Source organism: Anabrus simplex, chromosome 3, assembly GCF_040414725.1.
Source record: "Anabrus simplex isolate iqAnaSimp1 chromosome 3, ASM4041472v1, whole genome shotgun sequence".
NCBI classification, from domain to species: domain Eukaryota; kingdom Metazoa; phylum Arthropoda; class Insecta; order Orthoptera; family Tettigoniidae; genus Anabrus; species Anabrus simplex.
The window spans coordinates 11,410,497-11,532,392 of NC_090267.1; the positions used below are offsets into that span (position 1 = coordinate 11,410,497).

The 121,896-nt window shown below is 38.9% G+C and overlaps 1 protein-coding gene across 1 annotated transcript; it reads right to left on the reverse strand.

Annotated features, from left to right (window-relative positions):
- Positions 1-54,563: 54,563 nt before the first annotated feature.
- LOC136866934 (zinc finger protein 83) lies at positions 54,564-113,245 on the reverse strand. The gene is made up of 6 exons (XM_067144024.2): positions 113,225-113,245; positions 93,443-93,533; positions 80,271-80,387; positions 76,219-76,320; positions 66,305-66,363; positions 54,564-55,691 (listed from the first exon to the last, which is right to left on the reverse strand). The coding sequence occupies exons 2-6, from the start codon at positions 93,506-93,508 to the stop codon at positions 55,451-55,453; spliced, it is 585 nt and encodes a 194-aa protein (XP_067000125.2). The 5' UTR covers positions 93,509-93,533; positions 113,225-113,245; the 3' UTR covers positions 54,564-55,450.
- Between the last annotated feature and the right edge of the window lie 8,651 nt (positions 113,246-121,896).

The following is a 121,896-nucleotide window of genomic DNA, read 5'->3' on the forward strand; positions in this document are numbered from 1 at the left end:
TATTTAATCTAAATATACTTTTATCTCATCTAATCTGCTTCTAAATGTTTTCTTTATCTCGTATTTCCTACTTTCATTAATCACGTATTAGTGTTGACACACTAAGAAACTTCACAGTGACTTATTAATATTACCACAACAATAAGTCTAGAAAGTATCAGTTCAGAGATTTGTAAAATATTTATTTCATTAAATTAAGCTATTCCTGGTTTCACAACCCACTAAAGATTTTATGATTTTCAAACTGGCAAAATGCCAATCTTTTATGCCAGAAGAGTTTTCTTGTCTGCCAGTAAGTCTACTGATACGAGGCTGGTGCACTTAAGGGGGGACCTACACCTTTTTCCGGCAGCAATGGAAATTAATATTAAAAAGGAAACTTAGTATGACGAACACACTATTCTTTTAATAATATGCCTACATATTTAGAAATCATGTAAACCTATGCCATTATACATACAATTAATTATTCAAAATGGTGGTGTATCATGGACACTATTTTGCCATTTCCCCGATAAATTCCAAACACATGAATATCATTCTATGATTAGTTTTTATTATGATTAGTAATGTCATAGCTACAACATGTGCTAGAATCTGTGATGTCAATCAAGTATAAATATATTTCATGAAAATATTTTCAAGTAATCATTTTTTTCATTAATTCTCAATTTAAATTTTTTCAAACTTAAACAATGAAGCTCACTCAATAATTCTAGAATACCCTCTTCTTTCCTATGAAATATACATGCACGCAAAATTTCATCTTAATATCTTTAAACTTCCAGAGTTATCACGGAAATGTTTCTGAAAACAAAAATTATGGAGATATTAACAAAAATTTTGGACTGTTCTAAGGAAAATTTTTAATTTTTTTATGAAAAGGAATAAATTGAAATATCATATTCTTTGTCAGTCAAATTTGTTGGTCCCCCATTAAGCACCATCATAAAACCCAGCTTGATGAGGCAGCAAACATCTTAAAATGAAATCACAAGGCAAACCCTCCACTGTCCAAGTTACTGCAGTAGACATTCTTCCTCTCAAGACAAAGAGGCACTCAAGGTAAAGCTGCACACAAGCTGCAAGAAGGCCGGTAATAAACCCACTTCTTCAAAACCTTTCCACTGAAAATCAATTCTCAGCCTTGCTATATACAATAAGAGGTACGTGACTGATTACTCTGCATTTCCAGCAGTTAAGTAATATTATAAATATTTATTTTTCAGTTCTAGACTACTATCAAAATTTTAAAAGTTTGGCCCATACACTAACACTCTTCCAGAAAAAGAGATATGACCAGAGTTATGTAACCACTCAAACTTATTTCATTGATAACAAATTTTAATCAATATAAAGTTACTTGGAATTGTACTTACAAGTGAAGTATTCTCTTTCTCTTCATGCCAGACTGGTTCCTCTTTGATGCCTCCTTCGAGATCCATTTTACACACCACATCAAGTATTTAGGTGATGCTGGTGTTGTAAATTTCTTCCACTGATCTTCCACTGAAATGCCAAACCCCCCAAAAGAGAAAAATAAGTTATTATTGTTGATCTAGGCAACACTCCATGGGCTAAGCAACAAACTTGAAGTTTCACATTACAATAGGCAAAAGACTTCAAATTTTAATGACTGTTCATGTCATGATCACAGTCATAGGACCTCCGGTTTAACATCACTGCTGATATTAAGATTATAGCAATACGACCTCCTGTTCTATATGACTGTTGATATAAATATCATATCCATGAGACCTCCTGTTTGCATGACTGATGATGCAAATATTATAGTCATAGAACTCGTGTTTTGTATGACAGTTGATATAAACATCACAACCATGGAATCTCCGGTTTAGATGATTGTTAATATAGAGATGATAATCACAGACCTCCCATTTTATATATTTGTTGATATAAAGATTATAGCCATATCTCCTGTTTACATGACTGTTGGTATAAAGATTAGTCAAAGACCTCCCATTTTATACGACTGTTGATGTGAAGATTATAATTATAGACCTCCCGTTTTATATATTTGTTGATATAAAGTTCATAGCCATATGATCTCCTGTTTAAATGACCGTTACCGGGTGGTCAGGGGCATGTAGCTATAAGCTTGCATCCGGGAGATAGTGGGTTCGAATCTCACTGTTGGCAGCTCTGAAGAAGGTTTTCTGTGGTTTCTCATGTTCATACCAGGCAAATGCTGGAGCTGTACCTTAATTAAGGCTATGGCCACTTCCTTCCAACTCCTAGGCCTTTCTTATCCCATCATTGCCATAAGACCTATCTGTGTCAGTGTGACGTAAAGCAACTACCAAAAATTATATGTCTGTTCATATAGAGATTATAGCCATACGATCTCCTGTTTAAATGACTACTGATATAGAGATTGCACTCACAGATCTCCTGTATTATATGACTGTTTATGTAATGATGAAAGCTGCAGGACCTCCTGTTTTACAGGACTGTCATAGCTGCATGATCTACAGTTTTACTGTTCATATCATGATCAGAACCATATTGATTCCAAACCACAGAGACATTACATTTCACTTCAAAAGTCACACATGCATTGGCTGCGATTGAATGTAGATAACTTCATGAACAGTGAGTAGGCTACTTGTTTATCACTCTAAGGCCCAGGTCTGTATACAAGTTTGATGCATCACCCAAGACACCTTATCATGTGCCATCATCTTCATTTCTACATAACTATAAAATCCTATATATACTATAATCTGCATGTTATATTACTATGCATATCACTTTAAAACCAATTGAACAAGTTCTGCCTGTCTCAATTTTTTTTCTCAGGGTCAAATTTTCTGAAATTTCCCTTTTCTATGCAACTTTATTTACTACATCTTTGTTTTTGACCTGATCTCTCTGTCTTACCTTAAATAACTTAGGAAAACACCACATTTCAACAATTTCAATTCTGCCTCTTTCTGCACCATCACTATCCATGTTTACCTCCATACAGAGCCATACTCAACATTTTATGTAAGAAAAACCATTGAGATTTTCAATCTGCTGTACTCAAGATAAAAATATTAAAAACTGCTACCAGCTCATTGCATCTTCATTCACGGGGATGATACTGCTCATGTTCACATGACTAACCTACACATTATTCTGCACTTACTCCCTGGATGGTGCTAAGTGAGCAAAAACATATCAGTGGCGAAATCACCAACTATCATTGACCTCCTACCCACATGCAAAGTTACCCAGACCTAGCTTGTAAGTCTATCAAATTAATTAGGTAAGAATGTATCAATTACGGTATTATACATTCTCTCTCAAAAATGTTTGAATATGTAATGTTAGTAGTTAGTTATAATTACTTTGTGCCTAAGAAACAAACTTCTGTCAGAATCTCAGTATTACTTCATATGAGGAAGATCATTAGGTGATGGTATTATTTATACAATGCATAATTTAGGGAAAGGAAATTATGTCCAGTTTACCATTTCTGACATCAGTAGGGTCTCTGATTGCCACCAAATATACTTGAAAAGTTAGCATAATATAGCATTCCTGGAAATGGACATACAATTTCCTAGGTGCCTTTCTCTTTCTAATCACAAAAAATTACTTAGATTAGAACGTACAAACAAGTACTCTCCTATATGCTGAGGACTCTCCTTTTTGAGCATATGAGTTATTGTTGTTGTCTGAACACACACATTAGAAGAAGCTAAATCATGGTTTAAAATACACTGTTTTCTCCTCAATGAAGAGAAACCTCGGTAAGTAACTTTATACTTAAAAAAATCAGAGAATGAAATAAAGTACGTTAAATATCATGGATCCAAATCTGACATGGGAATACACATTAACCATATTTGTACATTATCCGCGGAATATACCTACTTAGTTTTCTGAAGCATGTAATAACTAAAGTACATATGCATTCAGCCTATTTTGAAAACAGTTTGCCCATATGTGATATTTTTGAAGTTGTAAAAGGAAGCTATTTGCACTATTGTCACTGTTCCCCTTTACTCAATGTAAACCACTATTCACTGAGCTGTCAATCTAACAGAAATCAATTTATATGTATTCTAGCAAGATACCCATGCTTCACTAGGGTTTTAAACTGAAAGTTATTATGCAGAGTTTTATATTTTGGAGGGTCCACTGTCGGTGAGCCTGTAAAATACACCCGCGGTTCATAAGCCAAACAGTTATGGCGGAAAGATAATATGTTTTCTGATATAACACTCATTTGAACCCCATGCAGAAGGACTGGAATAATTTAAATCAAACCTTATTTAACATCTAAGACATACAAGCGACTGACCAATGAAATTTTGATTTTATACATCGAACAGTAATGGGGAAAGGCACAATTTTTTAGGGGTTAATGTTTTTAAATATTTACGAACATCTGGGACATAGAAGACCATACTTCATGGAAAATTCTAAGTTCACACCTGAAATGGTTTCAGAAGAATGGACATTCCATTTTCAAAAGTCAATCACCAGCTAAACCCCTTAGGAGAGAATTATTTTCGAAGTGCACAATATTTTACACCCAGAAGCGAATTTGTTCCTAAAATTCTTCTTGATAATGACATGACGTTTTCACGACTCAAGAAGCACATGCAGCAAATGAGCAATTGGAATTAAGGGCATGGGTACATGGCTATACTACAATTGGGGCAACCTGCCACCAGATCTAAAGGACTGTACTTGTACACACACACGTCACACTGAGCTCATATTGATGACTCGCTTTTGCTTGTTAGGGGCTCTGCCAGAAATGCCCAGCCACCCTTCACAAGAAGTGAGTATTAACTAATGTCATTCCACTGTCGAATTTCTACATTTTGCACATGTTCCTAACTAATTTTGCAAACTTGGCAGAGCTAATGAAGTTAGTCCTATGATATTTTTTTCCAGATCTCATTTTATTATACCATATATAGACGTAGATCTTTAGACGATTGTTTACTTTTTTGCATGTTCTTAATATTTAACCCCACTAACAGACTCGACAACTTGACAACCATATTTATGATGAAACAACCTACAATTTTGCTCTCTAGATATTTAGACTCAGTGTAATTTTATTAATTTAATCACATAATCTTTTAGATTTACCATATTTACATCCAAGCTAGACTAATCAAATCTGGCATGTGAATGGACGGTGCACCTGGCAAGATGCCTCCCAACTTCCATGTCTGAAGGGCAACAAACAATAATAAAATATTTGGGAAAACTAAAAAAAAAAAAAATATAAAACCAAAAAATGTTGCTCAATCTAATGTATCATCAAATGAGAAACGACAAATGTGCTGTCTGACTTGTGACATGACTTACCATTTAACACATTGGAGACCGTGTCCTAAGGAGGCATATGGGCAGGCAGACCACCATATTTTGAAGATTTTTAAAAAATTGTAAAAAATAGTAGGTAGGTTGCAACTGTAACACATATATATCATCAAAAAATTAGAAGAGTCTATTCTACAGATTAAAAAGTTGCATTAAGTTCTACAGAATACTTTTCACATTACACATTTTCCAATGGTATACCTTTTGCATCAACAAAAAAAGTCTGACAACAAAGTCTTACAAATAATGAGCTTTAGTGTGGAATAGTTTGAAGCATTCAGGGACACAAAGTGCTACAGAACACAGTGGATACCACCAGCTTGTCTCTTTCCTCATTACTCTCCTATTTTATGCTTTTCCTTTATTTGCACGGGCTTTGCAAGTGCATCCAAATCACCAAAAGTACCCGGCAAATGTGAATCAGTCCCTGCCTTTGATTTATCATCGCTTGCATCACTTTGTTCTAAATGAATCTCCAGTCATATGAAGATCATGAAACATTAGCTAAATAAACTACAAATTGCAAAATCACACCTGGACGGAATATGATAGGATAGGTTATAAATACCTTCATCACTAACACAGAGTTCGAAATCAGGGTTTAGATCCAAATCATCTACCTCTTCTTCTGAACCACTGTCAAAAATATCTTCTAAAATCTCTACAATTCCACTTTCATTCAGTGATCCAATCAAGATAGCAGAAACAAAACACAGTCTAAACACTTCGCACGATGTAAACAAAACTCTGAAAGCACATGCCCTGAGCAGAAGGCTGGAAGTATGGAGTGTAGAATCTAACTCGAGCAAAAATAAGCTCCTATAAGTTCAAGAAAACTAAGACAGAGGACATGCATGCACGGCATAGCTGTTATAAAAGCTCTTTAATGTGGTATGTATAGATTCCGCTCGATTCTCGTCCTGGCTCTGTTGACAATATAAGAAATACGCGGGCCGGAGTTAGCCTCGGGCTAGGTCAGTCTGCGCTGTTACCCCACCCTGATATACACTCGGGCTCGGTCTCCAATAAGTGCAGACTTTCATTTGGAAGTTAACTGCATCGAAATGGTGCGCCATGTTAACAAGTGGATTGTGCCGCCAGTGGCCACAGGTTTGGTCTCAAGACATTATTTCATATCTGAGCTATTCATACCACAGATAGAGGTGAACATTTTGATCTAGGAAAAATTTTGTATGTTTTTCTGAGTTTGAGAAATTATTTTTGCAATCTAACAGGCAGCTACAGCCTTGAAACTTGGCAGGCATATCAGTGTTGAAACAGTCTAAAATTGTAGTTCTTTGACGTTTTGTCGCATCTCCCTCGGGTACACCTTAGATTGGTTTAGAAACCTAAGATTAGGCTAAATTTTGAGTATAGTTTCCACATATTCCTTCCATTTTCCCATATGTCCAAAACTGAATCATGCACTTTGGCTTGCTTTGGCCAATGATCTGGACAATGCGTCAGCTGAATTTTATGATTCTGTCTGTCTTATAAGTGTGTCAGACAATAAATTGAGCTAAAAATGCAGCTCTATCTATAAAGAATATATGGAGATATGACTAACAGTCAAGCTCCTCGTGCTTGGTGCTGAATGTGCTGTCTGTTTTCAGATACGACTTACTGCTTAGCTCAAAACGAAGGTCTGCATCATCACGAAAACTGCCTCTACATTTTGATATATTTGAGGTAAAAATTTAAACACTGGAACATTTTTTAATTTCTCTATCGGTTACAGGCAAAGAACTATAGTTTTGTCAACTTGTAATTTTCTAGCACCCCAGGAAGACTGTGTGCCCTGTTTAGTTTTTATTGGTGGGCTGGGGTTAAAATTTTAAATTTGATTTCTTTTGGAATTATGCCTTAGGTTACAGGCTAATAACTATCAGTCTGACAAATTTCAAGTTCCTAGCTCATCTGGAAGTGGGTAAACATTAATGCCAGTGAGTCAGTCAGTAAGTTAGCCTTCTGGTCTTATATGGAAAATGACTGGTAATAATCAAGTAGCATTAGCCAACATTTACGTACTAAAATGTTAAATATGTACAAATCACCAGCAGTACCTTTGCCAAATGAGTACTGTTCAACTTCAGCCTTCAAATTTTAATAGCCACCATCAACACTTGTAATGTGATAGCATAGATGAAAGAAGCACTGAATTAAATTCTTGGGAAGAAGCTAATGGCTTAAATTTTTGTTTTCAATGCCAAAGTACAAAGAGACTTTCAAATCGGCTTGCTGGGAAACAACAGCATTAAGAACCATCCCAACCATGAGGAAAGTACTGAATGCCTTTCCCCATTGTCAACATAGACCTGTGAAATACCTTTGGTAAGTAACACCCCCCAACCTTGTTGGAATTTCAGTAAAACCAAGAAGGAGAGCTTCACCACAGACTTTGAAAAACATGTCAAACTCATTCCACCAATTCCATCCAGCAAAAAAATGTTTCACTGGTTTGGTTATCTGTCACATGTACCCAGAAGCCTACAGGAGGAGTATATCCCTGGCTTGACAGAAACAAGTGGAGGATACTTACGCAACCTGGATGATTCTCGCTGGCAGAAAATACACAGTCCCAAAAACTCAAAGGAACAGTAGCTTGTTGAAGTAAAAGAAAGGGTTGTACCATCTCCAATGAAGATGTGAATCAGGTGGCCAATACATCCCTAGCACCTTATGATAAAAAGCATACAGTCCAAGTAATGCAGCTGCTCAAAGAGAAGAGCACTGAACATATTCAAAACCTGGAAATGGTCACTGTTAACAAAGACCAGATAAAGCTGCCAGTTTTGATGGCATAATTCCTGCCCAACAGCTGTCAAAAGGGTTCTGCCATGTACTAAGGTATAACAATATTAGCAAGCCAAGGAAACTGAAAAAAGGCCTCCTGTATGGGGGTGCTGACACCTAGTTTCACCCTCTTTCTAGCTCATTATTATCATCATCATCGTTCTACAACAACATATGCAGGTAGCCTATGAGCGTCTAATAGAAAAAACATGTACCAGGCAACCCAAACATGTCCTCGGACACTCCCGGCATGAAAAGCCACTCAGTATCCACTACTGTATTTACTGACCTGAATATACTTTGTTACTTCCACACTACTGACTCCTAAAGAGACATGCTGCAACATGTCTACTCAGCAGCTGAGTTCTGCTCTCTGGTATGATGAAACAGCTGCCACATCAGCTAGACACCAACATAAGTGTTATCTCAGGCACCATCAAGCCTACTCCAACTTACTACCATCTGTTTTGTTGCACATTGCCCCACCAAAGTTTGCACTGCTCAAATACCTTATTGATGAGTTGGTAAGATTGTGTCAAACTCAGCACATCACCTCCACAGAGATGTCAGATTGGTGGAGACATAGGTTGAAATCCCACCATCCACCTGTCATACAACCACAGATGCAGACTTGAAAGAAAGTTCTATTTCCATAATTTCCTTGCAGGCACGACATAGCAATGTCACAGAGTTATGGGATATATTATACCTTCTTCATAAATCCACAATTTCTAAGCAGGATTTTCAGAAATCCTCATTTTAGATAGAAGAGCCACTAGATATACAACAAAATGAATGAAAAATGCAACAAAACTTACAGATTATGAACCTCCCTAGCATACACAACATTCTCTCTACAGAGATGATTTTCTGTGCTACAGCACTCGTAAGCAAAAACGTAAACATTTTCAAAGGGAAACCTTCTTAAATCTTTCTAAGCTTTACCAGGAAAATTACAGCTTGCAGATAATATTTGGAAATCAGAAACACTTTAGCCAAATTCCTGATTGATAAAGCTTATTATTCCGTTGAGGAATATTTGAAAAAATGGAACACCTGTACAGGGATTAATATAGCCCGTGGGCCAACATATTTCTAATCTTATAAGTAAGTGGAAATTAATGCAATCTTACTTGGAGAGCATCTCAGAGGAGAGATGGGTTCAATGTGATGTCCAGGTACCCACCATCCTGCCCCAAGAAGCACATTTACTTTTAGAAGCTAAGATTATTACATGCCATTTTAATTTCTGAAGTAGCTCCTTGTATTCCTATCAGCCAACATAAAGGGGCACGTGATCTCCTTGCCGTGAAGAATGTTGATCATAATCCGTTACCAACCGCAGCACAATAAAAGCGCCAGATCCTATCCTAACTGTCCAGACCAATTGTGCTTCCTCACAAAACTAGAGGCCTAGGGCCGCTTCGCGGCTTCTAACCGTCCAGACCAATGGTCTTGTCCAGGCAAAAATCCTAACCATCCAGACCAATTGTCTTGTCCAGATGCTATCCTAACCGTCCGCAGGGCAAGAACGGAGAACAATCGAAGCATAGTTCCTAAGTACGAAGGATGGCAGCACTGAGCACTGCTGCAGAACATCCTTTCCGAGAAGGCCGCGAGCGAGTAAACAAAGGACAGTCGTTACGCGTGTGTGAAAGTGTTGGCCCACGGGCTATACTAATGATCCTGTACAAAACTGAGCAATGTATGCATTCCCTGCTTAATATAATACATATACACCGAGCAGTCACTTCAGTGCGGCCAGTATCCAGTATTCGGGAGATGGTGGGTTCGATCCCACTGAAGATGGTTTTCCGTGGTTTCCCATTTTCAGACCAGTGGGGTTGTACATTAATTAAGGTCACGGCCGCCTCCTTCCCATTCCCAGCACTTTCCCGTCCCATCGTCGCCATAAGAACTATCTGTGTCGGAGCGACGTAAAGCAACTTGCGAAAAAAAATAACAATGGAATACATAGGCCTATATATATATTGTACCAGGAACTGTTCCAGCCCGGTACATTATTTTATAAATGCCGGAATATATGGAAAGGAACGGCAGTAATATGTGTTCGTATGCCCGACATCTTGTGCGAGCGCGATACGAAGCTCGTCGTGGCAAGCAGGACACGTCACGAGCAATGAACCTGCGGGTCACGTCACTGCCACATGTACGCCTTTCTCTCGAAGGTACTGGAAGGAAAATTTCTAACTTTTTAGCCGACAAAGGTACCGAAATGAGACATACATCATCGTGTAGCTGACCCAACCAGTGAGACTGGTCGACTACGACTACGAGGGAGCCGTTGAGAAGCTACTAGACGCGCTCGACACGATGGATGTCCCCAGCTATGAACGCCCGGGGCTGGTGGTGATCAACCGGACCACCAGGGGACGCTCCACGTATTCGACAACCTGAATGCGACTGCGGAGTACATCGGAGAGCCACTCATCGGCATTGTGGTTGCTACCTGGGCGATCATCATTCGCCCTAACGACACAGCCAGCTTCAGGGTCTACGAGGAGCGTGCGTCCGAGCAGTTCCAGGTTGCCCGGCTACCAGGACTCAGGGAGCACCTGGACGTCTCGGGCTACCAGGAGGCAGCCGCGCAGACGGAGCCAAGGACCGAGAACGACAGGAACGCCGCGACGGCGCGACCCCAGTTGGAAAGCGGTACTTTACGAAGTACACGCAGACCAACAAGGCCGCCAACCGGGATCGTCGACCAACTACCAAGGCGAAGTGGTCGCAGACGCAAGCCTACCAGGAGGGGCCTGTAACCCGGGCGCAAACCAGGAGGGCGCCCGTGATGGTGGATGGCAGCACGGCAGTGGACAAGGACGCCCCTTGGCGTGCTGAGGCCGCCGTCCAGGCCCTGCCAGCCAACATGTCGTTCGAGATGCAGACCTCGATGTGCGCCCCACAGGACAGGGAACGCAGTCGAGTGTTAGCACTGTCCGACGCCGCCGCCGGCAGCCAGGAGAAAGAAGCAGATGGCAACGCAGCGGATCCACCAGTCACCCCGGGGTCACCAGGTCGGGAGGAGGGTCACCAGGACGAGGCCTCCTCCCCAGGCGAGAAGCAGCCCCAGGGAAGAAGAAGAAGACGACGCCGCCGCCGCACCAGGAAGCAGAAGGCGACGCTGGCTCATCAGGAGAGGACCGCCCAGCCGCAACCCAAGACTGCTCCCAGGACAGCAGCCGACCGAGGAACCAACCAGGAGAGGACCTCAGCGGGTAGCGGCAGTCAGGTGAGAGTAAAACGTCCCCCTCAGCAGCTCTTGCAGTGTTTCCGCTGTCTGAGGTGGGGCCACCGTCAGGTCTGCTGTGGGCTCGAGGTGAGGTGCAACCGCTGTGGTGGTGATCACCACTACAAGGCCTGCGCAACACTTAGGGAGGCGCCGGTGTGCACCAACTGCTCGGGGGCCCACCCGGCCTCCCATCGCAGTTGCCCTATCTAACGGGCCATGGCGCGGGCAGAGAGGAAGGAGGCCTGGCGCCATGACCCACCCCCTTCCAGGAGGCCCCCGCCTCGGCGGGATTGGCCACATTCTCCGAGATCGGAGACTGGGTACGAGGTACCCCAAGGAGGTGGAGCCGTGTGACAGGCCCTAGTGGTACTCGGCTAGCCACAGCAGTGCCCAGACGGACTGATCCCCAGACGATGGAATGGTGAGGAATTGCTTTATGTTTTGTGCATGTTACCTGTTCCTAACTAACACAACCTCTGGTCTTTTTCCAGCCCACATCCTTGCATGTGCTATCAAAAGATGTCAGGTTTTACATGTAGTCTCTTTCTTCTTTCTGCCTATGTGGTTTTTCCCTGACCCTTCAATACCATACAACAACACCACCTTACCTAAGACAAACTCTTGCCGTGGTAGCGAGTCTGACTCGGAAACCGGCAGATGCTCCTTGTATCACTTCCCACTCCTCCCTGCTATCTCTTTCTTCTTCTCAGAAATAATAGCATGTCGGAAGCCATGTAGATTGAGTCGATGGTCACGCGGGGGGAGCGGGCTTCGCCCCCCCACCCCCGAAAAAAAGAAAAACGTAGCAAATCAGTTCGCATTCTTCACAGCTGGCTCGCATGTCATGTTGATCGCGACGAGTGGAGTCGATCTCAGTGCTCATTCTGCCGGAACATCATAATACTTATATAATTTCGACGGCAAGTTGACATTTAGTTTCTGTGAATGCCAGTGAGTAACTTATAAATTGTTAGACTTGCAATTCGTCAGACATTCAAACTTTGGAAATTAACGTGTGTATAACATGGAAGTCATAAGACTTGTAAGATTTCGCCAATATTTGAACTTGACAAATATCTCGATTTTCGCGTGAATAACTTTAACAAACTTGAAGTTAGCACGGATACTTTAAATTGTAATGATCTCGAGCTGTTTCTTTTTTTTTTTTTTTTTTTTTTGCTAGTTGCTTTACGTCGCACCGACACAGATAGGTCTTATGGCGACGATGGGACAGGGAAGGGCTAGGAAAGGGAAGGAGCGGCCTTGGCCTTAATTAAGGTACAGGCCCAGCATTTGCCTGGTGTGAAAATGGAAAACCACAGAAAACCATTTTCAGGGGCTGTCGACAGGGGGGTTCGAACCTACTATCTCCCGAATACTGGATACTGGCCGCACTTAAGCGACTGCAGCTTTCGAGCTCGGTTTGAACTGTTTCAACTTAGAATATCGTGAGTGTAGGTTGCAACACATTGACTATTTGGAGTATTATCAGAGCCTAGAACCCTTTAATTTGTGCCGAAATACTGTTCTTGTATCGTCATAACAGACTGTACCATTTGAAACAACCCGTGTACAATGAACTTCGCAATGCGATGATATTGTGAAGTATAGGATTCATGCACGAATACTTGTAGAACTGCGATAGTGAGAAGGAACATTACGATATATTACGAGAGAGAGCTATTTATTTATTTATTTGCTGTGAAAGTGAGCCATGATAAATTGTGCTTCAAATGAAAGTTATTTTGACAATACGAACAGTATGCAGTAAGTGTCAAGATGAAATATTATCGCAACTTACGATAAGAGACAGTGCTTCGGCATATTTCTCATCCAGTGAATAGTGATTATTTATGAGACAGTCATAATCAGTTCTAACAGTGCAAATCAAATGGTGCACATTTCAACACAGGGTACTCTTATCAGTGACCTAGTCAGTTGGACTTTCTCGTGTCAAAGCCACTCTTTTATTAACATGAGAAATCCCGACTCGAGAAGACTGTGCGTAATCTGCATTTTTGATACTCAGTATACATAACTAATTTTCAAGTTCAATATGAACATTTGTCATGGAGAATATATTAGCAGCAATTGAAGCTCTTCGTACTAGTATTATGATCAAAATACAAAATGGATCAATCAAATGCTAGGGCTAATCAGGCTAACAAACAACTAAGTCTACAAATAAAAACCACTCATAATAAAATTCAAGAGTTAGCTAATAACCTTAACTCAAGGTTCGATGAAGCACAAGCTTATTTAGAGATAAAATTTGCAGAGACAGATAAATCCTTTAATAACCGATTTGCTGAATCAACTCCTAATCTCGAAAAAAGATTTCGTGACGCAAATGCTAATTTAGAAAAGAGGCTCAAGGATTCCAGTGACAAAGTCGAATCCAAGTTAACACATTGCTGACCGAATGCTTGAGCTTGTCACATACCCTGTGGTCCGGACATCTTTCTACTAAGCATACTAGGGCGCACTTGATTATAAAAATTATGTAAAAATTAAACCAGTCAAGATTTTATCTTTAAAGTTGGTATGAGCACTCAACCAATACCCCTGGTAGTACTTCAACATATCTAAGATAAGCAAGCGAATGCGTGTTAATTCAACAACACATCATTAATATTTACATCGTTGTCGTCGTCTGAGTCACTTGAATAAATAAGCAGACTAGGTAAATTACGGCGTGTAGAGGCTTGAATATCACTTACACTATCACTCTCGCATTCAGTTTCCACTAACTCATTATCACTATATCCATTTGAACGATCATCGTCATATAGTTCTTATCGTCGTCAGTTAACACCGTATTCCGCGGGCGCTCCATCTTGTCATTGACTGAACCGGCAGAAAGAAAGTCGACGTTTCGAAACAAAATCAAAGAATAAAAGAGGCCGTGAATAAAAGAAAAATGGCAGATATACATCTACGATTTATTCTACTCAATGTGCAAGTTCGAAATAGTTCAATATATGGTCAAGAGATGTCACAGGAAGACGGAAAACAATGTCGTGAATAAAACAGAGATTTCTAGGGGCCCGTCACCTACCACTGGCGAGCGTACTACGAGATTTCTCGGGGCCCCCATGTGTTAAGAGAAATAAAAACTCAATTCGTAGAGAATCTTGAGACATTGAAGGAAGAAATGAAAGGCCAAGTTATTCAATCATTTGGTCAAGATCTCAAAAATGTTCAATCCGTTTCTGAGGAGTTAATAGAACTTCTAGCCGAACTCCAAGAGTCTCCTGGACATATTTCGCAGGCTCAAATAAAATTGGCACAAATCCAGGAGAGCCTTAGGGACTCGGTCAAATCGGACGTAAGCAAATTCAATACTGAAGTGGGACTTATGAAATCCACACAAGCCGAAATGGACAAGCGTTTCACGAATCAAATGGATATCACACACACACAACTCGCCGCCTTTTGTAAGGATATTCAAGCTTTGAAAACGGATTTACGATCTGAAATTAAAAATCTTGATAACACATTTCAGATAAAAGTATTGGAATTAATAATTTTCTTCTGTACTGAGTGTCATTAAAATTTGACATGATGAGAAAAATAGTTCGTAGTGTATAGTATTTTTCATATCTGGTAGTGTTCTTTATTATTCAATTGTTTTTTCCAGAGATTGTGTCGCCAACCTTATCACACCGAAACTGCGCTAAATTTATATTTACTCTGTGACTAAAACTGTCATTCTTTTGTTTTTTCTTGTGCTGAGTAATGGCGCAATGTGTTGTTGAGTGTAGAGTTGAGTTGAGACAGAATGTATTAATAAATTTTTCTAATCAATTATATTATTGAGAGTTGTGCCCGAATTTATTTCTGATAGGTTATGGGCCCAGTGCGTCAGTAAGTCGTGAGTAAAAATGGCATCAGTTGCGGATACGCCGAAGATTGAGAGACTTGTGGTGTGGTGCAAGCGATCCCGGTTACGATAATGATGAAGAGTTAACTACAGACGATGAGGACGTAAACGCCACTGCACTCAGTTACTTGACGGAGTTAGTTGAATGATGTCACCAGACAGGAACGAGCAAAGCATGCCTGGAACAGACTTAAAGCAATCCCTTTCAACATTTCTCCTTTTCAATTTGTGAGTACCATGGACGAATTGGCAAGCTGCATCAAGAAACATGATGAACCTGTTTTGGAATATCTGAATCGAGTTGAGCAATTAGTGGAAAAACTAAGAAATCATGGATCCAACATCAATGATCAAGACCTGGCGGCCTACATGCTGAGAGGTTTGAAGCAGCAAAATTACAAACACATTGCCCATGTGATGGAGTTAAATGAAGAAAAACTATCGTCAGAAAATGTGAAGAGTAAATTGCTGCTGGAAGAAGATAGACTAGAGAGACAGAAGGATGAACATGAGAAGAAAAATCAAGAACTGAGAAGCTATGTTATGAAGAACAAAGGAAAATTCCATGGTTTTGAGAATAAAAACACAATTTTTCTGGTAAAAAATGCAGCTCTTCTGATAGATTCTGTCACTGTTGTGGTCAACTTGGGCATTTTGCAATAGTGTGTCCAAAAGTAAGAGAAGCCAAGTCAAGAGGAAATGTGATTTGTTACTCTTGTGGCAAGGAGGGACATCCTTCGTTTAAGTGTAGAAACTCTGAAGCTAGTACAAGTGACAATAGGGGCTCAGACGGGAATGCCCATGACAACAATAAGCCACAGAGGGAATTCAAGACTAAAGTTGCCACTTATGAAGAGAAGAAAGAACCGGAGACAGAAGAAAAGAAGATTGGAAATAGCACTGTGAAAGTGAAATATGCTGTGCATTTGATGAGAGGACCTGAGGACAAAGAATATAAACAGGACGAAAAGTCAAGTGATGCAAACACTTGGATTGTGGACAATGATTGTAATCATCACATTACAACTCACCGTGAATTGTTGAACAACTTTACAAGAAATGTGTCAGGTTCAGTGCAGGTGGGAAAGAAAATTGTCGTATGTGATGTGAAAGGCAGTGGGTCCATAGTACTGAAAATAAGTGATCAGTGTGGTGGATGGACTTTGAAACTAACCAAAGTGCTGTGGGTTCCAGATGCATCTGATAAAATTTTGTCGGTGAGGCAACTTGAGAAAACTAATGTGCGTTTTGAGATAGACAATGGAAAGCTGACTGCTTATGACAAAGGGAATGGAGATGAATTGTTCAGTGCCTATGCAAGAGAAGAAGATGACATGTATATCATCAGATGTGATCGGTATGAACTAGAGAAATATGACTGTCAAAATAGTGATGGTGAACAGGAATCTGTGTGTGCAGTTGCTTGCAAGATGGTAACAAGAGAAATATGGCATGGCCGTTTTGGGCATGCTGAAAATTTGCCTGACAGTGATTTGATTAGCAAGCAAAAAGGTAGTGAGAAGTGTGAAGTGTGCATGAAAGGCAAAGCTAAAAGGGCTCCTTTCCCAGGTAGACTCGTGAAATCACCAGCTCCCTTAGAACTTGTTTACTCTGATGTTTGTTATGTAAAGCCTGAAACCTTGGGAGGGGGAAAATATTTCCTAACTTTGACAAATGACTATTACAGATACAGTGAAGTGAGTGTGTTAAAGCATAAAAGTGAGGCTTGTGAAAAAATAATTACATTCAAGAAAAGAGCTGAGAACATTTAAGATAAAAAACTGAAAAGTGTTCAAACAGATGGGGGAGGAGAATATTGTAATAATGACTTGAAACAGTTCTTTGTTGACAATGGTATTGTTCACAGGCTGTCTTTACCAGGGGAACACCAGCAAATAGGAGTGGCAGAGAGTCTGAATCAACAGCTTCTGACTTTAGTTCGGTGCATGTTATTGAATGCAGGTATGCCTTTGAATTTTTGGGGTGAGGCGATCTATACTGCCTGTTACATTAAGAACAGGTGTAAAGCATCTGCTATTGAGAACAGTGTACCCTATGAGTTATGGTTTAACAAAAAATTGTCTGATGAGGAAATTTGTAGAATGAGAGTATTTGGATGTCGTGCCTGGGCATATGAGGAACATAACAAAGCTGAGAAATTAGAGTCTAGAGCAAAGGAATGTGTCTTTTGGGGCTATCCTGACAATAGAAGAGGTTATAGGCTGTGGGACGTGGAAAACAAGTGTGTTGTTTTGTCCAGAAATGTAGTATTTGAGGAGAGAGTGTTTACATGTTACAAATTTCATATTTGGTCCGTATTGAAATGTATATCAATTTAATATATTACCAAAATTTATTAGGATCAACCTATTCAATACAATAGAATTTACAAAGTTAGGACTTACATCCTATTAAACTAAATAGTATTACCAGAGCCTAGAACACTTTAATTTGTGCCGAAATACTGTTCTTGTATCGTCATAACAGACTGTACCATTTGAAACAACCCGTGTGTATAGACTGTATAATGAACTTCGTAATGCGACGATATTGTGAAGTATAGGATTCATGCACGAATACTTGTAGAACTGCGATAGTGAGAAGGAACATTACGATATATTACGAGAGAGAGCTATTTATTTATTTCTTTGCTGTGAAAGAATGTTTAATAGGGTGTTTAATAGGATGTAAATCCTAACTTTGTAAATTCTATTGTATTGAATAGGTTGAACCTAACAAATTTTGATAATATATTAAATTGAGAGAGTGTTTCCTATGAAAACTAAGGAAGGACCTGCTACTGTGTTACCTGTTAAGTCATGTGAGAAACCATTGGTCGTAGATTTAAGTTTGTTTGACTCTGATAATGAATCTGACTTGGTGCGTAGAACTGATGAACAAGTAATAGATGAGCCAGAGATAAGTCCTGAAATCAGTGTGAATAACACCAACGCTGAAGTGCAGGAAGAACCCACAATTCCTGAACTAGGTAGGTCACAGAAATCAGAAACAGACGAGAGTGTGTGGGTTGTATTGGAAGTAATTTGCATGTTGTGTCTGCTGTAACTGACGGTTTACCAAAGAGTGCCAAGGAAGCTTTGACTGGTCCTGAATGTGAAAAATGGAAATCAGCAATGGAGAAGGAGCTAAGTAATTTTGAGAAAAATGAGTGTTGGGAATTGGTAGAGAGACCAAAGGGAAAGAATATTATTGGGACAAAATCGTTGTTCAGAATTAAAGAAGGACTTGATTGTAATGAGAACATTTACAGGGCTAGAATTGTAGCTTTAGGTTATAAGCAGGTAGAAGGTGTTGATTATAATGATACTTACAGTCCTGTTTTAGGCGTCAGACTGTCAGAATCCTGATTGCTCTTGGGGTTGTCAAAGGTTGGAATATTGAACATTATGATGTAGATGCAGCATTTCTAAAGAGTAACACTAAGGAGGAAGTGTTTGTGGAGCAACCAAGTGGTTTTGAAAGAAAACCCAACTGTGTCTACAAGTTAAAGAAAAGCATGTATGGTTTACATCAAAGTTCAAAAGACTGGAGCATTTGTTTTGATGGTGTCGTGACGTCAGTCGGTCTTAAAAGATCTGTTTGTGAACCATGTGTGTACTTCGGTAAAAACATGCTAGTTGGAGTGTATGTTGATGATATGAAAGCTACTGGTATTGTTGAAGTTTTGGAGTGGTTTAAGTCAGAGTTGTGTCGCTATCTAGACTTCAAGGATCTTGGGCAAATTAAGAGTTTTTTATCGATGTCTATGACTGTAACCAAAGATGCGGTGTATGTTGATCAGTGCAAATACACTGATAATCTGATACATGAGTATAACTTAGAAAATGCCAAAGGGTGTGTTGCTCCGTTGGATGTAGGAGACAAGAGGATTTCATGGGAGGCTGATAGATGTAAACAGACTTTGTATCAAAAGGCTGTAGGCAATCTACTTTATATAGCCAACAATACAAGACCAGACATAGCCTTTGCGGTCTGCAAGTTGAGCCAGTACTCTCAAAACCCTAGCGTAAAAGATTGGTAAAGAATAAGGAAGTGTTTAGATATCTGAAGAAAACAAGAGGTGTGAAATTATGCTACAAAGCTAGTGATGATTCAGTGAGTGTTTATTGCGCTGCTGTTTATGCTAACTCTGAGAACAGGAAATCTATTTCTGGGTATGTGTGCAAATTTTCTGGTTGTCCAGTCATATGGTCTAGTAAGAAGCAATAGATTGTTGCTACTTCAACTCTGGAGGCTTTGTATCAATGGTGGTGTGCACAAAGGAAATGTGGTTGCATAATTTTTTCAATGAATTTGATGATTTGTAATTACGTTAAAGTGCCAATTCTAATTATTTGTGATAAACAAGGTGCTATACATGTGAGCTCAACTCATGTTGTCTGAAAAAAACTAAACATATAGATGTTCGCTATTTGTTTGTAAAGGACATTGTGGCCAAGGAATTGGTAAAGTTTGTGTATGTACCATCAGATGAAAACGTGGCAAACGTTTTCACAAAGGCATTGTCAGAGGAGTGAACTTCTAAATTTAGGAACTTGTTAGGACTTGTTGATTAGTGTCCACATGTTTATCTGCGTATGTTGCTTATTTTTTCTTATTTATGTTTGTGGTCAAATTTTTATGACAAGGGGAGGTATTGGAATTAATAATTTTCTTCTGTATTGAGTGTCATTTAAAATGTGACAAGATGAGAAAAATAGTTCGTAGTGTGTGTAGTATTTTTCATATCTGGTAGTGTTCTTTATTATTCAATTATTTTTTCTAGAGATTGTGTCGCCAACCTTATCACACCGAAACTGCGCTAAATTTATATTTACTCTGTGACTAAAACTGTCATTCTTTTGCTTTTTCTTGTGCTGAGTAATGGCGCAATGTGTTGTTGAGTGTACAATAGAGTTGAGTTGAGTTGAGATAAAATGTTTCAATAAATTTTTCTAATCAATCATATCACTGAGAGTTGTGCCAGAATTTATTTCTGATAAAAAGTAGGTACCCTTGCAGAAGAAGTGTCTTCGATTAAGTTAAGAGAAAACTCATCATTTATCTCCAGTCCTAGTACATCTAGAGAGTCAATTAACACCACGACACTCATTAGGATTCAAGACGAAAAACCAACTAAATTTTCGGATAGAGATGAGTATACTGCTAGGGAATTTCTTCAAAATGTTGAGGATTTCTTTCAAGAAAATCGCACAGGACAAGATAGGCAATTACTCATAGTATCTATGTTGCTGGAAGGCAGGGCATAATCTTGGTTCATAGCCTTTAAGAACAATTTCAAGACCTATGATGATTTTAAAAGGCATTATTAAATCGTTTTTAGGACTCAAGAGACACAGCATCTCGTGAAAATGCAGTTGTATTCGCGGAAATACAATACATCCGTGAATACATCTAGATACTCAGATTATTGTTTGATGCAATTGAAGAAGATGCAATATCTGGATCCTCCACTAGAGGTCCCAGAACTCATCCAAATAATGACACTTCAATTTCCGTCCCATGTACAGGAAATATTAGTGGCAGCAAACATTCAAACACTTGAACATTTGGATGCTATATTAAGACGACTAGACACGCAGTCAACTCCAAAGATTACAAAACTTAAAGGGGTATCCAGTAATTCAGCCGAGGTGAAGACTACGGATCAAGAAACAACACCGAGGGAAAATGTTGTAAACAATTCACCGAAGGGAAGATCTTGAAAACAGATGGGAAGAAACCAGAAAATACATTCGAGACAGAAACAGAACTAATGAGGACTTAGGAGCCACATCATTAGAACACCAAAAGCATGCGAGAATTCAAGAAGAGACTAACCAAGACCTCAGATCGACTGGCGCTATTAAAAACTCACCAACTAAATTGGAGATTGCCTGAAAACGAAGAAGGGTACGATCATCAAGTTATTTGTTTTACAGAAGTACAGTACTGGCACATTAATGATTCTGAATTATTATTTGAGGATGAACATCAGGTTAGGGCCGTAATTAAGGGATCATTGCCTGCAATATATATACGAGTCGGAAAACTTAATGTGATGACTTTGGTTGACTCTGGTGCGCAAGCTTCGCTTATTTCGGACAAACTCATAGATTGTTTGGGGAAAGACACTGGCTTACTAATGCCTGTAGCTCAATTGAAGGTTCGAGGTGTGGTAACTGATCGCAACATTAAATGTAAACTACAAGCATTTATAGGATTTTATATAAGTGGAAGACTTTTCGAACATATTTTTCTTGTTATTTCACGTCTCAATTTCAATGTTATATTGGGATCGGACTTCATGATCAAGTATAAGGGAACTATAAATTACGAATCGAATCTTGTCAGTTTAAGGAACGCCGAGACTGTAGAATTGCAGTTGGTGGATCGTTATGATGCGGAAATTCGTGAAGAGGGAACCCCTGCTGAAGAACCCGGTAGCGACAGGGATAGCCCGCTGAATGCGAGGATGTGCTAGCCGCGGTAAAGCTATTGAAAATGGGAAACCTGGAATGGACGAGGGAATGTCCGTATTTGATGAATATTCCGTTGCCGGCGCTTCTTTATTAGGTTCCGTGACCAGTGCAATTGAAGAGCCAGAACCCGAAGCAAAGCTTGATTCGGCTAGACAATAAGTTTTTAAATTATACCCCAATGTCTTTGATGAGAAACCAGGGGAAATTCAAGCTTTCGAATATCACCTCAACGTTAATGATAATTTTCCTTATAAACGGAAATCATATCCAGTTCCTGAAAAATATCGAGACGAGGCAAGAGCATTGATTAGTCAGATGAAGAATAATGGCATAATTTCGCGATGTGTCAACCCGTATGTCAACCTTAAGAAATATGTTCCACAGGAGGATAGGCAATTAAAGATAAGAAAATCCTTCGAATTTTCTTAATTCGAGGAGGGAGGAATATGTACCAGGAACTGTTCCAGCCCGGTACATTATTTTATAATTGCCAGAATACATGGAAAAGGACGGCAGTAATATGTGTTCGTATGCCCGACATCTTGTGAGAGCGCGATAAGAAGCTCCTCGTGACAAGCAGGACACGTCACGAGCAATGAGCCTGCGGGTGACGTCACTGCCACATGCACGCGTTTCTCTCGAAGGTACTGGATGGAAAATTTCTAACTTTTTAGCCGAAAAAGATACCGAAATGAGACATACGTCATCGTGTAGCTCATGTCCTGAACGTAAACATATGTCAATTTCAATCAAATCTATCGAGGCATTCAAGAAATATAAGCGAGAAAGGATTCACGTTTCCCCTAGTAACGTGCCAAGCAACCTTGGGCGTTCCGGAATATAAGCAGCGGACCAGACCGTAGCAAATCAGTTGGCATTCTTCACAGCTGGCTCGCATATCATGCTGATCGCGACGAGTGGAGTCGAACTCAGTGCATTTTCTGCCGGAACATCGTAATACTTATATAATTTCGACGACAAGTTGACACTTAGTTTCTGTGAATGGCAGTGAGTAACTTATAAATTGTTGGACTTGCAATTCGTCAGACATTCAAACTTTGGAAATTAACGTGTGTATAACATCGAAGTCATAAGACTTGTAAGATTTCGCCAATATTTGAACTTGAAAAATATCTCGATTTTCGCGTGAATAACGTTAACAAACTTGAAGTTAGCACGGATACTTTAAATTGTAATGATCTCGAGCGGTTTTTTTGCTAGTTGCTTTACGTCGCACTGACACAGATAGGTCTTATGGCGACGATGGGACAGGGAAGGGCTAGGAAAGGGAAGGAAGCGGCCGTGGCTTTAATTAAGGTACAGGCCCAGCATTTGCCTGGTGTGAAAATGGAAAACAATTTTCAGGGCTGTCGACAAGGGGGGTTCGAACCTACTATCTCCCGAATACTGGATACTGGCCGCACTTAAGCGACTGCAGCTTTCGAGCTCGGTTTGAACTGTTTCAACTTAGAATATCGTGAGTGTAGGTTGCAACACATTGACTATTTGGAGTATTATCAGAGCCTAGAACACTTCAATTTGTGCCGAAATACTGTTCTTGTATCGTCATAACAGACTGTACCATTTGAAACAACCCGTGTACAATGAACTTCGCAATGCGATGATATTGTGAAGTATAGGATTCATGCACGAATACTTGTAGAACTGCGATAGTGAGAAGGAACATTACGATATATTACGAGAGAGAGCTATTTATTTATTTATTTGCTGTGAAAGTGAGCCATGATAAATTGTGCTTCAAATGAAAGTTATTTTTGACAATACGAACAGTATGCAGTGTCAAGATAAAATATTATCGCAACTTACGATAAGAGACAGTGCTTCGACATATTTCTCATCCAGTGAATGGTGATTATTTATGAGACAGTCATAATCAGTTCTAACAGTGCAAATCAAATGGTGCACATTTCAACACAGGGTACTCTTATCAGTGACCTAGTCAGTTGGACTTTTTCGTGTTAAAGCCACTCTTTTATTAACATGAGAAATCCCGACTCGAGACGACGGAGATCAACGGAGAACGACGTAGATCGACGGAGATTTGATGCAGATCAACGTGGACTTGGTACTACGAGGGACAGTTCCAGGGACGTGGTACTATGGAACATCGTGGTGTTTGCTGTTAGCTGAGTTCCAGATTGCTGCTTGCAGAGCAGTATTCAACTGTTCGGGCTCAACAAGAAGACGAAAGTCAGGTGATATCAGTGTTTTTTATTCAAAAACATAATTCTAACTTTGAACAGAACTTTAATAAACAGTGTCATTACTGACAAAGAACATTAAAAGGTCACTTACTTAATATTTTATAAGCTTGGAAAATTAACGCTATACGACTCTTAAAAGTAAAAAGAGACTTTCAAATAACATTGTACTGTCGTAATATCGTATGTTCTCACTTATTGGAACTTTAAAATATTAACTGAGTGCTTCATTCATAGTAAAAGTGCATCATAAACTCATAGTTTGCAATATTTATGTAAAGTGTATAATGAGTTACACAAAAATAAGACAATACTTAGAACTTTTTACCAGAAGATCAGATTTAGTTTCAAGTGTTTCCTATTTGAGTTTGATGTGTTCACAAGAAGGAATTACAAATGTTACTTTACTTAATTTATGTGGAAAGCATAATCTGCAATCATAAGTGCTAATAGAAAAGACTTTAGAATATCTTACTTACTTAGTTACAACATGCTTTATTATTAATTTATACCAAGAAAGTTATGATGGACATAACTAATTGAAAATAGACATTATTCAGTTGCATTTTACTTGATCGACTTAATTTTTCAATATTCTGTTGTTGAAACTGAGAGTTATTTTCTAGTAAATATCTATGATTCGGCAAGATAATAGGGTTACCTTCCAGAGATTAAATAAAGGAAAGAAAGATATAATATATATTATTTTGCCTTGCGATCCCCCCTCTCTGTACCTTCTCCTAAGGACTTTTTTTTTTTGCTAGGGGCTTTACGTCGCACCGACACAGATAGGTCTTATGGTGACGATGGGATAGGAAAGACCTAGGAGTTGGAAGGAAGCGGCCGTGGCCTTAATTAAGGTACAGCCCCAGCATTTACCTGGTGTGAAAATGGGAAACCACGGAAAACCATTTTCAGGGCTGCCGATAGTGGGATTCGAACCTACTATCTCCCGGATGCAAGCTCACAGCCGCGCGCCTCTACGCGCACGGCCAACTCGCCCGGTCTCCTAAGGACTAGGCACCCCTCAGAAAGACCTCATGCTCTTGAAAATCAACTTTTCCTGGTACAATATATATATAGGGGCCTTATTTTTTGGTGAAATAAAACTGTTGATTTCGGTGTTGAAACTGACACTATTTCGGTTGGTATTTCGTTAAATAAATTGTTATACTGATCGATGTTTCCTGCGAAATCTTCCTTGTAGTAGCATATGGGGTAAATGTAACTAACTTTGTGATAAGGGGTTTTAAAGTAATCTCTTGTAATATATCATTGTTATTACATCTTAGAAAAACCAAATATGCAAATTGTTATAGAAATATATATATAAATCACTGATACTTCGAAATGAAGTTAGTTGATCTGCCCTGTGATATACATTTATACATAGCCTACATTTTTAGACGTTGAATTACTTGTCTCCAAAGTACAATCTAAGCATGGTTTCAACATTATCAGATGCAGAGTTGTGCAACAGTTAGAAAGTGTCTGTGTGTAAGCAGAGAGGCTCCTCTCGCTGACCACATCAGACGTTGGAAACCACAATGCTTGCGAACACTTGGATGTAAATTCACTGCGGTCTTTTATAAAACCTCCTAAAACTTTGCTAACGCTGTCTTCTTTCACTTCCTCAACCAGATGTGCTTTCATTGCATTTTACAAAGTCATATAGCTCTGGAAGATGTTCATGGATATACTCTTTTTTCCCGGTCGGGGATGAGAGGCTCGAATGGTTAAAGCGCGGGCTTTCTGACCCCATTTGGCAGGTTCGATCCTGGCTCAGTCCGGTGGTATTTGAAGGAGTCCAAATACGTCAGCCTCGTGTCACTAGTTTACTGGCACGTAAAAGAACTCCTGCGGGACACATTCCGGTATCTCGGCGTCTCCGGAAAACGTAAACGTGGTTAGTGGGACATGAAAACAATATCATTAATACTACTCAAACAGGAGATTTATTTACAATAGGCCTACCAATACCGTCATATTTTACAGTAAAGACAGTATTATTTATCTTTCCTTTTATACTTATTATCTTCCTTATACCAGGATCATCCTATTTTTCTAGAGGCATGTTGGCTTGCATGAATGCTTTTTTTGTGTCTATTACAAATTGCTCTCTATAATTTTTCAACACCTGTACGATCTGTAAAGTATTGCCTCTCATTTGCTTCATTCTGATTCTCCGCAGTGTATATCGCACGTTTCAACTTTACCAATATTACCGGTACACTATTGATACATTAGAATCTTTCTTGCAGCATCAAATACATAGAACCCGTCACTGTTGTATTCTTTGGCACTCGAAAAACCTGTTGTGACTTCAGTTTTCGGCATTTTTCTACTTAAATGTTGGACATTTACCGATAAATGTTCGTAAGTAACGAACTCTCATTGCGCACTGCTGTATCTACGACCGGTCTTCTACGCTATTTGCTGTAATCGATTACAGATATTGATTTTTATCGACTGCCTTAGAGATCGCGGAACTGAATACACATACTTTTGATACACAGTGCTTACCGCTTTGTGTGCATTTGTGTGGAGAATATACAGCGCTATCAAGCACATGAGAAGGAAACTACGATAGTCAAGTTCTCAGTAGCATTTAAACGTTTATTGGAGAGCTCTTCCGGTGCCATTTCACATTTTTCGCACCAAGTAGTGTATATTTTGCAATTATTTGCGCAATTCGCGCAATAAATTAAATTTCGCGAGTTCATTTTGCTAAAATACGGTATTTTTAGTACATGGGAAAAACTATATAGACAAGAAAGAAGATATCAAAAAAACTCGTGCATATCGTTATTACCAAAAGGTACGGCCCCTAAATATATATACATGGGTCAATATTAAAACTAATCCGGTGGTCTTTAATGTAGACATCCTACGCCATACAGCAAATACCTGAACAAGTTTAAACAATTTAAGTAGTGTAATGAGAAATACAACTTACCGTTCTACCCAACAGGGTACAATACGAGATCTAGAAGACCGGTCAGAGCAAGTGATTAAGGCTTGGAATTTACGGACGATCTGTTAGATTTCGTGGACACAGTGGAAAATACAATAAATCGCAATTCCTTAAAGACGAGAACTTTACAGAAATCACACAGATAACGGAGTAAAACTGCACAACGCATCACGCTATACCAGATACTACGCACGAGAGAATATCAACATTAAACAACAACATACCCGACACTTCGAAACAAAACCGGATAGAGTGAATATGGTTTCCCTTATTACGGCGTTCTTCGTTAATGTGGCACGGAAGTCACAAACGCGCAACACTTATTCGACACACAGAATTCCTTACACTAGTCAATTAAATCCACAATGGAACCAGAAGCGAACAATAAGTTCATTGTTTTAGACATTACAATAAGTAGATATAACGAACGACCTGTCATAAAATACATACGGGAAACGCATTCAGACTTCACACACAATAATTAGAGATGAGCTAAAAATTATATTTTAGAATATCCGTGACACAAATATAGCTGAGACTTTTATTTGCGATTCAGCCACAGGAGGCACGAGCATATGATTTACACGTTGCTTACGCTATACGGATTTATATGACGGTCACTCAGTGGTCGGCGGCGGCCAGTGTGTAAAGACAATGTCGGGAAGTATTTTTCGGAAGATCCGGGACATTAGAAGTGTAAAAAAAATTGACAATTATAATTTGAAGTTTTAATAATACATAGGGAAAAGATTGTTAACATGATGTGCAATAAATTAACAAACCTTTGTAAAGTAAAACAAACGGAATGTGATTACCCGTGTCACGTCTTCGGGATATAAATTGCTTACAGTACTTAATGTAGTACATATATTTATAAAATAAGAGTTTTGTCTGTACATTGCTCAGAATTTGAAAAGAATGGTATTTCTGTATCGATCATGTCCACGGTAACAAGAAAATGAAGTTTTTACTTTTACGTAATTTCTGTCTGTCTGTCTATCTATCTGTCTGTCTGTCTGTCTGTCTGTCTGTATGTATGTAGCCTACACGGATCACGAGAAAACCGCTGAAGAGAATTTAATAAAAATCGGTATGTAAAGTCGGAGAGTGAGCCGCTACAATCTAAGCTGTAAATCATTTTATTAACGCTGAGTGAAACGGTAGTTTAGGGGAAGGCCTAAAATTCAATTCTCAAATATTTATATTATTAGCGGTCATATCGATAAATACTACATAACTAAAGTTATACAGAATTAAATTTCTGATCATTTAGGTCTTATGCATTTTTACCCTACCGGCTATGACAATACAGATATTCATGAATTTGGATTTTTGGTGATAAGTCCATATCAACGCCGAGCCCCGACAAAATGGGTAAACAGGAGTAAATAAAAATCGGTATATAGAGTCGGGGAATAAGAAACTACAGTTTAAGCTATAAACAATGTTATTCACCCTGGGTGAAATGGTAGTTTAGGGGAAGGAACCTAAAATTTAATTTTTAAATACCTATGTTTATGTTTTTCGTACTATGGCAAAGTACTACATAACAAAAGTTATAGACAATACAATTCCCGCTCATTTATGTTTTATTCAGTTTTACCGTACCGACTATGATAGGAGTGGTATTTCAGAACCGGAAGACAATAAGGTGAAGGCCTACAATATCGAAAGCGCATAACATTGATCAACAATAACATTACACTAACCGTTGTTTGTTGTAATGTTCTTTGTCTCTTATGCTGACATTCAACTCCGATAGATGGGATTACTGCGGCGTACCGAGTATAACAGTCTAACTGAATAATGACGGGAAATAGCTGAGGAGTTAGATAACTTTCTTCTTTAGCATGCCACATGCCATTCCCCTGGTTCATACATTTTCTGATACTGCTAGTACATAACACTGTGCCAGCTATTTCACACCTACTCTCACGCGCTGTTTTGAATGAGCAATGTGCGCGCTTAAGTCAGAGGCTCGACAGCTGCGGTCAGTATCCAGTATTCGGGAGATAGTGGGTTCGAATCCCACTGTCGGCAGCACTGAAGATGGTTTTCCGTAGTTTCCCATTTTCACACCAGGCAAATGCTGGGGCTGTACATTAATTAAGGCCACGGCCGCTTCCTTCCAACTCCTAACCCTTTCCTATCCCATCGTCGTCAGAAGATCTATCTGTGTCGGTGCGACGTAAAGCAAATAGCAGAAAAAGTAGTAGTAGGAGTAGTAGTATGAACTGATCTAGAATTACAATTTTGGGCTATTCCGAATTATAGTACCACAATTCAATAAATAACTCAAAATTCAACCCTGAAAAGAGCCATTTCTTAAGAAAAGGATCTTCCTCTTCACTTTTATTAAATCTACATTAATTTTATTCCAAATTAGCAGCGAAGATGTTGTTTCTTCTCTGGCTTGGAGAAAAAATTGCCCCCGCCAGTGTAGTGAATTGAGATTTTCCGACTCATCGGGTACTCCCAGGAAACAGATATGTAAACGGGCATAGTTCTTTCCTGAAACTATCCACTATTCGAACCCCCCCGCCGAAGAAAGACGAAGATTGTTCACGGATCACGGATGTCTGCGTCTTGGTCATTCCAGCCCTGTAGCTTTGGACTGTTAGTTCGGCAGCATAGTACTGGTCGTTAAAAGTGAGAAAATGTGTGGTTCTTCATTTGATCGAGTATTTGGTATGAAATCATTGTTTTTTATCGCGCCATTCCTACTGACGTCATTGTAATGACCCGTGTTCATTTCAGTTGGGAAAATCAGTAAGAGAGTCTTTCTGAGAATCTATAAAAGCAGGCGGAGAGTGAGTGTCTGCCATTATAATGAAAACTCCCCAACCTGATTGTGACTGGCGTTAGGCAAGCTGGCCTACCATTACAATAAAAATTCCTTAACCCAGTCTTCATATGAGAAAAGACGTTGGTGACTTCCCCGTCGTGTTTCTAGGGCAAAGTTAAGAACTATGTTGCTCACAAGGTGTACACTACCTAACCTTGAATTCTGTATAATATTTAGAATTCCGTAGCGAAGCACGGGTACGTCAGCTAGTTATAAAAAAAATTATGAACTTAACACAAAGATTCTTCCCGTATACAGTGTTACTCAGCAAAGTAGTCCACCTCAAATAATTCGTGAACTGTTAAATATATTTTGACATTATGTTTTCACTTTCAGTCCCATAAGGCAGCAGTCTTGCCTCTTTCCTGTAATTCTTTTCTAAGGACGAACTGCCGTCCAAACTCAACGAAACAGCAAATACCCCACGTTAGGCTGACGACTGCAATATATTTATGGAGATCAGGAATCCAGCAGATGTAGCTCTTCTACAGTCCTCACTTAATGCCCTCTCGAACTGGTGCCGTACTTGGAAACTTATCCCCAATCCAAAAAAAAAAAAAAAAAATGCAGCCACATGACCATAACACTACGTAAATGTCCTCTACTGACACCTGAATTCAGAACATACATACATACATACATACATACATACATACATACATACATACATACATACATACATACATTATCATTATAGACTGTTAGGCCCTTCAGCGTTCAGTCTGCAAGCCTCTGAGAATTTACTAAACGTCGCCACAATCCTCGATTTGCAACTAGTGTTGTGGCCTCATTTAGTTCTATACCTCTTATCTTTAAATCGTTAGAAACAGAGTCTAACCATTGTCGTCTTGGTCTCCCTCTACTTCTCTTACCCTCCATTACAGAGTCCATTATTCTCCTAGGTAACCTATCCTCCTCCATTCGCCTCACATGACCCCACCACCGAAGCCGGTTTATGCGTACAGCTTCATCCATCGAGTTCATTCCTAAATTAGCCTTTCTCTCCTCATTCCGAGTTCCCTCCTGCCATTGTTCCCACCTGTTTGTACCAGCAATCATTCTTGCTACTTTCATGTCTGTTACTTCTAACTTATGAATAAGATATCCTGAGTCCACCCAGCTTTCGCTCCCATAAAGCAAAGTTGGTCTGAAAACAGACCGATGTAAAGATAGTTTCGTCTGGGAGCTAACTTCCTCCTTACAGAATACTGCTGATCGCAACTGCGAGCTCACTGCATTAGCTTTACTACACCTTGATTCAATCTCACTTACTATATTACCATCCTGGGAAAACACACAACCTAAATACTTGAAATTATCGACCTGTTCTAGCTTTGTATTACCAATCTGGCATTCAATTCTGTTGGATTTCTTACCTACTGACATCAATTTAGTCTTCGAGAGGCTAATTTTCATACCATACTCATTGCACCTATTTTCAAGTTCCAAGATGTTAGACTGCAGGCTTTCGGCACAGTCTGCCATTAAGACCAAGTCGTCAGCTTACTACATTTCCACCTAACTGAATCCCTCCCTGCCATTTTATACCTTTCAGCATATGATCCATGTAAACTACAAACAGCAAAGGTGAAAGATTACAGCCTTGTCTAACTCCTGTAAGTACCCTGAACCAAGAACTCATTCTACCAATTGTCAACATAAATGCCTTTGATTGATTTTAATAATCTACCTTTAATTCCATAGTCCCCCAGTATAGCGAACATCTTTTCCCTCGGTACCCTGTCATATGCTTTCTCTAGATCTACGAAACATAAACACAACTGCCTATTCCTCTCGTAGCATTTCTCAATTACCTGGCGCATACTGAAAATCTGAACCTGACAGCCTCTCTGTGGTCTGAAACCACACTGGGTTTCATCCAACTTCCTCTCAACGACTGGTCGCACCCTCCCTTCCAAGATGCCTGTGAATACTTTGCCTGGTATACTAATCAATGAGATACCTCGATAGTTGTTGCAATCCTTCCTGTTCCCTTGCTTATAGATAGGTGCAATTACTGCTTTTGTCCAATCTGAAGGTACCTTACCAACACTCCACGCTAATTTGACTACTCTATGAAGCCATTTCATCCCTGCCTTCCCACTATACTTCACCATTTCAGGTCTAATTTCATCTATTCCTGCTGCCTTATGCCAATGGAGTTTATTTACTATCCTTTCCACTTCCTCAAGCATAATTTCACCAACATAATTTTCCTCCTCCCCATGAGCTTGACTGTTTGCAACACCACCATGATGATTTCCTTTTACACTGAGAAGATGTTCAAAATATTCCCTCCACCTCTCCAGTGATTCCCTGGGATCTGTTATGAGTTCACCTGAATTACTCAAAACACTGTTCATTTCCTTTTTGCCTCCCTTCCTAAGATTCTTTATTACTGTCCAGAAAGGTTTCCCTGCTGCTTGACCTAGCCTTTCCAGGTTATTACCAAAATCTTCCCATGACTTCTTTTTGGATTCAACAACTATTTGTTTCGCTCTGTTTCTTTCATCTACGTACAAATCCCTGTCTACCTCGGCCCTTGTTTGGAGCCATTTCTGATAAGCCTTCTTTTTACGTTTACAGGCTGCTCTCACTTCATCATTCCACCAAGATGTTCGCCTTTTCCCATCTTTACACACAGTTGTTCCTAGGCATTCCCTTGCTGTTTCTACTACAGCATCCCTGTATGCCACGCATTCACTCTCTATATCCTGAACCTGCTTACTGTCTACTGTTCGAAACTTCTCACTAATCATATCCATGTACTTCTGTCTAATTTCCTCGTCCTGGAGATTTTCTACCCTTATTCGTTTGCAGACAGATTTCACTTTCTCTAGCCTAGGCCTAGAGATACTTAGTTCCCTACAAATCAGATAATGGTCTGTATCATCGAAAAATCCCCGAGAAACTCGTACATTCCTAAAAGATTTCCTGAATTCAAAGTCTGTTAAGATATAGTCTATTATGGATCTGGTACCCCTAGCCTCCCATGTGTAGCGGTGAATAGCCTTATGCTTGAAGAATGTATTCGTAACAGCTAAACCCATACTAGCACAGAAGTCCAGCAAACGCTTCCCATTCCCATTAGCTTCCATATCTTGCCCACATTTACCAATCACCCTTTCGTATCCTTCAGTTCTATTCCCAACTCTTGCATTGAAATTGCCCATTAGCACTATTCTATCCTTGCTGTTGACCCTGACCACGATGTCACTCAATGCTTCATAAAACTTGTCAACTTCATCCTCATCTGCACCCTCACATGGTGAATACACGGACACAATTCTTGTCCTAATTCCTCCCACTGACAAATCTACCCACATCATTCGCTCACTTACGTGCCTAACAGAAACTATGTTGTGTGCAATGGTATTCCTGATAAAGAGCCCTACCCCAGACTCTGCCCTTCCCTTTCTAACACCCGTCAAGTACACTTTATAATCTCCTATCTCTTCCTCCTTATCTCCCCTTACCCGAATATCACTTACTCCTAGCGCATCCAGATGCATCCTCTTTGCTGACTCAGCAAGTTCTACCTTCTTTCTTCCATAAGCCCCATTAATATTGATAGCTCCCCATCGAATTCCATTTCGTTCGCCAAGTTGTTTCCAAGGAGTCCCTCGCCTGTCAAATGGGAGTGGGACTTCATTACTCCCATAGGTCCGAGGCTTGCTTAAAGTGTTCTGAGCTCGGTAAATTCATGAAGCAGGATGCTGCCCTACTTGCACATAGTCCAAGTGAGGATATCTCCTCTAACGGGTTGTGGACCACCGGTGAATTCTGTAGTCCTAGCCGCCTGAGCACAAGGAGGGCCACGACTCAGAATATGTCCGAGATGCCCACTCCCATTCCATAGCAACTGGTATCCCGACTCTCAGGACCACTTACTAGGCCACTCAGCCGTTGCCCATGGTTCACGAACTAGGACGTGACTACAGTAACCCACAAACATGAACCATCCACAAACATGAACATGTGTGAGAAATCGAAACGGGTCACTGCAGGTAGAACAACAGAGGGAAGATGAAAAGGGAACTGCTGCTGTGAAGTATGGACGCAGAAGAAAAGGAAAAGGTAATAAAGGGAAATGTAGAGGATATGATAGCGAAAGACAGGTGGAACAGGGTCATGGGAGGGACAAAAGGGAGGAGGATATACCTCCTGAAGCCGTCAGGAAAGATAGGGCTGACCAGAAGGGGAGGGAATCAAATGAGGTCGTTAGGGTTGAGGCTTTGATCATGGGGGAGTCCATTGTTAGACATGTGAGGAAAGTCTGTGGGGTCAAGGGAAGCAGGATAGAGTGTTATCCACGAATTTGATTAAGGCAGATATTGTGGAAAGTTGAAGGGAAGGAGTTAGGAAAGGAGAAGGTGGTAGTGTTTCACATTGGTACCAACAACGCAAGGCAATCAGGTATAAGCAGCAACATAGTTGGGGATGTGTGGGAACTGGTAACTGCAGCATGGGTGAAGTTTATGTAAGCGTAGTTTGTTATCAGTGGAATACTGTGTAGGAAAGATGCTGACTGGAAGGAAATTGGGGATTTAAATGAGACTATAGAGTGGGATGTAGGAACTGAGAGTGAGATTTCTAGACCCTAATGGCCTTCACTCAGGAAGCTGTTTTTGTCGTAGTTAACAATAAATGTGTAGGAAGGAAGGTCATGAAAGTAGGACTATTAGGCAATAGCATACGGCGGATTAAGAAGACATGGAGGATTTTTCAAAAGTAACTATAAGCAGTGGAAAATGCTAAATAAAAATGTACACATACTTTGGGATGAGTTTAAAGCAGTTGTTGAGGAATGTGGAAAAAGGTTAATACCTTTCAAGGTGGCAATGAATGATAAATATCTACTATATTATAACAGAGAATAAAGAGACTAAGAAGGAGGTGCAGGCTGGAAAGAAATAACATCAGGAATGGCTATGGAAGTAGGAAGAAATTGAAGGTACTTACAAGGAAATTGAATCTAGCAAGGAAGTTAGTGAAGGATAACATGATGGCAAGCATAATTGGCAGTCACACAAATTTTAGTGAAAAATGGGAGGGTACCGTATATATATATATGGGTTCTTTAAGGCAGAAATAGGCTCCAAGAAGGACATTCGAGGAATCATCAATGAACAAAGAGAGTTTGTGTGTGAAGATCTTCAAAGGGCAGAAGTATTCAGTCAGCAATGTGTAAGGATTGTTGGTTACGAAGCTTACGTCCAGATAGGTGAAGTTACTAATACTAAAGAAGTACAATAGTGAAATTTACCTATGATAACAATGACATTTACAATAAGATACAAAAGTTGTAAACTAGAAAAGCAGTTAGAATTTAAATATTTCGAAGGATATGCTTAAGACATTGTGTTAGGATATAGTACCATATCTGAAGTACTTATGTGATAATCATTTGCATGAAGGAGCTATATCAGATGAATGGAGAGTTGCTATATTAGCCCCTGTGTATAATGGAAATGGTGATAGACTTAAAGCTGATAATTACAGGCCAGCTAGTTTAACATGCGTTGCATGTAAGCTTTGGGAAATGATTCTTAATGTTTAATAACTGGTTTCAATGAAGGCAGTTTGGGTTTAAAAAAGGTTATTCCACTGAATTTCAGCTTGTAGGATTCCAGCAAAATGTAGCAGATATCTGGGATTCAGGAGGTCAAATGGACTTGGACTGTATCGGGTCTGACCTATCTAAGCCATTTGATTGGAAGGGTAATGGCAACAATGAGTGCAGTCGGACTAGACAACAAAGCGACAGAATGGGTGGATTTGTAGAAAACAGACTTCAGAGAATTAGAGCAGGCAAAGGTTTATCTGACCCTATAATAATTAAGAGGGGAATTCCTCAAGGCACTTTTATTGGACCTTTATATTTTCTTACACATATAAATGATATGAGTAAGGAAGTGGAATCAGAGATAAGGCTTTTTGAGGATGATGCTTTGCTGTATAGAGTAATAAATAAGTTATAAGATTGTGAGAAACTCCAAATTAACCTTGAAAATATTGTGAGATGGACAGTAGGCAATGATATGATGATAAACAGGATTAAAAGACAGGTATTAAATTTCTCAAATAGAAAAAATCCTCTCATTTTTAAGATCTTCATTGGGGTAATCACATAAGTGGGATTGTAGATAAAAGGTACAGATCTCTGCATATGACTTTGAGGTTATTTATGGGGTAGGGATGCAAAAGAGAGGTGTCCTGGGTAAGACTCCAACTAGAGTATGCTTCCAGTGTATGGGACACTCAACTGGTATACTTGATTGAAGAATAGGAAAAATTCCAAAAAAATGCAGCTCAATTTGTTCTTGGTGATTTCCGATAAAAGAGTAGCATAACAGAAATGTTGGAACCGGGCGAGTTGGCCGTGCGCGTAGAGGCGCGCGGCTGTGAGCTTGCATCCGGGAGATAGTAGGTTTGAATCCCACTATCGGCAGCCCTGAAGATGGTTTTCCGTGGTTTCCCATTTTCACACCAGGCAAATGCTGGGGCTGTACCTTAATTAAGGCCATGACCGCTTCCTTCCAACTCCTAGGCCTTTCCTATCCCATCGTCGCGATAAGACCTATCTGAGTCGGTGTGACGTAAAGCCCCTAGCAAAAAAAAAGAAATTTTGAAATATTCGGGCTGGGAAGAATAGCGAGAAAAGAGACGAGTTGCTCAGTTAAGTGGTATGTTCCAAGCTGTCAGTGAAGAAATGGCAGTACACAAATAATTTTTGTGTTGTCTTTAAAAGTAGGATGACAGTATCAATCAATCAATCAATCAATACTGATCTGCATTTAGGGCAGTCACCCAGGTGGCAGATTCCGTCTCTCATAGTGGCAGTGGCCTCCACACTATGCACTAACCATATATCCTGGTAGTTTACACTTGTTAATTAGTCTGTTGCCAGAACAAGTGAAATTTACTCTCTGGAGCTGTATCTTGTGCTTTGTGAATAAATAAATAAGTAATGATAACAAAGGGTTATTAAACAGACTGTGTTATGAGGTTAGTTCTTCCTGACATCTTGGTACCGTACCACACCACTTTACACAAATACCGTATTACAAATTTAGCATCATGATTATTTTGAAAATCGGACAAGTACTTCTCGAAAAGATCCTATGTATTCAAACATGCCTCATTTGCCAGCTGAGGACTGATCTGTTCGATTTGCACTAAGTATGAAACATGAGCTAGCTACTGATAAACAGAGTTGCTGTTATTCTCTCTACTGTGCTCATAAATATTATATGATAAAATGCATGATTTTACACCTCTAACATTGCCATAGGTAGCTGGTAAATGAAAAATAGGTATAGACCTTGAGCTACAGCAGATAACATAGCCCTGTGAACGTGATTCAAGTAGGTACAAAACACAAACGATATTTTGTCGCAGATACTTCCGTGACAATGTATCTGATATATCGGTGACAGAACATTGTCCGTAACAGTATCAGGCTGTGATTTATGGACCATATCTACACAAAGTAGGCAATGAATCCAACCACCTATAGACACAAAGGAGCAGGACTAAATACACAGAGCAACGTCCATATGAACGAGTACAAGCTATTACAAGAATGAAGTAGGCCAACAGACAATAAAGTAAATCACAAAGAATACAACCACCCATCTGACACAGTAGGACGATTATTAAGGAAACAAAGAAATCCACACCAGCTTTAAAAGTAACCCGCAAAAAGAACAACACGCTACAAAGACAAATTAGCAAATGCAGCCTAAGCAAACAAGACCTTTCGCACAAGTCAGGAGTTTGTGTACTGTAGTCTTCAAGAACAAAACTGTAATGCCGCCCCCCTACAGCCCAGGCTGTACACAATTTCCATACCAGGTAGGAAGCACACAGAAATGCTGTTGGATAAAATCGCCATTCCAGCATTGGACAACACGTACCTAGGTATATACATCAACTCCCACCATTTAACAGATATCACCACAGGCCTAAAATTTTGCAGTTCGAAAATAAAAGCAAATCATTACACTAAACAAAATGGAAGCTTTTGAGAATACCCATTACAGTACAAAATATCCAACCAAATCATATCAAACAAAACAGTCAACACTGATCTGAACTTAGGGATGTCGCACAGTTGGTAGATTTCAAAGAACTTGGAAATTTATGAAATATATCCCTTGATGAATTATTCCAATCCCTAACTCCTATATACGAAGATTCGCCCCAGTTTGTCTTCTTAAATTCCAATTTTATCTTCATCTCTTTCTTGACATTGGAAGCTCCATGCAAGCATATTAGTTCTACGTCATCTCTCCAATCACAGCTCGCAAATCGTGTTGCTCACCTGTGGATCTTTTGGAGTTCATGCATCAAATAATCATTAGTAATCTGAGTTTCAAACTGTCTCCCTTATGCCAGATTCCCTCTCAATTATATTTTCTTCAATGTATTCAACGAAATTGGAAATTCATTGAATAAATCCCTTGATAAATAATTTCAACTCCTTATTCCCTATCTTATAAGTGAATTTTGTTATCTTGAATAACTGAGCAAGTGGCATTGTGGTCTAGTCCATGTGCAAAGGGCACTAGGAAAGTTTTGCAATGTCAGTGAACGCTTTAGACTTTTTCAAAATAATGTTCACCACACTCAATACACTTCTCCATACGTCGAAATCAGTCACTGAACCAACTCTGCCACGTTTCTCCGGTTACATTTTCACACTCTTGATCCCATACTGTCAGAAGCTCCTCATCGGATGCAAAATGCCACACTTTCAGATTCATTTTCACTTCTGAGAAGAGTGTGAAGTCACAAGAGGCAAGATCAGGACTGTATGGAGAGTGATCAAGCAGTCAATCCTAATCTGGCAAGAAGATCCATTGTTACATTAGCACGATGCGCTGGAGCATTGTCGTGATGCAAGAGCCAAGTGTTGAGCCGTAACTTTGAACGGAGCTGCTTGAGAGCCTGGATGACCTGAGGCAGACAAGTCTCACTGTACCACTTCGCAGTAAGTCCTTTGTTTTTCTAGCACAACCCGGGTCAGCATGCCCCGTTTAGGGAAGAATACCGCAATCACCCTTTTCTTCATTGACCTTGACTTTCTCACAGTCACAGGAGTACCTCCTCTTCAAACAGCCACACCTTGTTCTGGGATATTGTTGGGACATCGTAATAATAAAGCCAAGTTTCGTCACCTGTAACGATGCTATTGACGTTACGCGAAGCCCCATTTTCAAACTGTTTTAGCATTTTTCGGCACCATTTCACTCGTTGTGCCCTTTGTTCCTCTGAAAGTGCATGGGGCACCCAAAGGGAACAAACCTTTCCAACATGGAGATGGTCGTGTAGAACTGAATGAATAGCTGGTGCTGGGATGTGGAGGGTCTCTTCTACCTGCCGATATGTGAACCGCCTCTCTTGCTGCAATATTTCCCTCACAGCTTTAATGCTTTCCTCAGTCAAAGATTCAGACGGTCGTGCAGAACGAGGATCGTCTTCAACCCCAAAATTTCCCCTCTGGAACTCTTTATACCCGCGGAAAATTGTTGTTCGATGCGAACAGCTAATCCGCGAGCAAAATTGTAGCGGGTAATTGCGCGATATTCACCTTTAGACCACAGTGACATCTTAACTTGCTTTCAATCCCACTGCTTGGTAACAACTGGTTTGAAGGTCGCACCTTGCAGTCTTCTAGACCGGTTTTCACCCCTCTTTTCATCCCTCATCATAACAGGGGTGTACAGCCAACCGTTTTTGCGTATTGCAAAACTTTCTTAGTGCGCTTTGTAGTTCTCAGCATGCATTCGGGAGATAGTGGGTTCAAACGCCACTGTCGGCAGTCCTGAAGATGGATTTGCTTAGTTTCCCATTTTCACACCAAGCAAACTTAAATTAAGGTCACACTCGCTTCCTTCCCATTCCTACCTCTTTCGTTTTCCATCGTCATCATAAGACCTGTTCTTGGTGGTGAGACATAGAGCAAATTATAAACGAACTCTCTTGAGTCCAGCCTTATCTTCATATTCTGATCTATCAAATGTTTAACACTACCACAGTGGCTTCTTCTTCCACTAAAGTCATACCATCCTATTTCTCCACTGACAGCTCGGAACATTACGCATAAGTCAAACGTGTTACAATATTTATTAATAAACACCTTTTCAATACAAAACACAGTTCCTGCAGTTAAGATTTATATCTTGTCAAAAAGTTTTATAGGGACAAGTTTTGCCCTTGTATATGCATCATCAGCCTTATCTCTTACCTTTTTTCTCTACAATCAGGAACCTAATATACCTTATCAAAGTAATATGTAAATACTACATGTTACGAAGTTAAAAATTCTTGTGAATATTCTTGTTTGACAGTTTAAAACATTAACACTTTGAAAATATCTAAAAGTGTGATTGAGACGGATGATCGTTGTTAATAAAATCTTATATATGAAAACTTTTCTGTCCATGTCTCCAACTTTGATTTTGAATCCAAGGCTAAAACTGTATTCCCGAACAGTGTTAAAAGATCTACTGACTCGTTCGTGTTCGTATGACATTATACAATCTGGATACATACTTTCCATATTGAATGGAATTATGAGATAATTGGTTTCCAGAACCTCGAGCGATCTTATTCACTAGCTGGTGATGTCATATTGTCATTTTTTATTATTAGTGGAGATTTTATTTTGAGTTAAAATATTCTTTAACTATTAGGATTGCTGACTTTTGTAATTTATGGAACCATTGTTTTCATCCTCTTTAGCGAACTTTATGTTTTGATCGAGGTTATTTAAAATGTCTAGGATCTCATTACTATTACTGAGTTCTTTGTCGATTATTACGAATGTGTCGTCCACATATCTGAGCCACAGGTCAAGTACTTTTACTTGTGTCATCAGTTTTGTGTTGTAACGAATCCATTTACATATCGCCTAGGATGTCTGACAAATGATCGCCCATTGCTAGGCCATTCTGACGGCAGATCTTACCATTACAAGAAAAATAGTTATTATTTAACACGAAGTTTAAAATCGTAATGAATTCTTCAGCACAGTTCAAAAAATTAGGGGAACATGTCTTTGAACGTATGCCATGCTCCATACAACAATACCTCACACCCAGATGTATTACCAACTAAACCTTAATTCCTTACCATTGAAGTATACAAAAGTACAACGATGGATTCGTGTTCGTTTTCAGAACACGAAGGGAAATGTCCAAGTAGGAGCGAAAACAAAGTGATAACAGTCCTCCAGTGTGGATTCTTATCGCAGTTTGAGAGCTTCAGTATGGTGTATGTCCTCCACGAGCATTTATCACAACTTGACACCTCGTGGCATGCTCCGCATAAGTCGACGGTAGTCACGTTGAGGTATCAGTTCCCATTCTTGAAGGAGAGCTTGTTCGAGGTCTTGGAGAGTCTGTGGTAGAACAGGACGCAAACTAAAACTTATGTCAAGCCTATCCCACACATGCTTGATGGGATTAAGGCCGGGACTCGCTGTTGGCCACTCCATCCCTTGAATGTTCAGTTCTCGCAAGACAGTTCTGTTGATGCGCGCTAGATGAGCCCCGGCATTGTCGTGCGTGAGTACGAATTCAGGGCCAACACCGTATGCAGCAACTAACACACGCTACAGCAGTAGCTGCTCGATGTACCTCTGAGTGGTAAGATTACCACGGACGGTGACAAGATCCGTACGGCCATCAATACTGATGCCACCCCAAACCATCACAGAACCTTGTCTGAATCGGTCGTCTTCCTGGACAAAATTTGGCATGTAATCCTCACCACAGCGCCTACATACACGTTAACGTCCATTACGCTGCGCCAGTGGAAATATGGACTCCTTTGTGAAAAACACAGTTTTCCAAAGGCGAAGTTGCCAGTTGATGTGGGTACGGGCGAACAGAAGGCGAGCTGCGCTACGTCGTTGCACTCGAACAGGACGTCTGGGTCGTAGGAACACTTCTCTTAACCTGTTCCTTACAGTCTGGTCAGACACGGTGACTCCAGTGGCCCTCCTGAGGTCTTGCTGCAGTTCACTGGCAGTTGATGAATGACACCGCAATACACAGATAGTCAGATATCGGTCATCATGTGGGGTTGTCATGCGTCCACGACCTTGTCTAAACCTCCTTGTGAACTGGCCTGTTTCATTGTAGCGATTCCACAAGTGGTGAGTAATTGACTGCGGGGCATTGAAATCCACAGCAACACGACGAAAAGTCCATTCTTCCTGTGACTAGAAACTCGTTCAGATGTTTCATGTGCTGTGCTGGCTGACGTACAACGTGCTCAAATGACCGCAGTAGTCTGTGTACCTCACAACGACACATGGTCGCACCGCTGTTCACTTTGTTTTGAGGGGTCACCTGACATTTTAATGCATGGCTACGCCTACAGATGGAGTAAAACTTCGATATGACATACTTGAGTAGCTAAGGCCTCGTGGTATGCTGTACGACAATTGGAACCCCATCTACAAAATTAACGTCCACATACCAGACGTTAAAATTCATGTTCCCCTAACTTTTTTTAGCTGTGTATTTCAAAATTGCTGAGACCACTGTGTCTGGTGAGATTATCCTTGATGATATTGGCAATTCCTTTAATTGGTACATCGGAATAAATGTTCGTAATATCGAAGGAACTCATGACGTGACTGTAACGTAAGGTGAATTTTCTTAAAATATTGCAGAAGTCAATCGAATTCTTTAGTGGCTTTTATTGTTGAAATTGTAATGATTTTTAAGAAAATCATGAATGTACCTTGAGGTTTTATAAGTGGGGCTATTTCTACACTTAATGATTGGACGTTTGGGTACAATGACACCTTACGAGTCGCCAGGGAGCCCCCTACGTCATCTAAAAATTATCGACCACCACCTCGCCGAACCTTCCTCACACGCCAGTGTTATGCGTACGGATCGACCGAACACCTTAGAAAGAAATGCCCCTTGGTAAAATAAAGTGGAACTAGGAACGAAGCAGGTCCGTCCCAAGTGCGGGTCGTTCTCCCATCTGTTCAATGTCTGGTGCTGCCTCCACTAACCCAGACAATATGAAGTGGCATTCTGTCATCGGCTGTCACAATGTTCACCTTCCCGAGGATCGACACCAGTCAAATTAGGCAACGAATCCTTCACGGATGAACTCTGCTTTAATTTATTGTTTGAATGTCCTAGGGAGTGCCTCAAAATCGCTTCCGAGATTCCAGGATTTGTGTCATACCTTAAAATTGAAGTTAATAACGAACCTGTAACAGCGTTATGAGATTCAGGGAGCGTTAGCTCCATTATTTCTGAAGAATGGTATCATTAACTGAAACCTTGTTGCACATTTCAGGACTATTGTTCGTCTTCCATTAAATGTGTTTCGGCAAATTCATCACCACTGGAGGTTTTAGGCTTCATTTTTGTTAAAGTTAGAATTTCAAAATTTACTTGGAGAATTAAGTTAATTGTAGTTAAACAGTTATCTTGTCCTGTAATACTGGGGGCCGATTTTATGTCTTATTCCAGTCTTGTGCTTGATATTTTGAGCAGGTGCACATTCAAGTTTGCAAGTAACGTTAATATTCTTCTTTCGCAATGTAATTCTGTATCATTGTCATCTATTTCGCCTAACCAGAGGGAGATGTCGTTAGATTTTAGGCATCTACCTGAGGACGAGGCTGAAAGTATTAGAAGGTTGTGTCGGTCTTTTTCTGACGTATTTTCAGAAACCCTTGGCATCACTAACATTATTGAATATAAGATTGAGCTAATTGATTCTATTCCATTTAGGTTTCCTCCTTATAGGCTATCTCCGCTTAAAATGAAGGCTCTTAAGGAAATCATTGATCAGATATTACGAGATGGTATTATTCGACCTTCCAAGTCGGCGTATTCATCGCCCATTTTTCTTGTGCCGAAACCTCAAGGTGGATTCAGGCCTCTGATTGATTACAGGGCTTTGAACTGTAAGGTCATGATACCGTCTGTGCCCCTTCCTGATCTTCACTCTTGTTCCTCATGGTTTCGTAAGGCTAAGTTCATCACCATCTTAGACCTTAACGAGGCATATAAACAAATACCTCTGGCAGTAGAATCGAAATATCTTACGGCTTTCGCCACGGATTGAAATTTATACGAATAAAACGCATGCCCTTCGGGCTCCCCACAGGCGTGGCTGTACTTACTAGACTGCTGGATAGGGTCTCCTCAGACATCAAATGCCGTGTTTTCGGAGACCTTCGAAGAGCACTTAGATCATCTGACGGAAGTCCTAAATCGACTTCGTAAGGCTGGGTTGACTTTTAAATTACGTAAGGTAGCTTTTGCTAAGACTTCTGTGTCATTCTTAAGGCATATTGAGTCACCCGATGGTGTTTCGATCGACAATTCCAGATAGGCTATTCGTGACTTCAAGTCTCTAATGACATCAAAGGAATTGCTAGGTTCATTGGCATGGCGAATTTCTTCAGGAAATTGTATTCCTAACTTCGCTAACAGGGCGACGCCCCTTAATCTACTTCGTAGGATAGGTGTCAAATTCGAATGGCGGCCGTCGCAGCAAGTCGCTTTTGAAGACCTTAAATTAGTTCTTTGTAACGCCCCGGTATTAGCCATGCCCAATTTCTCTAAGAAATTCATAGTCCCTATCCGCCCAAGAAGCCAAGTATTTCATCAATGAATTAGAACGTTTGGCAGTCCTGATTGCCTTGGAGAAGTTCCACCTCTATCTGGAGCATGTCAAATTTGAATTAGAAACAGACAATCAAGCTTTAATTTGGATATTAACTAGCCCTCGTCGTACAGGACGTATCGTCCGTTGAGCTATCAGGATTTCAGTCTTTCAATTTGATGTGTGACAGATTAGAGGGTTAGAAAATGTAGTTGCAGACGGGCTAAGCAGCATGTTTTCTAATGATGTTGAGACCAGTGAACAGGAGGATAGTTCTTCTCCTCTCATACCTATACCTTCTAGTATTAGTGCTATTTTGACTGATGCCCCTATGTTATTTCGTGATATCGCGAAATATCAACGAGAATATCCAGTGCTGGCTCCTATTATGGAAAGCCTTTCTTCTGGGAAAATGTTGCCCCTTATGTGTTGGGGAACGGGGTTCTGTGTTGCCCTTCCAGGTACGATCAAAAGAAGAAATTAGTTGTTCCAGCTGTGCTTGTGGCTACGATTTTCAATTACTATAATGAGTCCCCATTAGCGGGGAATTTAGGCATCTTTAAAACAAGGTAAGCGTCAGAGGGATGTTTATTTGGAAGAATATGGACGGCGAAATCAGAGAAATGGTTAAAGCATGTAAATCTTGCTAGCTTAGTAAGTCTACCTTATCTACTAAGCTAGGGATATTGTGATCTAATCAAGCATCTCGCCCATTGGAGAGTTTGTACATAGACTACGTCGGACCTTTCTCTCAATCAAAGGGGAACAGAAATAAATTTATTGTTGTATGTGTATACGGCTTTACTAGATTTTCATGGTTATTCCCGATTAAGCTTGCCACCGTTCAGTCTATCATTTCTTCTCTTAATACTACCTTTGCTTCTGCTGGTCCCTGTCAATATATAGTTTCTGAGAATGCAAAGGATTTCACTTCTAATTTATTCCGAAAATTCTGTTTTGATCCCATGTAACTACTTCCGCTTATTATCCTCAGCCATCTCTGGCTGAGCGGGGCAATCGTAATCTTCGATCTACTTTGATAGCTTTTCATCATGAAGACCATTCCAAGTGGAATACTTCTCTGCATTAGTTATCTTTTGCCCTAAATTCAGCCTTTTATGAGTCCCACAAGTTCACTCCTGGCTCTCTCATATTCAGGTTTGTTCCCAACACGCTGCTGTCTGATCATTGACCACTCAATAATACATTGCCAGAGACAATAGAACCCGATAATATTAGGGACCTGTGGAGGAAAGTTAAAAGTAATCTGAAGGCTTCTCATGGAAAGTTTAGAGAGATATCGGTATATGATCATGGACTGAGGCCCACCTATTTAAAAGATGGAGATCAGGTTATGGTTAAGAATTTAGTACCTGCAGGCAAGCTTGCCCCCAGATTTCATGGGCCATGTATTATTTTAGATTTCTTCATATCTTTCACAATTTTGGTGGGCAGCCCAGGCACTGAGAGAATATTTAGTGCGCATATCTATCAGATTAAACCAGTATACGTTTCTTCTTTTTGCAACACAGGCCACCGAATAATGGCACTATGAAAAGAATATATTTCTTTAATGAACAGCCTAGGAATTTAAACATTAATTAGATAAATGGTAAATTAAAACATGGAGGCCTTCTGCCACACAAATATTGCTACCGGTAGTGTATTACCTTGTATTGTTCCACTTGTGTACAAATATTCCCCTCTAATAAGGTTTACTTGTCCATTTCCCAGCTGCCATTAACTTATTCCCGCCTCCGAGACCAAGTCTGAAATTCACACACTCATCCTCAATGCAGCCCGCTTCATCTGAACGTACAGCTCAGAAAAAACTCTCGCTCTCCATCAAACACTCTGTGTCACCAAGTAAATTAGTCTTTCAGTGCCCTCTCTGACATCTGCGGCCGAGTTACATCTGGCGAGTGATGCTGGCGTGGAGTAAGGGCCCACTCTGCTCTGGCTCAGTCTCCTTCATAACGGCGTACTGGAGCACCGTCCCTTCCGGCGAGGGCTGAGGCGCAATAAGTTAACCGCCTACCCAGCTTGGAGCATTGTCTCTATATATGGTCTGTGGTGACCATCACCATGGCTACACCTCTCAAGGTAGCAGGGAGGTGTATCTGAGAGTACTTGGTGGGTCCGGGGGGAACCACCCTGTGTGTCGACTGGGGCGGTCGCTCTTGCCGTCAAAACCTGAACTGTGCATCCTGCATTTGTAAGGCTGCAAGAACACTTCAAGACATAATTTCTTACAAAAGAACTCTAATCAAGAAATTTTCTATCTGTAAAATCCAACTTTAATTTTTTCTTTCTCTAACAAGCTAAACTTCAAACTGTCACCGCGAGGAAGGACTTCTGGAGGGGAAGGTCTGTACCGGAATGTACACCACGCCCCGTTCATTTAAATGAAGTACCTTGGAATATGCCATCGTAAATCCAAAACTCCCAACAACTAGTGCAAGAATTTTCAACTTTTCTCAATAGTTGTCTCTACTACAAACTACGATATGTCATCTTGTGTGAAGATGGACTGTTAAAATTGTTAAGTAACTTTTTCCCTAGGTTTCCTGAACTGAGTTGGTTATTCTTTGGTTTTTAGTGTGTTAAAGTTTTCAACACTGCTATTTCTGCCCGCCAACTTGAAATACTGACCAACAGAGAATTTTGAATATTTGTTTTTCAGAAAATAGGTTACATCTTGTATCTATTTAATTACGCAAAAGGAAAAAGTGTCAAAGTGTTTAGAATGGTTTTGCATTACATTGTAGATGTCTGTATTCTGAATATGATAAATAAAACTATCTGTAACCATATACAAAGTGAAAGATCTGAAAAGTGCTGCTTTCCAAAACCATAATGATAATCATACTTTTTTTTGCTAATTGTTTTACGTCGCACAGACACAGATAGGTCTTACGGCGACGATGGGACAGGAAAGGGCTAGGAGGGGGAATGAAGTGGTCGTGGCCTTAATTAAGGTACAGCCCCAAAATTTGCCTGGAGTGAAAATGGGAAACCACGGAAAACCATTTTCAGGGCTGCCGACAGTGGGGTTCGAACCTACTATCTCCCGAATACTGGATGCACTGAAGCGACTGCAGCTATCGAGCTCGGTAATCATACATTTTTAGTTTTGAGTAATCTTGTATGACCATTCCCAAATAAATTGGCCTTGCATAAACTATCTCAGTTTTTTCATTTCAACAGTAATAAGGTCACAATCAATGACATGATAGCATTTAAAATTCGTGTTTGAGATGTACTTGCATGCCCAATACTGAAAATCATATTTATTAATTAACTGAATGTCACAATGTTTGCATACATTTTCCATATTTTTTCCATAGAGGGAGTTATTCATGAGTTTGAAAATGTACTCTCAAATGTTGATGTAGCACGTTGACAGTTTAAGCCATGCTTCCTGCTTAAACGCAATAATAATGACGAACACACTCCAATTGTAAACTGTATTCTTGACATTGGACAAGACAATGAATGTAAATAACATACCGCTTTTTTGGAAATAGAGTAGCTAGCAGTTTAACATGCTTTGATGTATTATCAGGCATAATCATTTTTTTAACTTAAAAAAAAGGAAGGTCAGAATGTGAATTATGCAAATTAGAAGGGTATGCAAGAGAAACCTCTAAGACGAAAGCGCGATTATGATCTTTAGCAGGTAGATAAACATCAAAATGTTCAATTTCATTTCCTGGTAGCCATACAAAGTCTTCATATATGATACTGCACTGAATGCCCATACAGAAAATTAACATCAAAATACATAAGATAAGAATCTTCTTTGAATCATAATTCTTGAGGTATGGATTAACTGCAATTGCATCTCTGTTAACAAGCGAAACAATTCCACCGCAAATTCTGCATTAAAAAAATAAAAACCTCGTAAACATTCAATAGAAGATCAAGTTTAACTCCTGTATACTTTAACATTGCATCCCATGAAAGACCGGGAGTCGTATAGTAATGGCAATAGTTACACACATTTTACGGAACTTTTCAAACACATCACAGAGTAAAAGTGTGTCTAGTCAGCATATTGACCACACATTACATGCATGCAAACAGTCTTCATCTGAAATCAATATTGTCAATCAATATTTTCTTCCTGGTAGCTCCTGCCTAACTAATCTGGCTGTTCTTCTCCATCGTGCAACATCTGCTCTTAACGCCGGTTCTCAACTGGACGTGTGCTACATTGATATTGCTAAGGCTTTTGATACCGTAGACCACGCACTTCTTTCCTATAAACTCTCAGAACGTTTTAATATCCATGGTCGCTTGCTAACTCTCCTGCAGAGCTTCCTCAATACCAGAACTCAGCGTGTGGTTCTTGATGGGTTCAGTTCGACTCTTGTTATGGTACATTCTGGCGTCCCACAGGGCAGTGTCCTAGGTCCGCTTCTTTTTGTCTTATTTATTGACGATCTCATTAATTCTATATCCTCCATTTCTTGTGAAATTCTACTATTTGCAGATGACTGTAAAATATTCAAACAAATCGATTCTTTATCTGACGTAAACTCCTTACAGAGTGGGCTTAATTCACTCTCTGAATGGTGCTCCACATGGCGTCTTAAGCCTAATCCTGCCAAGTGTTCCTCTATTTCGATCACGCTTCGTAAATCCCCTATTCTCAGTAAATACTCCCTCCACGGTAACCCGTTCCCAACTCTAGCAGAACAAAATGACTTAGGAGTGATGTTTGACAGTAAATTGTTATTTGTCCCCCATATACAAAAGATAACCGCGCGAGCAATGTCACTTCTCGGTTTGTTGTATAGATTTTCTGACATCACCGATATCCACGCCCTCCGAGCCTACTATGTATCTTGCATCCTACCGATTATTGAATTCGCATCTCCCATTTGGTCTACCTCTTCACCCACTAATCTGAATCATATTGACCGCGTGCAGTCATTCTTCTGTGCCATTGTTAGAGCCAGAGTATCTGATTGTCAAAACTTGAGTAGTAATCAGATACTAGACAAGTTAAACCTTCACCTGTTATCTAGTCGCAGGAAAGTAGCCGACCTTAGATTCCTATATAACGCTGTTAATGGTTTATTTCGTTCTCCTGAACCTGCATCCTTCTTTTCCATACATGTTCCAACTCGCAAAACCAGGATTAATACGCCCCTTCATATTCCGTATTCCCGCCTCTCTCTCGTCCAAAGAAGTTTATTTATCCGCATACCAACCCTCCTTAACTCTTTATCTTCTGACAGGAACTTGGACGTTTTTTCTTCGTATGCCTCCTTTAATCGATTCTTCCTTAACTTAACGTAGTTCATTTTCTTCATATTCCTTTTTTCTCTTCTCATTGCTGTCCTCTCTTTTGTACATAATATAATATTTATTTTTTACTGTGCTATACCATTACTTAAGTGTTATGTCTGTATTTATCTTACTGTGCCTAGCTATAAGTTCTTCTCTTCGTTTTACGTTCAACAATTTTTCTCGTTTCTTTAGCCTTTATTTTTTTGTTTTTGTTGTGTCTCTAATTATGTTAGTTTTTAATTTTTTCCTCTATATTTATCGTTGATGTTTTATCGTCATTATTCTTCCACTTTTCTTTATGCTTGCCTTGTGCTACTCTATTGTAAATATGTATTTCATTGCGGAACTCTGTAATTCGGCTTCTCGCTGTTTTGGTTTCCCAAATAAATAAATAAATAAATAAATAAATAAATAAGTATGGTTATCATATGAGGATGAGCTTAGTGATGGCATGAGCATACACTAGTAAATGCAGACTGAGGAGGTAATTTTGTTTCTTCTAACATTTGGAAGCTTTGAATATAGCCATAAGGCAGAATATCTTTCATTATACAAAGAAAAAATTTCTCAGGATCTGGAAAATACTCATGCATGTATTTTAATTCCTCACTTGAAAGTGTGTCATGAGATAAATTTATAGGAATCTAGAAAGTGAATGCTAATATCACCTACACGTTGACTTAATGAAATGAAGTGCTCATGAGTTTGTGCAATTACAGTGAACTTTGTGCAATTTAATCATGCAAATTCTCGAACAATGAAGTGGCTCTCAAAGCCTGACAAGTTATGAAAAAAGCAAGGAATAAATTTAGGAACACAATATAAAATGTTGCATGAATGATGTGCAGGTCCACAATATTTTCCAGTAAAATAGCAGTGATCCCTAACCTTAATCTATGGGAATGGAATAGGCTGTTTACATATGTGACATTCATACGTTTCATCATGCATAATCATATCATCCAATGACATTTGAATTGGAACTGGATATGATATAAGAAAATGAACATGATGTGCCAACTCATGTAATTCATTTAAGTGCCACTCAGTAGAGTTTTCTCCAAGATACATCTTGAAAAATCATAATGATGAATCATATGAACAAACAACTTTGTATGCTACAGAAAACAGTGTATGCTTCTGTATATAATGGTTGAGACAAGACTGGTTGGTAATGATGAAAAGGTGCAGCTCTGTCAACCACCAGGTAGTGAATAAGGTTATACAGTGTCTGAATGGAACACTATATTTGATAGCTGTGTCACTGCTGGCCACCAGGTGGTGAGTAAGACAGCAATAACAGCTTCTGAGGGTGTTACTATGAAGTCCACCAGAGGAATGATTTTCAGACGACCTGCCAGATGTATCACGCATGTGCTGTGAGCCAAGCTCATTGTACTTGGAGTAGGACAGTACATCATCACAATATTTTCAAGATGGTAGCCATTGATATCACAGGGTTTCCCTAATCAGATGCCGGAAATTGCTACCTAGACCAGGCCGTTGACTGCTTCCCGATGTGACCAGTTGTATGCCATTCTAACGCTAGAGATACTACGAGCACCTAACACCTTGGTGTGCCGTGGGAACTGCACAGCAACAAGAGCAAGGCTCATGCAAGGGGACACCTCTCCATCCACCGTCAGATGATATGACTGAGCATTTTGTAAGGACAATCGAGGAAAATCTAAGGAATGTGACCCCAGCACACCAGAGGGACTGGGATGACAGCGACCCTTTCTTCCTTGTGGCGTATCACACTTCCGTCCACTACATGACAAGCATGACATGATCTTCAGAAGAACGCTATGCCTACCTTTATGAGACAATGGCTGGATTAGAGCTAAATGTGGAACAGCCTGTGACAGAGTAAGCCTGAGAGTTGTTGTTCGTCTAAACAATATACACAACTATACTCGACAATATTTGGCGACAGCCAGGAACGGGATTAAGGCCCACTATAACCTGCTGTTGAGCTGTGTGAGGTTCCGAGGTGACCAGGATTGGCTGTACTGACCTGTATGGAAAAAAAAAAGGAAAATCACTAAAGCACCATTTGCCTTGGAGTTCAATACCCTTCCTTCACCCGGATCGACACTCGCTACTGCCTACATGTGAACGTGACTGGCTTCACCTTACGACACTGGCTCACTGACACACACTCCCGTTCAAAGCAATATCTTCCTTGTAAAGATGTGTCTTAATTGGCCCAGGCTGTATTTAGCTTTCATAACAAGTTGAAGCGTTTTGGGAAAGACCTTCAGATTGAAATATTTTCTCACTTCAAATGCTTGAAGAAAATTACTGAACGCCTTCCTGACGTTCAGGTGGAAACTGAAAATTACATGAGTAAAATGTCTGGACTTGCTGAAGAAATCAATGGCAGATTTAATAATTTGAGATCACTTAAACCTTCATTTTCATTCCTGGAAAATCCTTTCTCTGTTGATGTTGTGGGCGAAGGCAGTCCTGTTTCATCACCAATAACAAAGGATACAGCAACTGTAGAGTTGGAGCTACAAGAACTGCAAGAGGATGAAGGACTAAAAGGACTCAAACAAAGTGGCATTTCTACCATAGAATTTTGGAAGAATGTTCCAGAAGAAATATACACACTAACAAAACAGTGTGCCAAAAGATTAATCTCAATCTTTGGGACTACTGATGTGTGCGAATCACTGTACTCAACGATTAAATTCATTAAATCTAAATATCGATCTGAACTAAGTGATGAACATTTAAGTGAACTTGTGCGAACTGCACTTACCAATTATCAGCCAGATTTCAAAAAACTAACAGCAAAAATGAACACTCAAAAAAGCACTTCTCAAAAGTAAAATCTCATTCCTTGATGTGTACCTGAAAAATAATATTCGGTGTAGTGTAGAACATAAATGTTCCTTCATTTGTTACAAAAAGAAAAACGTGTCTTCATTTTATAAACCATTTTCTAAACATGCTCCCATTTTTTGTCTCCTAACTTTGCGGCTCCCAGAAGTAAGGTTAGTGGCCACCCCTGCTATATAGAGTCTGGTAGGCTTCCAGGGAAAGATGAGTTGTCCATCAGGATCACCTTGTGGATCAGCACATGACAAGCAGCTTTAAAGTCTAGTCAATGTGATGGGACGTCCGCCATTATCGAAACAGTTTAGGAAGGGCGAGTTAGTTTGGCACTGCGTGAGAGCAATGACGTCATGGCTAGGCTATAGGCTTTGCTCACCTACCCACCCAACCAACATTTAGCAAGGAGAAGCAGAAAAGAAAGATGAGCCTCCTCTCCAACCACAAGTTAAAAGACTTCAGAGACAATTAAGTTTCAATATGAAAGCTCCTTCAGGGAACAGAGGACAGTCATTCAGTTCAGTTGAGTTGAATTCAGTTGTCATGGAGTAGTGTCTGTTCCCAGTGATGTCAGCTATTTCTTTGAGTCCTTTACATGTCAGCATGCACTCACTGTTGGAGAGTGAGACCAGTGACTTGATGTGACAGACTGCATGACATATTGAACTGTGTAGTGCAGTGTGAGCTGTGTTTCTACACTAGTGAATCAGTTAAAGCAGTTAAACAAAACTCAATTCTGCAGGGAACCCTACCTAATCAACCCCGTAGACATGGAGATAAGAGTTGGTGAAAACCAAGAAAGATTAAGTTTTTAAGATGCATACAAATACTCAGCAGCTTATGGTGAATAATTTCAAAGGGAGGGATAGTAGGAATATCTTAACTGCAAGAGTCAACAAGAATAAAGACATAAGCATTTAATCAGCTTGAAGAGATTATTCTTCTTTAGCATTTGTCCCACCTGGTGGCAGGGTCCGCTGTGTGGATTCATTGTCTCCATTTAATTCGGTCACGGGCCATGTCATGATGTAGTCTTACAGCTTTCAGGTCGTGCACTGTATCGATCCATTGCTGTCTTGGTTGTCCCTGGGGCCTCTTTCCAGCAACTTCCAATGTATACGCTGACTTTGCCTGTGTATTGTCTTCGGCACGCAACACATGTCCAAACCAGCGCAGACGGTTTTCCTGCATTTTCTTCTGGATTGGTGCAACGCCAAAGCGTTTCCTAATATTGTCATTTGAAATATGATCCAGTCTAGTGATGCCAGCTGTCCACCTAAGCATCTTTGTCTCCATGACGCTTAGTCGACGTTCTACCTCCTTTGTAACAGGCGAACACTCAGTGCCGTAGAGAGTGACGGGACAGATAACAGTCTGGTAGATCTTAGATTTCAGACGGTCCTTCACTTGCAGGTGATGCCCATTGTCATTTGCCACTTTAGCCAGGCTGCGTGTATCCTTGTGTTGACCTCATCAGTAAGTCCGCCATCGTCAGAGAGTGTGGAGCCAAGATATTTCAATTTCTCTACTCATGGTAGATCACCACCATTAACGTGGATGCTTCCAACTTCTCGAGGATCTAATGTCATGTATTCTATCTTCTTTTTGTTAAAGTGCAGGCCGCATTGCACTAGTCAGTTGTTCCAATCTTCTGTTTGGTGCTGAAGATCACACTTATTCTCAGCAGCCAACATGACATAATCAGCATAGAGAAGTGTCCATGGTATTAGCTTGTGCAGGTCTGATGTAAAGTGTCCATCACAAGAATGAACAGCTGTGGTGATAAGTTTGAGCCTTGATGTACTTCTACAATAAATCATCGGACGCTCCTGTGGCAGCTTGAACATAATCCCTTGGTTCTACGTAGAGCATCTGTACCCACTTAACAAGGTGCTCTGGAATGCTATGTTATCATAGCGCTAGCCAGATTAGGAAGAGATTTTAATATTAAAAAAGATTCACGATACATTCATAATGCATATAAACCAGAATGTAATTCTCTAAAAGGTGATATCTATGTCCATGTGTTTTGGTATGAATACATCCAGAGAGAACTCTTACAAGATGCAAATAAATCATCAAAATTACAGTTTGGTGAATTTAGAAAATTATGAAAAATATGATATATCACCTAAAAGTTATGAACATAATATTCACGTTATTCAGAACAACATTATTATGAACACAGTCCATGAGTTTATTATGGTTCTTTGTAACACTTGTCATATGCAATGTGACTGTACTAAAAATTCATATGCATTATGTTACTCCTCCAAAACTTTTCACCAATCGCTGCTGTGAACTTGAATGTATAACTTAGTAATTTCATGTACTTCTCACCCATTAACTTCCATTCCAATGTCAGGGAGGTTTATTAGGTTAGAGTTAAAAGCTACCAGCTGTGTGCTTATCACCCTTTCTGCATATCATGTTACAGTACCGTTGGAATGAATTATCTCGTGTCTTCTTAGATCAGACAATCTTTTATAGGCGATTCCACAAATAGCACAAGAGTGAGAATAAATGCTGATGTGAGATGTCTCATGTCTTCTTAAATATCCTGAAGTTGTAAAAGAATATCCACATACTGAACATGAATAAGGCCTTCTTTGTGTGTGGTTCTCCTCATGCGCTCTTGGGGACGAGGACTTTTTAAAAGAAACTTCTTCAGGGTATGGTTCTTCTTGATTTCTACGATCAGGTGAAATTTTCAAACAAGAAACAGGCTTTCTTTTAAGGTGTGTAACCTGATGTCTTCTTAAATCAGACGACCTCTTGAAGTTATTACCACATATGGAACAAGACAAAGGCTTGCCGATAGTGTGTACAAGTTGGTGACTTTTTAGACTCGAGGATCAACTGAAACTATTTCCGCAGATTGAGCACCTGAACTGTTTCTCCTCTGAGTGAACAGTTTGATGATTTTTCAGCGATCCCCTGTGAGTGAATACCTTACTGCATATCATACACGGGTATGACGTATCATTGGTATGGGTCGGCAGATGATCTATTAGTCTCCATCTCTCTTTGAATACTTTGCAGCAAAGGGAACAAGAATACACCTTCTCTGTAGTCGGTATAGCTGAATTCTCCATGCTGAAATATGCAAAGAAATAACATTAAAAACAATTGAAGACAAGCTCGCAAAAACGGCCTAACCCTCAAAATTAAAAAAAACAAGTGAGTTAGGTGCTGCTATCTATTGAGCAACATGAATAGTAACTATTCCTACATACGTTAATATCAGGAGGGATCATTTAGAGGAATACAGTAGGTTAAAATTTGAGTGTTTAACCTGAGGACCTTTCTCAGAATGCTAAAATGGGCTAACCCCTATAGAGCAGAAATTAAATAAGTGTACGCAACATTGCAGGCTTAGCACTAACATTGTGGTGTAGTGTGGTGGTGAGCCAATGATTGAAACAACGAATTTGCTGAGAGCGGCTAACATTATGAACATTACATAAGAATTTTAATGTAACTATCATTTAAAAAATCATTACTGAGAATACAATGTCCCTGATTATATATGAATATGTACCTACTCCAGAATGTTCATTGTATCAATTTTGGTGACCCTGGCTACAGCTTGTAAACAACACACATGGTGGACACAGAGAGTGAATTTGCTGAGCGAGCTGAAGAAATGTGCGAAAATTATCGTAAAAGGAAAAGTAATCCTGCAAAATGGTGTCGGGAAATTTCAGAAAAAGAAAAGGAATAGTGGTGAGGAATATGTTAATTACAAAGGTGTTGTAATAGAGAAGAAGAGTATTGGTGCAAACTGCCGCTGTTCGCGTAAGTGTTTTGAAAAGGTGACAGAAGATTATCGTGAAAGACTTTTTCTCAATTTCTGGAATTTGGGTGACCATGACTTACAAAATGCGTACATTTCTGGCTGTGTACAGATTTGCCCAGTGAAGCGAAGATATGTGAACGATTCTCGTAGCAGTAGAAGACAATGTTCATGTGTTTTCAAGGTTATGGTAGATGCAACAGAGGATGCAATCTGTAAAAAGGCCCTATTGTCTATATTTGGATTGAGTAATGGACGACTTTCTCGAATAATTCAAGAGAAGAAAACTTCAGGTACCTTCAAGGTAAGCAATCACTGTGATTCTAATCACTTTTCACGTGCAGTTCTCTACGTAAGTTAGGTTGTGCTTCAAGATAATAAAACAAGGTTGTAAGAGAACATGGTTTATTCTGTTTTAGTTGGATAAGAGGGGTCAGCATGGAAACCATTCCAACAAAACAGAAGAGCAGATATAAACTATGTAAGGGAGCACATTGATAGTTTCCCCACGTGGTCGAGTCATTATTCTCGGAAAAAGAATCCTAACATGAAGTACTTAAGTGGAGAACTCAATATTAGTGTTTTGTATGACCTTTATATGGACAAGTGCACCCAGGAAAATAGGATACCAGTTAGCCTTGCCATTTACAGGAAGATTTTCTATAAATATTATAATTTGTCATTCCAAGCACCTCGTAGTGATACATGTAAAATATGTGACAGTTTAAACATTCAAATTTCAACAAAGAATGATCCTCTGAAAAAAAAAGATCTGGAATGTAAGTTAGAGCTGCATAAACTAAAATCAGAGTCGGCCTATGAGCAGTTAAAAGCAGACACACAACTAGCTAAGGAAGACAGCACTGTTCATGTGATTGCCGTTGACATGCAGCAATGCCTCCTCACTCCTCACTTGAGTGTAGGGATAAACGTCAGCTTTGAATTTTGGTATTCACAATGTTGCAAATAATGCTGCAACAATGTTTATGTGGATCAGAGGGGTCAGCATGGAAACCGTCCCAACAAAACAGAAGAGGTAGATATAAACTATGCAAGGGAGCACATTGACAGTTTCCCCACGTGGTCGAGTCATTATTCTCGGAAAAAGAATCCTAACATGAAGTACTTAAGTGGAGAAGGGGGGCCAATGACATAATCTCATGCCTTCAGCATTATGTTATGACTTCTGTTCCTGATAATGTTAACCACCTGATAGTATATTCTGATTCTTGTTTCCGTCAAAATAAGAACTTTTCTTTAGTTAGCTTTTGGATGATTATAGTCCAGACTGGAAGATTTAATATAATAGAACATAAATATTTAGTGCCAGGTCACACGTATTTGCCATGTGATAGAGACTTTGGCCTTATAGAGAAGAAAAAGAGGCAAGTGTCATCAATTTACATTCCAGATCAATGGATGGAACTTGTTAGGAAGACTAGGGTTAAGAAGCCATTTGCAGTGGTAAAGATGACACGTGACATGTTTATCACTGCTTCGCCTTTACTGGATAAGATAACGAAAAGAACAGTCTCTGATTCGAAGCAAAAGGTATTATTAAGCAAGATTACATGTTGTAAAATCAGTAAAGACGATCCATTTAGGTTACTTTTCAAGTACTCATACTCTTCAATAGAAGAGTATGATTCTGTAGATCTCAGAAAAAAAAGTACCTGGTAGACCATCATTCGGTATTGAACACCTACCATGCAAGTACGACAGACCTAGGCCTGTACTTCCAGCCAAAATCAAGGATATTTTAGACTTGTTGGATTACATACCCCCTCTGTATCATACATACTACAGAAATCTTGCTTCCAATGCATGTAGTCCCGTTCAAGAAGAAGAAGAAGAAGATGATCCACTTTTTGATATTCCTGATTATGATTAGGTTAAGGTACAGGATTAAGTACTTGTAGGGCAACCTCATTATTGCATTTGTTGATATATTATGTATTATTTGTTTGTAACAACACTTTCCTTATCTATATTATATAATTTATTGCCAGAATTATTTGTATTTCCCTTCCATTTATCACAAAGTCAGGTACGTATGTTACAAAACTAACACGTACATTGAGTATACAACTTCCCTTAAGTTCATTTAGCTACTGCATCGGTAGTGTGCAACAAAACAACTTAAAATTCCTATGAAAAGATTTTCCTGAATGTATACTTTGATTTGATGTGCAATACATCAGGTAAAATTAATGCAGTATATATATTTTTGTTCTGTTTGCAAAACTTAAAATTTTCTCCTTTCAAGCAAAGTGAGGGTTAGACCGTTTTTGCAAGCATGTCTTCAATTGAAGCATAGGTATATGTGGAAAGAACTAGGTATACCAAGGTCGATAGCTGCTGTCACTTAAGTGTGGCCAGAATCCAGTATTCGGGAGATACTGTGTTCAAACCCCACTGTTGGCAGCCCCGAAGACGGTTTTACGTGGCATCCCATTTTCACACGAGGCAAATGCTGGGATTGTACCTTAATTAAGGCCACAACCGCTTTCTTTCCACTCCTCGCCCCTTCCTGTCCCATCATCACCATTTGACCCATCTGTGTCGGTGCAACATAAAGCATCTTGTAAAAAAAAACTAGCTTGGTAAAAGTATGTTTCTGCCCCAATATCCACCTTGGAACATTTGCATTCTAACAAGGCAATAATGAAACACAGTTAGTTATTGTTGGAGTTTACTAATTTTTACTTCTTACATCCAGTTGGATTCAATAAGATGGTTAAAGCCCATAAGCATATAAATGCACAAACTAAACCTTTCAGTGCTGTTATGGTAAGAGTGTTATTGAAGGCATTAATTAATGTCAGAAAATTTAGTTGAGAGTACTGAGAGTGGGTTCATAGATGGACATTTTGGATGCAGCAAATTCCTTAGGCTGGTGTTTTGTGCCCTGAACTTGAGTGTAGGATCAATGATTTCTCCAAGCAGAGAATCTTCCTTAAATATGATATCTGCCTGTCATTTTCTACCAAATTAGAGTTCCCAAGCACTTCAGGCAATGCTCACTTAGCAGAGAATTTACATGTATTTCATAAGAGTGAACAAATATTTACACAAAGCCACAAAGTGAGGAAGGAATTCAATTTCCCTTCTGAAATGCCCTCAGAAGTTGATGTCCTGATTGCTACCCAATTCAGGAGAATACCTACACACAGAGAAGATGGTTTTCCATTTCCACATCAGTAAAACGCTGGGACTGTACCTTAACTGAATCCATGGCTAATACCTTCCCATTGCCAACCCTCTCCTAGCCTTGTGTAGCCAAAAACTATCAATGTGCTATTGTGACATCATGTGACTGAACAAATGCACATTTGTTTTAACATTAATGGCTTCTCACCGTTCACTAAACTGGAAGACTCTAATCCATATCAGCCTTCAACAGGAGTAGCCCCAACAATTTTAGGGTTATAACAAGTCAGTTGATTGTAATTGATGATATTAATATTATACCTTTATTTCTATGGCATGGCTGAAGCAATAAAACCTGTGATTCTGTCAAACAATGTCTCAAAACACTACAATGTACTTACAGTTTAACAACATCACACACATACAAAATGTACATAGTTACAAAAACACATACAAATCAAGATAAAGAATCACTGCTTTCGTAATACTATCTGTATTAGCATTTTAAATGCACAGAAATTTCAGATACATTGTAAACAACTTTTGTCAATATGTCAGCATAATGCAAATTCAGCACAACATTCCAAGAGAAGTCTATTCCACGTTAGTCTGTATTGACTGAGAAAGGCTACGACAATAGGAGGCATAACAAACTGAAAACCTTGAGACCAATTTAGTGATGTTCTTCATAACATGTTCCCTGCTTTGCAAGTCACATGTGACTTGTACAGCACTAAAATGTGGTGCTGAACAAAATACACATTTTATTCCTATGCTGCTACAGTGATAACTTTGCGTAACAGTATGACAGTGAGTCACAGGTGGTATCTATGGTGTTCTATGGCATAGGTATACATTTAACAACTACCTTATACTACACACGGATGTAATGCCGCTTTTACTATTTACTATACGAGTCAGCAGTGCCTCGCATTTCTACTAGATGTCCCACTCAACTGCGGTGGACAATAGGAGCTATACATTGGTGATCAAGTATTATTGTGCTCTAGCCATCATTATAGGCTGGCGGAAACCTATTGTGACAACGTGTCAATACTCTTGTCGTCGTGTGACGTAAGTAGAGGATTTAGAATTGAGCATCTTTCTTATGCAGCATCATGGTAAGAATGCTACTTATAATCTTATTCTCAACTATAAGCACAGAAAGCTAAGGAATGTGTGTGAATTGTTTCAGATGCAACAACTTCCAGCTACCCAAAGAATGTTCCAGTTCAGACTCTTAACAAGGAACCAGGAGATCTCGTTTTGAGAAATCATTAGAGGAGTCAGATATTGAGGATCTTTTAGGAGAAGAAGATATGGCGTTTGGTGATACTGATGATCGCAATTTTTCAATATCATGTTGAACATCTTCACCAATGTGCTCTGGAACCGACACAGATGTCCATGATAGCCACAATGAAAGTGGCAGTGAAGAAGTTAAAACACAATTAGTTAGAACCAGGCAGCAGTTGGGGTGATATAACCACGAATGATTTAGGCTTCACTATCTTTACTGGGGAAGCAAAAGTTCAGTTGCAGTTAGAAGAGGGACAGCCCATTGAGATATACTCTCATTTTGTGGATGACAGCCTATTAGAAATGTTGGTTCAGGAAACAAACAGGTATGCCAATCAATTTTTTAAAAGTCATAATGATGAAAGCAAGTCCAGAAGTTTGAAATGGAAATAAACTAATGTTAAGGAAATTAAACAGTTTCTAGGAATTACCATGTGCATGGGTCTTGTTCCTCAGCCAACTATTGACTCATACTGGTCTAAGAATGAATTACTGTAAGTTATATGATGTGTGCTTTATTAGACGGGCAATGCCAAGGGATCATTTTCTTCTTCTTTGAGATTCTGGCACTTCACAGGCAACAAACCTAACCATCAACCAGGTGATCGTCTCTATCGAATCAAACCCCTCCTTCATAAAGTAAACCAAAATTTTGAGAATGCCTTGACAACAGGGAAAGAAATGGTTATAGATGAAAGTAGGGTTCCTTGGAGAGGCCGTTTAATTTTCAGAATATACATTCCTAACAAAACTCATAAATATGGAGTTAGAATGGAAATCTATGCAGGAAAATCCAGTGTGAGTGAAAGCAGAGTAGGTTTGTTGTAATGGAGCTTCTAAGTGGATTTCTAAATGAAGGACATATCCTCTATGCTGAAAATTTCTACACCAGAGTACCTCTGGCAGAAGGATTTCAGAGGAATGAAACATGTGTGGGACCCTTCGTAGCAATACACATGGACTACCAATAATGGTGAAGTAGAAAATGAAGAAAGGAGAGGTGGTGGGTAAGATGTGTCAGCACGGTACTCGAGTAATCAAGTGGGTTGACAAACGAGCTGGTCTGATGCTTTTAACACTGCCGAGTCATAGTGACTGTCTGGTAGACTCCGGAAAGGAAAACAGAGACAGTGAACCTATAAGGAAGCCTCTCTCTTTTCTTGATTACAATGGAGCTAAAAAGGGGGTCGATTTCAGAAATCAGATGTCTTCCTAATATTGAGGTCTACGGAATGGTTTAAAATGGTACATTAACGTAGCCCTAGAAGATATCATTGGAATGGCGTTGTTTAATGCTTGGATACTTCACACCATGACGTCTGCAAAAAAAAAAAAAAAAAAATGCCAGTACTGCAATTTCAAGAGGAGTTCACAAGAAGCCTAGTTGGACCACAGACAGAACCTGTCATCAGAGCTGGGAGAAGGCCCATGTACACTCTGTTAAAGATGGAAAGACCAAACAAAAAAGTTTGAAGATGATGTGTGGTTTTCTATAAAGCTCAGCGAGAATGTGGAACTTCGAAAGATGCTGGCAAGAAGAACAATGCAAGTGACAATGTACTGTGAGGAACGCCCAAAACTACAATTTATGAGCATTGGATGTTATAACAAAGTTCATAAATGCTGAAATTGAGTTTACTGTGTTCAAAATTAAAATTGCCTTCATATAATAATAAAATTAGTGAGATCATGAATGTAAACAGTTTAGGGAATTTTGAGATCAGTGAAAAAATAAACAATTCTTCAAAAAGAGAACAGTATTATTTTAAATTTTATGTGCAGTGTCTTTATTATAAAGCAAAATAAATATGTTCATTTGTGCTGTGCTAGTTGCTTTACGTCGCACCAACACAGATACGTCTTATGGGATAGGAGAGGCCTAGGAAGTGGAAAGAAGCGGCCGTGGCCTTAATTAAGGCACAGCCCTGGCATTTCCCTGGTGTGAAAATGGGTAACCACGGAATATGTTCATTTATTGTCTAAAAGTGCACTTATACTCATGTAAATCAACCTTTACCTACATACGGAAAGGGATGTTAACGCACTGTTCTGGGCTACGCAAGGCACGGGTGACTCGTGGACTTCAATGATTATTGCTGCTAAACCGAGCACTGGTGGATCCCCCTGCTGAGGTATGTGAGAACTTGACATGACTTGCAGCTGCCAATCTCATTATATGAAAGTAGTATACATTCACCATCTGCCAGCAGCCTGCAGAACTATTTCTGTAGGACGAGTCACACGTGCCTCATGATGCACACCAGTGAAGTACGGTACAAGATATCAGTGACTTGTGACACACTTACGCTTAATGTCAACAGTGTAAAAATAGCAGCGAATGTGTTAATGGGTTAAAGTAATTCAATGAAGGATGGAATAAAGTTTACTGGACAATCACTGATATTTCCTCTCAGAAAGACAACAATAAACTAAGTAACTGGCATAACGGATGGGCAATATGAGGCAGATCTGGGCATGCAGCACATAAAGAGTATGAAGAAGGGAAATAGGGTCTGAGAAGGAAGGGAGAGACTGCCTATGTCCTTGTTGCTTCTACATCTTCATACTGACCTCACCTCCTCTTTCTCCTTCTTTACAAAATGAGCACCCATTTTTCATATCCTACTATCTCATAATTATAATATGTCCTAAAAACTTTTGCAGGTGCCTGGAGGCGACATGATGCAAGAATATATTCTTGCAGGAGTAACTTTTCAGTACCAGAAAAACTACCAGCACAAGGCTTCCATATTTGAGCATCTACAAATACCAGCACTCTACAGTTCTCATATTTCGATATTTTTGGCAATATTCGCTACATAATTTCCTTTGAACAAATGGGCTCACTGAAACACCTGCTCAGATACCTTATATTATGACTAAGGATTTAGTCACTGAAAAATATTTGTCCTTAATCCAACAATGTGATCACAGGAGAGAGAGACCTAGAGGATGGCCTCAAATGATGTGGAGGGACTTGGTAGCAGAAAACACCAAACACAATGCGTAGATGATGCTCAAAATAGTAGTGGATGAGGTCTTGGCTTCATTACCCCATCCAGTGTTCATACAGAAACGGATCAAGATGAGGAATAAAAAAGCTTGCAACAGTGAAGTGGATAAAATTATGATAAAAAAATATACAAGGAGTGAAGCATCTAGTATCCAGCCATACGGGATGAAGACAAATGTTGGCCTTCAGGCAGAGCACAAAGTGCTGGAATAAGTTGTTTTTCTAATTCACTTTTTTTTCTGCAATTTACATATTGCATTAACTTAAAAAACTCATGCATGGACATACTACAAATATCTGAAAGTCATACTGCATAGTTGATCCACAATATTTTTATACACAATGAAGGATACACACTTACATCATAAAGAAATCAATCCTCAAACACCAGAGATCTGCACATAACTTGATTTTTAGGAATACCCAATTTTCTCACAACATGATGTTGATGTATTAGTGGACTTTACTAAGAGGTTAGAATCCTCTCCAGAAATGGACAACCTCTTTTCCACATTGTGCAGGCACCCTATAACTTGAAAGTACATACTGAATGTCTACCGCCCCTATCTACTCTTTATGTTCCACATTTTATTATACAACTAACCGAGGGCCCATTCCTTGTGTGGGGCCAATGACCTTTAATGTTAGGCCCCTTAAAACAACAAGCATCATCATCATCATCATTCCTTGTGCATGATCTCTTACTTCTTAATCACAAAATATTGTTGTTCATTGGGCCATCAGTCCATACACTGGTTTGATTCAGCCCACCATGCCATCCTATCCTGTGCTATTCTCATTTTTATGCAAGTCCTACATCTTCTGTAATCTCTTTGCCATACTCACAACTTGGTCTAAACCCAGGCAAACCTTGCCTAAAACTAACTGAATTAGTCCTCGGTGTTTTAAAATTTGTCCTCTCAAACGATGACATCTCCAATTGAAATCAGCCAAACCAATCTCCTTGCAACAATTCAATTGAGCATCTTTTCATTTGTGATTTGATCTATCCATCTCCTCTTCAGCATTCTTCAGTAACACCACATTTCAAGAGCTTCTATTCTATTCCTTTCTTGGCTATTATTGTCTATGTTTCATTTCTGTACAATGGCCAAGTTTTCAAAAATGTCTTTCTAATTCTTTCATCAACGACTAATGTGAACAAATTTCTTTAAGTAAGAAAGGCCTTCCTTGCTTGTGCTAGTGTGCTACACTTGCCATCATTAACAATACTTCCAGCATCACTGCTCACTGTTACATTTGTTTTATATTTATGTTTATTTTGTACTCCCAAAGATTGTCTATACCTTTCAGCAATTTCTCCAAATCTTTTGTAGACACAGATAACATAAAGATATCATCGGCCAGTCTCAGAGTTTTGATTTCCTTTGCATGGATTGTGATTTCTTTTCCAAGTTCTTCTTTGATTTCCAATTACTGCCTCTTCTATATAAACAATGAAAAGTAGGGGCAACAAATGATAACCTTGCCTCACTTCTTTCTGGATTGCTGCTTCTTTTTTTTTTTTTTAGAGTCTTGAATCTTATCACTGTAGAATAATTTTTTGGTACACATTGTAGATAACCCTGCTTTCTTGGTATCTGAACTCATCACCTTCAGAATCTCAAATTGGTACAATCAACATTATCAAATGCCTTTTGGAATGCTACAAATGCCATGTATATTGGATTGTCCTTCTTAGTTTGATCCTCCAAGATCCAACATAAAGTCAGGATTGTCTCACAAGTTCCCCTATTTCTCTAAAGCGCACAGCAATTCTGAGGGCAAGTCATCAATTCAAAGTGCATCATTCCTTACTAGGTTCCATCCAATTATGGCATCAAAATTCAGCCTACAACAGCATCTTCCTGTTCCAGAACTTGAACATTTACTTCTTTCCCTTGACACAATTGTTGAGTTTTCCATCTTTAAATCAGAATACAACCTCATTACCTTCCTTAATTTCCTTATAGGAAAATGTTGTGGCAAATTTCAGCTTTCCAAATAATCTAATTAGGGTATTTTCCCCAATATCACTCCTTTAATACAAAAAACATGACTACGAAACATCTTTGCTTTTCCTAATTACCTAACAGGGAACTTCTAATCAGCTCTTTAACTTCATGGGTGTACGGCTCCATGGCTAAATGGTTAGCATGCTGGCCTTTCGTCACAGGGATCCTGGGTTCGATTCCAGGGAGGGTCAGGAATTTTAACCATCATAGGTTAATTTCATTGGCACGGGGGCTGAATGTATGTGTCGTCTTCATCATCATTTCACCCTCATTATGACGCGCAGGTCACCTACGGGAGTCAAATCTTAACACCTGCACCTGGCAAGTCGAACATGTCCCTGGACACTTCCGGCACTAAATGCCATACTCCATTACATTATTACATCATGGGAAGTGAGAGAATTAGTCAAGGTCATCGAGATGGAGAGTTACTTACCCCTGCAATGTGTCCACAAGGCTGTTGCATCCCCCATCCTGAGTTTCTATCATCACATCCTGTAGAAAAAAGAATATTTACAATTTTCAACTGGTATCATCTTGCATAATTGCATAACAAAAAAGTCAAATATCAAAGAATGATATTTTAAGTTTTAAAATGCTGGACACTGAGGTCATCAGCATGTAACCACCTTATGCAACATTGGTGTAAACAATGCGAATTCAGAACAAATGGACATTTAACTTTCAGCAGTGCAAGTTATTTACAATTTAAAATAAGACATTTCAGAAACAAACTGCAAAGCTACAATAAAACTTCAAAATTAAAATTAGGAAGAAAAAACAACAACTTCAAAGCAGTAAATATTTCACAGTTCCAAACTATCCTTAATTCATCATGGAGAGAATGCAAGTTACTTGTAACACTAGTTAATTGACTCCTTGGCTCAATGGCCTTCAGTTCAGAGGGTCCTGCGTCAGGGATTTTAATTGTGTCTGATTAATTCTAACGGCTCAGGGAGAGGGTGTCTGTCTTGTCCCATGTTCACACAAGATGTCGCAGTACCAAACACCACAGAAACACGCAATAATGGAAACATCACTCCACATAGGACGGGCATTTGGTAGTAAAACAGCACCAAATGCACAGTTCACACCCATGGAGTGGGAAAAGCAGCAGAAGACAAAGATTCATAATAACAGATATAAAAACATATTTGAGGAAAAATATATGTCATGTCCCATATTGCACTACTTCTTAGAAGTAAAACACATCAATATCTCTCAATGATATTTATTACGACATTATGCTATCTTTAAGTGGGAATATCTGAAAAGAACTTTGATTCTATCTCCTCAAACAATTCATCTGATGAGACTGTATCGAAAACATTGCATATCTGTATGGATTGTAATATTTACCTCATTGCACACTGTACTATAAGAGGAGATTTTTGAATGCATTTTGAGTGCACTTTTCTGCCAGCATCATCTTCATGTCCATTGAAAGGCTCCAAAGTGAGTAATGAACTTCATATGTTAGAGTTACTCAACGCCACAATGATATTCAGATGTGTTGACTGGTGAACGTAATGGAAGGAAATGACTGCATAATAATGCAGAACAAAGAAATGTGAATTACTAATTACATATCTATACAATGAATTTAAAAATGATTAAATGGCAAAGAAAAGACATGGAAAAGAATGACTAAAAGTTACTTAATGCATGATTGCGCAACTAAATGCCTTAGCTGTGTAGGATGAATGAGTGGACTGTTCAATTTTATTATGTGTGTTTTCAGTAGTTTACGTTTGTGTGCGAGTGAGTGTGTGTATGTAATAGTCAGTGGATGTATTCAGTGCTTTTCTCAGGTAAGCTCATCTTATTTCATGTACCTACTATTAGTTTTCCTGTTATGTTGGTAGACGAATCTATCCCTTGTGTCAATGACCCGCATTCCTCATCTCCCCTCTTAACTCAACCCTCACCCCTCCCATACTCTGAAGCAACGGGATCCATTCTGAGGCGACAGCTGATGAATCACCCGAGAGCTCTCTCGTGTTGTCACCTAAATTCAGTATCCATTGCAGCTCACCTAGAAGAAGTACAGGCAATTTTCAAAAATAATAAGGTGCATTGTATTGGCATATCAGAAAGCAGGTTACGTGGAGATTTGCCATCATGTGCTGTAAATCTCAACGGATACTCGCTCTTACGACATGACCGTACTTACGGTGGGGCTGAAGGGTGCGGGAGAAAGTGTAACTGTCTTAAGCCCTCTTCCTAAGCCATATTTCATTTCAATACAAGAACTTACTGATTTCCATGATTATAATTTTTACAACACCCCATTTATACTTTATTTTTTGTTAAAAACCTCTTAGTATGTATATTCCTTGTATTATTAACTATTACCATAACATCTCATTTCACTTGTTATTCTTTAAAATAATATTGTCTTAGGATTTCGCCACAAATGATCTTTGCTTCAATACGGCTGATGATGACCCCTAGATGGGTCGAAACTAGTACCGTATAATTTTGTGAATATATTGTATTGAAAAGGTGGAAACATTTACGTTATTATTATTATTACTTATATATTATTCTCAGTTCAATACGGACCAAAAACATGAAATTCATAACCATCAATATCTGAGGTAATGTAATCCAATAGTATTCCTCCCCGAAAGATACTAGTCAGAGACACATTGTGTTCCTCATGTGATAGTGAACTGAGGTTAGCAAACCACGGACCTGCCTGAGTTACAATATACAGTTTTTATCTGCTTATGAAAGTAAGACGATCTTAGTTCATAAGGGCTTACTGTAGATCAGCTGAAGAGCCATTAGAAAGAAATTTGCTTTCAGAAATATCCATTCATGAATTTAAGAATTCTGTGATTGAACCACAAATAAAAACTTTACTCTTTTTGCAGTGGAAAGAAGAAAAATAACACTTTTGCATCTTTATTAATGCTATGACAATCTGATTACAAGTTCTAAACCAACCGACCGACCGACCAACACTGACCTGAATTTAGGGTAGTAACCCAGGTAGCAGATCACCTATCAAGTGTTCGCCTAGACCTTTCCTAAATTATTTCAAAAAACTTTGAATCTGATTGAATATTTCCCCTGATAAATTATTCCAATCCCTACTTTCCCTTCATAAAAATTAATATTTGCCCAAATTTGTTCTTTTGAATTCCAACTTTATCTTCATATTATGATCTTTCCTCACTTTAAAATCTCGACTCAATATTATTTGTCTCCTAAAATCATTTCACACCATCGCTCCACTGGCAACTCGGAGCATACGGCTTATAATACAGATGTTGATTCCCATAGGGAATCTGTAATATTTGTTCCGAATGAGTAAATTTATTCCAGGAATGAGTTAGCTGGAAAATGTATAATGTCCAATAACGGACCATTTATATTGGTATTATAAATTTACTCATTCGGAACAAATATTACAGATTCCCTATGGGAATCAACATCTGTATTATCTGATGGCCAAGCAGGCATCAATTTTTAGTAGTGAGACAGAGTGTCTCATAGTGCATTGGCACTGCCGGTGGCTACAATTGGCCTACGCAGTGGCCTCCACGGTATGCACTAGCCATGCGTCTTGGTAGGTGTGGTAGATACCAACTGATGAGCCCAGCCTAGCACACGAGGGTGAAACGCTGGCAACCAGGAATGAGTTAGATGGAAAATTTATAATGTCCAATAACGGACCATTTATATTGGTAGCATACGGCTTAGTCGAGCAGCACGTCACTTTACTCACTTTACTTTACTTTACTTTACTCCCAACTCTTCCCAGCCCAAAGACCGCAACATTTTTGCACCACTACTCGTTCGTCAGCCAGAACAAACCATGCTACTTTCATTGGAATCTTTTCCAATTCTTGTATGAAGTAATTCTGGTCTCATGCACTGGAACCATACTGTAATTGAATTGTTACCAGACACTTTTCACCCTCGTAACCATGTGAAGAGATCTGCAACATTAATTTACAACCTTGTTAATGTGATTATCTCAATGAAGATCTTTCCTTATATTAACCCATGAGATGCTATCACCCCATTAACACAGTCATTTATACTGAGAAGACTTTTCCTCTTGGTGTAACTTCAAACCTGTCTTTTCATTCCAGTTACCATCATACCAATGTCGTGACAGAGACACGAACCTGGAGAGTAGACTGGATCTCTCTTGGGAGATGAGAACTTAGGTCAGGAAGTGATAACTAAGTGTGGAGCAAATACGACAACCGCTTCTCCTCTATGCTTGGGTTAATAAGGCGATGCAGTATGTACAGCTATGCACAGTGACTATGTACAATTATCGTATGAAAACTTGTAGTGTGGTCAATGAAGGAGTCTTCTCTCATTCTTAGTCTATATTCCAAGTAACTTGCTGGTTATTATTATTACAGATACATAGTCCCTCCTCAGACTGACAGGGATTCGATCAGCAACTGACAATTCTAGCAGGACTGCCTTGTGGCTGTCTTGGGCTCAAACAGCCTCTCGAGTGACCACACCCGCATTTCAGAATGCCTCAAATTACCATGGGATGAAAACAATTGTTCTCCCAACGTCTAACCAATCAGGAGGCTAGAAGGCCCTTTTTTCCAATACATTGTAGGTGGTTACTAACTGCCTTGATTTATGCCATTATGAGTGGACAGGGTGCATGTGGCTCACCCATCTTGTTGACCACACTGATTTCTCAAGATGAGGAGATCTTGACTCCCTACAGAATACAGAATATGTGTAAATTAAATATTCATAATATTCATTAACTGAAATACACTTATAAATACCTAATAGCAACTGTTCCCATGCTTTACTATGGTATTCCACTGTATCATGTATATGTATTTCTATGTAAGTTCCTCTACACACAGTAAGAATATATTAAAATGCATGTCTCTTACTGCTGTCCAAGAAAAAAAAAACAGGGAAGACCCAGTACGTTGTTTCCAATGTAAGGTGCGCATTGGAGAAGTTTTGATGATACTGGCAGGCCACATTTCCTACTGCAATACACAACTGAGTTTGGGAGTTTCCACTATAATGGCAGGCTCACTTGCCAACTGCCATAAACAATAGAGATGGAGAGTTTTCATTATAATGAGAGGCCCCTTTTCCTAATGCCAGTCACAATCGATTTGGAGAGTTTTGATTATGATCGAGAGATGCAGCATTTTCTAATGTATAAAGAACTAAGATATGACAATAAGTCATAGGATCAAAGTTGAAGACTTTCCAAATTGAGCAGCGATTGTGTAATAATTGTGGTATTACCTACCGTTTAGCAAGCAGTTACCCTGAAAAGAAGGTCTACAGCGTCATTGAAATTACCTCCATTCTTCAATATTTTCCAGGGCCTGAAAGTTATACAATTAAACAGCCTGGAATTTCCTCTCAAAGGAAAGTGTGTCCAGTGACAAGAAATGACCAATGCCAGCAAACACCATACGGTGTGAAATAATGGGCTCACCTCCATTGTACTATTCAAATAATAACAACGCCCCTTAGTGTTATTCAAAGATGACTGCAACCTCCAATGGTATTCCAAGGATACCCCATACAATAGCAGCTTGACAACAATCCCTCCTTCTACGCAAGGAACAACCATGAGTTTACAGGAATACTGGCAAAAATAGCATAACATAACTACCCTGGTAGCTGATACAGTCTGTCACTCACTCAATGCAGAGCATGAAATATGCAGAAAGTAATAATCTCCTCTGTCATTTGAAGCGTTATGCTCATAAGAAAAGTTGTTTAAATGAAGGGACATTTCACAGATGTTAGAGAAAACCAATAGCATAAGAGAAAATGGAAGAAAACAATGAACAATAATGACAACAGCAGTACGATGATGATGCTACATGTTTAAAGGGGATAAACATTTAGGTCATCTACCCCAATCTTCAAATAATTTGATACAGTACCACATTTCATGACAATGCAGTTCATTTTATCCTCTTTGGATATGATTCCAAAAACATCTATCAAGAAAATAAAACATTCATAAAGGGGTCTCAGCAAAATATACCCTGCAAAACTTGCACGAAAATGACCAGTCACAACATATAATAGTTATGTTAGCCAGAATATTGCCCCATTGCATGTTTTGTTAAAAGGGACCCAACTTCGATATCATCGCCAGGCTGGGAAGTTTATCTGTATGAACTTCACTGAAAGCAATGGGAAACTACAGTCATAACTAACTCCCGAGGTCACGCAGCTCTCCCCGTATGATGTACTGATGACGGCTTCCTCCTGAGTAAAATATTTTGCAGGTAAACTAGTTCCGCATTCATATCTCTGGGTTGGAATACACAAGAAGGGACAATCAGGAAGATGAATACTAAAATTCTGTGAGTCGGAGCATGGAATGTTCAGAGTTTGAATCATTGTGGTAGGTTAGAGAATTTGAAAAAGGAAATGGATAGACTACAGTTAGATGTAGTTGGTATAAGTGAAGTAAGTTGGCAGAAAGAGCAGGATTTTTCATCACGCAACTACAGAATTATCAACACAAAGACAGGGGAAATGCAGGAGTTGATTTAATAATGAATAAGAAAATAGGGCTGCAGGTAAGCTACAAAAACCAGCATATTGAAAGTATTATTGTTAATACCAATATAAATGGTCCGTTATTGTTGTCAAGATAGACACCAAACTAATGCTCACCACAATAGTGCAGGTCTATATGCCTACTAGTTCAACAGATGATGAAGAAATAGGTACAATATATGAAGAGAGAGAATATTTGATACAAAATGTAAAAGGTGCTGAGAATCTGATTGTGGAGTGAGAGTGGAATATAGTGGAAGACCACGGAAGAGAACGTATTACAGTAGGAGAATTCAGATTGGGACAAAGGAATGAAAGAGGAAGTTGGCTGGTTAGTCCTTACTAATACTTGGTTCAAACATGACAAACAATGGCTGTATACGTGGATGAGACTGGCGACACTGGAAGGTATAAAATAGACTTCATTATGATTAGGCAGAGGCTCAAAAATCAGGTGTTGGGTTGCAAGACTTCTCCAGGAACACATGTAGACTCCGACCACAACTTCTTGGTACAGAAATGTCATTCAAAGTTGAAGAAATTAAAGAAAAGATGGAATGCAAGATGGGATCTAGATAAGTGAAAGAAAAGAGTGAGAAGGACAACATGTTGGACAAGGACTAAGTGAAAAGACTAAAGGAAACAAAATAAGGGAAGAATGGACAGTCAGGTTGCTGAAAATAGGAAGACAGGAGAGATCGACTGAGAATAAAGGGTTAACAGAAGAGATATTAAACCTGATTTTCGAACAACAAAAGTACAAGAATGCAAACAAAGAGATGGGTGGAAGAGAATACAAGTGATTAAAGAATAAAGTAGATAGAAAGTGCTGGAGGTCTAAGGAAGAATGGCTAAAAGACCCTGCATAAAGAAAAATCAAGGAAACCTTTGGAGAAAGGTAAACTAGGTGTATGAATATTAAGAGAAAAACATTTCTAAGGAAAGGAGATAAGGCAGAAAGATGGCAGGAACATATCCAATAATTGTATCAAGGTAAAGACGTATATCATATGGTTCTGGAAGAAGAGGAGGTTGTTGATGATGAAATGGGAGAGCCAAATATGAGGCCAGAATTTGACAGAGCTTTGACAGATTCAAATAGGAATAAGGCACCTGGAATTGATTACATGCCATTAGAATTACTGACTGTCTTAGGAGAAAGCAGCATGGCAAAGTTATTCCATTATGTGTGAAAGATGTATGATACGGGGGAAGTTCCATCAAATTTTCAGCAGAATGCTGTTATACCTATCACACCATTTGTTTAATACCTTACACCTGTCAAATTTTGACACACATTATTTACAGAAGAATGGAAAGACAAATTGAAACGGAGTTGGAAGAGGATCAATTTGACTTCAGAAGAAATTAGAAACGCGCAAAGAAAACTTGACTTTACATCTGATCTTAAAGGACTGAATTAAGAAGGGCAAGCCAATGTATGTGATATTCAAGGATCTAGAAAAGACATTTGATAATTTTAAATGAAACAAGCTGTTTGAGATTCTGAAGAAGATTGGATCACATACCGAGAAAGAAGAATTATCTACAATCTGTATAAAAGTTAGTCTGCAATGTTAAGAATCGAAGGCAGCAAACCAGAAAGGAGTGAAACAAGGATGCAGTATTCCCCCTCCTTTTAGATGTTCATATAGAAAAGGCAGTAAAGGAAATCAAAGAGGAAATAGGAAAGGGAATCACAATCCAAGGAAAGGAAATCAAAACCCTGAGATTTGTCGATGATATCGTTATTTCACCCGAGTCTGCAGATGACCTGGAGAAAATGCTAAATTGTAAAGACGTAGTCTTGGGGAAGGAGTAGAAGACGAAAATAAATAAGTCCAAAACTAAAGTAAGGGACTACAGTTGAACAAATATAAATGATGCAGAAAGAATTAGATTAGGAAATGAAGTCTTAAAGGAAGTATTTGAATACTTTTCCTTGTGTAGTTGAATAACTAATGACAGCAGAAGTAAGGAGGACATAAAGAGCAGACTAATGACAAGAAAGGAAGGCCTTTCCTTCAGAAAGAAATTAGCTCACTTTGAACATTGATACTATAAATATTAAGTGATGAACCGACTACCATTACAATATAAATATGATGTGATGAACTGACTACCCTTATAGTATAAATATTAAGTGATGAACCGACTACCATTACAATATCAATATGATGTGATGAACTGACTATCATTATACTATAAATATTAAGTGATGAACTGACTATCATTATACTATAAATATTAAGTGATGAACTGACTACCGTTATACTATAAATATTAAGTGATGAACCGACTACCGTTATACTATAAATATTATGTGATGAAACAACTACCATTACAATATAAATATGATGTGATGAACTGACTATCATTATACTATAAATATTAAGTGATGAACCGACTACCGTTATATTATAAATATTATGTGATGAAACAACTACCATTACAATATAAATATGTGATGAACTGACTATCATTATATTATAAATATTAAGTGATGAACCGACTACCGTTATACTATAAATATTAAGTGATGAACTGATTACCATTACAATATAAATATGATGTGATGAACTGACTATCATTATACTATAAATATTAAGTGATGAACCGACTACCGTTATACTATAAATATTATGTGATGAACTGACTACCATTATATTATAAATATTATGTGATGAACCAACTACCATTACAATATAAATATTATGTGATGAACTGACTATCATTATACTATAAATATTAAGTGATGAACCGACTACTGTTATACTATTATGTGATGAACTGACTACCATTACAATATGAATATGATGTGATGAACTGACTACCATTATATTATAAATATTAAGTGATGAACCGACTACCATTATACTATAAATATTATGTGATGAACTGACTACCATTACAATATAAATATGATGTGATGAACTGACTATCATTATACTATAAATATTAAGTGATGAACCGACTACCGTCATACTATAAATATTAAGTGATGAACTGACTACCATTATATTATAAATATTATGTGATGAAACGACTATCATTATACTATAAATATTATGTGATGAACTGACTATCATTATACTATAAATATTAAGTGATGAACCGACTACCGTTATACTATAAATATTATGTGATGAACTGACTACCATTACAATATAAATATGATGTGATGAATTGACTATCATTATACTATAAATATTAAGTGATGAACCGACTACCGTTATACTATAAATATTATGTGATGAACTGACTACCATTACAATATAAATATGATGTGATGAATTGACTATCATTATACTATACATATTAAGTGATGAACCGACTACTGTTACACTATAAATATTAAGTGATGAACTGACTACCATATACTATAAATATTATGTGATGAGACAAAATATTTTCGTTCACTGATTTACAATTCTTCTATCAGAACATTCCTTTTCTTCTACTTTGTGATTTGTTTTATGCAGCAGCAACACAGATAGGTCTTATGATGGCAATGGAATAGGAATGGGACGGAAGCGACCACGGCCATAATTCAAATTCAAAGCCCACCATTTGCCTGGTGTGAAAATGGGAATCCATTGAAAACCATCATCAGGGCTGCCAACAGTGGGGATCGAACCACAATTCCCGAACGCAAGCCGACAAACCACACTGCCACTTGCTCGATCAGACTATTCCTATTCATTGCAAAGCCCTCAGATGCATACAATGCCTCTAGCGGACGACCATGCAGTAGTGCTTCATTCGACATTAAGGGATATTATTACTAGTACTTGGACTAAAACTCACCTCGATTTCATACTCCTCATTGAAAATGTATTCACCAGCCTTTTCTACATGTGGTTCAGATTTTACTACAGCTGCTACCACTGGAAACTCCCGATTTGGTGCCTGGAAAATTACAGTCTATTAAAAAATGAAAAAATTGTACATCAGCAGAAAAAATAGGGAAACATATCACTGTTACATTATAAGAACTTCATGGCTCTACAACTCTGATGGAACTTGGCCTACCAAGTAACTGCTGCTCAGCCTGAAGACCTGCACACATGGGTAATGCATAGGCAGCTTAACAAATCCTCTCTAATGTCATAGTTGGCTGTGCTTTATAGAACATCTCATTATCAGACAGGCCCTGAACTGTTATGCAAACTGAAAGCATACTGAACAAGCCCTCAATCCATATAATTTCCCTGGCACAGCTGGGAAGGTAATCAGGATTATACCAGCAACTAGCAGACTCAATACCTCTAGACCATGGGAATTGTCCCTCTATTAGTCATAATAAAATAATCTTACAGTGAACAGCATAAAAATCAACCTTATAAATCACAGCAAGTATCATACAGAATATGAGTTGAAAGTGGGATCCCACAAAGAGGAGGAAGTATGAAATATGACAGCTCACACATTAATAACATGTGGCATACTATGGTCATGTAGTTCACTGTCCTTTGTTGCTAGCGAGACAGCATACCTGACAGAAGAGCGGTGATTACACTTACTCCGAGTCCACCACCTTTCATCTCATTTAATTCAGCACATATACTCAAAATATGAGATGAACTAATTACCTTTATACAATAAATATTATGTGATGAACTGACTACCATTATACTATAAATATTATGTGATGAACTGACTACCATTATACTATAACTATTATGTGATGAACTGACTATCATTATACTATAAATATTATGTGATGAACTGACTATCACTATACTATAAATATTATTTGATGAACTCACTATCATTATATTATAAGTATTGTGTGATGAACTGACTATCATTATACTATAAATATTATTTGATGAACTCACTATCATTATATTATAAATATTATTTGATGAACTCACTATCATTATACTATAAATATTATGTGATGAACTATCATTATACTATAAATATTATTTGATGAACTGACTATCATTATATTATAAATATTATGTGATGAACTCACTATCATTATATTATAAATATTATTTGATGAACTCACTACCATTATATTATAAATATTATTTGATGAACTCACTATCATTATATTATAAATATTATTTGATGAACTCACTATCATTATATTATAAATATTATTTGATGAATTCACTATCATTATATTATAAATATTATGTGATGAACTATCATTATATTATAAATATTATTTGATGAACTCACTATCATTATATTATAAATATTATGTGATGAACTGACTATCATTATATTATAAATATGATTTGATGAACTCACTATCATTATATTATGAATATTATTTGATGAACTGACTATCCGTACATATAGTAAACTGTAAAGGGGGGAAAGTATGTCTGTGGATTTGTTCTGCCACAAGACAGAAATGGCTGGAGATAATTCAATGAAATCTGGCGACCATTTATGTACTGTACATTTTTTTTTCTGAAATGCCTACTTCATATTATACAGATCACTCAAACACAGCACATGCAGTAGATACACACCAAGCAAGAAGGCAACAAAAATTGACCTTGACCATTTAAAATCTGTCATTCTAAAATAACTGTATACAGATCAAACCGGGTATGAAAATCAAGTGTAGATTTCAACTAGAATTTTTAAACAGTGAAATGTTCAACTTATTATTGTAGAATTCTGAAGCACATATTTAGTATAATCTACTACATAGGTGAGAAGATTTAATGGCGCTGGAAGTACTAATAAATCGCCCATGACCAATGTCCAATACAAATATATCTATCAATACTAAATGTACACTCACTAAAAATGCAAATCTATAATGAAAGTCACACCACAATGTCCAACAAGTGATATAAACAAATCATATACATGTTCATTTTAGACTCTTTTTTTTTGCTAGTTGTTTTACGTCGCACCGACACAGATAGGTCTTACGGTGACGATGGGATAGGAAAGGGCTAGGAGTGGTAAGGAAGCAGCCATGGCCTTAATTAAGGTACAGCCCCAGCATTTGGCTGGTGTGAAAATGGAAAACCACGGAAAACCATTTTCAGGGCTGTTGACAGTGGGGTTCGAACCTACTCTCTCCCAAATACTGGATACTGGCCGCACTTAAGCGACTGCAGTTATCGAGCTCGGTCATTTTAGACTCTTATGCCTTTCAGCATTCAGTCTGCAATCCTAAGTAAATTAACTAAGCACATTAAAAGGCATCTGTTAGTTCTGTATTTCTTATCATTAAACTATTCTAAACTGAGTTTAACAATCATTGCCTCAGTCTCCCTCTACATCTCTTATCCTTTATGCTCAAGTCCATTATTCTCCTCCATTCAGTTCACATGACCCCTCAACCGAATCTGATTTTTGTGTACAACTTCATCCACTGAGTTTCTTGTACAGTAAGTTAAAGTTGATCTCATATTGAATACCTTCATGCCACTGATACCATGTGCATTCATTCTCGTTAATTTCCTGTCCATTTTTCTTAACTTATGGGTAAGACGTACTGAGTCCACTAACTTTCACTCTTGTTTAGCAGCCAGTCTGAAAACCACGATGCAGTAATTCCCTCCAAGAACTTACTTCCTTCTTATAAAATACAGTTGATCACAAACATGAGCTCACAGCTGCATCTTGATTAAGTTTCACTTAGTCCAGTAACATACATGGAAAATGCTGATGCTGAGATTGTGAAATTAGAATGTCTCCAATGATTAGCACCAATCCAGGAGAAAACTCAGGTATGCAGGCAAGCAGAAATACCATGTGAGGCAGAACAAAAGGTACTGGTATGGCAAAGAACTGTGTTGGTACAGCATGTGTCCAGAACACTTCTGAAGAAAACACAACATCTTGATAAACAATGGCTGCTGTAAGGACACATCTTCCTCCATTATTGGGGATATTTCTAGGTGGGTCAAGTCTAGAAAACTTACTCTTTCAACAAGGCCCCATGAGAGAACCGGGCACTGGAAATGAGACAATCTCCAAAATCTTACACAAGGGTAAGTGACTCCCCTTGCTGTAAAATGTAGATCCATCTGTTGTCACTGTCAGAGTAAGTTTCTGGTGAAAATCCTCCACAAAAGGGGTAATAATGAGGTCCCTGTTCCCCTTCTCTTGGCTTCAGTGCAGCATCTTCGGTGAAATAAGGAACCACTAACCCATGACCGAACATGGTGCACTTTGCAGTAGCCTGTGTATAACAGCAAGTGCAGAGCCCCTGGCAACCCTTTCAGTCACCTCTGCCAACAGGCAGGGGACACTGTGATTGTCATTCTACCACACTCACCCACTGTAAGCGTACAATCAAGAGACAGTGGGTTCGAATCCCACCATCAGCAGCCCAGAAGATCGTTTTCCGTGGTTTCCCATTTTCACACGAGGATGTACCTTAATTAAAGACTCGGCCACCACCTTTCCCATCCCTCCATCACTGGATGACAATTCTCCTTATATCCTTACCGAACTACCCTACGATCAACTGACCGTGATGCTACGAGGATAAAGTGGTGCTGTTCCCACTCTATAATTATAATGTTCTAAGCTTTAGGCTAAAGGTTTTGCACAAGTGATTCTATAATGTGTTTTCAACAATTCATCATTCAAGAGCCATGTTCCCTTGCTTATGTGACCACTGGAAATATGGCAGACGTTCTTTCAATTAGTTTCAACCAGGCTTCGCTTCCACCTTTTTACGTTACTCCAGCTCGTTGGACAAAATCTAAGAAAATTTAAAATGACTCAATGTAGTTCTCCTTTCACAGCCACCTGATCCAGAAAATGGGACAAAGAGATTCAATGCAGACACCTGAGCATAGCAGGCAACACAAATACAGTAGTTAAAAACCATATGATCATTAACATTAATACAAAAAAGGTTGTTTTACCTGGATTTCATACTCCTTCTTGATAAAGCTCGCACCAGCCTCTTCTGTATTTTCTTCAGCAAACACATGGTATGGTTCAACCTTTATCTCTGCTATTGGAAGGTGTGTATCTGACACCTGAATAAAAGTGGATAAGTTAGAAGATATTACAAGTACACAAACCTCAACACCACATACCATAAATTCATGGAATTAAAATAATTACAAGTAATAAATCCCATTGTAGACCATATTGGACAATAGATTATGAACATTAAAGCAAGAATAATAGTTAACACCACCTTTCCAATACAACTTATCTTTTCTTATATTTAGGAAATGAACAATACAACAGGCGTTGTAAGATGGGACATGTTTCGCTTAACTGTCATAAGCATCATCAGCCGAAATAAATCTTAGCCTAAAGTTAGGTCAGGGCCCCGAACCTAGTGTCCTTAAAATATATGGTACCCTAGGAATTAACATTTACATTTAGAAAATCAAATAGGCCTAAAACTAGTGTGAAAAAACCATAGAATGTTACAACATGGCTAAGAGAAAAAACACACAATCGTGTTGAACCAGAGGATAAAAACAGAAAGTACAATACAGAGTTGGTAGTGAAATAATTAAATTCATTAAGATATCACTGCTACCAGTCAGTCAATCAGAAATGTTCAAACATAAAACAAGAGTGAAAATATATAAGAGTGTTCATCATGGCTAAGTGAAAAAAAAAACCCAAGTAATCGTGCTGCCAGAGTTTAAAAACATAAGGTACAACACAGAGCTGAGAGTGTAATAATCAAAATCACTGCTACCAGTCAGTTAATAAGAATGTTCATACATAACAAAAATGATGATTATATTCTTTTGAATGAAGAAATAATTAAATCTCACTCTTGTATAGAATACGTGAGTCGGGCAAGAGAAATCACATATTGTAGCAGACATGGAGTAGTAACACTTCAAACAGGATTGATCACGCCTGAAGCTGCTTATAAGGTACAGGCCAATATCCACCTCATCCAAAACAATTGTTAAAGCTGAATAAGAGGTGTCTTCATTTTTACAGGGATTTCAAGATCAAACCGGAAGAATAAGATGCAAAGTGCGTGTACTGAAGTCTCTTTTGTTGGATGAGCATTGACTGGAGACATTAGCCGTTTGAGGGGATCTGTTAAACGTATGCCCACAGCAAGCACACAGATACAACACACGCAGCAACAGGCATACGTTTAACAGATCCCCTCAAATGGTTAATGTCTCCAGTCAACGCTCATCCAACATAAGAGACTTCAGTACACGCACTTATATATGAACAATCTTATATATTTTCACTCTTGTTTTATGTTTGAACATTCTGATTGACTGACTGGTAACAGTGATATCTTAATGATTTTAATTATTTCACTACCAACTCTGTATTGTACTTTCTGTTTTTGTCCCCTGTTTCTACACGATTATGTGTTTTTCTCTTAACCATGTTGTAACATTCTATGTTTTTTCATACTAGTTTTAGGCATATTTGATTTTCTAAATATAAATGTTAATTCTTAGGGTACCATATATTTCAAGGACACTAGGTTCGGGGCCCTGACCTAACTTTATGCTAAGATTTATTTCGGCTGATGATGCTTACGACAGTTAAGCGAAACATGTCCCACCTTACAATGCCTGTTGTAATGTTTATTTCCTAAATATAAGGAAATGTAAGTGATATTGGAAAGGTGGTGTTAACTATTATTCTTGCTTTAATGTTCATAATTAAAATAATCTTCATAAATATTAATACTGTAATGCTTATAGCGTCCGCCATGCCAACTTGCTATGGGCCCGGCTCGTCACCGTGTTCGCCCCACCCCCTTATTTCAACCACGCCAATCACGAGCAGCACTTAAGTGCTAGGCCAGCCCCACTCACTTCCGCTCGCATTCCCGCAGCAGAGGAGTATGGAAATGACTCCACAATTAATCTGGAGTCTTCCATTTCGCGAGGTTCCTGGATCCATCGAGCATCCGGACTGTTCTGCAGGTATATAAGAGAGGAACGACCTGCCTGCAGTCAGTGAGAGTTAGATAGTGAGTTAGTGAGTGAGACGAGATTGAGTTCGCTGGTAGCCTGGGCTGGGGATGTCAGCCTGATGGAGTATCTGCCTGTTGGAGCCGAGGACTCGTTCCTGTTTCCCTGACGTCGTGTGTGTGAGTCTCTTAGATCCGGCTGCTGGAGAAGAACTTTGGGTGTTCTGGAGCAGCGCAAAGGGAACACTGGGTGCCGACACGTGCAGACTGCGAACGGAGTTCGATGGATTGAGTGAACAGCAGATACTATCCCGACCTGCAAGACTGACGTATGGACTGTGGACCGTGACAGCGCTAATAAGTGTGACTGAGTGAGTGTCGTGTGAATAATCGATGACTCCGTAAGTGTCATTGTAGAGAGAACATGAGAAACTAAGAGAGAACGTGAACAGTGTACTTGTGTAAGTTGTAAGCTCGGCAACTCTGTGTGTGTGTGCGTGCGTGCGTGCGTGCGTGTGTGTGTGTGTGTGTGAAATCTATAATTGTAATGCTTAGTTAATAAATCTTATAAATAAGATGGTACCAGGTTCTGTACTCATTTATTCATTTATTTACCCCACCAACATGTTATAACTGGTGTCAGAAGTGGGAAACCTGGTAGGGCATTTTGTAGCTGAAAGAAATTTCTATTAGTGAAATGAATTCCGAACAGCTCCAGATTTTTCTAAGCAAGTTTAATGAACTTGAAAATAAAATTTTATCTGGTTATGGCGAACTCAATAGTGAACTGAGATCTGAGCGGAGATCAAACTCGGACCAACTGAAAACAGACTTAAGTGAACGGAAGAGCGAGCAGTTAGTCAGAAAATGAAATGCGCTCTCTCGAAACCGAGGTCGACAATGACGACGTGAAGGGCGACAACGAACTGGACGAGAAGGGGTCCAAAGAGATGCTTGCGGTTGTGAAGTCCGGAGTTCGAGACCCAGTGGTGGAAATGAGTGCCCTGCATGCAAAAACGATGGCCGTGGAGACACGAATGAATCCTTCTAGCAGCGATGGTGGCTCCACCATCGTGAAGCTGGAAACCGCATGGGACGACGGGATTATTTCCAGGAGAACATGCCGGACCCAGGTCGAGACCGGATCGACATTCAAGAAGAGTGCCGAATATCCGATCGCCGGACGTGTACAGAAGATCACAGTACAACGCAGCCCCCAGCCAAGTTCGACTTACGACGAGGTTGTGGGAGTGCTCGACATGCACTGCGGTGTCCAGCAACCGAGAGCCACCTACCGAGTCCAGCTGCAGGAGAGGACTCAGCGCACCGATATAATGCAGTGGGAATTCGACGCAGAGATTGAGCGACTAGGCGACGTGATTGTGAAAGAGTTACCCCGAGGTGACGCCAAGCTCGAGGCGGCTGACGCCTGTGATAAAGTACATAGCGCTGAGATCCGCCCAGGGAGGGCGATCGGCAGGAAACAGAACTGCGAAGAGGCTCCGATGATGGCCCATGAGACAGAGGTAGCGATTGCAACGGCATGGATGGAGGGACCCCTACTAGGAGACAGAGCAGCAATGGAAGACGAACCAATGACCAACGAACGAGGATGCCACCTGACCAGGACACTTGTTCCGGCATGAAGCTGTGTACCAGTACGAACATCAAATTCCACACTCCGGAAGAAGAGGAAATCCAGCAGGGCTAAATCCGGGACGAGTAAACCAGTCCCGGGCATCACACCAGAGGATTACGAAGGCGCTCAAGCCCTGAAAGTAGACGCGTCTGTGGATGAAAGGAAAACCACAGAAGTTCCGGCTACCATGCGAGGACTTGCTGAACGTTATCAACGGGAACGAGGACACTGTCGATCAGACCCAGCAGATCCCCCATGGGAAGGTGGTGGTCAACTGAACAAACCATATTGCAGCGTATCATGGAACAGCTTAGGACGAGCAGCCTTAAGGAGAGGACAATGTAACGTTTATAGTGTCCGCCATGCCAACTTGCTATGGGCACGGCTCGTCATCATATTCAGCCCACCCCCTTGCTACAACCACGCCAATCACGAGGAGCACTTAAGTGCTAGGCCAGCCCTACTCGCTTCCGCCCGCGGTCTCGCAGCAGAGGAGTATGGAAATGACTCCACGATTAACCTGTAGTCTTCCATTTCGCGAGGTTCCTGGATCCATCGAGCATCCAGACTATTCTAGAAGGGCCAGTGCAGGTATATATGAGAGGAACGACCTGCCTGCAGTCAGTGAGAGTTTGTTAGTGAGTTAGTGAGTGAATGAGAGCGAGATTGAGTTCGCTGGTAGCCTGAGCTGGGGATGTCAGCCTGAGGGAGTATCTGCCTGTTGGCGCCGAGGACTCGTTCCTGTTTCCCTGACATTGTGTGAGTCTCTTAGATCCGGCTGCTGGAGAAGAACTTTGGGTGTTCTGGAGCAGCGCGGAGCAAACACTGGGTGCCGACATCTGCAGACTGCGAATGGAGTTCGACGGATTGAGTGAACAGCAGATACTATCCCGACCTGCGAGACTGACGTGTAGGCTGTGGACCGTGATAGCACTAATGAGTGTGATTGAGTGAGTGTAGCAAGAATAATCGATGACTCCGTGTGTGTCATTGTAGAGAGAACATGAGAAACTAAGAGAGAGCGTGATCTGTGTAAGTGTGTATTCGTGTACTTGTGTAAGTTGTAAGCTCGGCAGTCGAGTGTGCGTGTGTGTAAATCTGTAATTGTAGTGCTTAGTTAATAAACTAGAAATAGGATGGTACCAGGTTCTGTACTCATTTATTCATTTATTTACCCTGCCAACAAGTTAAAATACCTACATATAACAACAAAAATATAAATCACAGTCAAATTTATAAGATGTATAAGAGAAGAAAATTCCCATTAAGTGAGAAACCACCAAGCAAAGAAAAAGTTCCGCTACTAAGGCAACACAACAGGCAGTATTTGTGCCACATAGTTTACAGTGATCATGCTGTTCCTCTCTTTGCTTATTTTATTTGTGTCACATTTGTCTTTCTTTAACCTCTTCATCTTCCTCATGGAGTTTTAATATGCCGGATGATCAGCTCATTTACAGTTTGCTGATTTATCACGGGAAAATAAATACAACCTTTGACGATCCAAGATTCCTTTGATGTGAGACCTCATATTTTTATGCGCGTAATTTTCTCCCGACAGATTTCTGCTGACGATGGCAAACATTTCAAAAGTGATGGCATAAACTCCGCAGTTGATTGCGTTAGACTAATGATTTACACGGTGATAAAAGTTGGGACAGGAATCAGGAACAGTTTAAATATAAAATCCTTCTATCCAAAGTCTTAAGTTTATATTATCACATAAATATTAAGCCGTCAAAATAAACACATACACAGTGTAAAACATAATCAATATTTCTGACATTTTCTCTATCTGTATGTGAGAACATATAGCCATTTAAATTAAGTCAACAGCTCCAATGAAGGAAATAGCATTAAAGGCCTAAAATTTGTTTCTCTAGAGATAATATCATTAGACAAATCATTAAAATTATCTCCCAATAAATAATCAGCAGATTCTAACTCATTCATTAAATCTGTCATAGAGCACCTGTCTATCATGTCTATCACTCAGACACTTAAATGCAAAGAACACAAATACATTAAGTTATACCAGACATTGAATTTCTTAATATGCATTAACTTATTGCTAGTTGCTTTACGTCGCACCGACACAGATAGGTCTTATGGCGACGATGGGATAGGAAAGGCCTAGGAGTTGGAAGGAAGCGGCCGTGGCCTTAATTAAGGTACAGCCCCAGCATTTGCCTGGTGTGAAAATGGGAAACCACGGAAAACCAACTTCAGGGCTGCCGATAGTGGGGTTCGAACCTACTATCTCCCGGATGCAAGCTCACAGTCGCGCGCCTCTACGCGCACGGCCAACTCGCCCGGTAATATGCATTAACAGGCAGTATTTGTGCCACATTCGTCTTTCTTTAACCTCTTCATATGCATTCACATCACAGCAGGCAGCAGGCCTTGGTTCAGTCTTATGTCAATAGACGACGTTAACATTATTACGTACAACAAAATTACAATCTTATCTCATAGAATGAGAGCATACCCATGTCATATTTCTACCATGGAAACACATACAACAAAGGAACCATGATCAACATTTGTAAAGACGTCATTCCTCAAAGTCTGTAGATATTGTTCTAACTCATGATTATTGGTGGATATTATGCTTGTTGTTTAAATGGGCCTAACATCGAGGTCATCAGCCCCGATGGAGATTATGTCTTTTCATATACCAGAATAGAAAATTCTGATTCATTCACTTCATTGGATCATAGTTTTTTCTTCCTAAAGAGTTTAAGTATGATAGTTATCATTGAATTGTACTCGTAACCTATATCTGGTCCCACTTCAGTCCCACAAACATTCCAGCTTTCTTTGGAATGCAGCAGAAGTCAGGATGAGCTTAGTTCCAACTTATTTTGATAGATATAGTTGTGTATGTCACCATGGTGAATATGAGACATCCACTTCACTGAAAGAAATATTTTTATTTAAAAAGAGTACAAATCCAAGATCATAAGAGGTTCATTGTATTTATTTTTTATGCAGAAGAGAAAACTGGTAAAAATTTCAGCTGTTAGAACATTCACATTTTCTCTGTATTGCTGTCAATGACAGACAGTATAGAGATATTATAAATACTTTGCAGTGGAAGCTATTTCATCTTACTTAATGTATGACTGTAAATATAAATATGATTTTATCTGATGTAATCTGTTACCAAGTGTTTTCTTTGTCAGATATTTTCTAATTTATTAATACTACATTAGTTTTAACACACTAAGATGCTTTACAGTATAGTTAAAGAGATTAATATTATCACAACATGAGTGTTGTGTCAAAAAGAATTCATTTTATATGTTATTTCTGGTTTCACATCCTGCTAACAGGTTTTATGGCTTTCAAATTGGCAACATACCAAACTTTTGACCCAGAAGAGTTTGCTGCATGCCAGTAAATCTACTGATAAGAGGCTGGTCCACTTAAGTACCTTCAGAAACACCCAAACCGATTAGGCACCAAAAATCTTAAAATTAAATCTGAGTTATTCAGACAGAAATTCTTTCTGTCAAGACAAAGAGCTGCACACTCAGAAGTTTACATGGGACTGTGTTGACAGCAGCAACAGAGTAAGAAGGCCAATATAAAATCCACTTCTTCAAAACATTTCCAGTGAAAATCAACTTTTCAACATTGCTATAAATAATAACTTATTATTCTGCATTTCCAGGAGATAGGTAATCTCTTCTTCATCCATTCCCTCTTCCAGATTCTCTCTGGGTAGGGTAGTGTACCAGAGCCCTCCATGTTAATCTATCTTGCTACCATTCCTATTTTAGTACTTTATTGCCTTCGACTCCTCTATTTGCAATACAGTCCTCAACAGAGCTCCTTCATCTCTATCTAGACCGTCCCCTAGGCCTCTTTGCAGTCTCTGTATCCATGAACATTCTCTTTAGTATTCTCTCTCCTGGCATTCTCATCATATGTCCAAACCATTTCAGCTTTGCTATATCAATGTCTTCTTGAAGTTTACACACTCCCACGCATCTCCTTATTTCCTCATTTCATATTCTATCTCGTCTTGTCATTCCCTGTATGCTACACAAGAAACTCATTTCAGCTGCTTGTATCTTACTTTAGTCCCGCTTTATCAACTTTTAGGTTGCTGAAGCATAGGTCAGTATAAGTTTATAATAGGACGAGTATAAAACCTTCTTGCACTTCCTTAGTACATCTTTGTTCCAAACAATGTCTCTCACACACTGGTAGAAACTTGCAGACTACTGTATTCTTAAATCAATTTCTCCATCCAAATTTCCATCTTGTGATATCATGCTGCCCAAATATTTTAAAATGTTCACTAATTCAAGAGGTTCATTTCCTATTTATATCACTCATCTGGATTTTCTATTACCTCTCCTCATGATCAAAGTCTTGCTTTTCACAGTACCAATCTTCATTCAAAAAATTTCTTATCCCCTCATTCCATAAATCAACTTGTGTCTGTACTTCATGTCCATTAACTCCCCAAACTACAACAGCAACAATCATAGTCTTTACTTGCTTGCCCATCATTGAAATGTAGAATTCTATCCATGATGATAATGAAGAGTAAGGGAGACAATACACTTCCCTGTCTTAAGCCTGTCTCAACTCTGAAGCATTCAGTTTGACCCACTTGGGTTCTAACACAGCTTTCACAATTCTGATACAATGCTATTAAATTTGCATTGTTTCATTCCCAATCTATGCCTCTGCCAATGTTTTCCATACCAAATTGCTTGGGGCACTGTCATTTGCCTTTTCAATACGTAGGAACATTACTACCATGTCCTTTCCATTGAGGCATTATTATACAAAAATACTATTAATGTGATATAATTTGGACAATCAACTGTCTACGCAACATACATTTAAATTGTGCCTCTCATCGGCACTCGTAATCTTTGGTGAATTATTGCATTCTGCTATTGGACCTTGTATTTGCGGCCTAGTACCTGGACACTGAGCTGTGATATTACCATTATTATATGAGACTGGAATTCAACACTATTTGAAGTATTGGATGACTAAACTACGTATCTTATGGAATCTGATAATTTTGTGCATTGACACATCAGACATTTAATCTGCTTGTAAACAATTAATTGTATCTATGGCTATTAGGACATGACTGCACCTAATTATCCTGTAAGTTTTATCTGGCGTAAATCATAGAACTGAGGACAGCAACGCGTATTCCTATGCTATCTGTGAGCGTACTTTGCAATGCGATATGTGTTTTGGTGGTCTCCGCCAGAGCGTGTAGTGGTGCTGGACTGTGTCGTGCCATGTGGCGAAGTGTGGAATGTATCTATCGGCTGGTGGAACTGCTCCAGTATAGACGCTGATCGCAGCCATGGCCAAATGGTGTACTGCTTCTGATATTGTAACTGAATCGGTCGGTATTGGGTAATTAAGGATGGTATAACTCGCCAAGCGAGGAGGACAAAATGTGTCTTAGTTTGCATTAGAGTTAACTATGTAAAGCTTTTTTTTAATTCTTTCTTGTGAGTGCCGTAGTAATTAGGTGAAACACGAGGGGGTTACCTGGGCATAATTGGTCACCATGAATGTACGTCTTTAGGATTTATTACTGTAAATATTATTTTCTTGGTGTGTGTTACTGTATTTGATGAGTGTATTTATTGTAGTTGCAATTATGTCACTGTTTGGTGATGGCGTTCAAACTTGAAGTGAGTGTTGTGTACAACGGCGAAGGGCATTGTTGTGTTCAGGAAACATGAAATCCTCCATTGTCTTTGTTTAAATTTTGTGTTTTCCTTTGATTTATTCTTATTTCTGGTGCATCTGCGTGTGTTTTCCCTGAGTTTTGATACGTGTGCGGTTACTATTGGTATATTTCATATTCATTGCCGTTATTGTTGTTTATTTGGTGTATATTATCGTGTTTTCTTTGACGTTGCGATTCTCATATTATTTATTCGTGTAGCTTTTCATGTGTTTCAGACTCCTGTTATCCGTGTTCGAACCTAAGTACTACGTTTGCACTAAACACCACCCTTTTAATTTAATAAAAATATTATTATTATTAGTAGGATATTTCGTAGATTTTATTATTTGCTTCGTACGTATAGCTGGGGATTAGAATTGTATATTTCAGCATTACTGTGGGTGGTTGTATTAGATTATTGTCTTTATTAGATGGGGATACTCACATTAATTTCAAAGATGTAGTTCCTCAATAATGTAAATTTTGGGCTTTAATTGAGGGTTCGGATACCCCTAGTGTGGAGCGATCTTTGCTTGGGCCTTATCTACTCTTCTGATTGTTATCTTATCATCGAGCGGCAGTTACGCAACTGAAATTATGCATTATTGTCTCGTCTGGATTAGCGTCTGCTGGTGTGTGTTGCTGTGACTATAATTATGGATTGTTTGTGGTATTGAGGCGAGATCGTGTGTCTTCTTTCTTGTGGTTCCGTGTCCTGCCTCATTATATTATTTATATCGGGTTGTGTATTTGTTAATTTCCATGCCTACTTTGTTGGGTGATTTAATTCATAATTTATTTGAGTTAATATTATTTTAATTTCTGTGCGGTATGGGGTTTAACATATTGGTCCGTTCTGTGTGGGGTTTCAATGTATGGTGATGTGTTGTTGGATCTACGTTATGTGGGTTTTACGGGCATTTATCCTTCCACTATGGTGTGTCGGAAGCCCTCTATTAAGCAATTTGTTGTTATGCTAATTAACATTTTAATTTTGTTTAAGGATATTTACTAGTAACTTATGTGGTTTTAGCAGTCCGGTGCACCAGGATTTTCTTTCAAAATGAAGAAATGATTTTAATTTAAAGTATATTAATTTTATTTATATCTGAATTATTTATTTTACAAATTCTTATATATGCCATTAAGATTTTCATTCTTCCAAGTTAATTTTATTTTATCAGGGCCTAAAAGATTTCTTTTATTTTATGACATGTAAATATGATTTACTCAAGTATATATTTATTTTAAACATCTTGAATGTTGGTGTTGTTTTGGTGAATTCCTTCGCAATTCATTGTGATCCCCACCTCTGATTTTATTTTATGGGTAGGTTCTTGCACTCTTCCTTGCTTCCCTGTATATATATTTGATGTTACTATCTGATTTATTTTGAATTATGTGCTTTTTTTTTTTAAATGGTCTTGTGTGCGCACTTCCCTATGACGTTCTCTCATTCTTCATCATTGTTAGGGGGTGTTGCATCACATTCCCAATTCCTTCCATCATTTAATGCAATGTAAACATTGAGTCAAATGTGGACCTACCTCTTCTGAATCCATACTGGTGTTCTGAAAATTTTCCCTCTACTCTGTCTCTTATTTGTTTATCCAAGATTCCTTACAGGAGGTATCAGTGTCACTCCTCTGTTGCTTCCAGTCTCCTTTCTTGAAAATTGGTATAATGACCCCTTTCGTCAACTCTTTTAGAGCAGTCTTCTCCCTCCATATCACTCTGGAGTCTATACAACCACTGTAGACTAACTGCTCCTGCTGCTATTATCATTTCTATGGTGAACTCACCAATTCCAGGTACCTTACCTTGCCTTGTTCCATCCTTTTAGTTACCCACTCAACCTCTGCCAAGGAAATCTCATTATCCTCATCTTCCACCTACACTAAACCTGGTGCTTCGATTTCTCCTTGTACCGAAGTATTTTGCACATTGTAAAACTGTTCAAAATATTTTCTCCACCTCTGCAAAATATCATGCTTCTGTGTCATCACTTCCTCCTGTTCATTTTTAATGAAGTTTGCACATTCACCTGGGTTTTTCTTCCTTTTTACCCACTGGAATTATATCTTTTTGTTTCTGGTTAAATCTTCTTGCAAAGATTCAGTGCATTTTTGCCAGCATATCTTTTTCTCTTCTTGAACCATCTTGAAGCACTGCTTCTTGCAGTGCCTGTATTAAGTTTTGCATTCTGTTGTTCTGTTTCTCAGCCATCTTTTCCAAGCTTGTTTCTTCTGTTTAACTATATCTTTTACCCTGACATTCCACCATGGTGTTTCTTGATCTTTCTTCCTTCCTGATACTCTTCCACAGGTCTTTTCTGCAGACTCCACCATGACTTGTTTTAAAGTATGCCCAATCTTTTTTGACCCTTCCGATGTCTTCCTTAGGTATAATTGTTTTAATATGTTTCTGGAACTCTCCATTTATTTCCTTCTCCTGCAATTTCCACACCCTTAGCTGTCTCTGACTAATGTTAGTCATCTTTTGTATCTTTCTCATCTTTAAGCTATCACAACTCTGTGATTTCCTTCAAAAGATTCACTCTGGAGAGCTGTTAGATCTACCAACATTTTTGTGTTATATTTTTCAACCAAAATGTAATCTATCAGAGTTTTGATTTTGTTATCCTAACTATATCTTGTTATCTTCTGACTGTTTTTCTTTCGAAACCATGTGTTACCAACGATCAGCTCATTTCTTCTACATAAGTCTACCCAAACATCTCCAGTCTTATTTCTCTTCCCATATCAAAATGGTCCTATAATCCCCTCATTTCCTTTTCTTTCCTGATTTACTTGGGCATTCATGTCTCCTATGATCACAACTTGTTAGTCTTGTATATGACCTTCCACATATTCAAGGTATTCCCCTACATCCGTACCTGTATTTCCTGTTTGTGGAGCATAACCTTGAATTATGTTTGTAACAACAGTTTCAAGTCTCAATCTGACGTTAATCAAACTGTCATTTATGTTTTCCAACAATTCTAGTTATTCCTTCAAGTATTTTTCTAACAATGAGACCTACACCATTTTCGACTTCTCTTCCTCCACTATAGTACAAGGTGTACCCATTCTTCAGTTTCCTCTCACCTTTTCCTTTCCATTTGGTCTCACTGATTCCCAGCAATGCTATATCTTTGTCAACCATAAAATCTACAATTTCTTCCACTTCCCCTGTTAGTGTCACTACATTGATGGTTGCTATCTTGATGTATTTGGTTGCTGGTAGCCCATTTCTCACATTTCTCCCAGCATCACAAGAACTGCAAGTAGCTTCTGGGGAACACCCTAGCATTTTCCGAGGCTTCAGTACACTTGTCATCATATAGGCTTTTATTACGATAGATTCGGCACTCCCAAAGGCATTTCAACGCTACTGCCAGCTGAAACTTGTAGGCCGCTCCTAACATGGAGAACTGGTGCCTTTTGTAGACACTCTTCTGGTGTACAGACGCTACAGTTGATATGCGATTTCAGTGACATTTCCTCCACTGCGGTCCCATCTGCCTCCTATATGGACTCCTCCGACCTTAGCCGTTGGCCTTATAGTGGGTCAGGCTATTTACCGCCGCCCAACACTCGGTGTGGAGACACTGGCTGTATGGTTTACTCCATTACCTATCAGTAATTCTATTTCAGTTCTAGACTACTATCAAAATAAAAATGTTTTGGCTTTACACTATTCTCATACTCTTCCAGAAAAAAGAGATAAAACTAGAGTTATGTAACCATCAGAACTTATTTGACTGCAGACAAGTTTTGATCCCCATGAAGTTACCTGGTATTATACTTACGGCTGAGTTATTCTCTTTTCCTACGTGCCAGATTGGTTCCTTTTTGATGTCTTCTTCCAGATCCATTTGACACAGCACATCAAGTATTGCACTGAAATGTGAACCCAAAAACATTCTGGTTAACACTCCATGGAATATGAACAAATTTGTAGATTATGATCACAGCCATAGTACCTCTTGTTTTACATGACTCTCACAGCTGCACTATCTCCAGTTTTACTGTCGATATAATGATAGAGCCAAATGGAATCTGAGCCATGTGAACATGACATTTCACCTTATAAGTACCATGTTCATTGGCTGAGATCTAATTGCAGACAACACCATAAAAACCCAGTCATAAGGCCACTTGTTTATCGTCCCAACGCCCAGGTCTATATCCCAGTTTGATGCATCTCTCCATGACACACTATCATATAGCACAATCTTCATTTCTACGTAACTGTAACATCCTCTATATAGTATAAGCTTTGTGTTATATTTTGGCAGGCATCCTCCAACTACCCATTTCCCTTCAAAACTATATGAACAAGTTCTGACTGTCTCAATTGTTTCTTAGGGTCAAATTTTCTGAAATTCTTCCCAATGTAACTTTATTTACTATACTTTTATTTGGGAGCTGAACTCTCTGCCTTACCTTAAACAACTTAGGAAAACACCACATTTCAAAGATTTCAATTCTGCCTCTTTCTGCACCATCACTATCTATGTTTACCTCCATACAGAGCCGTACTCAACACTTAATATAAAAATAACGCTCAAGGTTTTCATTCTGCTGATCTCATAATAAAAATGAATAAAACTGCTACCAGCTCATTGCACCCTTGTTCAGGGGGATGATGCTGCTTATGTTCATGTGATTAACCTACTCATTATTCTCCACATATTCCCTGGATGGTGCTAAGTGAGCAAAGACACATCAGTGGCCAAATCATCAACTATCATTGACCTCCTACCCACATGCAAAGACACCCGCACCTAGCCTATAAGTCTATCAAATAAATTAGTTATAATGTAGCAATTATCGTTCAGTCACTCTCAAAAATACTTGAATATGTAATGAAAGGAGGAGGGAAGGGAGAATGGGGTAGGGTTTCACATTGGTAATAACAACATAAGGCAAGCACATGCAAGTACCAACCTAGTTGGGGATGTGTGGGATCTGGTAAATGCAGCACAAGTGAAGTTTAAGGAAGCGGAGATTGTTATGAATGGAATACTTTGTAGGAGATAGGGATCTACACTCAGATGGCCTTCACTTAAACCACAATGGTACGTGTAAGTTAGGAAATTTGTTTAGAAGTGTTACAGGGAAGTATATTCAGGGAAACGGGCTAGTCTGCGGAGCGGTGATAGGGGTACAGAGATCTGAAAGTCAAGTACGGATGACATAAAAAGGTTAGCACTGAACTGTAGAACCAATGTAAAGAAAGTAAAGGAATTAAATAATTTAACAGATATATACATACCAGATATTGTAAGAGGAGTTGAATCATGGCTCAGATGATATAATGGATGCAGGAAATTTTTTCAAGAAACTGGAGTGTGTATCATAGAGAGAGGATAAGAATGGCAGGAGGGGGAGTATTAATCTGGTGAAAGAAGAATTTGTAAGCTAAGAAAAAGTTAAAGATGACAAATATGAACTTCTAGGCATAAGGCTCTTTTCTAAAGATAGTAGGCAACTTGATTTCTTTGGAGTGTATAGACAGGAAAACAGTAGCACTCATGCTGATCCAGAATTATTTGATAAGATAATCAGCTATGTGGGAAACAATATGGAAAGGAACGTGATTGTAGCAGGTGATCTCAATTTATCCACATGTCAATTGGGAAGGAAATGCAAAAGACAGGAAGCATGACCAACATGGGCAAATAAGATAATATGAGAAGGACAGCTGATTCAGAAAGTGATGAAACTAACTAGAGGGAAGAATATTCTGGACATGGTGCTGGTAAAACCAGATGAACTCTATAGAGAAACTGAAGTAATAGATGGTATTAGTGATCATGAAGCAGTTTTTGTTGTAGTTAAAAATAATTGTGATAGAAAGAAAGGTCTTAAAATTAGGAATATTAACCAGTATCATATGGCTGATAAAACAGGCATGGAGGAGTTCTTAAAAAGTAACTATGGTCGGTGGATAATGGTAAATAAAAAAGGTAAACATACTCTGGGATGGGTTTGAAGCAGTTACTGAGGAATGTGAAAACAGGTTCATACCATTAACACAATCACCACCAAACCCGTATATATACATTATCGAACGCTGTGTACTACACCGAGCTTACAAATGTACGTGATATAGTGTCATGCTTTAAGATTCCGTGGAAATGTTCAAAGAAGTTCTGTACTCCATTTTGCATGTTTTAAAAGCGATCTGGTGTTATTTCAGCTTCGTTGGAGTGGAACATCTTTCCCGCGTACGTGTAGCCATCATGGCATCTTGAAGTATACATTCATTCATCTCTTGCTGACGAAGAAATTGAATGTTTCCTCATAAATAGTGATTCTGGAGTGCTATATTTTGATTATTAAGATGGAGAATATCAAAGTGGCGATACTGAACTACAAAAAAGTGCAAAACAAAGTAGTAATGATGAATCTCATGCGGAATTGTCACCCCTTCCTCGGATAAATTCTTTTCCACCAAATGTAAATGGTTTGATAGTACCAGTTCTTGGATCAACAATTTTATATTATATTACAGTAAGAGTATCATTGAGCAGAGTAGCCACGCGTATTAACATGGTACGTCTATGGAGCCAAGCTCTGCACTCGGCAGGCGAGTGAGTTCGAATGCCACCTCAGCTGTCCTGAGAATGTTTTTTTTTTTTTTTTTGTTTTTTTTGGTTTTTGTGATTTCCCTTTTGCACTTCCAAGCAAATGTCAGAACAGTTCCCATTCATAAACCACAGCCGATTCCTTACCCAGTTTCATTCACCATCATTCATTTCATATTAATTATTTTCTCAACTGAGATTTGCATCGGAAAGGGCATCCGGGCATAAAAATATGGTGTAAAATATAATCTCACTTCATCCCCGACCCAGTATTGGGCTGCGGGACTAAGGGGACAATATGCATTCCATCAATTTTATCAGTAAACATGTATCTGTGAAAGTGTTTCTTCCTTTAAAAAAATGGCCTGGTCATCAAAATTCGGCAGTGAAAAGGTTTACGGTGGTAAGGAATGGCAAAAACCCATCATATTACATCACAGAAGTAAAGAGACTAAGAAAGAGATGCAGGTTGGAAAGAAATAGAGTTAGAAATAGCTGTGTGAAGTACGGAGAAATTGGAGGAACTTAATAGGATATTAGATCTAGCAAAGAAGTCAGCTAAGGATATCATGATGGCAAGCATAATTGGCAGTCATACAAATGTTAGTTAATAATGGAAGGGTATGTATAGGCAGAAAGAGGTTCTAAGGAGAATATTCAGGGAATCATTAATGTCGAATGGAAGTGTGTACGCAAGGATCTTCAAAAAGCAGAAGTATTTAGTCACCAGTACTTAAAAATTGTTGCTTTCAAAGATTACATTCAGGTAGAGCAGGTGATTAATACTAAAAAAAATACTAAAATTTACCTATGATAATGACATTTATAATAAGATACAAAAGTTGAAAACTAGAAAAGCAGCTGGACTGATAAGATTTCTGGGGTTATACTAAAGACAATGGGTTAGGATATAGTACAAAAATATGAAGTACTTATTTGATTATTGTTTGTACGAAGAAGCTATAACAAATGAATGGAGAGTTATTATACGATCCCCTGCATATAAAGGAAATGGTGACAGTCATAAAGCTGAAAACTACAGGCCAGTCAGACGCTTCGGGAAAGCATTCTTTCTGATTATATTAGACATGTTTAAAAAATTAATAGCTGGTTCAACAGAATGCAGATTGTAGGATTCAAGCAAGATATAGCAGATATAATGGATTCAGGAGGTCAAACGAAATGTATCACAATTGACCTGTGTACAGCATTTGATAGGGTGGATGATCGGAGACTACTGGCAAAAATGAGTGCAATTGGACTAGACAAAAGACTGACAGAATGGGTAACTATACTTCTGGAAAATAGATATCAGAGAATTAGAGAAGGCAAAGCTTTATCTGACACTATAATAATTAAAAATGGAATTACTCAAGGCAGTATATTAGACCTTTATGTTTTCTCATATATAACAGTATAAATAATGTTAGTAAAGAAGTGGAATCAGAGATAACGCTTTTTGTAGATGATGTTATTCTGTACAGAGTACTAAATAAGAAAAAATGTGAGAAACTGAAAAATGACCTTGATATGTTGTGAGATTTCGGTAGGCAATGGTATGAAGATAACTGGGGTTAAATGTCAGGTTGTGAGTTTCAAAAATAGGACAAGTCCTCTCTGTTTTAATTATGGTGTAGATGGGGTGAAAGTTCCTTTTAGGTGTTAATACACAGAAATATCTTCATTGGAGTAATCACAAAACTGGGATTATGAATAAAGGGTAGAGGATATGGTTATGAGGGTATTTACGGGTTGTAGTAAGGATGTAAAAAAGAGGGCATCTAATTTTTTCGAAAGACCCCAACTAGAGTATGGTTCCAGTGTATGGGACCTTCACCAGGATTACTCGATTCAAGAACTGGAAAAAATCCAAAGAAAAGCAGCTTGATTTTTTCTGGGTGATTTCCGACAAAAAAGTAACATTACAAAAATGCTGCAATGTTTGGGGCAGGAGGACTTGGGAGAGAGGACATGAAGTGGTTATGTTTGCAACAAATCAGTTTCATTTCCTGTATCAATAACATCAGTAAAAGTAAAATTTCACCTTTCTGGTACTTATATTTGTTTTATGCAAATTAAGTATTTATAGTACATGTTTCAGGACATCATCAACTACGTCACATTCCATAGATAAAATTAAAAATAATTTTCCTCTTTCTCATAAAACATCATAAAAAGTACCTTGTTATGCTTAAAAGCTATGTGAATTTTAAAGATAAAAATTATTAAAATCTGTGAGGATTGGGATGGGAAATGGATATACCTATGTTCCAACCTGTTTTAAACAGATGATGACCCCGAGTTGGGTCAAAACTGGTTCCAAATGACTGAATGTAATGTAAATATATGCACTGCAAAAATAATAATATATTGAATAGGTTGAAGATTTTATAAGAATAAATCATATGTAATCTCAGTTCAATACAGATCAACCAAAATGAAATTTATAACCCTTAATGATTTGGAAACACAAGCAAACATGGCTGACAAAACTGTAGAATTTTCACCATCTGGTTCAAACCTTTCACTCAAAGCACCCAACCTCAATCATTAGATCACCATTCCACACCTCAGTCATTCATGTTTCATGACTACGAGCTGAGATGGCTAAGTTATTAATGAATTAAAAAACATTGCCACATCTTCATAACAAGATACTAAAATCTCATCATGCAATGGTTGGCGATCGCTCCACAGTAGATAAAAGTGGATGTTTCAGTCTCAATAGATCTCTGTATTAGTACAATTTTCATTATGGCTACAGAGCAAATAAATGTCAGAGCCCATGCTCTTACCAACCTTCTAGTGACAACTCTTCTAAAAAGACATCAAACTAAAATGCTCCACGCTGGTGATGAGAGGTAATGGGAGAGTAGTCTCTTGCCTTCTATTCTTCAACAACAGATCTAGCAGGTAAAGATATTTAGTTGACAAAGGTGCCAGTACTTCCTACTCCAGCTGCACATCATGACAACAAAACCAATGGAAACTCTATGCTGCTAATGGCTTACTTACGGAGAAAACCACGCAGTACTTGACACAGACTGTGGGGCAGTTTTTAATGGAATTTCCTAATAGCAGATGCACAATATTACTGATGCAGATTTCATCCAAAATTACAAACTCATATTCGATTTGAAGAACAGACAACTCACTGATTCAGTGACATCAGCAGCAACCATAAGGTATATTATTTAAGGCACAGGAACAGTAAACGTTATGCCACCTGACCAGAAACACACCAAGAAATTACAAAATTTTTATAACTTGCTTCAGGCGAACATTAATTTTGATGTACCATATACTACTATCAGTCGCGCAATAATCACTGAAGAGCATCCCATAACAGCAAAGGCAGGAAGTCTACCACCAGACAAATTAGCACAATATCAACTACTGATCAATACAGGATTTTGTCAACCATTCAAGAGCTGCTGGTGAAGTCCCCTCCATTTAGTTCCAAAGAAGTATGGTTCATGGAGCACTTGTGATGAGTACAGAGCTCTAAATAACATAGCCAAACCAGACAGATATCCAGTCCCTAACCTATAAGACTCATACAACCAACTAGATGGCAAACACTTTTTTTCTAAAACTGACCATCTAAGAGAACCCCACCACATTCCTGTACACCCAGAAGATGTACCAAGACAGCCGTCATAACTCCATTTGGACTATCCGGATTCCTTCGTTTCACTTTTGGACCAAAAAATGCTGCTCAATCTTTTCAACGGTATAATGACACAATTCTGTGTGGCTTAGACTTTGTTAACTGCTACACAAACAATATTCTTGTTACCTCAGACCAGTGTTCTCCCCAAAGGTGTTCATCAGGTGGGTGGCAGGAATGAGTAGCCGGGTGGGGAATACTACATAAAAAATAAATATGATAAAATTACAACTTATTCCCCTCAGGCCATTAACAATAATATTAGACAAGTAAACATTAACTGCAAAAATGAACTATTTTAGTGCTATCATGAAGAAGACATAAAAGGGTAGTTTGAACTTGTAGTGTTCTACTGCTCGTTCATAATCACTCGGTTGGTGTGGAGAGCCAGACGGGCTTGTTACGTCCCACGGAATAGAGTGTTTGCATGTGATTTCACGCTAATTTAGACACCGTTCGCACACGACACTACGTGGTAAGCTGAACTCCGATGTAACTCGCGCAATTATGCTGACAATAATGAAGATTATTTGTTTAAATAAACAGTTTTACAGAGTTTACATTTTAATTTTGAACAAATAATGACTGCAATATGTGTAGCCTCTGTAGATCAGGTGGCAGCGCGATGGCCTCTCACCACCGGGTTCCGTGGTTCAAATCCCGGTCACTCCATGTGAGATTTGTGCTGGACAAAGCAGAGACGGGGCAGGTTTTTCTTCAGTTACTCCAGTTTTCCCTGTCATCATTCATTCCAACAACACTCTCCATGATCATTTCATTTCATCTGTCAATCATTGCCCCAGAGTGCGACAGGCTTCGGCAGCCGGTACAATTCCTATCCTCGCCACAAGACGGGGCTTCATTCATTCCAACCCTGACCCGGTCACTGATAGGAAAACAGGTTTTAGGTTTTCAATGACTGAAATATATTATGTGAACCGAGCGAGTCAGGAGCGCGCAGCTGTGAGCTTGCATTCGGGAAATAGTGGGTTCGCACCACACTGTCGGCAGAACTGAAGACGGTTTCCGGTGGTTTCCCATTTTCACACCAGGTAAATGCTGGGGTGTACCTTAATCAAGGCCATGGCTGCTTTCTTTCCACTCCTAGCATTTTCCTATCCCATCATTGCCGTAAGACCTATCTGTGTCAGTGCGACGTAAAGCACCTTGAAATATTATGTAACTAGCAGTTATCTAGGTTATGATAGCTGGGTGGTCAGTGGAAACGGTTAGGTGGTGCACACATTAGAAAGGTCCTAGGGAGAACACTGCCTCAGACAATGAACAGGTTCATAAAGAACGTCTCAGTTTAGTTTTTCACTGACTTAATTAGTTCAAAATTAGGATTAATTTAAAAAAATGTTTGATCAGCACAACAGAAGTACAGTTTCTGGTATACTTTATAACTGCGAAAGAATCCTACCACTACCAGCAGATTACAAACCGTAATCGACTACCCATTACCAACTACAGTCAGAGATTTATGACGATTCTTTTCAAATTTTTATCAAATTGTATCCGGCCGAAAAGCAATTTTGGAATTACTTCATGGCAGCAAGAAAAACAATAATATAAAAAGTGAATGGACAAAATAGTCTTCAAGAAGCTTTTGATCACTTAAAGTTCACCTTAGTTAATGCAGCACTATTGGCTCATCCATCCTCAAACTTGCCTCTAGTTTTGATGGCTGATGCTTCAGACTTTGCCATTGGTGGATCAATTCATCAGACCAAAGCTGATACCTTAAGATCTTTGGCTTTTTCCTCAAGAAAGCTCACCACTACACAGAAGACCTACTCAACATACGACAGGGAACTTCTTGTTGGCTATTCTGCACTCAAACTGAGTGTATCAGAACACAATCAGGGATGCTCTTTGTGTCATTTTAAGAATGATGGTGCAATTGGATTGGAGGAGGAAATGAAGTTACTTTGTTACATCCAGGCGCATGAACTCGCCGTATTCCAGAGCGTAGGATTGTCCTTGTCTCTTACAAGGAATATCCACTGCTATAACTGCACCCACAGTACAAGAACACACAGTAATTAAGACACACTTGTCAGTTAAGGAATGCATCAGATCACTTCTCTTCTCGTCTGTTATTGCAGTAACATTCTTTATTATTTAACATGCTCAAAGATGCAACGCTGATGCCCCACGACTGTGTATCCCTTCACTAACAACACTGAAAATTAAATGAAATACTGAACGAAGAAAACTATACGTCCATAGGTGTTCAGAATGCCCCCGTCCTGCTTCAATAAACAGTTCACAACAGTAGTCACCTTTGAACTTTGTTCAGGATGTGTTGCAAATGATCTGGAATGCTGCCTATATTCTTTGTAGAAGTTCATCTTCTCTTTGTACAGTGTTCACATACTTGTCAATTTGTGCAGAACAAACTGTGCACTGCCTACTGACACTGGGAAGCGACTAAGTGAAATGAATGAGAAGCTTGTGCATTCATACCGAGCTTTACCTCTGCCTCCCACTTCCCCTGCTTTTCCTTTCCTCCTCTGACGCTCAGCAACAGGCAGCCCCTTGCTCTCTGGCATAGCAGATAGGACATGTTCACCAATCTGAATCACATGCTCAGAACTAAGCTTACTCCACCAATGCGATTGCAGCACCGTTCTTAACATACCATGAAGAGCATCCCTATAGTTCTCATACACCCTGTATGCTTGAAGAATGCAATTTTCCTATCTACACTGACCACAAGCCACCCGTTTACATGTTCAAGCAACAATCTGATAAGGCTTCACCGTGGCAGATCCGTCACATTAGAACCATGTTGCTACACTTGTGGCAGACACAGCATTCCAGCTGATGATTGCATCACGACTATATGTTCCACTATATTCATGGATCAGGTTGCCAAGAGCCAAGAATATGATGACAAACTAACTGAATACCAAACAATAATACTACCAAAAGCCATGAACCTCTTTTGTGACATATCTCAGAATTCCCTTTGACCACAAATTCCTCAAAAATACCACCAAGAAATGTTCAAATCTCTACGCAATCTGGCTTGTCCTATGATAAAGGTTCTGTAGACATTATAAGGAAATATTTCATTTGGCCATCTATGAACAAGGATGTCAAAAGCATGCATGCCATGTCATAAGAGTTTGGAGGCACACCAACGGTGAGGTTGAGAGACACTCTCCAGCAACGACAAGGCCTAGTCACATAGACACTGATATTGCAGAACAAGCATATCACTATCTTCTTACCATTATAGACAATTTCTCATGATGGCCTGAGGCAGGAACACTCCTAGATATCACAGCTTGAACAGTCTCATTTTCAATATTGTCTAGAAGAATATCTAGTTTCGGATTTCCGCAGATCACCACGAATGACCATGGAAGACAATTTGATTGCCAACTCTTCAAGATTCTTACCACTGCAATGGGTATCAACCACATTAAGACCTCTACATATCACCCAGCTGCAAATGGAAAAATTGAATAATGGCCCTGTCAACTATAGTTGACCCTGAAAGCACATAGATGTCTAACGACTGGTTCACTAAACTTCCATTTATTTTCTTGGATTTCATAAATAGGCTTATGCCATTCAAACATCATCCCTGCAATCAGAGACTCACCAGTCGAAGTGATTTATGATTCAACTGTTACAATGCGTGGAAATTTCTTCAATAAGAAGAACACCACTGACATCCCATCTTTCATTTTAAAATTAAAAGAACAAATGAGAACTCTTAGATCTGTCTCCATTAAACATCATAACCAAAATATTTCTGTTCACTCTACATAGGCAAACATTAAGTATTTTTCTTTTATTCGGTGCAATGCCACCAGACAGGCACTACAGCTGAAACATATGATGGATCGTATCCAGTTTTGCTGCACAGCGGGAAGCATTTTTAAGTAGAAATGTACAGAGGAATGGAGACAATTAGCATTAATAGACTGGAAATGTGCTTTCATGATGATTCAGTAGAAATTCAGTAAATGTGCCACAAGTTTTCTAACATTATAATGGATTTGAAATAGTATAAATCTTAGGTGGAATAAATTGCAGAGGAGAGATGTATATTTACTTGTATAACCAAATATAATTAAGCATCTGCCATCCTTCATTGCTGAAGCATGCAGCAGCATTTCCATTCCCTGAGACGCAATCAGATATGATGTCATTCCCAACAATCAAGTCAAATCAATTCCCATACCAACCTGCACACAATAAAAACATAATTAACGGTTTGGTTACTAACCGGACCTAACCAATTCAGATCAATGGCTTTGTCATTAGCACGAACGATAAATTAATGTTCAAGAGTTGGCAGCCTTATGCACCAAACAAGCACGTCGACCATGAGTAAGAAATAAACAACAGTGCAATTGCGCTTAGATATCTCCACTGAAAAATGGCACAGTAACTGAACTTATGGCACTGACTCCTTACCAACAGTCTTTGAAGAAAACAACCTGCAACACCAAGTTCCACCATTTCTGGGACTTCAACTGCTGAAAAACCACCCTGTAAATATGCAGATCAAACCAACATGCTTTCTTTTTGTAAAGTTTTCGATACAGGTACATAGAACATAAAAAGTCGTTTGATCTGGATGAGTTTCCTTTATTTCTGTTTACAAAATCATACTAACTTACTTCCTGTTAATTACTTTAATGACCTCGGGGCTCACTTAACCCCATTTACTGGTTCAGTTAACCCCTGCTTCCAGTCCTGATGTAAATATATAGTAGTTTGAAGAGATGGCGTATGTTTTCAAATTACATTCATCATTCATCATTCTATATAAAACTGTTTCATAAACTCCTCTAGGGGCCGATGACCTTCGGTGTTAGGCCCCTTTAAACAACAAGCAAGCATAAACTCCTCTAGCAAAAAAACAGACTAAAAGAATTGGACCAGTCAAGCTAACTCTACCCTAAATACCACCACACACAGAAAGCTAGGCTAAGCTAAGCTAAACTACGCGGTGTTATGAAAAATATCGCTCCCAATGCATTTACGTACAATGACACTCACAGGCCACTATGCTAAGCTATACTATGTCAAGCTAAGCTAAGGTTAACTAAACAAGCGATTTTCTTGGCTGTAGCTGGCCTGGTGCATGCGCTTTTCATTTCTGAGCAGTTGGTCTGGCGGGCTGTCGTATGTGTTTAGTCGTGTCATGTGGTCTCTTCTGGTATACAATGGATAACGGGCTAAAATAAGAACGACTAATTGAGGAGGTGAAAAGATATCCCTGCCTTTATGTTATGTCATCAAATTACTACAGAGATTTGATAAGAAAGGAAAACTGTTGGCAGGAAACAAGTTCAGTACTTCAAATTGTTGTAAGTAGACTACAATTTATAAATGATCTATATAATCACAATTTTGACAGTTCTAATTGTTTGAGAAGAATGCACGGCTTTATGCTCATTTACAATTTAGCAGATACAGCTGAAGCGCCTGTTCTGCAACTGAACACCATATTCTTAAATATATCAACAGTTACTAAGAAAGTGAAAAGTAAAATAATAGCATGTATTGTTTTAGGTAAAGAACTTTAAAACTTATGAAAACGACTGAGAGACTGTTTTAGGTTGGCACTAATGAGTCAAAAAGAGAGTAAAAGTGGACAGAAAGGGAAAAAATGAAGGAGTGGAGATTCCACAAACATGTGGAATTCCTTCTGCCTTATATTTCTACAACAAGGTGAGCTGTCATTTTAACGCATGTAGTATGACTAATATTTAAAATATTACAAATTGATGAAGTTATAAGTGAATTTATATGTTGAGTATATTATAATTCAAAACAAATGTAATTCATTCGAGGCTATAAGAAAACAAGAACGTCTCGATTTGTTATGTTTTGCAGCTAATTCATTATAAACATTTCACTAATAAAATGAACAACATTAATAATTGCGTTTGAAACACAAGGACGAGGACAGTTCAATATGCTCATTCTCCATAAACAGATCTCCATGTCATTTCTTAATATACGTTTGGATGTGTATTAATAGCTTAATTTTCCTTACAGGACACATTCAAACATTGACAGGCAGGAAACATATCAACATCAAGAGATAACTGATGTATCCACCCAGATGACTGTGAGAGTCTGGAATGTAATTACCAACACTCTGTATCACATATATCTGATTTATTATCTGTTCTGTCCGCCCCCACACCTACACAATCTCAGCCAGTTGAACCCCTTTGAAAAAAATCATGCCACCGAGCAGTAGTCCAGAGAGAGCAATTGATTATTTACAACAGCGAGACAATAAAGTGCTGCCTAGCATAGCTTAGCTTAGCTTTTTATTCGTGTCATAGCACACCACAGCTTGGCATTGCTTAGTGTAGCATAGTGTAGCATAGCTTAGCTTAGCTTAAACTACGCGGTGTTATGAAAAATATCGCTCCCAATGCATTTAAATGCGATGGCACACACAGGCCGCTATGCTAAGATACACTATGCCAAGCTAAGCTAAGCTAAGTTAGACAGATCGCTAGGCAGGCGATTTTCTTGGCTGTAGGTGGCCTGGCACATGCGCTTTTCATTTCTGAGCAGTTGGTCTGGCGGGCTGTCGTGTGAGTCTCTTCTGGTAGTACTTTGTTATTTTATTACAATGGATAGCAAGCCAAATGAATAACGACTAATTGAGGAGGTGAAAAGATATCCCTGCCTTTATGATACGTCATCAAATTATTATAGACTTGACAAGAAAGGAAAACTGTCGGCAGGAAATAAGTACAGTACTTCAAATTGATTGTATGTAGGCTACCATTTATAAATTACCTATATAATCACAATTTTGACAGTTCCAATTGTTTAAGAAAAATATATTTTTCACGTGGCTTTAAGCACTTTATTTACAATTTAGCAGATACAGTTGAAGCACCTGTTCTGTAACTGCATGCCATATTCTTAAATATATGAACAGTCACTAAGAACGTGAAAGGTAAAATAATAACATACATTGTTTTAGGTAAAGAACTTAAAAACTTATGGAAAAGACTGAGAGACTGTTTTAGGGAGGCACTAAAGAGACAAAAAGAGAGTAAAAGTGGACAGGAAGGGAAAAAAGTGAAGGAGTGGAGATTCCACAAACAAATGGAATTCCTTTTGCCTTATATTTCTACAAGAAGGTGAGCTGTCATTTTAATGCAGTATGACTAATATTTAGAATATTAAAAATCGATGAAGTTATAAGTGAATGTATATGTTGAGTATATTATAATTTAAAACGCATGTACTTCACTCGAAGTTATAAGAAAATACGAACGTCTCGATTTGTTATGTTTTGCAGCTAAGACAGTATAACATTTCACTAATAAAATGAACAACATGAATAATTGCGTTTGAAGCACAAGGGCTAGGACAGTTCAATATGCTCATTCTCCATAAACACATCTCTGTGTGTCATTTCTCAGTATATGTGTGTATGTGTATTAATAGCTTAATTTTCCTTACAGCACACATTCAAACACTGACAGGCAGGAAACATATCGAGGTCAAGAGGTAACGGAAGTAGCCACCCAGATGATAGAGAATGCGGAATGTGATGACCTACACTTCATATCACAGATATCTGATTCATCTTCTGTTCCGTCCGCCCCCACACATACACAACCTCAACCAGTCGAACCCCTTCAAAAGAAAAGAAAAATCATGCCACCGAGCAGAAGTGCAGAGAGGGTAATTGATTATTTGCAACGGAGGGATAATAAAACTGATGCAACAGATATTTTTTTTTCAGTCAATGAGTGAGGCAACTAAGAAGTTGCAGAACATATGCAAATACACATAAAACGTGAAGTATTTAATAGTGTATCCACTGCAGAAGAGGAATATTTAGCTTTAAGAGATAATAATTTTCTTCTATTATCTTCACATAATACCTCTACTGGTCTATCCAGCCTCCAACAACAAAATGTCATTATCATTAACAAAGAAGATGGACGAAATTGATTAATTCATTCATTCATGTTTTAGTATTAATTTTTAGCAGGGACATAGTCAGAGGATGGGGTGGGGTCCAGATTCTCTCCGAAAATAAACCGAGACAATATTATGGTATGATTCTTATTTTCTTGTTAGTAGTGCAGGTATTAGCGTTTAAAATTTATTTTGTAATCTGATTAACCTAGTAGTACCGAATATAGTTGATAATGTAAAGAGTCCAATAATATCATTTTAAAATGAAGGCATATTCAAATGACAGGCAAAATTCAATAGCTACAGTGACCCACTATTTTTAATTAATAAAATAGCAACACCTGAACTCCCACCTGAACAGAATTCTGGCTACATTCCTATTTTTTAAGTTACATATACAGTATTACACAAAAATTAATTTAGAAAATGGTATTAAAATAAAAGTATTAATCTAATTATACCCGTAGTATCCCTCCCTATGAAGAAACAATACATTTGCATTAGTAGGAAAACATGTACTAATAAGAAATAAAAAGGTAAACATTCTTTAAAATATTTTGTTTGTATTGAAGTTCAAATTCTTGAAGTTTACAGCACTATAATGCTCAAACTTACCGTAAGCACAATGCTAATCTTTCTCATCGTTAAAGCAAAACTCTCGGATTTGATTGTATCATTATTGCTTTTACATACATTTTTACCTTATGCTCCATAACTGAACAACTTACTAATTCACTAATCTAGATATGCTTATAATTGTATGAAATTAATTTTATAGATGACACCATAAGTGTATATTGCTAGTCATCAGTAGTCCATTTAGAAAAGTCGGTCGTGATTTCGGCCTCTACGAATGTACTCAATTTGCCATGGTACGTTTCCTTCATTCATGAAATAATGCATTAACTCATGTCTAACGTTGAAAGCCTCTTGAGTGGCAATACAACCTATGCATGGAATCGGATCAAGATCTGCATCATCTGTCATTATTTCCTGTTCACATTGCCCTGCTGGTGTCACTTGGATATTCTGTCGCATATAATTATGAAGAACACACGTTGCCTTTACAATTTTATCAACTAGTTCCACCTTACATCTAAACGGGTTTTTATAAACCCCCCCACTGTGAAACCAGAATACCAAAAGTATTTTCAACAATACGTCTGGCTCATGAGAGTCTGTAACTGAATACGCCTTTAGGCTCATTGTTGTGAACCTGATCACGGGGGAAAGGGCGCATGAGGTACCTCTTGAATGGGAAGACCTCATCCCCAACAAATACGAAAGGCAAACTTGTGCCGTGTGATGCCAGTGGTTCATCTGCAGGTATTTTTATTGACCCATCTTTCAATGCCGACCCAAATGCACTATTTGAGAAGATACCACCATCACTATTTCTTCCTATGGCCCCCACATTGATCACTGTAAAACGGTAATGTGTGTCTACAACTGCTAACAGAACAATTGAAAATGTCTTCTTGTAATTGTAGAATGTTGTTCCACTATTTGGTGGGGCTCCAATAAGTACATGCTTTCCATCAAGAGCCCCTAAACAATGGGGGAAATTCCACAGATTTTCAAAATCTTTTGCAATCAGTTTCCACTTTTCCTCTGAAGGTATTGGTAGCACTTCGTCCTGCAGTCGATTCCATATCGCTTCACATACCTCATTTACTATAGATGACACAGTTGAGGCCCCCGTCCTGTAACTATATGCTATAGTTTTGAATCTGTCCCCAGTTACCAAGTACCTGAAAGATACAGTTATTTTAGACAATGAATAAACTACAGCATACACCAACTGCAATAGTTTTTCATATTGAAATACAGAAGAAAATGGTCCAAATACTGATAAATGAGCTCTGCCTAAACTTATTCTGACAGTTAAAGATCAACGGGATGTTTATTCAATAATAATAATAATAATAATAATAATAATAATAATAATAATAATAATAATAATAATGTTCAATTCTTACCTCAAACATATTGCTAATCTTTCTTTTGGTGTTATAGATTCCCTCCAATTTGTACACTTTTTCTTAATATCACCCTCAATAACAGAGAGAAGTTCATGAAACTGTTCCTGACTTAGACGAAAGTAACTTTTTAAATTCTTCGTCACTTCCGTTTAGTTCTTGAATCAAATGATGGAATTCACCATGTATTTTTCTTCTACTTCCAATTTCCCGTATCCAGAATCGACTTCTCTTTCTGTTTCTTTCTTTATCTTCATCTTCGATGACAGCAGCCAATAAAAGAGCCTCCTCTTCAATTCCAGCCATCTTTATCACTGCTGCCTAGCATAGTTTAGCTTAGCTTTTTATTCGTGTCATAGCACACCAAAGCTTGGCATTCCTTAGCGTAGCATAGCTTAGCTTTCTGTGTGTGATGTAGAGATGGGGAATCTGATTCTTTTAGAAGAACCGATTCATTTCAACCGATTCACTAAAATGATTCGTTCATTTGATTCGTTCATTTAATTCGTTCATTCCAATACCGCGTGACGGAGAGCCGAAAGCGAAACCATGGACTCAGATGAACCATTCCGTTATGTTCTTTATAACTGCTACTGCTTTACATGTTTACATGTTACAAGAAGTGAAATGTTCAAGGTATAATAATAATAATTGATAGCATTTTAACAGGAGTAATATCCTTTTTAGAGGTTACAGTTGAGAAATGCTACACAACTGCCTGACTAATCCTTTCCAAACTTAAGTAGCTACCATTCGAAACTATACGAGAATCGAATTTGAAATTTATAGTAGATATGAACATTTTTGTGGCCATGTTTCACACGTTACTTCACAAGAACAAGAACGTGAGCGGGAACCTTGAAGTAAACTTAACCTAACATTTCGCAACGAGCTGAAAGTTGAGTGTAGCTTAAAGTTCCGAGAAGTGTGTGACTTGAAATTACGTGATAATTTCTTATTTAAAAAATTTATTTTTTCCTGTAAGGTTAGGTTAGAGTATTTGACTTGTGGACAGGACTTTTAGTTCAGGTTAAATAAAAAATAACAGAGTCGTTCTTCACAAGTAGTCATTGATTCAAAAATGGTGGATACCCGATTTGGCGATATGAATCAGAACGAACGAGGAACCAAGGAACGAGTTGCGGCTGCCATCTCTCGATTCAGATTTCCATTCACAAACGAGTTGATTCATTTCGCTCACTGAATCATAATTCAATCGTTCAGTCAAATACAGTAGAGACAATACACGACACTGAGCGAGATATCGAGGGACAGCTATTGGAGCTCACTCTAGCGGATAGACCTGAACGGTACTGATTCTGTCATAAGAGCGTGTATTTTTGTGTGAAGTTTTTGGTGTTATTTATGCGTTTACAGTGAGTTGACATAATTAAATAGTAGCGTGTGTCATTCCTTGATATCTCCTCTCAACATGAGGGGAAATGTATGTGCTGTGTTTGGCTGCAGTAATTACGAAGTAGAGAAAAATGCGCGCTCGTTCTTCAGGTTCCCTCGTGACAAGAACATGTAAGTAATTTTGTGTTTGCATATATATTCTTCCAGTGACAGAAATTTTTATAGTACTTCATAATCTTTTGACCTGCACGACCCATGTTTTAACGGGCTTAAAATATAATATGCATATTTTATTGTATAGTGCAGCAGTTAACCTTCAATACCGATGTGTTGTAGGTGTGATCTGTGGGTTTTGAAATGTCACAGAAGCGATTTGGATAAAGTGTACAAGAAAGAAGGGACGTTACGCTTGTATAAGAATTATAAGATCTGTTCAGATCATTTCCAAGCCAGCGACTTTAAAAATCCTCCACTATACAGCCAAGGGTATGTTACATTTTTACTCTAATTGTACGTAAATATTCCTCAAAGCATCACTATCGACAACATTTTCAAACTTTTCTTTCTTTTATCCCTCTTCTCAGATTAAAGCCGGAATTTTATAGATTTTCTTTCTGTTAGTAGGCTTCATGTTAAGAGGAAAATTGTCCAGCTATTAAATGTTAATTCATTGCATCATATGTGTAAGGAATGTGCCGATATTTTTATTGACAAATGTTTTAATGTGATGATACATTGTTTTTAAATGAGGAAAAAAGACAAATCCAACCGTAAGATTTCAGCCAGGTATGCTAAAGCTAAAAAAGTAATGCATAAATGAAAGATCAACCCATTTCACAGCAGTCCATTTCACACCTTGTTTATATGTCTAATTTCAGTCTTTGAATAATAACCTTTTAAATAATTTTTGATTCATTTATCCAGAATTGCTTTATCGACTTCGAAGTTAATATCTCAATACCACTGTCTTTCTAGACGTAATTTTTTTTATCCAATTCTGTATATACATTTCCATTGATATTTGAATTTAGCGCGATTTGTTCAGGTCAAGTCACTAGGAGCGCCACCGTCGAATTGTCTCCCATTTTAGCAAGGCGAAATCCGTAAGTGTCGTGTATTGTCTCTACTGTATTTGGTTCAGTGCAATGATTCGTTCATTTTGAATCACTCGTTCAGAATCTCCCCATCTCTAGTGTGATGGCCTTTAGACTTTACTCCGCCCAGCTACATACGGTATGCATTCTCTGATTACTATGTTATAAATCCTAGTACATATCGTACGTATTATCATGAAGAATAATTCCCGAATAACATTTAATGTCGATAGCCTACTGTAGGCTGAAATTGATATCATTTACTTCTTTGATGATTTTTTTTTAATATACCACTTACCGTACTCGTGCCGTGCGATATACCGGTACTCTACTGAGAACTAGAAAACTGACATCATCATATTCGAACTGACTGAAAATATATTCAAGGTTGTGGGCACTAAAATAAATCACAATTCCTAATGAAAAAAAAAAGTAAATGAACAAATCTTACAGAAATTCCACAATTATCAGATAAAAAACACGTTTTAAGATTATATCGCGGTACCGGTATGTCAAATTCGCACAATACAAAACAAATGGAATATTAAAATTAAAACATACTACAAACTCGCCACTTCGAAAACAAATCTGATTCCTTTTTATGCAGGGCTTGTCAGTGACTGTGAATTCAGTCTTTAAGAAATACCGTAATACAAACTGCTAACAGTCATAAGTTGTAACGTGCAGGACTGGCCTCCATGGACATTGTCAATCTTTATAACAACGTTCCAAATAATCCCATATTACAAATTATAAACGCAAAGAAGGTGTCCCTCCAGGAAATTTCTAAATCCATGGATCTACTTGAACTTGCCCCGTCATATAATTGTTTTAAATGTGACAATAAAATCTACCAGCAACAAGATGATTTTATCATGGGATCTAGAAGAGATGTTCTGTCAGTGTTGCTGCACAATTCTCGTTTTTAATAATAGGATGTCAGCAAACTTCGAGATCAGACACGTACTAACGAGACTCTGTGCATGGCTTCCATCATCACCTCTGCAAAAACAAGGTGTTCCACAATCCGATGAAGACTTGCTTACATATGCCAACTGTGTGAAAAAACGCGTGATCGTTACCACATCGAACTGCGTACAAAGCGAACAAAGACCATAAGTGAATACGCATAACTAAATATTAACAGAAATAATATTTAAATTATGTCTTTTGTTGTACTCTGCACATTTGTGCGTACTTCCAATAATAATAATAATAATAATAATAATAATAATAATAATAATAATAATAATAATAATAATCGCTAGACCATCGTCTGGTCTGTTCTGTTCTGTTCGTGAAGTTGATTTGGGCTCGTTATTTCACCCAGACACAATACTGTGTTATATTTGTACTAGTTCTACACGCGCACACAATTTCAATAAAATAGTACACCAATACAGTTTACAATGTTGTCTGAGTACGAAGTACTTGAAGATTGAGGGAAGTAGAAGACCATGCAGCGGACTCACAAAATGGGTTCAAAGCACTTGAAGTAGTTCAGGAAAAGACGTATCACCTAGACAACTGAGAGTGAGGAAATACGTATACAAGACTAGGAGATATAGGAAAAGCACAGGGACACAAGGTATACTAATCTTCACGCTAGAGTGGCCGTCTCAGCGACTTCTACAAAACATACACACCGGGCCAACAGATAAGGGATAAGCAGGAGAGGGCAGTGGAACGACAGAGGGGTGGATATATGGGAGAGTGTAGGACTTTGGATAGATGGAAAGAAATATCTGAGCAACGTATATGGGGGATGTAGAGAGCGCAAAGTGTCCGTGAAATCGTAAACAAAAGATGAAGAGGGGCGACCAACGAGCTAGAATAACATAGAGAGGCGGAAGCGCTGCCTGGGTGAAGATAATAGAACGAATGTCCGCCATGTTTCCTGTTGTCACACAAGCAAGGAGGCATGGCCTTTAAATGACGAAAAGTGTAGAAAATACGCATTTTAGAATCACTGGGGGAGAATTAAATACCGTTGCCGAAAGCTGGAAGCATTAAAGCGAATACCGCCACTTCATCATATTGCGGCACGAGGCCAACATCACGATCAGTTGATCATCGCACAGTGACATACGAATAGGCCTCGAAATCTGAACAAGAGCGTTTCCCTGCTTGGCTGTTGTGGTTAAGCGTAAATTAGAATAAAAACGATGGACATAAATATTTATGTCAGGAAGCCTTAAAATCATAGGGATCTACAATAGGTTACAACCTCATTCTGTTCATATTTTTAAAATTATTGCATCCTCATGAGTACTGTGTTCCTTTCTTAATCTGTTTACCCTGTTTATCCTTGGTTTTTCCTACGGACTCAGCGACGGATCCCACCTCTACCACCTCAACGACAGTGTTCTGGAGCGTGAGACATTGGGTCGGGGGATACAACTGTAAGGGAGGGCTGCACCTGCTATGCTGAACAGGGGCCTTGTGGGGGGGGGGGAGAAGGAAGCGGCCGTGGCCTTAAGTTAGGTACCATCCCGGCATTTGCCTGGAGAAGTGGGAAACCACGGAAAATCACTTTGAGGATGGCTGAGGTGGGAGTCGAACTCACTTCTATTCAGTTGACCTCCTCAGGCTGATAGAATCCCGTTCCAGCCCTCGTGCCCCTTTTCAAATTTTGTGGCGGAGTCGGGAATCGAACCCGGGCTTCCAGGGGTGGCAGCTGCTCACGCTAACCAGTACACCACAGAGGCGGCCCATGAATACTTTACCACAATAATCGTTTAGTGTAATTATTTATTATAATATAGGGGGGATATCATGTTTTCCCATTACCATATCATACTGGGATTACTAGCTGAAAGGTAAGCTTGAAAGTTGTCCATTATGAAGTGTGGCATAGTTTTAAAAACCAAGGCAACAGACATCTACAATAAAGGATGTATACATTTCAAAAATAGCAGTAAAATACTGTATTTACCATACTTGGTGTACGTTTGAACGAAATAAGTGGTTTTTTTTTGTGGTTACGTTTTCTTGGTGGTGGGCGCTCCATTTCCTTTATTTGTAAATGTGAATGAAAATTAAATAGGGCTGGAAATGTACAGAGCATAAGCAACTGAATTGAGTGGGATACCATTTTTGTCTTTTCGCCCTCACAACGCATTGTTCCGTTAATTCCTCGCTCTTTAAACGAAATCTGAAGCAAAATTCGATAAACAATTACCGTGGCTATCCGTACTTTCGCTAAGTAGACAATAAAATGGATTTAATTACAAAAAGGAATGTCGGCTATAATTCAGTAATACTTACTTAAAGTACGATATATCCTTGGTTTTATTACTCCGATTAGTACAACCATACGCTGAGCTTACGGCTGGCATTCTTGAAAGCGAGAATCTATGTTTTCACTTCTTAAAACTTAGGGAATTAAATTGGCATGCACGATCTCCCTGTCACCTCAACATATACTCTCGCGCCAATTCACTTTGTTTTGACAACCGTTAACATGGCTGCCCCTTATCAACTTGCTTCAAGCAGGGAGCGCTGATGACAGGCATACAGCCCCTCTATGTTATTCTAGCTCGTTGCTGGTTACTTTGACTTTACAACAAAGCAATGAATTTCAGATAGGTGAGAAGCATGGAAGTTACAACATAAAGGATGGATGTTACAACTCCTCTAATTTAGTAGCTGTAATTTATCTTTGCAAATTCAGGCCAACCTCTGTCATAAGAGGACCTCACTCCTTTCGAAAGGCTCTTAACTACCGCCGCGGCGCATACTGCCCGCACGGCAAGAAAAAATATAATTTAGTAGCTGTAACATATCTTTGCAAAATCCAGGCCAAGCTCTGTCATAAGAACTCCCTTCCAGAGGCTCTAAACTATCGCCGCGGCGCATACTGCCCGCACGGCAAGAAAAAATATAATTTAGTGGCTCTAACCTATCTTTGCAAAATCCAGGCCAAGCTCTGTCATAAGAACTCCCTTCCAGAGGCTCTAAACTATCGCCGCGGCGCATACTGCCCGCACGGCAAGAAAAAATATAATTTAGTATCTGTAACATATCTTTGCAAAATCCAGGCCAAGCTCTGTCATGAAAATTCCCTTCCAGAGGCTCTAAACTATCGCCGCGGCGCATACTGCCCGCGCGGCAAGAAAAAAGTATAATTTAGGGGCTCTAACCTATCTTTGCAAAATCCAGGCCAAGCTCTGCCATGACAATAACATATTTGCATTGTAACTTCCATGCTACTATGCTTTCCATTGTCAAAGTAACCAGTCTATTCCATAACATCTCTGGAAACAAACAAAGTTGGCTATCATGAACACATCTTTATACTTAATATGTGCAATTATTACCAATATTACCGACAAAATCACTAAGAATGGCACATTTCGGGACCTAATAATATTCAAAATGGAGCCCTGAACACAAGTGAGTAATTTTCAATGCAATATTATTATTATTTCCAGTCCCCTACTTCTTTACCGGAGCCTACAACTCTAACCCCACTTTCTCACAATACATTGACACTGCTTACATATTTCATCATATTGTCATTTGCCTCCCGCCCTCCCTAAAGCCTCCCCTTCAACCAAGACACATGGCTACCGTTTATTCTCATCTCCCCCTCCACCGATCGCGTGTACATTTTCATTGATGTTCATATCAACACACTGTCGCCCCCAACGAGCTAGAATAACATAGAGGGGCTGTATGCCTGTCATCAGCGCTCCCTGCTTGAAGCAAGTTGATAAGGGGCAGCCATGTTAACGGTTGTCAAAACAAAGTGAATTGGCGCGAGAGTATATGTTGAGGTGACAGGGAGATCGTGCATGCCAATTTAATTCCGTAAGTTTTAAGAAGTGAAAACATAGATTTTCGCTTTCAAGAATGCCAGCCGTAAGCTCAGCGTATGGTTGTACTAATCGGAGTAATAAAAACAAGGATATATCGTACTTCAAGTAAGTATTACTGAATTATAGCCGACATTCTTTTTTTGTAATTTCTGTTTGTAATTAAATCCATTTTATTGTCTACTTAGCGAAAGTACGGATAGCCACGGTAATTGTTTATCGAATTTTGCTTCAGATTTCGTTTAAAGAACGAGGAATTAACGGAACAATGCGTTGTGAGGGCGAAAAGACAAAAATGGTATCCCACTCAATTCAGTTGCTTATGCTCTGTACATTTCCAGCCCTATTTAATTTTCATTCACATTTACAAATAAAGGAAATGGAGCGCCCACCACCAAGAAAACGTAACCACAAAAAAAAAACCACTTATTTCGTTCAAACGTACACCAAGTATGGTAAATACAGTATTTTACTGCTATTTTTGAAATGTATACAGCCTTTATTGTAGATGTCTGTTGCCTTGGTTTTTAAAACTATGCCACACTTCATAATGGACAACTTTCAAGCTTACCTTTCAGCTAGTAATCCCAGTATGATATGGTAATGGGAAAACATGATATCCCCCCTATATTACAATAAATAATTACACTAAACGATTATTGTGGTAAAGTATTCATGGGCCGCCTCTGTGGTGTACTGGTTAGCGTGAGCAGCTGCCACCCCTGGAAGCCCGGGTTCGATTCCCGACTCCGCCACAAAATTTGAAAAGGGGCACGAGGGCTGGAACGGGATTCTATCAGCCTGAGGAGGTCAACTGAATAGAAGTGAGTTCGACTCCCACCTCAGCCATCCTCGAAGTGATTTTCCGTGGTTTCCCACTTCTCCTCCAGGCAAATGCCGGGAAGGTACCTAACTTAAGGCCACGGCCGCTTCCTTCTCCCCCCCCACAAGGCCCCTGTTCAGCATAGCAGGTGCAGCCCTCCCTCACAGTTGTATCCCCCGACCCAATGTCTCACGCTCCAGAACACTGTCGTTGAGGTGGTAGAGGTGGGATCCGTCGCTGAGTCCGTAGGAAAAACCAAGGATAAACAGGGTAAACAGATTAAGAAAGGAACACAGTACTCATGAGGATGCAATAATTTTAAAAATATGAACAGAATGAGGTTGTAACCTATTGTAGATCCCTATGATTTTAAGGCTTCCTGACATAAATATTTATGTCCATCGTTTTTATTCTAATTTACGCTTAACCACAACAGCCAAGCAGGGAAACGCTCTTGTTCAGATTTCGAGGCCTATTCGTATGTCACTGTGCGATGATCAACTGATCGTGATGTTGGCCTCGTGCCGCAATATGATGAAGTGGCGGTATTCGCTTTAATGCTTCCAGCTTTCGGCAACGGTATTTAATTCTCCCCCAGTGATTCTAAAATGCGTATTTTCTACACTTTTCGTCATTTAAAGGCCATGCCCCCTTGCTTGTGTGACAACAGGAAACATGGCGGACATTCGTTCTATTATCTTCACCCAGGCAGCGCTTCCGCCTCTCTATGTTATTCTAGCTCGTTGGTAACCAGTCTATACTATAACATCTCTGGACACAAAGATGGCCATCATAAATATATCCTCCTACTTCTTGGGTGCAATTATTACCAATATTACGCACAAAATCACTAATAATGCTACATTGCGGGACTTAATAATATTCAAAATGGAGTCCTAAACACATGTGAGTAATTTTCAATGCAATATCATTATTATTTCCAGTCCCCTACTTCTTTACCACTGCCGAGTTGTAAATTAGAGTGATCTAAGAACTGATTTAAGATACGTATGATTGTCGGAGAGGGCTTGTATATGAGACATGCAATTGACGATGGGAGTGGATAATTGTATTGTATTAAGCTGGAGTACAGGCATCGGCGAGGAGAGTTGTACAATGGGCATTGAAAAAAGAGATGATTGATATCAGCATCTACAGATCCACAATGACATAGGGGATGCGGTTGTAAGCGAAATCGAAATTTATATAGAGGTGTAAGGGAATGATTAAAGCGAAGACCTAAAAGAGATGTAGTTATCAGGGGGATTATACAAGTTTATAACATATGTGTTCTGATATATAAGACCTAGGGAATAGGTATTTGGTATTATGTATTGTAGATGTAATGGAGTGTACGATAACGAAGTATGTATCATAAGTGCGACACCATCAAATTCTGGTCCGTCATGGCGTTCGATGGAATATCCTGGAAAATAAAATTTAGTTGTATGAGAAAACGAAGTTTCTTGCAAAGCGACTATATGAGGAGATGTTTCGTGCATGAGAATTTTGAATTCGTATTGTTTATTTCGTAGGCTCCTAGCATTCCATTGAAGGACGCGTACTACCATTATTAAAGATAAGGTGTAAACTTTCGCGAAGTTGACTAATAACTGGTAAGATATTGGGGTGATCGCCAATTAGTTGAGTAAGCTGCATGAGAAGATTGAGAACACACTGATGAACATGTTCTCGCTGAGGGAGTGTAGTACCTGTTTGAGGATGCTGTGCGGGCTCGATGTTGAGGGAGTTGGCTGACTGGGTTGAATGGGGTATTGATAACTCAGAGATTGAGAGGGGCGAGAGGATGTAGTGGATTGCACTGGCTGGAGATACCCAGCTCTATCATATCCGGGAGGTTTAGGTGGCAAATCCTTAACAATCACTTGTGTGAATTTGCATTTGCGAGGGGCGTCTGGTATTGGAGAAGGATGTTGAGAGGGTAGGGGAGGAAATTGTTGAATGTTATTATACTCAGAATAAGCAGGTGGAAATAGTCGAGCAGAAGCTTCTGAGAAGGAGATGTTATCAGTGCACATGAGTTTTTTGATTTCCACTTGCTTCTGATGAACAGCACAATCTGATGAACCCGTTTCGTGTTCCCGATTGCAATGTAGACATAGTTTGACATTAGCAAGGCAGTCTGAGGTAGGATGATTCAAACCACAGTTGCGACAGCGAAAGTTAGTGGACTGGCAATTGCGTATGGTGTGTCCATAACGCTGGCATTTGGAACAAATAATGGGGTAAAATATAAAGGGATTGACTTCTAACATTACATGATAGATTGAAACATATTTGGGCAACGTTTTGGAGCAAAAAACAATCTTTACGGAGCCGGTAGGTAGATATACTGCCTGACCATCTTGGAGGGATTTACGGCGTAGGCGATGAACAGAATGAACTTTGACGTTACTCTGAAGTAAAGTAAGAATATCGGATTCAGTTAGATCTTTCTCAACACCGCGTATAATGCCTGCGCGGAAGATATTGGAGTGAGGAATAAAGGCATGTAACTTGTGTGTATCAAGGAACTTATTCTGAAAAAAGTCATTAGCATGATTGGGAGCGTGAAAGTTTACCTGAATCCTGTTACGGCCTTTATACTGGATGGATTTAACAGGAAAGTTCCTTTCATGGAGTAAACGCCCTATAGCCATAGGGTGTAGGTTGCCAATGTTATTACCTTGTTTGGATAAAACAAAAACAATATATGGTCCTGGGTGGTTTAATGGGTATAAATTATATGCACTAGTATTAGGAGGTTGAGCAGGAAGGGGAGGGTTAGTATTGCATTGGGTCGAAGTTTGTAACGAAGGGGTAGGAATAGAACTATAATTTACGTTTGTATCCATTTTCACTTCTTCTTCCCGTTCAACATTACTATTTGACGCGGGATGAAAGTCCCGAGTACCTCCACTATCAGAACTCATGCTACCACTGCACAATCACACGCAAGCTAGCACTCGAACGCAGGAGTAAGTTCTAGAAACTTCAGACACCGAACACGAAACCTCGAACACTACGAACCGTACAGTTCGATGTCGCGGACGAGACATGGAGCATCGTCCAATACACGTATAAGCAAATACAGTAGAGACAATACACGACACTGAGCGGGATATCGAGGGACAGCTATTGGAGCTCACTCTAGCGGATAAACCTGAACGGTACTGATTCTGTCATAAGAGCACGTGTATTTTTGTGGGAAGTGTTTGGTGTTATTTATGCGTTTTCAGTGAGTTGATATAATTAAATAGTAGCGTGTGTCATTCCTTGATATCTCCTCTCAACATGAGGAGAAAGTTATGTGTTGTGTTCGGCTGCAGTAATTACGAAGTAGAAAAAAATGCGCGCTCGTTCTTCAGGTTCCCTCGTGACAAGAACATGTAAGTAATATTGTATTTGCATATATATTCTTCCAGTGACAGAGATTTTTATAGTACTTCATAATCTTCTGACCTGCTCGACCCATGTTTTAACGGGCTTAAAATATAATACGCATATTTTATTGTATAGTGCAGCAGTTAACCTTCAATACCGATGTGTTGTTGTAGGTGTGATCTGTGGGTTTTGAAATGTCACAGAAGCGATTTGGATAAAGTGTACAAGAAAGAAGGGACGTTACGCTTGTATAAGAATTATAAGATCTGTTCAGATCATTTCCAGGCCCGCGACTTTAAAAATCCTCGACTATACAGCCAAGGGTATGTTACATTTTTACTCTAATTGTACGTAAATATTCCTCAAAACATCACTATCAACAACATTTTCAAACTTTTCTTTCTTTTATCCCTCTTCTCAGATTAAAGCCGGGATTTTATAGATTTTCTTTCTGTTAGTAGGCTTCATGTTAAGAGGAAAATTGTCCAGCTATTAAATTAAATTATTAAATTATTAAATGTTAATTCATTGCATCATATGTGTAAGGAATGTGCCGATATTTTTATTGACAAATGTCTTAATGTGCTGATACATTGTTTTTAAATGAGGAAAAAA

Coding starts and splice junctions, on each gene's coding strand:
- LOC136866934 (XM_067144024.2), bottom strand. CDS start 93,508: ATGGATCTGGAAGAAGACATCAAAAAGGAACCAATCTGGCACGTAGGA. Junction 66,364..76,218: donor ATGAGGAGTATGAAATCGAG/GTGAGTTTTAGT, acceptor TTTTTTCTACAG/GATGTGATGATAGAAACTCA. Junction 55,692..66,304: donor CTTGTGGACACATTGCAGGG/GTAAGTAACTCT, acceptor TGCATATTTCAG/CATGGAGAATTCAGCTATAC.